The 143,183-nt window shown below is 42.3% G+C and overlaps 8 protein-coding genes and 2 non-coding genes across 11 annotated transcripts; 3 read left to right on the forward strand and 7 right to left on the reverse strand.

Moving 5' to 3' along the window:
* Positions 1–17,790: 17,790 nt before the first annotated feature.
* Positions 17,791–34,000, reverse strand: SOD2 (superoxide dismutase 2). Its single transcript, XM_033144102.1, has 5 exons — positions 33,880–34,000; positions 31,772–31,974; positions 20,819–20,935; positions 19,103–19,282; positions 17,791–18,883 (listed from the first exon to the last, which is right to left on the reverse strand). Exons 1-5 carry the CDS (start codon positions 33,918–33,920, stop codon positions 18,738–18,740), a joined length of 687 nt encoding a protein of 228 aa, XP_032999993.1. The 5' UTR covers positions 33,921–34,000; the 3' UTR covers positions 17,791–18,737.
* Positions 34,001–38,115: 4,115 nt separating this feature from the next.
* Positions 38,116–56,863, reverse strand: WTAP (WT1 associated protein). 2 transcript variants are annotated; one of them, XM_033144104.1, is made up of 8 exons: positions 56,604–56,863; positions 52,233–52,270; positions 52,093–52,148; positions 51,082–51,140; positions 48,287–48,414; positions 46,423–46,601; positions 41,059–41,213; positions 38,116–39,308 (listed from the first exon to the last, which is right to left on the reverse strand). In XM_033144104.1, the coding sequence occupies exons 2-8, from the start codon at positions 52,260–52,262 to the stop codon at positions 38,719–38,721; spliced, it is 1,197 nt and encodes a 398-aa protein (XP_032999995.1). In that variant the 5' UTR covers positions 52,263–52,270; positions 56,604–56,863; the 3' UTR covers positions 38,116–38,718. The 2 variants fall into 2 exon arrangements, with proteins under 2 accessions (XP_032999995.1, XP_032999994.1); XM_033144103.1 differs by lacking the exon at positions 56,604–56,863 and adding an exon at positions 56,224–56,525.
* Positions 56,864–64,975: 8,112 nt separating this feature from the next.
* Positions 64,976–75,705, forward strand: ACAT2 (acetyl-CoA acetyltransferase 2). The gene is made up of 9 exons (XM_033144105.1): positions 64,976–65,077; positions 67,833–67,967; positions 69,790–69,971; positions 70,669–70,786; positions 71,143–71,286; positions 72,153–72,275; positions 73,677–73,831; positions 74,591–74,701; positions 75,476–75,705. The coding sequence occupies exons 1-9, from the start codon at positions 65,023–65,025 to the stop codon at positions 75,641–75,643; spliced, it is 1,191 nt and encodes a 396-aa protein (XP_032999996.1). The 5' UTR covers positions 64,976–65,022; the 3' UTR covers positions 75,644–75,705.
* Positions 75,706–76,226: 521 nt separating this feature from the next.
* TCP1 (t-complex 1) lies at positions 76,227–89,044 on the reverse strand. The gene is made up of 12 exons (XM_033144106.1): positions 88,898–89,044; positions 87,071–87,156; positions 84,590–84,718; positions 81,177–81,274; positions 80,226–80,336; positions 79,754–79,935; positions 78,838–78,964; positions 78,197–78,372; positions 77,867–77,990; positions 77,409–77,601; positions 76,833–76,996; positions 76,227–76,464 (listed from the first exon to the last, which is right to left on the reverse strand). The coding sequence occupies exons 1-12, from the start codon at positions 88,965–88,967 to the stop codon at positions 76,248–76,250; spliced, it is 1,677 nt and encodes a 558-aa protein (XP_032999997.1). The 5' UTR covers positions 88,968–89,044; the 3' UTR covers positions 76,227–76,247.
* Positions 82,979–83,114, reverse strand: LOC117044845. Its single transcript, XR_004426371.1, has one exon. It is a non-coding gene; the product is annotated as a small nucleolar RNA SNORA29 (small nucleolar RNA).
* LOC117044846 lies at positions 87,597–87,737 on the reverse strand. Its single transcript, XR_004426372.1, has one exon. It is a non-coding gene; the product is annotated as a small nucleolar RNA SNORA29 (small nucleolar RNA).
* Positions 89,045–90,485: 1,441 nt separating the features above from the next.
* On the forward strand, positions 90,486–93,425 carry MRPL18 (mitochondrial ribosomal protein L18). Its single transcript, XM_033144107.1, has 4 exons — positions 90,486–90,640; positions 91,154–91,340; positions 91,770–92,004; positions 93,207–93,425. The coding sequence occupies exons 1-4, from the start codon at positions 90,571–90,573 to the stop codon at positions 93,276–93,278; spliced, it is 564 nt and encodes a 187-aa protein (XP_032999998.1). The 5' UTR covers positions 90,486–90,570; the 3' UTR covers positions 93,279–93,425.
* A 3,570-nt stretch (positions 93,426–96,995) lies between these two features.
* PNLDC1 (PARN like, ribonuclease domain containing 1) lies at positions 96,996–114,736 on the forward strand. Its single transcript, XM_033144110.1, has 19 exons — positions 96,996–97,106; positions 99,277–99,334; positions 99,445–99,518; positions 100,297–100,330; positions 100,449–100,572; positions 100,961–101,049; positions 101,152–101,252; positions 102,278–102,357; positions 103,471–103,608; positions 103,990–104,059; positions 104,242–104,327; positions 105,886–105,941; positions 106,860–106,927; positions 107,466–107,519; positions 108,864–108,906; positions 110,083–110,182; positions 111,812–111,987; positions 113,945–114,043; positions 114,564–114,736. The coding sequence occupies exons 1-19, from the start codon at positions 97,031–97,033 to the stop codon at positions 114,634–114,636; spliced, it is 1,599 nt and encodes a 532-aa protein (XP_033000001.1). The 5' UTR covers positions 96,996–97,030; the 3' UTR covers positions 114,637–114,736.
* Positions 114,737–127,067: 12,331 nt separating this feature from the next.
* Positions 127,068–128,030, reverse strand: LOC117044619 (proto-oncogene Mas-like). Its single transcript, XM_033145426.1, has one exon. The coding sequence runs from the start codon at positions 128,028–128,030 to the stop codon at positions 127,068–127,070; it is 963 nt and encodes a 320-aa protein (XP_033001317.1).
* A 4,666-nt stretch (positions 128,031–132,696) lies between these two features.
* On the reverse strand, positions 132,697–133,648 carry LOC117044620 (proto-oncogene Mas-like). Its single transcript, XM_033145427.1, has one exon. It carries the CDS (start codon positions 133,646–133,648, stop codon positions 132,713–132,715), a length of 936 nt encoding a protein of 311 aa, XP_033001318.1. The 3' UTR covers positions 132,697–132,712.
* Between the last annotated feature and the right edge of the window lie 9,535 nt (positions 133,649–143,183).

Raw genomic sequence — 143,183 nt, forward strand, 5'->3', positions numbered from 1 at the left:
TTCTGTTTTCCACATTTCCACAACAGTTTGTGATTTGTTTATTTTTAATGCCTTATGAAAATACATCAGCAAATTCCTCCTAATATGCACATGTTTGTATGCAATTTCTCCTAATAGACACATTTTCACAAAGCAATTTTCCTGAATGCAATGCATTTTTAATACATGCATTTTCATGGATGTATTACTGCAGTATATGCAGTTTTGTATGCATTCATTGGCTGGAGGATTTCATTGCAAAATCTGGAAAACTGCAAATTTTGAAGGCTAGCTATGTGTTGTTTTGGAAAGTAAAAATTAGCCAGGTTCATTTTTAAATGCAAACTGATTCAGATTCCCCATACCCTCTCTGTAATAATGGAGCAGAGAGGTTATTCATTTGATAGACTGTCAAAGGCGAATCCCATCTTTGAAGGGCTTTCTAATCCAACTCTGGTTTCAAGATAAAGAACCATAAATAGCCCGAGCCTGTTCTAAAATCCAAGGCATTGTCATGATCTTAGAGTAGTACTCAATGAATATATATATTGTGCTATTTTTCAGGCATGACCTGGAAGTTGGTGGAGTCAGCAGAAGGTTTCCCAATACTGTTTCTGCCTAGAATATATGGCTGCAGTGACACTTTCAAATCATCTTCCAGATTAGTGTTTTAAGGCCGTGATTTTGGATATTTAATCACCATCATTTCATAGTACACAGAGGACATGAACAAACATGTTTGGTAGGGTTGCCATATTTGGAATACTGCAGTTGGCAGCAGTGTCTGGGCAGAAATTTGTGAAATGTCCGGGGGAAACTGGACCTATGGCAGCCCATGTTGGCAGTGCTGCTTTGGCAGATTTTCCATAAAAAATAACAAAAACAGCATTTTATTTTATTTTATTGCAATTTTGGCCAAAAAAAAAAAAAAAAACTCATAGAGAGAAAAGAGAAGTGCTAGGCAAATCAAACATTTCATGAGACATTCGCTTTTACAGTGGGGAGTCATTTTATTGACTCCGGCTTTCAGAAACCCCCTCCAATTACCTGCGGTGGAACCTGGAGGACTTAATAGCAGACCAGCTCTACGTCCCTTTCACAAGCTGTAAACACCACAGGCTTAAAATGTGAGGGAGAAGCTCAGAGCAACACACCCTAAGGGCAATTGGAGTTAGGCAGGGCTGGAAAGAACCAGGCTGCTGCCAAATAAATATACTTCATATGCCCAGAAGGCTTGTTTGTGGTATGGGAGAGCAGAGTTTGCATTAAAAGGAAAATGCTGGATTAACATAGGGAAGTGGTTTTGTACATGGCTCAGTTCGTGAGTTTGCATGTACTTTTTTAAAAAAGAGAGGCATAAGTGATATTTAAAATAAAACATGAATCCCAGCACTGTCTTTAATATAGAAATTACAACAGGCTGGGGACAGATACAAGAGTATATGTGAGATAGGTGAGATTGTAAAGAGGTGTTGACTGACAGGTACTTTTGTAATGTATATAGAGCTTGTGTTACATAGTCACTCAGTGTGTAAGCTGGAGAGTCCCTGGTTTGAATTTCACTTCAGCCCCAAACCCAATAGGTGGTCTTAGGCAAACGACTATCAACTCACCCATCCAATCTGCACTATGAGGTTAGTAATAGCGAGACCTAGCCACACTTACCTATGCGCTGGCCATGTCTAGATTTTGCTGTAATGTGCTCTACATGGGGCTCTTTTGAAAGATACCTCAGCTGTTTTAAAATCTTACCACCAGGGTGACCGCGTAACACCTTCATTATACCAGTTGCACTGTTTACTTACACATTTCTGAGCAAAATTTAAAGTGCTGGTTTCAGCCTTTCCACCTAACCTTAAACCTTTAACCTAAAGGGCTTGGGCCCAAGTATTTTTGCACCCAGATCAACCTGCCCACACATAAGATCTTTAAGGGAGACTATGCTCATTTTGCCTGTAGGCTAGTGAACTTGTTAGGCACAAAGAAGAAGACCTTTTTTTAGCGACTCTGGAGTTTGTTGTCTGTCAGCCTCAAGAAGGTTGCCACACTCCAGTCCTTTGGAAAGGCTTTGAAGACTTGTTTCAGGCAAATTATGTATGGTGTGTGTGTGTACTGCACTATGAAATAGATGAATCAGGAAACTAAGTTTTATATTCTACGCTTGGAGGTTGTTATTATCACTGGCTTTTAGTTCTGGAGTAATTATAGAAATGACTTTGAATTTATATTTTGCATCGCTGATGTTTTCTGGAAACGCAGTACTCAAAAAGTTTGCCTAGGAATATTTTAATCAACCAAATAAGAGACATCATATTTTAAGCAATAGCCACACCTTTGCTACCCACTCCCCTTTGATGCATGAGCAACACATGTCGGGTGCCTTCACATCTGAAGTTTAAATTTCCGAGCTTCTCTCACGCTATTTATATTAACCATGTGGCAGAGAACACAGAGGAGATGTATTTGCAATGCAGAAAGGGCATTATATTTGCATTATTGAACTGATTGAAGCAAGAGCCGCTCTTAAGCTTCACACGTGAAAACACTCTTTCTGAGCTCCTACTTCTCCAAAGCTGGCAGGGCATCAAGTCAGATTTAGTTACCACTGGAAGATCCAACCTAGCGGCTTTCAAACACAAAGATCAAAGTGACAATGCATACTGTTTCAAGATACGGCATGTCTAGTTCTTTTCTTATGAACAGATAGAGATGATTTAAAGGCACTTATTTAAAGATAGTGCCCCCCGCGCTCACTTAATGTGAGACAATTTGGAACAGACTTAGTCTGGATGAGGAAGCTTACTGAAATGTAACTGCATTGGGAAGAACTGTGAGCAGACAAAATGGAAACAATGGAATTTAGGGCTAGAAAGTTGTCGTCCTAAGGATTAAGCAAGATGTGATATATTCCATGCCATTAACAATTGTGTGGATATTTAAAAATAAATAAATAGCAGGAGGGCTCCAGCCCACTGCAGATCTGGGTAAGGCTCATGAGGGTGGGAAATTGAATTTAATCTTTTGCTCCTGCCATGGTCCCAATCTAGACTGACACAACACACACTTTACCTGTTTACTAAACCATTCCATAACATTGCTAGCTGCATGAATTATGTCATGTCCAGTTTGGCCTTTAATCAACTGCATTACTCTGTGAAAAAAGTAAAGTTATTATGCAGTTTTTAAGTTAGAGGCTGTTAAAGAATACTTCAAAGGTGCATCAGTAAGGATGGATGAATGGATCGCTCTCTTGCCAGACCACATCAGTTTCAAATGTGCTCAGTCATAAGTCTATTCTGTTCCATTTCTGCCTCAGTCTGGATTTTTTAAAGTAAAAAAAACTCCAGGACATTATATATTTTTTTTCAAAAAATGCAATTTTTGTACATATTTTACCCTAGAACATAGAATCATAGAATTGTAAAGTTGGGAGGGAACCTGAGGGTCATCTAGTCCAACCCTCTACAATGCAGGAATCCTGCACATAGCCATCCCTAGTGGGCTCAAACCACTAACCTTCTGGTTAACAGCTAGACACATTGACCCATTGCACCACAGGTCTGGGGGATGAAAATTGTTTATATGCATTTTATCCTGAAATATGCATTTCTGCATGTACAATATTTTAATCTAATATGTGCATTTGTTAGTGTATTTTTGTGTCTTTGGGAGCCAAGAGCTGAATTTGAAAGTTCAGAGAAATATAAAAAGTGAACACTGAGCTCCAACCCACATGGTAGGACACCGGCTTCCTTTAAAGAGTGGAACAAATTGAATCCTTGGATCAATGTGCTTTTTTTTTTCTTGCCTGAGGCTGCAACTCTAAAGAAATCCACAAGGGATTAAGTACTGCTACACTCAGACATACTTTTGAATAAACATACGTTGGATTATGCTGCATAGCACAGTGCAACTTATATGGCATACTCTCAGTTATTTCGTTATATCATCAAACTCCCAGGCAAAGCCCACAAAATTCACTAAGAATATTTTATTAGAATGAAGACAGATTTCCTCGTGAGAATGAACGGAAAGTGACACACACTGTGTTCACTGTCTGGATGGTGTGTTCAGTTTATTTCCACAGCTTGAAATCTTTCCTCTTGGCTAAAGCTGGAGACCATGTAAAAAGTTTATCACCAGCCATAACTACAGAAAAGTGCTGGAATTAAAATTTCAGGGAAAAGAGAGAAAGTTACGCACAGGGTGACAAGCTGAAACCCAGCTCAGCACACTGAACACTGTTATAGATTTGGATACCAGCAATTGCAAACAACAACAACAACTCAAAAGATTTGTGTGATATGAGGTAAAGAATCTCTGGAACACTTTTATGTAATATGATGGGACTTTATATCTTATGTCTCAATTACTAATAGTCAAGGCTCCTTACCTGCACCTAAGAAAGAAATTTGAACTTCACAATTCAAGTATGATTACAAAAAGGTTATATAAGATTAATACTTATCCATTTTATGTGTTGTATCCCTTTTGCAGCTTCCTGTTTGTCAGGTTGGTGCTGGTCGATCTATGTAGTTACCTGAAAAAGAAACAGAAAGAAATGTTATTGTGGAGAGAGAGAGAGAGAGAGAGAGAGAGAGAGAGAGAGAGAGTATGGACTACTGTTATAGAAATAGGACTTGGATATAGAATGAGTTCAGATATTTTTTATTGAATATTTCCAATATTTATTGAATATTTCCAACAAGACATTTCAATACTTAATGCAGAGCTTTCCAAACTGTGTGTCACGACACATTAGTGTGTTGACTGCAGTGTGTAGGTGTGTCGCACGAACACTCCCCGTGCGCCTCCTGGGGCTGAAAAGGGGTTAGTTTAATCTCTGGTGACTGTGATACATGTCTAAAAAGACTGTGATACATGTCTAAAAAGTGTGTCACCAACAAGAAAGGTTTGGAAAGCTCAGACTTAGTGAATGGGATGATATTGCAGTGGAATCATAGAATTGTAGAGTTGGAAGGGACCCTGAGGATCATCTAGTCCGACTCCCTGCAATGCAGGAATATGCAGCTGTACCATGTAGGACTTGAACCTGCAACCTTGGCATTATCAGCACCATGCTCTAGCCAACTGAGCAATCCCGGCACTAAGCTTTTGTTCTTGATCTTGCCTCCTCCCTCTCCTTAGTGCTACATCAATAATGTCTTTAGGGGTGTTCAATCAAGTCTCTACATAGGTATGTACACATCATGGCTTCAGCCCTGTATACCTGAAGGAGCGTCTCCACCCCCCATCGTTCAGCCCGGACGCTGAGGTCCAGCACCCAAGGCCTTCTGGCAGTTCCCACACTGCGAGAAGTGAAGCTACAGGCAACCAGGCAGAGGGCCTTCTCGGTAATGGCACCCACCCTGTGGAATGCCCTCCCATCAGATGTCAAGGAGATGAGTAATTATACATCTTTTAAGAGACATCTGAAGGCAGCCCTGTATAGGGAAGCTACTATATGCCCATCTGACTGGGTACAAATATTATTATTATTATTATTATTATTATTATTATTATTATTACCAGCTTAAAACTCAGCTAGGTCATTCTTTTTCTCAATTTGGACCAAAGTTTGTTGGGGGGGAAACACATCAAAACACAGTTTTTCATTGGAAACGATGGAGTAGATATGAACTGAACTGTGGCTAACATCATGTGCCATGCAGGAAGTGTGTGGAGTGCCATTTGCTCAGCAAGCCCTGGAAAGGGTTGAAAGAACGTATTTGCTGCCAGCACCCCTCCCTTGCCATTTAGCCTTCTGGCCATGCGCATGGTGGCCACAAAGTCAATACACAAGTGACATGACCAGCAGGCATGTGCCCACAACCCCATGACATGCTCACTGAAAGCATGAGGGGGCTCACTGGAACACCACAGCAATGTCAGAGATCACTGACACTTCCAAGTGGCTGTGAGGGTGGATGAGAGTACTCCGTGCACTGAAAGTATGGCATCAGTTAGGGGTAGGGAACCTGTGACCCTCCTGATGTTGGAGGACTGCCGGCAGCGATGGCTGGTGCCCGTTAGGACTGGTTCTACAAGGGCAACACTGAGACTAAGCTGACAGCTAGTGCCACTTCCTGGACCTTCATTGGAGGTTTTTAAGCAGAGGTTGGATGGCCATCTGTCTTGGATGCATTAGCTGGACTAGATGATCCTTGCAGTTCCTTCAAACTCTAATGTTCTGTGATTGTGTAAGTAAGAAGGCAGGCAGGCAGGTGGGAGCTGACTGAGGTTGGTGGGCGTTCACCCTCATGGTCCAGTCTCCCCTGACTACAGTTCCCATCTTCCCTGAACACTGGCCATGCTGGATGGGCCTGATGGGAGCTAGAGTCCAACAACACAGGACAGCCACCCTCAGCGTAAAGGAATATGAAAACAGCTTTTGTCTTGCATTTCCTCTGGAAAGTTTGAGAAGAGAGAGAAACGGAATACCCTTCAGACTGGAGAATGAGTCAAGTATTTTGCTGCTCCAGGCAAGACATTCGGAGATGCTAAGGGGAAAGTGACAAGGATATTTCAAAATACCTTCCATTGTTTCATGATGCCATTAAGTGGCAGCCTGAGACTAAACAATGTGGGAAAGAGGTTTAACCTTCAATGTCAAATAAACAAAGAGATTTAGCCTTCGGTGGATGTTTCCATGTCCTCATTGGCCAGTGGATCACTCTCTTTTTTTGAACAGAGGGGCTGATGTGAGGCCAAAAAAAGAAAGAAAAAAAAGCTACTGGACAAGTGGATGTAGACAAAGAAAATGAAAAAGAATGTTCTGAAGGGCTTCTCCCAATATCTTTTTTTTTTAATGACTCTGACCGTTCCACAACACAAAGCATCTGTTTCCAGCTATATATCTACTTGTGGAAAATGTTCTGAAAACTTCTAACTCGCCCCCACCCCACCCCGCTCCAATGTACAAGTGTTGATCACAAGGCACTGTGGCGGGGCAGCTGCTTTTATCTGTACTCATTGGCACTTGATTTAGAAGCAGAGGCCAGGCACAGTTTCAGGCTGTATTTTATTTCAAATTTATGGTTACAGCAATGTGGTTTATACAGCAGAAGAGCTGACCCCACTTGGTCTGTTGGACAGGGACACTTCGCCTTCCTCTATGTTCTCAGCTTATTTCCTTTCCTGAATTCCTTTGTAGATGTAGGGCTTTTGTTCCTCATGGGCAGGTGGTGCCACCTGTGGCCAGAACCACTGAGTCTGGTTCTACGGCCCCTTTCTCCCCTCAGTATGCACCTCCTGACTGCAGACTTTTCTCTGGCTACACAACACCACAAGAGTAACCAATGTAATGCTATCCAGATGTTGTTGAGCTGCTGTTCCCATCAGCCTCAGCCAGTGTAGTTCCGCTGGCAGGGGCTGATGGGAGTTGCAGTGTAGATGATAGCAAATTTGTTTATTTGTTGTTTGGTTGGTTTATCGCATTTCTAGCCCACCTTGTTCTCTAAGGAGCTTGAGCATACATGGTTTCCCACCTGCTCCTCATTTAATCCCCACAACAACCCTGGGAGAATAGGGTTCAAATCCCCACTCAGACATGAAACTCACCTTGAGCTGGTCAGCACCTTGCAGGCTCCTTCCACTCTGGCTTCTTCTCAGTGTTTAGGGTTTAGTACAGCGGGTGGCGCTGTGGGTTAAACCACAGAGCCTAGGGCTTGCTGATCAGAAGGTCAGCGATTCGATTCCCTGCAACGGGGTGAGCTCCTGTTGTCCCAGCTCCTGCCAACCTAGCAGTTCGAAAGCACGAACTGCAAGTAGATAAACAGGTACCGCTCTGGCAGGAAGGTAAATGGCATTTCCGTGTGCTGCTCTAGTTCTCCAGAAGCGGCTTAGTCATGCTGGCCACATGACCTGGAAGCTGGCTCCCTCAGCCAGTAAAGCGAGATGAGCACCGCAACCCCAGAGTCGTCCGCGACTGGGCCTAATGGTCAGGGGTCCCTTTACCTTTACCTTTACTCTAATTAAACAGGCGGATATGTAGCATATTTCCATGTGTGGCTTGTGGTGAGGGCAGTGGGATATTCTCAACACACAGTACTAGCTGTACCTTTCTTGGCAGGATATATAGCTTGTTGTTGGCTTGTGTTTGGGCTGAAGTGAGAGAGGGGGGAAAGGGAACAAGCAGAACAAAGGGAAATGTCAAAGAAGATGGATGTGAGCTCAACTGAAAAGGCACTCTGCACATGGCCACATGTTTAATTAGGATACTAAACCCTAAACACTGTGGAAGCCCCCTGAATCAGTTCAGGGCCCAGATTCAGGTTGAATCAGTTCTTCTTCAAATCCTTGGTTCAGGCCCCAAATAGATATGTATATTTACCTCCATGGTGCTGACAGGGTGAGGGGAAACTGAGAGATAGTGTTTTGCTAAAGGTACCTTAATTTCTGCAGAGGCAAAATCTGAACCAGGGGCTTACACATTGCCTTACGCTAGGTCTTGACAAAGTAAGGGCTCTGTTGTGCCACAAATTCTGACTGTAAAAGACTTGAGCTTCTCTTTAATGCCTTAGGGATTGTTTTTTTCATAAAGCATAAACAAAACTTGCAAAGCACATGGATATGCACCTAGACCAGCAGTGACAAAATGTGTTTTCAGTTGTTTCCATCGGTCCGTCTTGTTTTCCATGATTACAATTCAGCCTCTCACACAATTCAAGGGCTGCATTGTTTTTTGTTTGACCTCGCATGACAGTTTTTAAAAACATACATAAACACACATATGAGAAAGTCTTTTGGCCACGAGGCTCCCATTCTCTGTGTTTAAATCAAAATCGTATGGAAAGCATATTTATTACAGAGAACTAGAACCTCTCAAGGAAAAAGAAATACTTATAGCAGATGTTTCCCCTTAAAAGAGAATGGATTAGAAAAGCCAGGAAGAGCTCATCTTGGCCCACATTAATCTCCGAATGGAGGACAATCCCTGTAGTGTTCACTGCATGAATCTAGATGTCCTCCCCATGCTTTGTACCACACCTTCTAGAGTTAATAAAAAAGTCTGCTAATGTTCCTAGCCCTCTTGACTCACATTAAAGAGTAAGCTTAAATACTTACTCATTAAACAGAAGATTGGGAAGGTTAAAGGTCTTGAGAGATAATTTTCAAAAGCAAAATTATGCCAAGTCACAGTGTTAGAATCAAAAGAGGTAGCCGCTAAAAAATTAACATGGACTAAGATGCACAGAATTTAGCCACTATGCCAAACAGATAGAATAGCAGAATTCTGTGGTGACTGAGTGAAAAGGATGAACTGTAATTCTTTTTAATACTGAACTCAAGTTGTGAGTTTAGAAACTAAATAGGGTCACCAGCAAACTGGAGTCAGGCATCAGTATGTTTACAGAAGAAAAATCTAAAGAGGCAAAAAAAAAACAGGCCAAGGAGAACATAAGAAGAGCCTGCCAATGATCTATCTAGCCCAGCATCCTGATCTCACAGTGGCCAACCAGATGCCTGCGGGAAGCTGGGAAGCAGCGCCTGAGTTCAATAGTTCTCCCCAGCGAGTGGCATTCAGATGCACAGTGCCTCTGGCAGTGGAGGTAGGACATAGTCATCATGGTCAGCAGTTATCAATAACTTCTCCACCATGGATTTTTGCCTAATCCTCTTTGAAAGCCATCCAAGCTGGTGGCCATCCTTACATCTTGTGGGAGCTAATTCTATCATTTAACTTTGTGCTATGTGAAGAAGCACTTCATTTTGTCTGTCCCAAATCTTCCGACATTCAGCATCATTGGGTGTCTCAAAGTTCCAGTATTATGAGAGAGGGGAAATTATTCCTATCCACTTTCTATACACCATACACAATCTTATTCTCCTCCATCAGGTCCCCGCTTATTTATTCCTTCTCTCTGCTTCCTGTTCGTTAACCATGTGCTGATTCATAAAAAGGACCTCTCCTCTCATTCCTTGACGACTCAGCTTAGTCAAGGCTCTTGGATGCGGTACTTTGTCAGAGGTTTATTGAAAGTCTAAGTACATAAAGTCAATGGGATCAGCTCTATCTGTTTGTTGACACTCTTAAAGAAAGTGAGACAGGACTTGCAGAAGCCATGCTGGTTCTGTATCAGCAGGACTTCATCTTCGATATGATAATTTTATTGTTAATGTTTTCCATCAGTTTTCCCAGAACAGATGTGAAGCAAAGTGGCCTTTGATTCTCCAAATACCCCCTGGATCCCATTTTTGAAATGGTTATTATGGGCCACTTCCCAGCCATTGGGTAGGTACACTGATCTTATGGTCAAGTTACATACTCTTGTTAGAAGATAAGCAATCACATATATATGTTATTTTAAAATGCTCAGGTGGATGGCCACCCAGACCCAGTCAACAAGGCCTAGAACTTCATTTATTCTCACCACTATTTGCCTCACTTCCTCAGACCGCCTTCTCAAGAGAAGCTGGTTCAGGCACAGGGGTCCCACCTACATCTTTCACAGTGAAGCCAGATGCACTTCCCTTGAAACGTACCAAGCTGGAGAAGGGCACCCTAGAATGTTCCTAAAGGCACCAGCGGTTCAAAATTGAGACATAACCATTTATATGCTGCTTTGTCTTTTTATAAGGCTAGCTTCTCTGGGTTTAACAAGCAAAGAATAACTTGCATTTATTGCATTGCCTACTTTGTCAAGGATGTGATCAGTTGCCTGGTCCAAAATGACACATTCTGGCCAACTCCATGAATTAAAACAGGCTTGAGCGTTTATAGGTAGACTGAGGCTAGAGGTGGGGTGTGTGTGTGTGTTGAATGTATTTGGCATTACTTGCTGCCTTTCCAGTCTGCCACGCTAGTAAGAGCTCCACTCCAAGTTGGCTCGTGGAGGTTGCTAGAAAGTTGGAGTGTTTTCAGACTGTTACTATGCCTTACTTTACAAAGACAAAATAAGCCACTGGTTGGGGACAAGAGGCAGGGGTGAGGGATAGCCCTGTGTAGTAAACACATTTTCTCTCTCTCTCTAGAGACCCCAAGTTTTTTTTTAAGTGCCCATGTCCATAAATTCCTAAAATGTTGCCCAGTCAACCTAATCTAGGCCAGAACTAATTTGCAGAAACTTCCATATATATCCCTAAATCCCTCAGATTTGCACTGAAACTCCAAAACAGTAACATATGCTTTGGTCTTGAATAAATATTTCAAATACACCATGATATTGTTGTTGGAAAGCCACCTCAATCTATAAATGGAGGGCCCTCCTTAGAGATGTGGAACTCACAGCAGTGTCCCACTGGGGGGTAGGCAGAAGTTTGAAATATTTACAAGAAATATATGGGGGGAAATGTACATTTTGTATCAAATACTGCTTAGCAGGCCCTTATTTACATTATTTCTCTTCTAAAAATAATAACAATAAACTGTTGGTCCATCCTAGAAGACTTCTGTGTTCAGTGTCACCTTTCCTTAATTTGTCTTACCTTAATGGCTTTAATAGATTTACTGTATAACCTAAACCTGATCACCACTGCATTTTATCCTTTTGTGTTTGTGTGTGTGTGTGTGTGTGTATGCACTTATCCCAGAGAAAGAAGAAATGAAGTTAGTTTGACACAAGTTGCTTTGTGGATTACACAAATTGCCTGGGGTCATTGCCGTTCCTGGAAGTGAGATTATCTCTGGTTTCTCACAATGTCATCTCTCCAAACATACTGCATGAGATAAAGCTGAACACAGCCAGGGATTTTTTTTTTTTAACCTTCCATTTGCAGACCAAAATTAAGCAGCTCCGTTCAGCTAATCCTCATAAAAGCTTAGGAGAACATAGGAAAAAATAAAACCCTTTAAACTCTGATAGTCCAAAGTAAATGTATATTTTCTGACTGATGGTCGAATAAAGAATGATGATGATGGTGATGATGATGATAGTCCAAAGAAGAAGAAGAAGGAAGTAACAACTTTGCCTCTTCTGGTCCACTGGCACCAACTCCAGGGGGCCCTGGAGGGTCCAAGCACCTACAAGAAATTTGTTGTGGGTGCTTAGCACCCACTCTGCGGGGCCTTGTACATGACTTGCGGGTCCCATCTGAGGCCTTGGGAACCCTTGGAAGTGGTGTCCTAGGCCTCGCAGAGCCTCCAACGCCACTTCCAGTTCCTTCCGGAGGCCATGATGTCGTGACATCACATTACATCGGTGCCACTGGGCACCCATGCTCTAGGGTCCAAGTAGTCTCCCCTGATCTGGTCTAATGGTAAGAGGTACAACTGCTCTAAAGCATTGCTGATGCTAAGGAGGATGTGAGAAGTTCCCTGCTTGATCAGGCCAATGACCAATCCTGTTTTCACAGTGGCCAACCCAAATCTTTGGTTGGGAAGCCTGAAAGTAGGACATAACAAGTTGGTGTGGGCAACTCCACCTCTTCCTTGAGTTAGGAACAGGAAATAAGGGTGAATTTTGAGCAGGCCTCCTAGACAGGCTAAAGAGGTCCAGTTGCTTGAAAATGGGCAACATGACAGCTCCAGGTGAAGAGTGCAGCACTCATTAAAGTTATTTTGCCAGATGTAAAGTTGGACTGTGCAGAGCAGATGTGTTTTGTTTTGCAAGAAATGAAGGGCTTTTCTCCTTCCAAGATACACACTCCATTCTGTTCTGTATAACACAAGTCTTTCTACCCTGTATGTATCTACAAACATAACCTCTCGCTATGTAAGGCAGCTGAAGAGGATGCAATTAAATCCTCAGTGAGTTTAGAGGCAGATGGTCACTTGCACCTTGCTGCGGCTTCATTGCACTTTTGTTGAAGTTAAACCGTAGCCCGAAGCAACCCCAATTCCTATTTCATTCATTCATTAAGGACGTAAGCTATTCTCAGCAAGACAGACACTGTAGCCTCATATCATTGGTCGTTCCCCCCCCCCCCCCGGTTCCCAGTCGTCAATTAGTCATTTAAAAATCTGTATTTATACATTTTCTTGATAGTTTGGATATTTTAAAAAAAAATCAAAGAAATAAAATCTATTAGTGAATCATAGAATAGTTGGGACCATGTGGGGCTTGAACTCAAGACCCTGAGATTGAGAGTTGCATGCTTTGCCAACTGAGCTGTGGTTTTTGTTATGTCTCCCCCCCCACACACACACACACAATAATTCTCACCAGAAATGTTTTGAGATGTTCTCACCTGCCGTTGTGATTACAGGATGCTAGACTAGATGGACCTTTGGCCTGATCCAGTGGGGCTCTTACTAGGTTCTTACATTTTATCGTTTCACCGGTCCTGCCCTTTGCAGCCTCTTCTTTGCTACTTTTCTCTGTGTGTACCCTAATGTTTAAGCAGAGACCAAATGTATAGTTCAATAGTCACTGAAACAAACGATTTTGCACTAAGCCCCATTAATCCTACCATGTCGTGCTTCTTTCTTTCACTACTTTTAATATTTAATATTTAAGCACAGGCTGCAGCTCAGTGGTAGAGCACATAAAGATACAGGAAGCCCCCAGGTTCAGCCCCCTGGTATCTCTGGTTCAAATGATTTGGTAGCAGATATGAAAGGTCTCTACTGCAGACCCCCGAGTGCCACTGTCATTCAGAGAAATAGACAGTGCTGAGCTCAGTGAACAAATAGTCTAGCCCGCTAAAATAGTTATCTTTGTGCCCATTTAAAAAACAACAACTGATTGCTGCTTGTGCAGATGTGCACAATATCTGTTTTCTTTGGGATTTGCATGTGCCTGTCCATTTTTCAAACTCTTTAACCCAGAGATACTTTTGCAGTTCCTTGTTTCCCCTTTTTTGTTCAGATTTTGTGTAACTTTGCAAATTTGGCAGGGTATAGAAGAAGCGCACAACAATGTGGGCATTTAGCATCGATTAAAATAAACAAGTAAGACAGAAGCACCAGTGGAAGGAAGTTAGTATATATTCTGAATCTAAGTACATGTTCAAAAATATTTGAATCCATTTACATGTTCATTACAAAACAACATGTGGACCATATAGCTCTCTCACAATTGTGTGTGAAGGGAATGGTGTGTTTTCTGATGCACACAGAAAACTAGCAGATCAGGGAAAAGGCTACACTAGAGCCCTTCTGTCTAACATGATAATTTGTGCTGGATGTTTTGCTTTTATTCTTATAGAATTTTAAAGGTCGTGCATACTGTTCTCACAAGGAGGAATGCACTCGAATTTGATCTATTTTAAAAGTGACAATGAACACTGTGGTATGGAAGTTTCCCTGGAAAAAAGGTGTCTTGATTGTTTTCCTTGTTTAGTCGGCAGAGCATGAGACTCTTAATCTCAGGGTTGCTGGTTTGAGCTCCATGTTGGGCAAAAGATTCCTGCATGGAAGAGGGTTTGGACTAGATTATCCTTGTGGTCCTTTCCAACTCTACAATTCTATGATTCTATCTGCACAATCTGATAAATTGCTTCCAGCATCACACTTTGCCTGCATCTCTGTCTGGACCTGGCCTACGCCAGAGGAACAATTCAGAAAGCTAACAGGTGAAGTTAAGCCATTGCTTCACCTTGCTCAGTACAGTATTGTTGATAATGACTGACAGCAGAGCTCCGTTGTTTAACACAGGAGTCCTTTTCAAGTCCTACCTGGAGATGTTAGGGTTTGGGACTTTTTGGATACAAAATATATGCTCTGCCCCTTCCCAATACTCACTGCACCATTATAAAGTTGTTTTTTTTAATCTTCTCTCCATTTCCCCTATCTACCCACCACAGATTGTAAAAGCATTTGGAGAAAGTCTACCATGATGTTCTTCTTTACAGAATTCCACAAAGTGTGAGCATGAAGCAAAATGGTCTTATTTATTCAGTGAGTTACATGGGCTTCGTAGCGCAGCAAACTTCCTAATAATTTAAACTTCACTAGAAGACGAAGTGGATAACGATCTCCCTCTACTGGCAAGAGTCCATGCATTTGGTCATGTCATCTGCGCACACAAATTTTGCTAGGCACATTATTCCCTGAGGCAAAGCAGTTTTCAAATCAGCATCTGTGACCGCCAAGATAATAAAAAACACATTGTCTCAAGCGCGGGGTGGGGAGGAGATTAAAAAAGAAAAACTTGGTTCAAAGATTATGTATTTGTCGGCTTCCTTTTACATACTGGAGCCCCTCAAAATAATTTGTTTACAATCTGGACGAATCAGAAATACCTTTCGCTGTTTCACTGAATAAAACCTTATTGGTAAAAGGGGTGGCCATAATAAACCCCCATTTCAAACAATAATTTTATTCGGAGAAAAGAAACAATTAAATTGGTCGCAAGAGGTAAGGATAGGGGATTCTGTTGTTGGCTCAAACAAAAGGAATGAGCAGACACAGGGGATGTGGATTTCTGCTTCATGCCTCTTTTCTTCCGCAGCCCTTTGCTCTGCTGCACTGAGTCCATATCACAACAGTGCAAGCATAATGGTTCCAGTTTCCAGTATCGCCTCCAATGCCAGCAGGAGCCATCAGCACTATGTGCTCTGCAAAGGTTTTCTTGGAGCAGGGGTAGCCAACTTGGGACTTTTGAGAGCCCACCTCATGGAACTGGAGCATGGAGCTGCCCCTCCAGCACATCAGTATTGCATGAAAGGAGCATCTCTTTCAAATAGCGCTGCCCAGTTGCCAAGCACAGCATACTGCATCACACACAGCACACACTTCTTGTAGCAGCAGCAGCTGAGTGGTAGTTTCAAATTGCCCAATTCCCCCTACGTCTTGCTCTATGCGATTTCATATTGTGTGAAAAGGTTCCTTACCCTGAGCCAAGGTATCAACCAAAACAAACTCAAGATAGTAGTCCTTTGAAATTAAGTAAGAAATATTTCTCAAAATGAACTGAGAATGAACTAATGTAAATACCGCCTATTTGAAATCTGAATAAAGGCCATATAACATCTCTCTCTCCATATAACTTCAGAATATTCAGAAAGATGCAAGTTTCCACTGTTCCTTGTTATATTGTCAAGTTCCTTTATTCCGTGCATTTATTCCACACCTTTCTTCCACGGTGGAACTCAAGGCATGGGCTTCGCAAGACAGTCTCCCATCCAGGCAATGACCAAACCCAAACTTCCTTGGCATCAGCAAGGCAGCTGCATCTTATGTCCTCATGTATACGACAAACAGCTTGCAGAACCTATTTACTAAACTTCCCCTAATAAAGGGGGTGATGGTGTGTCAAACGGTCCAAAAAGAAAGCTAGAAGAAAACAGTGTTGGGCTACAATCTTCCCGGTAGTCTTATTAAAGAGATTCTGTAAGCCAAACCCATTTTCTAAGTATGGTACTGCAGCAGCACCTGCTGGTAAAGTTAGAGACTTACAGTTTGACATTTAATAACAGAAAGCTATGTTCTGGAGGTGGGGACTCTCTTCCAGGGAATATTCAGCATAGGGTGGGATATTCCATTTGCCACCTCTGCCTCCTAGCGGATGGTGGCAGCAGACACAGCACCGGCCTTCCCATGTGCAAAGGCCCTTTGTTCTCACCGTTTTGCAGGATAATAGACAACCAGATTGCCACTCAGTTACATGAACACCTTGATTAACTACTTGGGTAAAGGGCTACTTTTATGTATTCACCCAGAATTGCAGCTTTATAGGCATAACTGCACAACATGGAAACCCCACATTTGATCTCCCGCCGACAGAACCCCCCTCCCTATTAAGGCCGTACTTCTCTTGTGATCCCCTGCAATGACATAAAATGAGGCCTTAGTTTATGTGTAGAGTATAATCACGGCACCCGTCAACTCCCTCCACTGGAAAGCCCTCGTAAAGCTGCAATCCAATGTACACTTGTTACCTGTGAGTAAACATGCATAGGACCAGACTGCACAATAACATTAGAAATAAGGTGATTTCCCCCCCCCCACTCAAGTTTTTGCAAGACAAATGGTTTTATGGAGAATCCATTGGGATTCAAAAATTCAGTCAATCTGAGTTGAGATGTTGCAAATGAAGTTCTTCCAATTATATCACATTAATTATGTGGAAAGAAAAGGCAGAGCCTAGTATGAAGATGCACACAGAGGGGAACCAGTGGCTGTGGCTTTCAGGGATGATTGCAGGAACAGCATAGTCTGCAGGTGTACTAAAGAATTGGCTTCCTTGCTACTGATGGGGAGGTAAGGAAAGGTCCGAGTCCACAGAAGTGGGAATTGTTAGTGTTCTTGTGGCCCAATATGACTTTGTAGGTGCAGCTCCCAAAGCTAGACTGTCTTTAGTTGCAATAAGATGCAAGAGGCACAAGGGTCTCACATGTTTTCATTTGAAGATTTGTTCATCTGTATCACTTCCATTGTAAGATGAATAATTAGCCATTGGCTCAAATTCTGTTTGACAGCTCAAATGTGCACTTGCCATAATTTGCTAAAATTAAACTCTAGTGTTTTCTTTAAGTGACGGTAGAATAATGCAGCTTCTAGGTAACCCGTTCATAGAGCTCAATGTGTGTGGAAGACTATAAGAATGCATAAAAGCCCATGCAGCAGTCTCCTTTACTGGAATGAGTGAGGGGAAAATTGAGGATGTAGAAGCTTAGATTAATAGGCGTGCTATTTTACAAGATCAACACTGAAGAGTAGAACTGGTGGAAACAAAGAAATCTGGTAAAGTTTTAATACTGCTAATTCCATTAAATTATAAACATTTAGCTTCTGATTTATTTTCACCATCTAATTCGTCCTTCTCTAACCCCACATATTATCAGGGACATAAAGCAGGGGTGTAGTGGGGGGGCCTGCTGGGAAGGAATAAAGATGTTTCTGTGGATATTGTGGTATAATGAACACCTCAGACACATATTTAAGGCCTTGTGGGGCCTTTAAACATATTATTAAATCATGTAACAGAGTAACTTCATAGATTTTATTTCGAAAGCAAAGTTCAGATTCCCAATTAAATACTGCAGTACAAAAAAGGAAAGCCAGTTACACCAATATTAGAAAACAATTTCATTATCCGTTATTAATACATCCTAAAGAAGTAGCAAACAATTGGATACTTCCCATTTGAAGACAAACACACATATATTAAACCCACTTAACCACAAACCTGATATCCTATACATTTCCAGGGTATTTTGTTTTCCCTTTTTCCACTTTCAGCAGGACAAAAATCATGAAAGCTAACCCACTGTTCTTAGCAGCTGACATGCATTAGGAATCCTCACGTTGTAACGAACAAACATTTGCAAAATCGGCTGTTAGGAAGACTAAAACGAATTGCCTTTTACTCAAAGTTCTGGTAGGCTACAATATACGCAACAGCATTTAATCAAACATAGGGCAAATATGGTGCCCATCCTCAAGACGGACAGATTTGCACTGCACAACAGGACTCCCCCTTTTGCACACCAACCTGATATTCTGTAGAGTGGCAACACCCCAGATGAGACTTGCAAGCGTTGCAAGTGGGAGAAGAGGAAGAGGAATCCTGCTCATAGTCTATAAAATGCTCTGAGAATGCTGTTATTTTGGACTTTCCCTCTGAATTACATACGCCTTGAAACTCACTCAAAAGAGTAAGCAGCAATTGACATGTTATCAAAAGGAACCAGTTGTAATCCCTTTTATAAAGGGATTGTATTCTTTCAGAACACTGGATAAAGGATTCCTGTTTTGGAAGAACAAGTGAGCAGTTTCACCAAATTAAGCAAACATTGAGCTAAGAACTTTCTTTTGATGAGCTTGAATATTTTAAGTGGTGGAGCAATTAGCAAACAAACTGCTAGAAGTTACTACAAAAATGATCAAGGAATAACAGTGGTCTTTCTTTAATGATCCTGTACAAGATTTTGCTCTACTTTTTGCAAGCTGCATATCTCGAAGATACGTTTTCCCAGTTTATCACGTTCCAAATAGCTTTAAGATAGTCAGGTCTAACATTTTTGTACTGGAGATAATATGCATGCTCCCATACATCAATTCCTAGAAGGGGAACAAGACCTAGAAAAGAAGAGAAATGTTTGTTTTTATTTCCTGCTCACAAGTAGGTTTTGATAAGAGGAAACAAGTAGGTTTCTTATCCAATCTGCTATGCAAGTGAAAGCAGGGAGTCCTTCTTGCTTTGCCCTGGTGAGCAGAACTGCTGATGTCTGCTTTCATCTACTGCATAGCCAAAATTGTACCTTCAATTGTAGGCAAGTTCCAGCTAGAGAAACTCACCTGTAGTCCCTTGAAGAGGATCCTGATTGGAACAAGCAGTCACCTGCAGTCGACCCTGTTCTTTATTAAAACCGAGCCATCCCCATCCTGAGCCTTGGACTCCAACTGAAAGAGTTGTCAACTTCTCCTTGAAGTTCGCAAAGGAGCCAAAATCACGCTTAATAGCTTCCATTAGCTCCCCTTAACAAATGAAAAGAATAATAACAATTCACACACAGACCACACTCCATTAGCTTTCCATCTGATGTTCCAAAAAATCATTCATATTACAGTAATTCAGAAGTAAGGAGGATAGGTACAGATGTAAATCTTACAATCATCAATAGAATGCAAATTGGTTGCAGGATAACTAGTCCTTCATTTGCCAGTCTCAACCATAGGTAGTGGTACCTCAGCACCAGCATTAACAGTTAACCCTAACTTGCTTCCTTCTTAACCAATCTCTGATAACAGTCTGAAGCTGTTTAACAGGGAACGCCACTTAATGATAACCAGTTAACATGGATGATGCTAGAATACTTCCTGTGGCTACAGGAAGGGTGGGAGGAAAGCAGGGGCTGACTGGTGGGAGTGTGTGATCCTACAGCCTGCTGATAACCGCGTAACTGTGGTTAAGCACCAGCCCTGGATGTAGATCTTTGACTCGTCTCCCAATTCTACAGCATTTGGTACATTCCAGTTGTTACACTAACTGCTGCAATGACGAATCTTCTGTGCCCCATAATGTATTCTGATTTTCCCTTTGAAAAAATCTTATCATCCATAATGATCACAACCACCACCTAACATCACGACCCAGTATTACATCTAGATAGTTGACCAGAGAACCACGAGAACAGCAGATAACAGTGTGAAGCTCATGTGGGCAACAGCCTGTCCACAAGCTACAGTGCAAACACACATGCCATTTGGAAGAGGCTTAAGAGAGGGCATGCCTACCATTACACTTTTTGAAGTGTTCTGCTTCCGAATGTCACATTTAGTGCCATAAGTAACACACAGCCATTCATGCATTACATTCATTGTTTTACAGATTGTGGTTCATCTGGAGGAGACAAACTGCAAGCCTAGTTTGGATGACACACTAAAACAAACCATAATGTAGCTCACAGCAGCGGCCACAAACTGTTCTCTGGGAAGCTACATGTTCTCACTAAGCCACGATTTGCCACGGTTTGCCTTAACATTACATGAAAACTGAGCACTGTGTATATGTCAAACTTTTTAAAAAGCTTTTGATAAAGTGTCTCACTGGCATTATCAAATGCTTGGAGGCTTCCCATAGTTATTAGGCTAGCCACTGCTACGACAGAATGCTGGACAATAAATGTTTTTCTTGTGTGGGGGGGGGGGCCTTTTCTGTGGTGACTCCCAATTTCTGAAATACCCTTTCATCTGAGGTGTGCCTGGCCCCATCTCTGTATCCTTTTTCAAAGGAGGGGGGAGGGGTGGCAAGATGCAAGCTTTCTGCCCAGGTCTTTAGTGGAAGAGAATGCGATCTGATGTTCCCTACTGTGGTTGTTGACCTTGAATGCTATTTAAGATGTTTTCATTCATGATAAGCATTACACATTTTATTTGCAGTCTTGCGCTGTCTATCACCTACACTGGAACACAGACTAAAGATGCTGTAATAAATGATATATTAGCATTTGGTCTGATCCAGTGGGGCTTTTCAAATGTCCTGTGTAACATTAAAATGCTTTAAATACAAACCTTTTGGTTCTCCTCCACCATTAGGAGAAAGGTTTGTCCAGAAGATAGTGTGATTAATGTGACCTCCACCATTGAACTTCAGAGCTGGCTGAAGAGACACCTGAGCAGTCACATCACCTGCAAAGAACAGAGAATTAAGTGCAACATCTCCAGTAAACCTTAGCAGAGAACATACAGTATTATTCCTTACCCCAGGAGGAGTCCACTCAGTTAAGAGTGTTAATTTGAATAAATGAATTGCAGTTTAGAAAAGAAAGTAAAAATATAAATAATGGATTAGATCAAGACTGGCTGTTCTAGCAAAAGCTCCCAGATGGAGAAAAGAAGTGTATGAAATAAATTTTCACTGATTCTTCTATTGTCTCCCCCCTCCCAATTATCTTTCATGCTGTTCCAGAAAATTTCCACTTCTCCTGAGCAGTTGTTCAGGGGGTCACAGGGAGAAAGAGGAATTGACCAAACTTCCTCCTCTACTTCCTCTGACATGAACAGAATTCTGCCTGCCATAACTCTGGATATTGTAACAGTTGTGACTTAACATATGGCACACACACACACACCTACCTTTAAGCAAGGGTCCCAAAATTTTGGCTTGGCTGCATAGTCTGCGACTATTCAGTTGCCACCAACTATTCTTCAAAGTCTCTTGGAACACATAGAAAAATCAAGAGAATAGGTCCATCTCCAGTCATTTGCCTGAGGACTGTCAGGCAAGAAACTACCAGTTTCTCCGTTTTTAAAGGAGGATATTGAAATACTAAAATGCTTCTTCCTCCAGCCCAATTTATTTCCTTCTTTAGCATGTTCCCTTAAATGAAATCGAAAATTCTTTCTAGTAGCACCTTAGAGACCAACTGAGTTTGTTCCTGGTATGAGCTTTCGTGTGCATGCACACTTCTTCAGATACTTAAATGAGTTCATATTACAATGAAGATGTGAGGAATGGCAGCACTGACCTTTGAATTCCTTACATAAAACTGCTGAGCCCAAATTTCTACGCCTACTCCCATAGGCTGGGGAAGAACACTTCAGAAATACTTCATTCAGGCAAACTGTGGCATGTGCTTCCCAACAGAATGAATATGCTGTAGGTGATTCTCAAGTCCAACTATGCTGCATCATTATACTCCCTTCCAAACGAGTTGAGAAATTTGTACTTTCTGTGCTCTGGAGCTTCTGCAAAAGCTACAACTCCTGTTCCCAAGTCTTGCTTGGATCCCTCCAGTGCTGCTGAGCCCAGGACATCAAACTAGCTCCAAGGGGTTACAGCTACCGCTTCCCTGTCCCAGCTGTCAGAAAGGGGCAGAAGAGTTTAAAACAGGGGTCAGCAACCTTTTTTAGCCGTGGGCCGGTCCACCATCCCTCAGACCATGTGGGGGGCTGGGCTATATTTTGAAGGGGGGGGGGGAGGAGAATGAATTCCTATGCCCCACAAATAACCCAGAGATGCATTTTAAATAAAAGCACACATTCTACTCATGTAAAAACACCAGGCAGGTCCCACAAATAACCCAGAGATGCATTTTAAATAAAAGGACACATTCTACTCATGTAAAAACATGCTGATTCCAGGACCATCCACGGGCCGGATTTAGAAGGCGATTGGGCCGGATTTGGCCCACGGACCTTAGGTTGCCTACCCCTGGTTTAAAATGAGAATGTGAGTACTCCTAGGCAGTATGAAAGCAGCCACAAGGGACACCCTCTTTCATCTGCCTACCCCTCAAGCACAGTCCTAACAAAGAACTCTGCAATTCCATAATTCCTGGGAACTGCTGCTGGTAGAGTCCCTTCTGTGCCAAGCAGCCAGGATAGGGGAGAAGTCAGCAGCAGCATGCAGGACTGTTGAACAAGGGGGGGGGGGGATAAGCCTCAGAAATTTCCCAAGCCAGGGAAACAAGCAAGGATGCAGCTAAACTAGTGCTCGACATGCCCAGTCCTTTTCTTGAATGCTAGATTAAGTAAAGTGTGCATGCAGAGAATAATGACGGAGGGCAAAAAGCGCTCACTGAAGAAGACTGGATCTTCAGGAGCATCAGTTGTGTTGGCTTTACTGCAATGAGAAGCATAGATTAAAAAGCCTACAGACAGGCTCACTACAATTAGCCAGGCCACAATTAGGTTCACTAGAACTAGGGCAGCTAACATACAGGCATGTGTCTGATTAATATATAATCCATAACACAAGTAAATCTGAACTGCTAAAGTTACAAATACTTATTTAAAATGCTTATATTCCATCCTAGCAGCTACCGGTAATTTAAAATCTAAAGTAATAAACTTTAAAACAATTTGAAATTAGCAAGAAATCTCAATCAAATCATGTTAACAGCAGCCAGAAAAAAAGGAAGTTTTCAGCTTCTTTAAAAAATACACACCCCAAAGGCAAGGCGTTTTCCTTGTTGCCACCTGTCTTACATGGGAAGATGGGGGCATTTCAGAGATGGTTTTAATACTGCTTTTTGCACTGAAGTATATTGGACATATTTTTGAACTAATATTTACACAACAAAAATGTGTTTGTACTTTATGAAGTTTAGGTTTCCTCTTTTTTAAAATTCAGAGCTAAGATTCTGGAAACTGACAACTGTTTCATTTGATTTTCAAAAGAGCCTTCCTGCATTAGATTGCAACAGTATGCTCCTCTGATGGGAGAGCTGTTATGCAACACAACACAAACTGGGATTCAGCGCCTCTTTCTACAACAAATCTGCTTTGCACCCACTGACTGTAGATTTTCTGCTTCATGTAGTTTGAGTAGAAGAATACTCTTGTAGTTGGACTAGGTATCTATTGACAGCACTAAGAAAGTGCTCTTGGATACAGCCTAAAAAGAAAGGGAGTAAACAGCCCATTTGCTTATCTTGAAGCCACCAGCCAAAAGGCATTCCTGTCTCTGCTCAATCATTAACTCTCATAGCAACAGTTATTTTCCTCCTTTCTTTCTCTGTAAAGCTTGTGAGGAAAATTACAGAGAAAAACTGTTAAAGCCCTTAAGTTGTGGCCCATACACTGTGGAAAAAAAATAAAAACTTGAATTGAATACTCCAAAATGTTGTTTTGAAAATGTACTAAACAGTGCAATCCGATATATAATTCCTCATAAGTAAATCCCAATGATTTCAATCAGCTTTACTCCCAAGTAAATAGGTACAGGATTGCAACCAATGTAACTTGACATCCAATCAGTTTACAGCTCTATTGAAACCACATGGGCACTGCAGAGGGACAGTAAGATACAGTGGTACCTCTGGATATGTACACCTCTGGTTGCGTATCCTCCGGGTTACGCATGCGGCAAACCCGGAAGTATTTTCCCAGGTTTTGCTGCACGCGCATGCACAGAAGCGCTCTACCACGCCGCGCGCATGCACAGAACAGGCACCTCCAGTTGCAAATTCCTCAGAATCCAACCGGACCTCCGGAACGGATCCTGTGCGCAACTGGAGGTACCATTGTACTCAAATCTGAACACAACAAATAATCCCAGATGCCCAGCCCAAGATGGGCAATCCTACAGCTCCATTCTACTACCTTTCAAAGCAACCTATTATATTGCTGAACTCATTCAGACAAGCCACACATACAGAAAGTCCACATGTGTTGCAATTCTTCAGCGTTTGCCTCTCAGCAGCTTCCCCTTGTATCATAGATGTTTTAGTATGAGAATGTGACACTACAGCAGTTTGGAAGAAAAACCAAGATTTCTAACCTTCTATATTTCTGTATCATTTCCCAGCCTTATGCCTCCTTATAAGGCTCTGAAATACTAACTGGACTCAGCAGAAATGCACCACATTTTAAAACAGCCTATAGCTCTTGAGTTTAAAATTAGTATCACAAAGTTCCATGGACTTGCCATTTAATCACATTAGTATTAATGCAAAACTCTGGAGATTTCATTAAAATCTCAACGTATGATAAGAAATTACATTTTAAATGTAACTACAAGGTATAAGCATTGCTTTAGATACACCATAGTTTCAGCCACAAAGAACAATGCAATTCAGCCTTAACTCTAAAATTCAACAGAAAACAGATGGGAGGTACAAATTCTGAGCCTCATCTGCCTTTCTTGTGGCAACTACTAGTTGGACAAGGTGACAGCTGTGATATAATGGTACTCCTAATGTACCAATAAAGATGACTAGTAAGTTTTAGTACAGACATCTTTCTAGTTAAAGGTAAAGGGACCCCTGACCATTAGGTCCAGTCATGTCCGACTCTGGGGTTGCGGCGCTCATCTCGCATTACTGGCCAAGGGAGCCGGTGTACAGCTTCCGGGTCTACTTACACTCTGACGTGCTTTCGAACTGCTAGGTGGGCAGGAGATGGGACCGAGCGACAGGAGCTCACCCTGTTACGGGCCTTCTGATCGGCAAGCCCTAGGCTCTGTGGTTTAACCCACAGCGCCACCCGCTGTTACAAGGCTTCAAATCTCATTACTATTAATTCTGAGATCTGATAAGGAAAATTCCAGCCGCCACCTTCCCCACCGCGCAGCCTCCTCGCGGGACTCCCGCGCTGCCAAATGCGGGACCTGGAAGCCTCTTTCTTCTCTTTGCCCCCCCCGACGATGAGCGGGTACCCCACACACACATATAAGTCACACAAGCACCACATAAAACCCTCGAGATAAAGGGTTCCCCAAAAATCCCATTCTGCGTTCCGAAAAGCCCCTGGAAAAGCGCTTCTGTCAAACAGCGCTCCGCTCACCCTCCATTTTCTCAATGAACGGGAAACCCACCAATCAGGAGCATGCATTCAGCTCAGCCTGCAAAATGGAACGTCCAGCTCAGCTACTATGATTCAATCATCACCTTCACGCTTCAGTGCACGCTAAGTGGGTTTTGACAGGCTCCCTGCTGGGAGAACAATGGAATCGAAACCAAAATGTAACCAGTTGGGGAAACTATTAATTATAACTTGCAACAATGTATCAAATGGACAATTTAGACGCTGGGTGGCCCGTTTTTGACAGCTCGAAATGTTTATTATTGTAAAAATCCACAACTCCTGAACGCAGTGTCCGATTTGCCTGGTTCAAGTGTCTATCTGCTCCTTATAAAATAACCTTTCTAACCCCTCGGTTCCCGACATCCTCCGATCATCGGAAGTATATTATTTCGATATTGCACTATTTTTGGACTCTCAACTCAGCAGCTTTCATAATCCCTTAGGCGGCGAGTCACGTCCTCATCCAGCTGCAGGAGGAAATGCACCCCTCCCGATAATCCAGTCAAGCACCCGTCCATCAGTTACCATGGCAGCAGACATCCTCCTAGGAGCGTTCTATTGTCCTGACGCAGAGGAAACCTTCAATGTGTATTACACCCACCCTAGATCCATTCACCGGTTCCTGCCATCCTTCCTGATATGCAAAACTTGTTTTTCCCCTATGTAAATTTTACTGTAACCTCCTCTCTCCCCTCCCCATCTCTGACGTTTCTGTGATGTATTTCGCTGTGTATTCTGGGCAATGGCGGGAAGTTTTAAAAGTCCGGGACACCCTTTGTTCGGGGTTCGGATCCTCCTGAACCTTGTTGCGCAATAAACTCCTTTGCTTTTGCTCCAATCTCCGGCTGGTCTCCATTGCCTCCGCAGCGAACCACGGGCTTCCTCCGTAGGACCGGGAGCTGAGCCTCCTCGACCCGGTAATTTCCGTAACAGTCTTGGTGCCGAAAGCCGGGACCTGCGTTCTCCCGTGGTGGCCGGGGACCCCATCGAGTCTTCAGCCGGCATCGGGACCCTCTTCTCCCGTGGAGACCCATCGGATCCCTGGCCATCCTCCGGGCGGTAATTGCAGGTCTCAAGGGGAGCCAACCGGGGAGCAAAGGCAAAGTTCAGCCGGCTTCGTCTCCAACGATCCAGCGGATCGCGGTGGAAGACGCGTAAGTATAAATCCAGTGCACTGGTGATTGGGGGGAGGGGGGAGGTAAGCCTGGCAACCGCAATCTACTGCTCTCTTGCCTATCATTTCTTGCCTGTCTCTCAGTCTGTCCCGTGGACTGCTGCTCAACTCGAAAGGGGAGTCCTGAGCTCTATCTCTTTTTCTCCAATACCCAGTCAGCCGCCCCGTTAGCTGGTCTAACGAACGCAAGGGACTGGGCTCTTTTTCTACTTTGCCAGCTGCCAAGGGGCAAAGGACTTCTCTGCACTATCCTAAACCTCAGCCGCCCCGGTCGGGCCATGTAAAACACGCTGGTCGTGCGTGAGCCCGCTTCCGAACGCAAGGGAGGTTTTTCCGGACCGTTTAACTCTATTTAAAGGGCTGCCCGATCTGGCACTGCAGTGGCAGGCGTCCAGTAGGGTTCCCTTCCTTAGCTGTTAACGATAGGCAGGAGGTTGCCAGGTGGGGGTACCCTGTAATGGGTGGAAATGGGGGTTGAGAAATAGGAATAGATGAGAAGAAATGGAAGAGAAAGGAAGAGGAAAAGGGAGCTCCAGGAAAAAGGAAAGGAAGAGGTAGTTTAGAGTAGATCCCCCTGGTCAGCCGCCCCGCTAGCCGAACTAGTGAACGCAAGGGACCAGGCTAGATTATTGGAACGTTGTGTACTGTACTTTGCTTATGTTAAGAAACCCCCCTGTCCCACTCCCTTAGTGAGAAACCCCGACTTACAAAGATACCTTTCCCGTCCCTCCTTTCCCAAAAACCCCAGGTTCCTCTTAAACCCCAAGGAACGATGGGTGCCAAGGCTTCGAAGCATGGTCGTACTTCCACTGGGAAGAAGGCTTCTCGAAAGCCTTCTTTTACCCAGCCGGAACCCGACTCTCCCCTCGCGATTGTCATGAAGCATTGGAAGATAATTCCGGACCATGAGATTTTGTCTAGACAGAAGCTGCAAGATCTTTGTAGGAATTCCTGGCCGTCTTTTACTGAAAGAGTGCCATCAGAACTCCGCTGGCCACCGGAGGGATCCTTCCATCAGGATCAACTAAAAACCTTAAAGAAGCTCTTATTGGAGGAAAAGCCTCGTCAGCTTGATTATCTGGAGACTTTCGAGGCTGTATCCCAAGTCCTTATGACTCTAAACCCGTCCCCAACGCTCCAGATGCCCGTGATTAAACCTCCTAGAAAGGATCCTAAGAGACCAAAGGAAGGTCCTGCGCCACCCCCCTATGAGGATCGGGCCATGACACAGGGACCTGAACATGATGCTAGTCCCAATAGCCAAGTAGTGGCTCAGGGTGGCCAATTACTGATTCATCCCACCGGCCAGGGAGGGATTTTAGTGGTGCCCGACGTGCTTGTGGGTCCTGACTCTACTCCAACTCCTGTCAGCGACCATGGCACCTTTCCCCCATCCGCTCTCCGGCAGTCTGTCAAGGAAAGTACCAAAGGAAAAAAGGGAAATAATCACCAAGCAGCCTCCTTCCAGATGCCACTGAGGGCTTTCCCCATACCACCGACAGACCCGGATGGGGCCCCACGTATGATCTATGCCCATCAACCCTTCCGTACGGCCGATCTGATTAACTGGGCTAACACGATGCCCTCTCTAAGAGACGATCCTGACAAATGCCATAGGCAAATATCTACTATCTTCTCCTCACATCATCCCTCTTGGACTGATGTCCACGTACTCTTAAATGCCCTATTCAATGAGGCTGAAAAGGCTGACATCCTCAGTAAGGCGGAAGAAGCCCTAAATCAGGAAAACTACCAGGAAGGAAGACCTCAAGGGGTGGGGGCCCTGACACCTAGAGATCTCCGTATTGAACCCAACCCTGCCTGGGACTACAATACCCCTAATGGCATCTGGTGCCTGAACTTGTTTAAAAGGGCCATCCTAGATGGCATCAAGGCTTCAGGGAAGCGCTCAATAAACTGGACTAAGGTTCAGACTGTAATACAGGGACCAAATGAACACCCTTCGGACTATTATTCTCGGTTGGTGGCGGCCATAAAAACGTGGGGTGGAATAGACCCTGAAAATCCTCACCACGAGATAATAGTAAAGGGTTTCTTTAAGGACCAAGCAACGCCAGACATAAGGAAAACTTTGAATCTCCTAGTGGGTTACGACGGGAAAACCTTTAGTGAGATATTATCAATTGCAAAATCCGTCTTTAACAATCGAGACGAAAAGAAAAGGACGGACACCAGGGCAGAGGAAGAGGCAGTGCTTGCCCTCAGTATGGAAACCCCTTGCTTCCCAGCTCCAGGGTTCCCGGCCAGGGGAGGAGGCAGGGGGCGAGGAAAAGGGGGAGAAGTGAATGCAAGCCCATCCATGCCACGACCCTGGGGCCCATCCACTGGCCTTTGTCACCTGTGTTTTCAACCAGGGCACCTAAGACGAAACTGCCCATATTTATACCCGGGGAGCCCATGGGTTGAAGCCAACTCTTACCCATTCCCCGGAGGAAACTCACCATACTCCACCTTTCCTTCGCACCCTCCTTGGGCCCAGGGTTATGAGAACCAGCAAATGGTGCCACCTTACCCCCAAGGGAATTGGCCACCCCAAGGCACCCAGGTCTCGGTGGCCCAACCAACCGCAGAGTCACACCCTCCAAATCCTTTCCGTGCCCCTCTGCCAGCTCAAACTGACCCGCAATTCGTTCAAGCCCCTCCTTCCGACTTGAGAACATAAGGAGAGCCCCAACAGGACCTTGAAGCCCTTCCCCTTTGGACTGCGCTCAATTCCCTCCCCTCGTATACCCGGGGGTACAGCCCACCGTACCCCAGCATCGCACCCCAGTTCCTGTTCCTCGTACCCCAGCACCGCACCCCAGCATCGCACCCCAGTTCCTGTTCCTCGTACCCCAGCACCGCACCCCAGCATCACACCCCAGTTCCTGTTCCTCGTACCCCAGCACCGCACCCCAGCATCGCACCCCAGTTCCTGTTCCTCGTACCCCAGCATCGCACCCCAGCATCGTACCCCAGTTCCTGATCACCGCACCCCAGCATCGCACCCCAGTTCCTGTCCATCGCACCCCAGTTCCTGCTTCACCATTCCCGAGTCCCCGTACATCGTTCCCACCGACCATTTTCGGACTTGCCGCTATTGACAGCTTTTGACAGCTGTTTGACAGTTCTCCACATTTTCGGACTTACCGCTTTGACAGCTTGCCCTATTCTGACTGCTTGCCGTTTGACAGCTTTTTGACAGTTCTCCACATTTTCGGACTCACCGCTTTGACAGTTTGCCTTATTCTGACTGCTTGCCGTTTGACAGCTGTTTGACAGTTCTCCACATTTTCGGACTTACCACTTTGACAGCTTGCCTTGGTCTACCTGCTTGCCGTTTGACAGCTGTTTGACAGCTATTTGACAGCACACCCTGTCTCCTCGTTGGCCACCTTTGACAGCTCGCCAGTGTGACTACCTGCCACTTTGACAGCCGTGTGACAGCTCATCATACTCTCCGATCAGCTGGCTTTTGACAGCCCACCGTGCCTGCACCCGATGTTGGCATCCAACCATGACCGGCCCGCTCTCCCTGAGTACGACCAGCTGAGGCGCGTGGGGAAGGTGAGTACCAAGTCTCGAAGGTGTAGGTGTGGAGAAAAGGATTTGTGGTTCTGCGAACCAGATACAAATCTTATCTCCAAATGCGGGACTGATAAGGAAAATTCCAGCCGCCACCTTCCCCACCGCGCAGCCTCCTCGCGGGACTCCCGCGCTGCCAAATGCGGGACCTGGAAGCCTCTTTCTTCTCTTTGCCCCCCCCGACGATGAGCGGGTACCCCACACACACATATAAGTCACACAAGCACCACATAAAACCCTCGAGATAAAGGGTTCCCCAAAAATCCCATTCTGCGTTCCGAAAAGCCCCTGGAAAAGCGCTTCTGTCAAACAGCGCTCCGCTCACCCTCCATTTTCTCAATGAACGGGAAACCCACCAATCAGGAGCATGCATTCAGCTCAGCCTGCAAAATGGAACGTCCAGCTCAGCTACTATGATTCAATCATCACCTTCACGCTTCAGTGCACGCTAAGTGGGTTTTGACAGGCTCCCTGCTGGGAGAACAATGGAATCGAAACCAAAATGTAACCAGTTGGGGAAACTATTAATTATAACTTGCAACAATGTATCAAATGGACAATTTAGACGCTGGGTGGCCCGTTTTTGACAGCTCGAAATGTTTATTATTGTAAAAATCCACAACTCCTGAACGCAGTGTCCGATTTGCCTGGTTCAAGTGTCTATCTGCTCCTTATAAAATAACCTTTCTAACCCCTCGGTTCCCGACATCCTCCGATCATCGGAAGTATATTATTTCGATATTGCACTATTTTTGGACTCTCAACTCAGCAGCTTTCATAATCCCTTAGGCGGCGAGTCACGTCCTCATCCAGCTGCAGGAGGAAATGCACCCCTCCCGATAATCCAGTCAAGCACCCGTCCATCAGTTACCATGGCAGCAGACATCCTCCTAGGAGCGTTCTATTGTCCTGACGCAGAGGAAACCTTCAATGTGTATTACACCCACCCTAGATCCATTCACCGGTTCCTGCCATCCTTCCTGATATGCAAAACTTGTTTTTCCCCTATGTAAATTTTACTGTAACCTCCTCTCTCCCCTCCCCATCTCTGACGTTTCTGTGATGTATTTCGCTGTGTATTCTGGGCAATGGCGGGAAGTTTTAAAAGTCCGGGACACCCTTTGTTCGGGGTTCGGATCCTCCTGAACCTTGTTGCGCAATAAACTCCTTTGCTTTTGCTCCAATCTCCGGCTGGTCTCCATTGCCTCCGCAGCGAACCACGGGCTTCCTCCGTAGGACCGGGAGCTGAGCCTCCTCGACCCGGTAATTTCCGTAACAGATCCTACACCAGGCATCTGAAATGCTTTCTGGAGCTTAAGGTGTAAACTATAGCCCCACTGCACTGCAGCAGGCCACTTTATGAAAACATGCCTCAAATAAGTACTAACTTTAGCACAAGAGACAACAGGTGGGCACACACTGACAGACATGTAACACAGATAAACAGTTACCCATACCTTTTGCCAAGGCCTCTTTGTATTTTTCTTCAGCAACATTCAGATTATTTACATATGCGGCATGATGTTTACTGTGGTGAAGTTGCATAATTTCTGCACTTATGTGGGGTTGCAAGGCCCCATAATCATAAGGCAGGTCAGGAAGCGTATGCTTTTGTCTAGATGCCAGACACCCAAGAGGTGCAATCAGTTTACTGCTATTTCTGGAAGAGAAGGAAACAAACAAAAAAATTTGGTAGGATTCTTATCTCGCTATATTATTTGACCAGCCAAATTATTTATAATTTCTTCTTTTAGAATGTTAACTTATCCTCACAGCTATCTTCATCACCACTAGCCCCACTTAACTGTGAACCGAGGCTGAAAGGGCCCTGAACTTGAAGTATCCCACAGGCAGACATCACAATCACAATATCCTTGAACGCACTGGCTCTCAGTTACAACTTCTGTTATTCTAACATTGAGGAACACCAAATAGAAGCATCAATGGCAAATTGCTGAAATACATTTGGCAGGGTGGAGATTGAAAAAGAGAGGAAAGGAGCAAGCAATGGTGCAATGGATTGCCAACCCCGCACCCACCCACCCCCATTTTATTTTTACTGTTTTTACCAAGTGCATAAACGCTGAATATGCACAAGTTAAACGCATGTAAATTCACGCTTACTGTACATGCCTGAACTCAAATCTTTAAAAAGGGCAGGGGGGTGACCTTACACACACACACACACACAACTTTCAAAAACATTTCATCAGTAACACCCCTGTGTTGACAGGGAATCTGGCTAACTAGGTCATGTAGTTCTTCTAGAGAGAACACAAGAATTTCTACTTACCAGCTTACCCCTTCAACATAAAGTATCACTGGGATTATATTTAAAACTCACTTCACTTGTTTGCCTTGTGGAGCAACTCTTTTTAACCCTTTTCAGTACAGTATCTCTAACTGGAGATAACTGCATTGCCCTTTCACCAGATAAGGCCACATAAATTAATTACAGAAGGACAAGAGTATGTAAACTCCCCACAAAAAAAGATTGGCAAATTAAGTTAATGGAATATGCAGAGATGGCCAAATTAACAGGCAGACTCAGAAATCAGGACAGTAACAAATTTAAAAATGAATGGGAACTTTTTTATTGCATATATGTCAAAGCACTGTATACAAGTTGATGCATCAGCAGGATTCTAAAAAACATTTGCAATATTATAATAATAGATAAAAAAGATACGAATGGAGGGAAATATGACTAGGGCATGCATGAATTAACAATTAAATAAGGGAACCACGGAGAGGGGAGACGGAAGTCAAGGGATTGTAGAAATCCCACATTTCACTATTGTATTGATTCTATAAACATTATGTAAAATGATAGTTTATTTTAATTATTGTTTTTTCTTAATGTTTACTGTTGTAATAGGTTTGATATAATAAAAACTAATAAAACATATATTTTAAGAGTATGTAAACTCACCCTGCAAGTTGTAAAAAACCCTGAATAACAGGGAATCAATCAGCTTCTTGGTCACACAGTCACTCCTAGAGCAGCTATGGGCTCTCATTTCACATCCCCAACAGATGGGGGAAACGTTTTAATATTCTTTAACAAATCTAAATTACAAGCTGCAGTTGACAAACAGAACGGGCTTACACGCTTAGCCCTTAATGCAAAAGGTTCAAACTTACCGGAAAACTCTTTTTCCTAATCCCAGCTATAAATAATGACTTCATTTCCCCAAGAGGTTTGTGAGCATTCTACAGTTCTCCACTCAATGTTAGCTTCACAACAACCCCGTGAGGTAGGCCGAGAGTGTGCAACTTGCCCAAAGCAAGCAGCCCAGTGAGCTCCACGGCTGTAAAGGGAGTTTTGCCCGAGTCCTCGTGCAATAATAGGCCAACCAAGCACCATATTAAGCGCATATTGTGGGGCTCCCACTTTTATTTATCTGACTCCACGGCGCCAAGTCTCGCCCTTCACTTTTTCACCTCCCCCTTCTGTCCCGCCCGCTGCTCCGCCTCTCCTTTGCCCGGAGAGGGCCCACCACGCCGTGCCCTTGGCCAGAGGCAGCTCAAGGGCTTCCGAGCGACCCCGCCGCCGGACTCTCACCTGCAGCCGCCCAGGGAAACTAGCCGGCAGAGCAGCATCATGGAGACGTCGCTTGGTGCAGGGGCAGGAGCAGTAGGAGCAGCGCCAAAGGACACGGCCGCGCTCTGCGCCACAGCAACCCCGCTCGCCTTGCCTGGCCGTCTGGCGGCCTCGTTTCACGAAACGCCTGCGCGGCCCCTCCTCTCCCGGCTGCCATTGACTGGGGCGGGGAGATGCTTCTCGGTCTCTCCGCCCGCCAATAACGAAGAAGCGGCGGGCCGGGGTGTTGACGCGGGAGAGGCAAGGGCAACTTGGCCTCGGCGCGCTTTGAAAGAAAGCGGCCTTCGCGACAAGGCTGCTGCGTCTGCTGCGAAGCTCTGGCCTTGGCTCCTAAGGTGGCCGCCGGGAGAGCCTGCCAGCGACCTGCCTTCTTTCCAACAGGCTTGCAAGCGACGGGGCTGTGACGAGCCTCTTCCATTAGGAGCAGCGCGGGAGTTTCCATAAAAGCGCCCTTGGAGGTTGCGAAACCAAAGCAGAATGCATCTCCATGCAAAATTTGAATTCTCTTACTGCACATTTAAAAACAGTACTTGGGCCGCAGAGAGGTGGTCTGCTCACGATTGACATGTCTCCACAGTCTTTTGTCAAATAGCTGACAAGAGCTGATTCGGTTAATGTCAGAAACCAAGGAGGTGGTATTTCTATCCCCAATTCGCCTCTGTACTGGTGCTCCTGCCTGCCCCATGGTGGCCTCCAGGGCTGCTTCTCACTAAGGACCCCTCCCCCTCTTTTAGGGGCTCCTACTCCATGCACAGCACCCAGCTGCTAATAATACAGGTATCGCTTGTAAGAATACAAACTGCAAAAGTACATGCCATGAATTACACCTCTAATACTTGTTGCAGTCAATTCTTCATCGCTGGCTGACGGAAAATGCAATTGTGAACCTTTTGTAGCTTATTAATGGGTTTTTTAATCTAGAATTTGAACTAAATGTACTAATGCAGAATGACAAACAGGATTACTGATCTCTTTTAAATAGTAGGCAGGTGTCTGACGAATTGTTATCGACGAAGGCCTATGGAAAACAACCGCAAGATACAGTCTGAGAGAGGGTCTCTTATCCTCCAGTAAAAGGACTGGTGAGAACATCCATACATGGGCGTAGCCAAGGGGCAACAAAGAGGGGCAACTGCCCCCCATCAATAAAATATATAGCTAACTGAGGCTCTGCCCCCCTAACAAAAGGCCTGTCCCCACTAAAAAAAATCCTGGCTACGCCCATGTATCCATATAGAACTTACAACCTCAAGATTTGGGGGGGGGGAATCCTAGTGAGTCATTCTAGAGTTCTTTGGAAAATAACATCCAAGGAAAAGAGAATAACCTCAAGAAAAATAATTTGGAGGAACCCAATTTCACCCTGATATTGTAGAGCTTTTACACTGACCTCCGGGGAGAAAGACAGCAAGAGACCATCCACTTTGGAATTAATGAGTTTTAAAATGTACTTGATAGCCCATGCAATGACAGGGCAAAACAAGGCAGGTTGTAGAACATAACAGGTGAAGAGCCATAGGGGAAAATGCATGTGCCAGACAGATGCGAATATGAGAAGCCAAGATGGCGGAGTTGGGAGTACAGAATGGTAAATTAGAACATGGTGTGCAATGTGCATAACAGAAACAGGAAGGATAGGAGACGAATCAGTGGGATAGTTATCTGAATACAAATTTAGCAAGAACTGGGAAGGGCTTACTGAATGGTGTCACTCTGTATGTCAAGATCATAGGGTCACAATGAATTATAAATCTCAAAAAAGGCAGACTCCCCTCACAATCACTGTAGGTGAGAATATCAAGTATTATTGCCATCCTGATCAAATTGTCTTGGGTGATTATGATGGAGAGTAAAATCAAGCAGGCACCCAACATTGGCAGTGTGCTAATGGGCATTCTAGTATGTGATTCTGGTCACAACAACGAGGTAGTTTCTAGATACCCTAAGGACTGTGACCTAGAACAGTTGGTCATGGAACCAAAAGTGACTGTAGACTTAAGTGGCACCCAAGCCCTGGTGCAAGGTATGTTGTTAAATCATTTGGAAACCAGTGCTCTCAATTTCTACAAATGGAAATGGACAACTGCCAAGAAAGTCCAATGCAATCCCATTTAATTTCAAGAGGAAACTTTCCACAAAGATTGGTAAAAAGGAAGTTGAAAGTCACAAGAAAGTCAAATCTCTCCAGGCAGCTTGGGAGCTGTTCAAAATCACACTAAGCCTAGTTGGTATAGCACAGATCAGGAAATGCACCACCAAGGCCAAGAGGATGCCAGCATGGTTAACAAAGTCAAGAAGCTTTTAGAAGGCTTCCTTCGGAAAATGAAAGTGTTGCCCAATTGAGAACACAGAGCTTTGATAAAGAAATGGAAGCAGACAATGGGGGGGGGGGTGCAGAAGAGAGAGGTGAGCAGCACCTCCCGTTAAAGACTCAAGTCCAATAATAAACACATTTTAAAATATACCAGAAGCTAGGGAGGCAATGGGACTATGACTTATCAGGACTGGGGGAGTTTTTCCCTAGTGGCAGACCCCCTTTAGTAGTGTTTCTCAGAAAAGAATCTGGATAGGCCGACAGGCCAATCCTACCTTGGGGGGAAAGAAACTAGGCTGTCTAGATACCTTTTTATACTAATGAAGTTTTTGATGTATTTAGAACAGGGTGGGGTAAGAAAAAGATTGGGCAACAAATCACACTTCAAAATTATTTCAAACAGTCAAAACTACATTAGCTAGTTAGGTTGTACTTGCTTGAGGTGGCTTTGATTTCAAGAGCACATGCAGAGTGCCTTGCAGGGAAGAGACTCTGAGAAAGGGCAAATCTGGTTGGATGGCTCCACGGAGACAAATGAACTGAGGGGATTCTTCACACATTTATAGCCAGGAAAAGCCAACCCCCTTCCTTAGAATATATGGTGAGCAACTGGAGAAAGAATATCAATTTCTGATCACACAAGTGATCCTAAGTAGTCAGTCAGATTCATACTTAAGAGGCTGGTTCCACCTTAATGATTCTGGACTTCTATTACAAAAGAACTACGGTAGCTAGTTTAGCGGAGTTAGCCTACTACAAAAATAATACAAAAGATTAAAACTTGAGACAAAATCCAAGATACTGCTTCCTCAAAGGTTCCGAATCCCAGGCACTCTAGGGGTTACTGTTGGTAGTTACTAAACTGACCGAAATAACCATTGCCAGGTATCAGTGACTGTATGCAAACCTATTGTGCAACCACACTTTGAATACTGTGTACTTCTCATTACTCCATTTCAAAAAGCTTACTGTAGGGTTGTAAAATATGCATTAATTGGCAGATGAAATAAGAGGATTGAATCAACATAGGAAGGAAAGGTTCATTTGGAGCTTTTTAGCTTAGCAAAAAGGCCATGGGGGTGGGTGGAATTAACATGTATAAAGATAATTAACAGTGTGCACTAAGTGGGTAGGGTGTTTTCGTTTTCATAATATCAGAATCCAGTGTCATCCACTGAAGGTGGAATTTGAAGGGTTTAAGTTAAATGCTTCTGCAACACACAAATCGTGAACAAGGTCTGGAAAAGCCATATGTAATTGCATGCCAATGTATGGAAGATTGCACTAGTTTCAGAGTTTTTGCTTTGGTACTGTGTCACACTGAAGCATAAAGGAGTTTGACATGTAGATGTGTGGCACCTTGGAAACAAAATCCTACCTCTCCCAATCATTTTCACAAAGCATAGCAAAAATTGTACTATGACAGCTTTTGACATATCCATTCTAGTTAACTGCACTTAAAGAGGATGTTTAAACCAGCAATTCAGAAATCCAACTCTCCCACAGAAAATGTGTGCTTAGATGTCCTCCTTATCCCATGATAAGCACATCTATGGATTTTCACTATGGAAAATTTTCAGTCATTTCATTTAAGCATATTTCTGAGGCAACTACGTGTATGTGTTTTGTCAATACTTCATGACCACAGCAAAATGTACCACTTGCATTTTTTAAAAAAGTTTTAGTGGCAAGAGTTGTATATCCACTATGAGAAATGGACCACATATACTGATAAGAGCACCATAAAGCTTAAATGACTTACAAGTACATGCTTTTCCCTATTACAATGAAGACTGCATATTACAATGAAGAGTTCTATATAAATTGAAGTAAAGAAAAGCCCAACAAGTCTGCACAAGACAAACACAGAAGGACTAAATAAATTACATTATTAAAAATCTTTATTTAGGTTTGGTCAGTACAGTTAAGATAATATTGGAGTCACAGAGCAATATGCATTAACAGGATACAACAGTTCTTAAACCGAGTAACTATGCACACAAAATTCTTAACATTCGGTCACCTAAAGAGAACGCACATATGCATGGTGGCAAAACTGGAACACAGACTACTACAGGACTCCTTCACCAAGTTCATTTTAGTTATAAAACTACTGTACTGGGCAAACTTGGCAGTCATTACCTCACAACTATTATGACAATTTGAGTGTTATAACAGTATGAGTAAAGAATGCCCTTACGCAGCACAAGTTCTAGATATACACAGATTTGTACAGACATCATTGTGTTATACCTGGAAATAAAATTCGTTTCAACTTCACATTAACTCAAAAATATCTTGAGCCTACACAAACATCCTTTTAGCAACATTCAATGTAATTGTTAAAATTTCAGAAGTGGCAGAGGTATCGAAGCAAAAAACCCACAAAGGCAGAATTGTGACATATATGCACTAATCTGAACAGTTCTGGACAGTTTCTTCTCCCAATTTAAACGACACTATATAAAAATGTTGCAGAAAAAAGGTTACAAAACTGAACCCTGTACATTAACATTTGAGTCCAAACCATTCTGAACATGACGAGACCCCGCAGTTCTGTTACCTTTCACACTGACTGTTTTCTCCTCTTGAGAATCGTGATTGGAGTCTGTGTCATTTGAATGGTGAGTTAGAGAATTCTCACTACCAGTGGGAGAGTCTACACTTTCGTACCCAGTACTGAGTTGATTTATATAGCTACCAGATCCTCTGCCAGTTCTATCTTCAGAGTGGTTGGAAAGCTTATTACCATTGCTTGGTGAGGGTGGAAAGTCATCCTCTGTTCCACTGCCCTCTCTATAAAAACCAGGCCCAGCTGTCCTCTGATGAGACGAGCTGCCATTGCTTGGTCCATTTGCCATACGACTGCAGTCTTTGCTCATGGCTTCTCCCTGGTCTGCAGTTTCTGAAGTTGGAGTCCGGCTGCTACCTGGGGCTGAGGTTTGTGACTGCTGCTGCTGCTGCTGATACTGAACCAACTGCTGGCGAGTCTCCTTCAGTTGTTGCTGTAGGACTAGAATGGTACTCTGCATACCTTCTACTTCCTCATCAAGCTGGATGATGAAATCATTCAGTTCTACATGAAGAAAAACACATTTGGAGCATACACTTAAACTAGCTCATTTATGTATCCTAAAACGGTCTCAAGTCACCTCAACTTAGTTAATAACATATTCATGTTGATGCCTTTGTGTATATATTTTTCCTAATCTACACAGCCAATACAGAGCTCCAAAAAAAATAACTTCCACATCCCATGCTAAGACAGCACAACCCAATGGGTAGCACACACTCATGGGCATATACAAAGAAAAAGAACTAGAGAAAACTACAGAGCAGAAGACATTTCATAGAATGTTTGTTTTAATCTCAATATGCCTAGCAAAATGATTATAAACGAAACAGCAAGTTCCTGCAAATCCACATGCATAGAATTTTGCACTGGAGCCCAAATGCATCATCTGGCAAAGATTTTCAAAGGAAAAAAAACTGTTACAGCTATTGATTTGTTACGATATCTGCAAAAGCTCCAAGGTTAAGGGATGGCAGTCCCAACCTGCATGGTTACATGCCTCTTCCTTATCACTTCTGGGCATTTTGCCTTAAAACATTTACTCTTAGCATACATCACCACATTTATACATATTAATTTGCATGATCTTTTATGCCATCTTTGGAAGTAGGGAAAACTGGGCAAAGAATGTTCTGTTTTTGCACTAGTAATATATTTCTGTACCATGATCCCTCATATAAAAACCTATGCAGTGTATAATCACTAACTACATTTAAAAAACTTCACTCACAGTGTTCACACATATTTGGCAATATGAATAAATGAAATATCAATGTTCTCTTTGGAAGTTTGCAGTTTATCACCAACCTTAATTATAATGAATGATACTAACATGTAGTACCAAGTATGCCAACACAGGCAAACATTAGCAATAACAACTTCATTCCACATACATATAATAGTGCCCCCCCCCCCAGTAATTTCTATTATTAGAAAATTTCAATACCCAGTCAAGTGCAATTTAACTTCTCTAGTGCCTACCATCCTACAATGTTTAGGTCACAAATAATGATAACTTGCCCCCAAAACCATTTCCAATGAAGGGTTAAATTCTGCTAGCTGTGATACGAAGTGCTAGTATTATACCAAACATCCCCATGTCTCTAACTCAAGACATCTATCTACAACTGAAGGTAAAATTATATCAATAAATGAGATACTAATTTTAACTTTTTATGAACTTCCTCTGGAAGTGTGTTGTCAAATGCACTAAAAAGTCAGAACTGGGCCAAAGCAAAATTTACAAAGCAAACTCTTTGATCCTGATGACTGCTTTAGGTACCCATGTGCCTGTCTGCCACCCAAAGCGGCTTGGGTTTCTTTACTATGAAAAGCAGACCACCGTGTTTTATCACGCAATGCTGTTGTACTTTCCTCAATTTAAAATTAGTTTTCTGCTATGTAGCAAAGAAGGCTTCCGTTAAAGTCCACAGCACCCTTGGAGGGCAAAGTATCAAACACACACATATGCAATTAGCCAGACATGACTATTTCCTAGTGGAATTCCTTCATATTCTAGTCAGTTTGTTATTTCACATGTCAGACTACATTTACCTTCATGAAAAACTAGCTTTATGTTTAATTTTTTGTACTTCCATGGAATTTGATTAAATGAGCTTGAAATTATCCCTTTATTCATAATGTTTAAACATGCTCCACAGTGGAAACATAATACTCACATCACAACATTAATTGGTGAAGCCTACAGATAAAAGGCATTTGTTCTATTTTCTTTATTAAAAAAAACCCTTACCATCCTGACTGCTTTTAAGCTCCTCACTATATTTCTTCTGTAAAGCCAACTCTGCCTCAAGTTGTGCAATACGTCCTTGGGACAGCTGCCTTCCAAGCTCTTGATTCTCCTGGATAAGCATTCGACACTTCGCCATTAACTTTTTGCCTGTTTGGCTGTAAAGGAAAGAGCCATCTATCACAAAATGAAGACAATATTCTCTCATCTCCCTTTTTAAAAGTAGTTACTGCAGTGGTATTCCTGTATGTGTCACGCTACAGTATCTTACTGCCAGTTGTCATTGTACAAAGTCTCCCTACAGATACCAGAGGCTGATCCATCGTCTGCTGATCTTCTGGCCCTGTTCCGAGAAACTGAAAGGCAAGTTCTACAGATGAACATTTTAAATGATCAAATGACTTTTGTTGTTCTTATACTACAACTACAGCATGAAGCAATTTTCAAAAGAAAATGAACTTAGTTGTGCCTCTAAGGAAGGGGAGGTGGGAGAAGGAAAGTAGTGTTGGACATAATGGGTTGCATCCAACTAAGTCCTAATCAGAGTAGACCCACTGAAATTAATGAGTTTAAGTTAATCATGGCCATTATTTTCAATGGGTCTACTTTGAGCAGGACTAGCATAGGCTAGAACCCAGTATAGTCAATGATCTGGCTTGCAAGCAATGAAAAATCTCTTTTTACCAATATACTGGAGGCTCTAGTCTTGACTATATGCAAAATTGGATGACTCTAACATTATGTTGCATTATACTTTACAAAAGGTGAACTTGCCATACCAAGAATGCAAATGAGCAGAAAATAATCCAAAACCTTAGGGAAAAAACGACACAACTGCAGAGTACCAACAAAGGGGGGGGGGTAATCCAGAATTAGTCATGCTTAGAGATCCAGTAAAATCAACGGGACTTAATAATACCCAACCTGTCCCATTTAAATGGGCTTGGATCCAATACAAAGGACTGATATGATTCAGAAGGGGCTCATCAAGGAATTTATTTTAATCCTCTATCAGTGTTGTGCTAGGTATGCTGCTCCTGTGCTGAGCAATGCAGCACACTGCAATGCAGTCTGACCATTTCTGGTAAGTCATCAGTGTGTAGGCTACTCTGCCAGAGCAGCACCATAGCCACGAGTCCACAGAGCTGTGGCCACTATGTGTAAGTGATCTGCAGGAGATTCTTGGCTTACTAATAAGAAGCACACTGCAGGATATTTAGCAAAATAAGTTACAATATACTTTCCACAAACAGAAGCAGCTAGACCATGCCACTGTCTTACATATTTTAGCATATAACTGATTTTTTATGAACTAATTTATACAACTGTGATAGCTAGTTGCTTACTTTCTGTGTGACTTCACACAAAAATGCACAGGTAATATGCTATATATACACTTTTGTTTACAAGTCCAGGATTTATGCAATCTTGTTTCAGTTCAGGAAAATCACTCAACATATACTGAAAGGCATTTCCATGTTTTGTCTAACTAAAACATGCAGCTCTATTTTACACGAAACACTGCAGTTTCAGACGTCATGTGATAGCATATAGCATAAGGATACATTGCTCAGTGATATAAAGATGTTTTGCATGCAGAAGAGCCCCTTCTGACAGAAGGGCTGGGGGAAAACTTCTACCTGAGATATTAGAGGCCTTAGTAATGCAAGGAAGATTCCAACACTAAAGGAAACAAATTCAGCTTCAAAATTTGTATGAAACAAAATCATGGGGGAAGAGCTTAAAAACTGCAGTTAATAGTTTCATGAGCAAGGTAAGCTATGAAAATGTGACATATGATGCAAGAACAATATTAGAACAAAATTTAGAACTTGACTGTGTCTGCACAATTTATCCTTTTAAAATGTTGTTCTCTATAAAGGTTCCTGTCACTTACATTACCTATTTTTTTCTGGCTGGGACACACATTCTTGAAGCTTACCTATATAGATCTACTATAATCCCAGCAAGTTAACATTAACATTTCATTTTCCTTAATATGTATTCCTTGCAAATCCTGTATGCACCTACCCAAAAACTTTAAGCAGATATTTAACTGTTTCACCACCCAATTCTCAGCTTTTCTGCTCGTTCATACTGCAATTGTGGATAAATAAATGTTCAACGTTTGCAAGTGTTCTCTGCTATCATTCAAAAGACATAGAAGGGTACTTCACACAAGGCATTTTCCTACGTATACCTGTTCCACATAGGAAAACTAACCTACACCATAATGTGATATGTGCATGTGTTCTGAATACATGGAACCCACTGCTAATCATGCACACTAAGTGTGCATATGCTAAAGTACATATCTGTATGCATCACATGTTATGGCATATACCTATTTTTTCTACATGGAAACAATGATCAATACAGAAAACAATTTGCATGAAGTGACCCTTGGTTATCACACAATGCTGATGGCCAGGATCCAAAGAGCTGGTTTAAGTATACAAGAGGGGATTGAACACGTCCTGGTTTTTTTTTCCCCTTTTCTTTTTTCTCTCTTTAAAATAAAAGCCCTCATTAATTTCTGAAACTCTTCTCAGTTTCAAAATCACCCCTTGTGGCATATGAGGCTTTGGAAAGTCAAAACCCTCAGACTCTTTGAGGGATGGTTCTTTGGATCTTGGCCTGTGCCTTCAAGAATTTCAGCCATTTCAGATTATCCATGATGCATTCTTCATGTCCACCTCCAGCACAACATAATCTCTTTAAGAACCTACATAGGAATTTAAGTTGTTGTTTATGTTTTCATGTTTACCAAACTACTGTCACATAAAAATCAAGAAACTATTTCTGTGAAGGAGATTATAAATGGGTGAGAATGGCAACAATAGTAACAAGCTAACAGAACTGCAGGATGCTGCTGCAATGAAAACTACTACCTATTTAACAAATTCAAATATTCTGGTAAAGTTATAATTTTTAAGCATTTTCCTGTTAACTAGCAAGCCTCAATGATGCCACCCCCATAATTAGCATCACTACTGGATACTATGTGTGGTATCAGTGACAGTTAAAATATAGCATTCGGTGATTTCCCCTCCTGTATCTAGAATCCTATGAACAAGGACAATGCAATAAATACTTAAAACACTGTTGAAACAGTCAGCTCTTGAGCACAGATTTGCAAAGACAATGATCCACAAAAAGTGATGTGCAGATACAAGAACTGTTCCTTTGACCCTTCATAACCACATTTATACGTAGAAGAGTGAACTAGTACTTTAAAGTATCAAGTCAAAAGGAAATTTTGGCAAAACATATGGAAGACAAATGATGAAAATATTTCTTGAAAGGGATAAATTAATATCCCACCCCTTAGACCTTTAAAAGGTGTAGCAAAGTCAATTGTAAGGCATATCAAATAAAACTTAAAATATTTAAAGGGATGTGATTTCACATTAAGTGGAAATATGTATATATCAAAGACCTGTTCAAGACTAAGATACTCATTTTTCTAAAAATCCAAGCAAAAATTAGTTTTTCCAGATGTCTAAGTGAAAACGAAGTAAGTTCATACTTGTGTTTATGTCACCTTGAGAAACCAAAAACATTTGAAGTCACCATCCTCTTATCCAAACATGAATTGATTAAGCTGAAGTTCACAAATAATCTGTATGACATCCCACAATTAAAACATACCTATGAGAAATGATTTTTGATTATACATTTAACAAGTTTTACAAAGTCAGTTGCAACATTAAGACAGTTTTTGCTGTTTTCTCTGTTGGTCTTACCTCTGTTTTGATGCTAGACCTTTAAAAGATTTTCCATAGCATCATCCCAAGATGTTTGAAAGATGCAATTTGTTTTTGCTTCAAGGTTTTCTTTCAATGTAGACTCAATAATAGACAAAGGTTCATATACTACAATAAGGTAGTTCATATACTGCAATAATTATCTAAAGCAGAGCTAAAAAGTACTTCATAGAAGTATCTTTTATTTAACTCAACCAATACTGAATTGGGAATGCTGGAAGTGGAACATTAAAGTATTTGTTCTTATATTTTACCTACTATGAAACAGTCCTTAATTTTCTTTCCGTTATTATATATTGACTATTATGGTTCAATTATATTCAGCAGTCTTTCCACTGTGACCTGAAGAACGCACACTAAACTCTACCAGACTACCATTCCTGGAAATCACTTTGGACATGACGAGGCATCGGAAAGTATCGACTCTTCTCAACTGATGCCAGCCAGTGGGATGCATGCAATTTGCTTCAACATCATCTCTCTTCCAGAGAACAGGACAAAATCAAGTAGCAGCCTGTTCTACATTTTTATATTCATACTACATGAAAGCTTCCCATACAGTAGTACGAACAGCAGTGTACCCTGAACTATGCAGTACAACTATTTCAAGGCACATTTTACAGAAGGCTGCAGTACAAAAACTAGGTATACAGTGGAATGCAAAATGCCCCAAACTCAAAGTAACTACTACTGCAGCACCTTGTATAGCCTGCACATAGTGTCTCAGGATAAAAATTAGGAATGGCACTTCTGCATGGATAAGGGCAGTAAAAGAATCACAACTAGTTTTGGGTTAGATATACTAGTTGAGATCCAGGGTGTACACAACTGCTTCAACAAGGTTAGGAAGATGTAATTAAATTGCAACTATACGTACAGTACTAGATTTAGGAGTTCACATATTGCCAGCCATCCACAGAACAATTTGTTATTCAAAGCCACGAAAAGGTTCACTGAAGTCCTATGGAACCCAAATGCTAGGAAAAAATCAACACTGACTGTGTGCGTGTTCTCACAGCTATTCAAAGCCGATTACCAAATGTGATTTAAACAAAATTCACCTTATTGAGTTTTGACCCAGCAGTTCAGTGAACAAGGAGGAAGTCCACAGTCTTATTGGCAAAACTGACTTAATCAGTCTCTAAGTCACTAGGTTTAGGGTTAAGAGCGAAGCATATTCCATTTTTAAGTTTTACTCGAATTTGACATGATCAATTCATGATTTAAAATCTCTAGGTTCTCCTCCAAACTGTCTGTAGACATAGTGTGCCACAGACTTTAGACTTCTGCTTCTCCCTCTATTTTCTTCAAACAGAACCACTTCGCAAATGTCTACATGTTCTAGAAAGGGCACTTTTTCTGAGGTGGCCACTTCTTCAGAATAGTCCGACGCTGTCAGGCCTCTGAAGCAAAGGGGGGGGAAAGCTGAAACACAAGGTTCATCTGATAAGTTTTACATTAAGCATTACAAGCTGGACAGTATAAGAATGTGGCTTTTGGCTCAAAACGTCTGAGTCTTGGTGTGGAAACGAGTACGTGGTTGTCCCACCAAAGCATTCTCTGTCAGGGAAGTCTTGACTGGGGAGTATGTTTTGTTTACCTATCAGGTGTAAATTTCCAGGCACTCAGTTCATTTTGGGCTTGTTCCAGTTTGTCTTTAGTCTGTTCCAGTTCAGCTTTCATTTTTAGGAAAAACAAGTTGATGGCTGGGTCCACCATTGTTGATCTCAGTTGAGCAACACTTGGCTGCTGGACTTGCTTGAGGTACTGGATCTGATTCTGCATAAAAGGGAAAAAAATGATTACATTGGCATTTATAAGCTTTCATGAGCCAACTTAACCCATTTCAGTTTGATACCCCCATACAATAAGGATTTCATAATTTAACATTTTCTTGAATACAATTGAAAACCAAAATTGAAAGGAATGCACAGAATTTGGATGCTTAGAATGGGTCCAAAGAACAGGGCAATTTTGTGTTTGTTCCACCAGCATACTGGGTACCTATGATTTTTTTTATCATCACTGTATCAACCTCTAGGAACTACTCCCAAAATTTAACCCATAGCACCTTCAGATCACCCACCGCAATCAAGCGGTGTACAAATTTTATAAAATAAATGAATCTACATGTGCCTTTTATTTGTAATTTTACACTTAAAGCTCCTCAAAAGACAGAGCTATAAGTTGCTCTCAACTCAATTTTATGTTGTACTAGTAGTAACTAGCAGGCTTACATCAAGTTCTCTTTTTAATGTTGGCAGTAGTTTTCATCTTTGCATGCACTTCAGTAAAAAGGCAGGTGACACCCAAGAGACATTTGTTGTTGTTGTTTTGTTTTGTTTTTTACCTATCTTAAGAGGAAATATGAACTTGCAGGACAGATCCCTTCAAAATTCATTGTTATTTGAATGAATACTAGAGAGAATTCCACTTAACACATTTTCTTCTGCCAATATTTATTACTCAATGAACGCTGGTAATGCGGTATCAGCTGGGAAGTTCTAAATCAGAATAACTTTTGTCTTCTTCTAGAATCCCCACCCCAAAGTGCTTAGAAGGAGCTACATCAGTGCTAAGAACCACATAGCTTGGCAAAAAGTATGAAATACAGCTTGCAGAAAAGGTGGCCAAAGCAACTGCTAGCCAATCTCTGATCTGAAAATATTTCTGCAGTAAACTGCACAAAAAGTAATAAACATAAATGTATCAACTCCTAAGCTATGGACTGATTAGTTTGAATTTCTGCAGCATAAATAGGCATATAGCTAGAAATATCTCCCTAACCACAGTGATACTTCCCTAAGCTGACCAATATCCCAGTCTTGTCTGCTAGTACCATTCACAAAAGTCAAGCTCTGCTTCTACATTTATAGTATACAGAAACACCTAAATGATCAATTAAGTGAATTAAATAAAACTACAAATGACTTGAAGGAAGTCATTCACAAGGACAAGTGCTGATGTTCCTCTTATTGTAAGTACAGAAGACAATAGTGAATACTGGGCCTGCTTCCTGAAATATCTTTGGGACTCCATTCACTCCTTTTGAAAGTAGCGAGGACATATACAGATCAGCACAGCTGGGTCATCTTCTCCATACACCACCACAATTTGGCTACACAGAAGTTGTTTCAGCTAACTATGCATCACAGTAGAATTAAATGTGCACAGCATTTTATTGTTATTTTAAAAGTAGCTATGCTTTGCTTAGGTCTGCTACTGATTTAGGGTAGTTCTCGGTCACTTAAAAAGATGAAGGCATCATGATTCATTAAAGTTTTCATTCTGCAAGGAATGTGGCCTTTTGACCAAAAAGACTCTGAAAAAACACTCATGCAACAGGATAGTTGAAGCAAACACCACAGGATGTTAATAGTATTCCAAATACAGGATGTTAAGCTAAAAATAAATATATCAACACAGACACCTTCATCTGCAACAAGTTGAAAAGCTTCACTTACAGTACACTCTTGCATCTCTTGTTCCTTAGTTGCCAGGCGCATCACTAGAATATTTTCTCTTCGAGCAGATTCTTGCTGTTGCTGCTTCAGCTTTTCTTCCGACTCTCTCAATCCAGTTACATCATTAGCTATTGTTAAATGGCAAAGCAAACAGCAAAGTTTTAGTGGGAGCCTATAAAGAAATTTTTGTCTAAGCAAAACAACTTGACCATCAAATTTGTTTGCTCCTGCTCCCCTACTGAATCAACTAAACCCACATAGAAGAATTTAATGGGAAAAGGAATAGCTCCTCTACAGCAAGCAAAGCTGCGCAAACACAGCAAATATCAATTAGGAGATTCCTACCCTTTTTCTACCTTCCTTTTTACTGTCAACTGTCAACAACAGGTAGGACCAGTAATCTATAATAAGGGAACTCCCCCTCCCTCTCCTCTTCCCCCCACTTCCTCCTCATATTTGCTTCAGAGGGTTGCTGGAACCCCCAGAACAGATTTAGGGGGTGTATGAGGAGAGAAAAGGGAGGGTAAGTTCCAAAGCACAGTGAGAAGTCCCTTCACTAATGGAACTACTTCACGGGATGCCACCCCTCATTTCTATTTCTAGAAACTACTTGTGAGAAGCAAGGTGCCCAAGTTAGCCTACTCCTGCAACTAAATATTGTGCCATCTTAAAAAATAACATATATATATATGTATTGTGGCAAAAGTTTTTGTAGAGTTAAATTCATGAGACACCAACATAGCATGTTTTAACTATTAACCAAGGATATTAAGTTCACAGAAGATTACATAACCTCCATAACAACTAGAAAGCTGAAAAGCAGTTGCCATGTTTAAAGGACTTAGAGGCACTTAAAGGGGATTAGACCATTACTGTGATTGCAGTGTCCCACAAACAAAAATCATGCTGTGGATCTATTAACATCTACAGATGACAGAGACAGCACATTGAGGGTAGCAGAAGTATAGTCTGATATTTAGCTTTGTCCTAAAACTAATAAAAACTTTCGGCTGCCAGTACAAGCACACCAATAACAATGGCTTGTACAGTTTCCCAAGACCCCAATTGGGAGAAAGGAACTGAACTTTTCTACAAACTGCATTTTGTTTGAGTTCAATCAACAGGTTCATGTTAATTAAGCTCATACTTGAGATAGTGCTCTCTTGGGTGTGTTTATAAAAAAGCTTGCTTGTCACTCTAGAGGTATCACATGGTTGGTTACCTGTACAACTATCCTTTGGTGCCTAATTGTTGTTCCCAGTATTAATCCCAAGGTGGACATGTAAAGGCAAGCTTCTCTTTCCAGAGGGACAATATTGAGATTCAAATAGCTTAAAATAACCTGAACTCAAATCCCAAGGATACAGAGGAGTTCAACAACACTTACTTTAATACCACTTTACACTGATGTTTACTGACTGAATGGGTTTATGTTAACAAATCAAACAAATCTGATTGCAACGTAAAGATTAAAAAAACATTCTTAAGTAATTTTATCTGTATCTGTATAATGGGCTTAAGCAGGTACTGACAGAGAAACTGTGGCTCTCCAAAATTTTGTTGGACCCCCATTCTCCTCAGCCTCAGGCAGTAGGACCAACAACGCTATGAAGGGAAACATACGACCATATCTGGGGTGCCACAGGTTCCCCATACCTGACTTTACAGCAAGAACCCATTGTATTGGCTTAAAGAATCCCACAAATGATCAGAAAGTGCATATACACAGGATAATGATACACTTTATCAAAATAATATTCATTCTATATTAATGTTTTTCAAGAACAGCATACCCCAACCAGGTGCCCTCCCTGTGTTTTAAACTACTCCACTGCAACCAGCAGTCAATAACCAGGAATGGTAGCAGTTGTAGCCAAAAATATATGGACGGCACCAGCTGGGGAAGGCTGGTCTAAAACCATAGTTCTCAAACTGGTCTTTAGCTGTGGCTGCAGAGGAGACCACAAAACATACATGATGGCTACAGGCAAGGTCACAGCACTGTGATTTTATGATAGCATTTCAGAAATCCTGCTTAAGCATCCTGAAACAAAAGTAAGTATTTAATTATCAGATGCACCCACAGCACTTACAACAGTATCAGTTTGAGCAAGGGTTTCCATTTACTGCAGTTAACCAAACTACTGCAGACAGTAAGTGCTGCCTTAACAAAGATACCCAATGGGAAACCCAACACCAGTCCAACTCATAGATCTGTTGAATTCATTTAGCTTTAGTAGAGGCACTTCTAACACACCAACAACTTCTGAAGAGACCACCAAAAACCTTTTAACATTAATTTGAGCCAGCCACTTTCTCACCTCCTCCTATGGGTTACCTGGAATACTTTTGTACAAAAGGGATGGCAGGATAGAAGGATAGATTAGGAAGCTTACGCCAGCTGCTGCTAGTTATGTGTATGTCTGAGTTTTGTTTCTTTGTTGGGTTTTTTTTAAAACAAACCACCTTTAAGCTTAGTAAATGCTGTATACGAATGACTTAAAATGTGGCTTATGACACACCAATTTGAACAATGTACATCAGAGATAGGTTACTTAAACCTGAGTGACTGAATTGGTAATGCAATTAATATGTCTGAACTCCAAGTAGATAGATAAAAGTGAACCTTTGACGGGAACTACAGTTCTAAATGGTTTGTGGATCAGCCTGACCAAGCTTACTTAAAGGGCTGTTCAGATACTTTTTCTGAGCTGTACAGAAAACCCAACTGCTGCCTCTTAAGACAACTCTTTTCTTTATTATCACTTCTATTTTGCAATTGAGTTTCCACTTACAGTTAAGGTCTGTATATTTGCCCTCCAGAGCTTGCACATATGCTTCATACTGCTTCCACCTAATGAGGAAGGAAAAATATTTTTGAATCTTAAATGATTAAATTATGGCATGCTTGGTGCAAAGTAGGAGTACAGACAAGATCACACTTAAAACACACAATAGGGTATTCATTAAATATCTTAAGCTCTTTCCAACTAAACACAATGAGCTATAGACAATCTCACATCTATCACCACCCTAAGCACCTTTCCATCCTTCATGGCCTCATATATGAAAGACATGGAGAGTTTATTTCTGTTACAAACCCAAGAATGCCAAGGTGCAGACTCTGGTCATACTCTTACATTATTTCCTCTGGAATTCTCTATACAGTCTGAAAGTGTAACAAATGACTTTTTTCCTTTTTGCATTCTAAGTGCAGAATTTCCAACTACTTGCCTTTGGATAAACAATGTACTTTTTCTCCACAGCCAGTAGGAAAAGGTTTAGTGTTAATCTTTCTACCTCATTTAACTTAAAATTGCTTTTTAGTTCCCGGTTACCATGAAGATGGAAGTTATTCAAAAGGAAACAGTTAAGAGATGCATGATTTTTAAGTACAGTCATACCTCTAGATAGGAACGCTGCGTGTTGCGTTTGTCACGGGTTACGAACGCACCGAACCCGGAAGTACTGGAACAGGTTACTTCTGGGTTCAGCAGTTTGCACATGTGCAGAAGTGCCAAATCGCGCTTTGCATATGCGCAGAAACGTTGAATTGTGTCGTGCACATGTGCAGCACTTCAGGTTGCGTGCTGCTCATGTTGCAAACGGGGCTCCGGAATGGATCCCGTTCGCAACCAGAGGTATGACTGTAGAAGGTAAAAATAAATAATAAATAAACCTTTATTGTCACTACAATACTGCATGCAGTGAAATTAAACAAGCCCCCCCACACACACACACATACACTCAGTGTTGTTCATACTCTGTGTGCTTGTCGGAAGTTAACTGCACCACTATCACTTTACCTTAAGATCAACTCCTCTCTAGGTAGAACCTTGAAGTCTGTATCACTGAGGCGAACCTACAGAACAAAAATAACCAAGTTCAACTATTTCCTCATGTGATATTGAAAAATAAATACAAATATGACAGCCTTCAAGCTTACCTTCTTCGGAAGTGGTTCTTCATTAGTCATTGTGAATTCTGCAGAAAAGAAACAAACACTATCATTATTTGGTACTCTTACTACCATAGCCAGCATTTTTATGCCACCTGAAAATAATGATGCACTCCAACTGAAGTGAGTCCACTGAACATAGCATTATGTACCTTCCAGAATTATGAAGAATTGGGCTCTGAGTAGTAGATCCAGACTACCCCTGGGCAGACCACTACCCAATATATTTTCCCATTGGAGGCGGTGGGGAGCCAACTTCTCCAATCCCTCCTGAAAAACTGGGTCAGAGGGTTCTCCAGAACACCTTGGGAGATGGCGATGGCAGCTACAGGAATTCCTCTGCCGAAACTGTTGTCTCCTGCTTTTTCCAGCAAGAGCCTCTGCTAGATCTTATGTTCTTTCTGTCCATGAAAGCAAAAATATTGATCCAACCTACTGTATGTTCGAGTGCAACTGTAACTACAGCTAGCAGAAAGCTCATTTCACAGCACAGAAAGGATTTACATGTAAGTTACTAGTTTAAACATTTTTACAGCAGCACTAGGTATCTGCTCATACCTGCTGCAAAGTCTGAGAAACTGATCTGAATTAAATCCTACCGAAATCCATGACTTTTTAATGTTTTAAAATGTGTACTCTACCTTATGACCCTGATGGGTTTCTGAGTTTTGTCCAATTTACACAACTATTATTTTGTATTCAAATACTTTTTCTGACATTTATAAGCTTTCCATATCTAATGCATGTTATTATGTCTCTTTCGCCCAAAATCTTTGCAAATAATATTGATACCAATTATCTAGTCATTAGTTATTGTCTCATATCTTCACTGACACCCTGTTTCCAGCTATACCGTGTCCTTGTTCCAAAGTTTTTCTGGCAAGACCTTTCCAGGAAAAGGCATGCAAAGGTATGGGAATTCAGATATATGTAGGTACAAAAACATTTATCTAAATATTGATTCATCACTTTTGAATTTATTCCTGCAATTAACTGGCACTACCCCTACCTCAGAGACAAGTCAGGGAACCACTATGTTGTGCTGAATTTAAAGTCTGAACTTATCTTAATTGATGTTCAGCTTATTTTTTTAGTTGTTTTGTTAATAGTGTTTCATAGATGGTAATTGTTTTATTGATGATTTGTAACTGTTTTAATGATTTGTTAAGTATTCTATAAGATTTATTCTGTATTTGTAATGTTCTATTACGTTATTTTTATGTATTGTTTGTATGCTGTTTTGGGATTCATTTGAATGAAAAGCAGCATAGAAATATAATCAATCAATTAATATTTCACAACTTTATTTGGAAATTATTCAATCGTGAATGAGTCTTGCAACACCCAGATTAAAATGCTGATAATCCATATAAGATAAAATCTTTTCCTTAAATTATTAGCAAAGAGCAGGTAATTCTAAAAGCAATCAATGTGTTTTAAAATCCCCAAGTCTCTCCCAACTAGACTCATCACAGTATTTCTTTTAAAGTCTTAAGGGGCCACATCTCTAGGCAACCTTCTGAGGGTTACATGCCAGTGATGGCCTGGGCCTGAAGCATAAGTGAGAGGAGGAATAAATGTACATTTTGCTTTGTACAGTGGGCTAGCATCTGCACACACCCACATACCTCCTCTGTTCTTTATTCAGGTAAGCAACAGGCATTATCAGACTTCAAAAATACATTCATGACAGGCAAAAACACTTGAGGAGAGTGCAAAGCAGGATGTGGCCTAGGGAGAGCTCTGATGGCCAAATAGACGCCTAGAGAGCCACATTCATCTCTACACACACACCAAGTTCTCTATCCCTTCTATATAGGTAACTCACAAAACCAGTCTTTATTCACGGCTTCAAATTATTGTGTAAAACTGAACAATTTAATAACAAATTGTTATTTCAGGGTTTGTGAACTCAGACTTTGTATTATCACATCTGTGTTCAAGATGGCTATAGAAAGCATACCTATAACTTATATTAGCCAATGGCTTTAGTGAAGTTGTATAGCACCCTGTGATCCTCGATAAGTTCCATTTTTTTTCTATTGCAAGTAAGCATCAATCACTCTTAAGTCATTGTAGCTGCAGTGTTCAGTGCACATACTCCACCTTCGGAACATTATCAGATACGTACTAGATATCCTTCCAAAGTAACAAACCCTATATTCATACCCAAACAACCTCATGAATGCAAGGAATGCATACATTTTATTAACTGTATTTGGTTAAATAACCAAATTAAACTGTTTCAACATCAAAATGTAAGTTAAATATAAAGGTATTTAATTGAAACACTTAAATATTTCATCTTAACTTTTATGATTCTGTCAAGTCACACATGTAAAATCTTTTGTCAGTTTTCATAGTATTTAAGAAAATAGACAACTGTGCTGTCATGTAACTAGATTTTATTTTCAGTGTATTATGAAGAAACTTTCTCATCCCTGACCCACTTCTGATCTAAGCTAAGCATCCATCTCCAAGCAACAGAGTAATCCAGGCTGAAACAAATATGGTGGCAGTTATGAGGAAAGTGCTTGTCTGTGTAAGTGTTCCATGCACATCCTATTATGTATAAATGAATGCATTTACTTCCAGAGTCAACTCATTCACATTTTAACTTAGTATACCAGTGAACTGTAGCCTGAGCAACTATAGCCTGGCATTAGTATGGTGCCTCTAAATGTGAATAGATCACTTTGCATGGTGGTTTTTACATGAGTGAACATCAAAGAATACTTGCATAAGGAAACTGTTTTACCTATGGGCAACACATATTTATTGGCCCTCAGATGAAAACCTCACTCTTGGTGAGTTGTGACAGATATCAAATTTTTGGTTATGACAATCAATCCAGACATTCCTTCCAATAGCACCTTAAGAGAAATGAAAAGCTCATAGCAAGAACAAACTTAGTTGGTCTCTAAGGTGCTACTGGAAGGAATTTTTTATTTTGTTTTGACTATGGCAGACCAACACGGCTACCTACCTGTAACTGAATCCAGACATTGTAAGCTGCACCTGAAAATTACAATTTGGCAAAGTATATTGCCAAACCCTTATTTTCAAACAGACTTTTGAATAGAAAGCAAGTATAACCTACATTTGCTTGGAAAAGTTAACAAACTTTTTTTAAAAAAAAGTCTTATTGACTTTAAATTATTTATAAAATCGCTGTTTTAAGCAGCGGCAGTTCAAACCTGCTTTCTCTCTTGTACCAAGTAGAAATACAGTAGTGATGCCTGCAATCTGAGGAACCCATTAATTTCTAGCGAGCCAAATCGAGCCTAAATAACCCATCCATGTGACGTGCAGTCCAATCCCATCCTTATTTACTTCGAAGCCCCATTTATTACAGTGGCGCGGACTCCAATGCAGAGGAGTGCAGTCTAAAGCTTTATAACCTTTCATATTCTGCGTGGGGAATGTCTCTCTGTCTATCTACATCTACTGCTGGCTTCCGATTCCCCCTCTATCCAAATGGCGTAGAAATAAAACGTGTCGCCAAGTCCTTTCAGGTCTTACGGATAAAAGGCCTACTCGTAATTAAGAAATCATCTAACGAGTATTTTAGAATCCCAGAGTATCCACGCTCCTGTCTACGAAGGACGATGCCTTTAGGATGGCCAGTCCATAGTAAACAAGACAGGCGAGCAGAGGATGCCCGTCGCAAACAAGCTATCTGAAAACCGCTTGAGTGAGGAGGGGAAGTGTGTGGAGGGTTTTTTTTGAGGGGGGTGACGACAGCCATGAGGAAATGCCTGTAACGGGTGCCCGTAACGCAGGAAAAGGCGCCGAGTCTGCCCCCCCCCCTTTGAGTTACGTTAGTCCGGAAAGGCGCTCCCCGCCCCGCACGTAGGATGGAGGCCCCTTCCCGCTCAGGGCCGGCGAGCCTCGGGTCTCTCCAGGAGCCGTAGTAGCGGGGACTGCGGCGGGCGAATGCGGCCCGCGCGCGAGGAAGCGGAGAGAGGCCGCCACTCACCTCCCGCCCGTGGCGGCCCCGAGGCGTCGTCGTCGTCTCCCGGTTGCAACAGATGCCTCCACGCCGAGGCTCGTGTCGCATCAACCAAGCGGGCCCAGCAGCACCTCTGCTTGGAGAAGGCCGCCGCCAACACCGCCGCCGCGCCAGCACCACCACGCTCGCTTCCCGCCCCGCTCTTTATTTGCTGCTTCGCTGCGCTACAAAATGGCGCCGGACAGGGAAATGAGAGGAGCCGCCGCCTCGCCCCTTCCTTGCCTCCCGCCTCGTCCTAGCGAGAAGGCAGAGCCACCCGCAGCGCGGAGCCAACCGCTGCCACTCACGCACGGCTCCTCCCCCTCCCTCGGCCGCGCGCTCCCTCGCGCCGCCTTATTCACACTTACCGGCCCACCGAGAGAGCGAGCAAGCAAGCAACTGCCCCTGCAGCAGCAGCGCTTTGCCTGGTGCCGGGACTACTTCCCTCGCACGGCGCTACTGCCTACCCCCCTCCGCCTCCTTCCTTGGTTCGGTCTGCTTTTCTGTTCTCTCTGCGGAAAGAAGCCGCTGTTTGTGCGGAGAAGGGGGGGTGGGGTGAGACGTAAGTATTCGGCCAAAGTTAGCGGGGGACGACGACTGAATGCCCCTCTCCAAGTCCAGCGTCTCTACGCAGTTGCAAAGCATGATGGGAAGAAGCAAGGTGGTAGTAGCGTCGGCGGAAGGATTCGGAATCGCACTGTCTAACCACCTGCAGGAGTGAGGCCGAGCGAGGCGGAAGGAGACGATGTTGCTGGAGAAAGATAGTTGCGGCGAAGGAAGTGAAATTCCTACGCAGGAATTTGTTTTGAGTCCACAGGCTTATTTTCCGAAGGAGTGAAATGGAGCAGTCGAGTCCGTTCCTATGCAGAATTTGGAAATCGGTGGCGTTGAAGGGTCGCCTAACCGTGTACGCGATCGGGCTGTAATATTGGGTTAGAGTTAGAAAGTGCACCTTAGCTCCCACTGAAATAAATGGAATTATAGAATTATGTTTGCATCCAGGATCTTGACAAGGTGTATCTTTTTAGCTGTTGAGCACAGCACTCGCAACTGTGAAACATTCTGTACCCATGAGGTTAACTGGAAGGGAACCAGTAAAGTTGATTGGCATTAACTTTAGAACTGACAAATTTATTCAGAAGATTTGCGATTAATTTATGGAATTCACGGGCACAGGATGTGGAATACAGTATCTTTTAAAGGGATTCCTCTCAGGTTAGCCACCATAAGTAAACAGTCTTTGTGGTCAGAGGCAAAACTGAGTGTTGGAACAAAAACAACAGGTGAAAGTGATCACTTTTTCTAAAAAAAAAAAAAAAAAAAAAAAAACATTTTAAACAAAGATAAACCAACTACATACAGAGAATCATCTATGAATACCCAACAGCACTTTGTCAAAGTGTGTAACAAACATAAAGTAATAAATATTAACCACCATCACTTGAATGGTTGTCCACAGCCAAAAAGGTTATTGTATCAGCATCAGTGGTCTGCAGGGTTTATACAAAAGCAGGAGGGGAGGAGAAAAAATAATAATTAAAATATGTGCTTCATGCTAGCCAAACTGTGCTGTAGGCCATAGGCACCGTTCTGCTATATGCCTCATTCTTTGTATAATCTATAAAGTTACCCTAGACTGCATAAAAATTATTATATTTCCCCTGGCCTCTTGCTATCTTTGATTTTCATGTCAATTTCCCCAATAATGCTACCTGCCAGATCACCTTATACCACCGGTCCTGGCAATGGTTGTCCTTGCCGCTTTTAACAAATTGGTTATAAGTTCTTTGTTTCTAATTTGTGGTGTGTCTTGTACAGGTTAAGCAGAGCCAGCCCAGTCCTGGGGTCATGGGTATTGTCTGCATTGTGATCAAAGATATCTCTTTAAAAACATTTGGTGGGAATCAAATTGGGATTTAGAAATTGAAGAAGAGGCATAATGCGAAGATTGCAGGTGTGATTCCCGTAAGGGACAGCTGCATATTCTTATGTTGCAGGGGGTTAGACTAGATAATCCTCAGGGTCCTTTATAATCTATGATTATAGCAGCTGCTGTAAGGGATGTCATTGTGTACTTTTGTTTCAGGTAGCAAAATGTCTTGGTCTAGCCCTGCATTAGGGTTGGAAGGAAAAGTAAGTATTGCATATAATTCAGTTCCCTCCCAACCTTTCAGTTCTCTCTTGTCTATCTCTCTTTTTAAGAACCTTAGCCTCAAAATTTTGAGAAATACTATTTTGAGAAATAATATTCTGGTGACATTTAAAGTGGGGCAAATGTAACTTGTGAACAATGGCAATTGGCATTGTGCAAAGAAATGTGAGAAGGAATTTATTAAAGTGTTTTATTGTAGTTTCAACCTTTGTAAAGCAACAACAACCCATTCTGTGTTTTCTTAGCAGTGTTGCCTCCAGCATATTGGCAGGAGTAAAATACCGGTAAATAAAGTACACTCATCACTAGAGGGCAGATCTGCTATGAACAGAAAAAGAACTCTGGAATTAACTAACTCCACAAACACATTTTTTTAAGGGGAAAAGTGTGACTGTTCCCTATAGGGCTGGTAGAATTACCAGGGTTTACTTAACAGTAGAAATCCATGTTGTAATTCTGTGGAAATGTCTTGTTTTCCATGTGTAAATACATTGACATGGAAGCCCCCATCTAACACTAATAGCATTTCAAAGTATCTGGAATACACCTATGCATCATTCCTACAGTTTTTTAAAAATTGATCATGGGGTTTCCGTACTTGTCTCTGCTAAGGATGGTGATGCAACAGGAAAAGCATTTCCACATGTATCTGTGGTGCTATTATTTAGTTAAACGATAAAGCATAAACATACCCTTATTTACTCAGAAGTGACCCTAAATCAATATGTTCAATGAGATTTACTCCCAGGTAAGGTACCTAGCATTCCCACCTTAAACTGTTATGGATGATGCTAAGGTCCTCTGGAGATTCTAGCTCTACAGAAATATGAGGGAATTTTGTCTCAGAGGTCCTGGAACTACTCTGGCATTAAAACTCCCAGGTTTTATTACAGGGATGAAGAAGGAGAGAAGAGTTAAATTTACACTTTAAGCTGTAGTTAAATTTACACTTTAAGCTGTAGGCATACTCACAAAAACTATTACTTCGCTATTCTCTAAAAAATAAAAATAAAAGGAAGTCTATATGTGGCAGTTGAAGAAAAGTGAAGACTGAAAACAGTATCAAGGTGGGTCATGGTATGAACAACCCTTAACAGAAGTAGGGCCAATAAGATGAGCTTGTTCATAATTTTACTGACAAGCAGAATTGCCTAAAGAGGTCAAAAGTGGTCCACATTTGCCAAGGGAGAGGCTCATAGGAGGTCCAGGGTCCAGGCATGAAGGCAGCCTCAAAACAAGGAATATTAATCCTGGATGATATGTATCAAATGATATTAGATAACAGGTGGTCATAACTCATAAGATCAGGACATAGGAAAGGTGAAGCAGATGCCACAGCTGGAATTCATAGCTGTTAAAGCATTGGAGACTGGAGTAGTCTTGACATAGTGGCTGGGAACTCGCAAGAAACAATGCCCAGGAGTAACTACAGTGGTACCTCGGGTTAAGAACTTAATTCGTTCTGGAGGTCCGTTCTTAACCTGAAACTGTTCTTAACCTGAGGTACCACTTTAGCTAATGGGGCCTCCCGCTGCTGCCATGCAATTTTTGTTCTCATCCTGAAGTAAAGATCTTAACCCGAGGTACTATTTCTGGGTTAGTGGAGTCTGTAACCTGAAGCATCTGTAACCTGAAGCGTCCGTAACCCGAGGTACCACTGTACTGTGAAGGGGATTATAATTCAATCTAATCATCTTGGAGAATGTTTGTGTCAGAGGTTCTCGGATGGTGAGCCACTAGTAGTCTATGAGCTCCATTCAGATGGAATGTCAAATTCAGCTTTATCATTGGTGGTGGGACCACAACGTAAAGGTAAAGGGATCCCTGACAATTAAGTCCAGTCGCGGATGACTCTGGGGTTGCGGTGCTCATCTCACTTTACTGGCCAAGGGAGCCGGCGTCCAGTTTCTGGGTCATGTGGCCAGCATGACTAAGCCGCTTCTGGCAAACTAGAGCAGTGCACGGAAGCGCCATTTACCTTGCTGCCAGAGCAGTACCTATTTATCTACTTGCACTTTGACGTCCTTTTGAACTGCTAGGTTGGCAGGAGCAGGGACCAAACAACGGGAGCTCACCCCGTTGTGGGGATTCGAACTGCCGACCTTCTGATCAGCAAGTCCTAGGACTGTGGTTTAGACCAGTGTTTTTCAACCACTGTTCCGCGGCACACTAGTGTGCCGCGAGATGTTGCCTGGTGTGCCGTGGGAAAAATTGAAAAATTACTTTATATATAGTCAATATAGGCACAGACTTAAATTTTTTAACATTTTCTAATGGTGGTGTGCCTCGTGATTTTTTTCATGAAACAAGTGTGCCTTTGCCCAAAAAAGGTTGAAAAACACTGGTTTAGACCACAGCACCACCCACTTCCTGGGACCACAACTACTACAGTGGGAAGCTGCAGTAGTAGTAGTCCCACCAAATATAAGTACACACTGTTTAATAGTGAAATCAAATGGGGAAATACCCCAAACTAGAACCATATTTTATTCACTAATTGTTTTAAGTTGATGCAGAATTTGTTGTCAGAATTGTTCTAATAAGTTGATGTATTTCAGTTTTATAAACTGTTGCAGAATTGTTTGTGATACATAAGAACCATTAACACTTCTGACTTCTTAATAGATCTTCAAGTTCTTAAAATGGCATGTGCTGTGGAAAATGCAACCACACATTATGTCACTCTATATTGTTTGTTTGTTCTGCATTTGGATACCTCTTAAAATATTGTAACCAAATTTTGCATGATGGTTCTGCATGCCGTTTTGAATCAATATGATGGACTGAACCTTCCAAAACTGCACTGATTTTTAGTGCATTAGAATTTCCAAGCAACACTGGGTTCAAGGTGCTAGTGATGGATATATTGGTGGTAGTGGGGTGTTTTTAAAAAGTAGGAGAAAAATAAAATCTCATCATGACTACTATTCTGAATACACTTTTGCGTATCCCCTCAGACATCAGCAGTTTTTACTGAAATAACACAGGATCATTTTGACAAGAAGGCATTACGAAATGAACTAATATCCACACACACACCCCTGCAACTATTTGTTAATGTTTATTTAGTGTGCCAGGAATGGTAGATTCTTGGCTTCAATTTTTTGCTGGCATTCACCTTCAGAAGGACCTCTTAACTTTCATAGTTGATGATTTACCAACTTTTCTAAACTCTCTATTATTTGATTACACTAGCAGTTCACCTTAATGTGACATTTGACCATCATTTGCAGTGATGACATAGGATGGTATCCAGTGAACTTCCATTCATGTAATGACTTCCACTTGTACCTCCTTCTCCTCCTACCCGCCAGCCCCCAATCTGTTTTAGGGGTTCCCCTAACCCTGCAGAGCAGATTTGAGGGAGTGCACAAGGAGGTTAGAGGGAGGGGAAGAGAACAACTTCATTGCAAACAACTCCTATTATATATTTTTGTTTTATACAGTACTTTAGAATATTCAAAGTACTGCACATAGAATATCAGTAATTTTACACTATTGCTGTAGGATCAATTATTGTTATTCCCATATTGCACATAGGGGACAGGTGGAGAAACAGAAGTTTGCCTTTCGTCTACTTACTCAACAAACCGAATTTCACAAAGGAAAGGGAAGGTGGTATGGCCACTATAAGCCTGCACTGCTTTACTGCTATTTATCAGCATCTGCAACATGTGAATACTCAATAATAAGAAGTCTCCTTTGAAAAACAGAAGAGAAAGTGACAGAGCACCATTTGTCACCTAGCTAGAACATATAATCAATGAACTATAGCCCATTTAGGACAAGGGCACTCTCATGTCAGAGGCTTGGGTAGCAGGCCTTTCCTTGCTTATAGATCCCCCATCTACTTACAGCAACAGGCCAAATGATAGTATCACCAGATCTGCTAGTGCATTAGCACACACATTTACACAAACATCTCTTGCACACATGTTCACTGAAGGGCTAATTTAGCAGAATAAAAAAATAGCATTCATGGATTATTTACTGGAGATTATTATGTGCACATATGCACTGTGTTTTCCCAAAAATAAGACATACCCATAAAATAAGTCGTAGCAGGATTTCTAAGCATTTGTGCGATATAAGCCATACCCTGAAAATAAGATATAGTGATAGGCGTGGCTATGCAGCGCACCAACGCGGAGCGGTTAAGAAGACTGGCAGCAACTGACGTAATAAAAATAAGACATCCCCTGAAAATAAGCCATAGTGTGTCTTCTTGAGGAAAAATAAATATAAGACAGTGTCTTATTTTCGGGGAAACACGGCACTTGTATTGGCTTTGATAACCTTACGTCATTTGGGAATTTAACATAGACCAATATTAGTATGCTTGCTGCTTGTTATAATTGTAATATTTATTTTAAAATGACTAAAAGTTTAGAGCTGGCTTCATGTCAATATAAAATGATTCACAAGTAATAATAGCCTACAATTTTGGAGCTTGAAACACCACTATAGAATAATGCTGTACACAAGCAAGGCCTGGACAATATACTTAATTACCATTGCAGAGATTGGGGTGAATAAGCGGAGAGTTATCAAATAGGAATTATGAGGCAGAGTCTTAAAGGCCCAGCTTTGCAGAAATGGAAAAACCAGAAAAGGTTCCATGTCATGAAATGGAAAATTCTGGGAGATGAGGAAAGTTGAGATGCAGTATTTACCCATCTGGTAACAGAAGAAAAAGGGAGAAGGAAGGGTTCTTCACTGTAACTTAGAGGTTTACTACCACAAATGGACTAGCAGTTCACAATGGAGCTCAATGCGATTGGTCATGCATGTGATTGATCAGATCTTTTATAAGACAGAATTTAATATAGTTTTATTACATACTATGTAGTAATTCATGATATTTATCTGGCTGGATACTCTTTAGTATTGCATCATATGTTCCAGGGTTGAATCCTGGCACTGAAAACAGGTTCCAGAGCCAAGTTCTGTTTATGTGCTGAGTTTAAGGCACACTAGTTTGCATGCTCATATGGGAACTTCTATTCAGATCAACAAGGAAGAAATTAATGGGAAGATCATTATTTTGCACAATGACTTTCAGCAAAGCGGAAAAACAAATCTTCAATGACCAATGTTTTTGGTGAATCCTGAAGATGCACATCTTTACCCTGGTCTAGGACCCCTGAAATATATACCGGTATTTTCAGGACCAACACTATTTTTTTACTATTGCGTTTTTTAATTGTAAGCTTTTTAAGTGTTGTAAACTGTATTTTTAATTGTTGTAACCTGTCATAGGACCTTAGGGTGAAGGCTGGGTAATAAATTTAATAGTAATAATAATAATGTTAAGAATGAGTCTGCATTTTAAAGCAAATTGACTTTTTAAATTCATATTAACAAGCAATATGAAAGGAAAAGTTAAGAGTGGGCATGGCACTTCTAGGTCTTGGTTGAGACTTTACTTTCTAGAGTTCATGTCTGATTTAATGTTAAGGTGTCTAGATCTTAAGGATGCTCCCTGGAAAAAGAAGCACCTGGCTGTTTGATTTGTGCTGATAACATTGTTATAGTTATGTTGTAAACAAGTAACAATAAATAATTACAACAAATATTCTTCAGATTAACAGCTTCCTTTTTATCCATGTAAGGGCACCTGAACCTTAGTTGCCGCAAATCTTCTCTTTTGCCCAATCTGAAATTACCATGCCTGTTGGGTTAGGGTTGCCAGCTGAGGAACAATTAATGACCCATAGTGACAACTTGTTTACAACTCTTAAAACTTGGGTCCTATGCATTATTTTTGGTTAGCACTGGGGGAGAGCAGTGCTCTTGTCCCCTTACAGAGGCAGAAATCCATCCGGTTGTGCCTTTTCCAGTACAGAAATAAAATTACAGGAAAGCTTCGCCTGTTGACACCCTGCCAGGCTCCTAACCACTTGCTTGTGGCCTGTTCTGTTTTAGCCCCTCCACCCCATCTGCAAAAGAAAAAACAAATGTGCACATTACACAAATCATATAGTTTTTCACGTGAATGTGTGAAGCTGTGCTTTTCTGGGGAAGCGCTCCGAAAGCAAGCACGCACAAGCTGGGGACCCTATTGTGAGGTCATAATGTTGTTCGTCGAATCTCTGATCTCCTTATTGAGGGGGGTTAGGGAATAGAAACGATGATAAATCGATCATTTCGAATCTCTTCAGCGGGGAAACCCCGTGTCAACCTCCCCTGGGCTCCTGGGAGGAAGGCTGAGGGAGTGATAACTGCAAGTCCTCAGATTTAGGTATGTAGCCGTGTTGGCGTCTGACGCAGTCGAAATATATATAAAAATAAATTGTCCAGTAGCACCTTAGAGACCAACTAAGTTTGTTCTGGGTATAAGCTTTCGAGTGCATCTGAAGCTTCCCGCACACTTGCATCCTCCATCTTTTTGGCACGGAGACGGCGTCACCTTCGAAGCCTCTCTGGGAGCGAAAACGCAACCTCCCGTCTTCTCAGACCCCTCCCGCCTCCCGCCTGTCAGCCAAGCCCTCCATGACGAAGGCGTTTGAGGGGGTGGGAGTAGCCCCGCGCAGCCAATGAGAACGCGCGTGGGACTTTCGGGCGGCGCGAGGCGGCTTAAGAGCCAGGCGTAAGATGCAGCAGGACCAGTGGCCGAAGCGGGACCTGGAGGCGGCATGGATGCAAGCGGGGAAAGTGTTGTGCTCGTGGCTGCTGTCAGGACCCCGATCGGTGAGTGGGAGAGCGCGCAAGGCCGGCTGCGGCGGCTTTGGAGTGGGGGTGGGGGAAATCTTTCACCCATTGGAGGCGCTCCGCTTCCTTTCTGACCTTGATCGTTGATGTAAACCTCCACATTGTATTTTGCATAGTTAAGTTTTTACCTCTATCTTCAGTCCACTTTATTTTATTTTATTGTTATGGCTAGTGGCTGATGCAATTAAAGATTCTTCTGATCTGATCTTTCCGATCGCGGCTGGAAAGCGAAGCAATCGCTCGGGCGTCGCTACTTCGCCTATTGCAGTGCCTGTCCAGTATCATTTTAGTGCCCCTCCAGTTGAGCTGTAGCCCATTTCTCATGGAAGGGGAACTGCAGAATTGAAGGAAGGATGGGGGCAATTTAGATTGGCCAGCCCTACGTGGCTTTAAGAGAGGACGAAGCGTGCGAGAATCTGAAGATGAGCTCTCGTTTTGATCCATTAGACGTCATCCCAAATCAACGTGCTGGTTGGCCCTAATCAAACGTTAAATAATATTTTTGTGATTTCAACCGTATTGAAGGTGGGCGCCTTGTAAATTTTGACTAAACTCTTCTCTGTTTTCATGAGGACTGCAAGCTTTCAGAGCAATTTTCCCGAGATCGCCCAAACCTAACCGTGCAAACATGTCAACTCGGAAGCCAGCCAGCCGCGTTGAGTTCAATAGAACTGGCAACCTAATCTTCATTTCGGAGTTTCTAATTTTCGTGGAATACTTGTGTTGTAGAGCCAGTGGTAAATATTAACGTGGTCAATTCAGGCTCCGCCTCGCCCAGTGATTGGGTAGGAGCTGTAGAGCCACCGAGTGGAGCAGCCCTGTGATTGCTTCGTGAGAGGCGCTGACGAATCGCGCTTCCTCCGATTGGCTTGCGGCGGGTAGAACCATGAAAGCTCGGCCCGCTTCTGTTCTCGCATTAGATTAACAGAACCTAACGCTGCTCTTTAGCCAGTCCTCTGCAAAGAGATGGCAGCAAGGTAGAAGCAGTGCCGGATTTACGTATAAGCTAAACAAGCTATATCTTAGGGCCCCACTCTCTTGGGGGCCCCTAAAAAATTTAAAGGGAAAAAAACGCCTGGATGTACATTTCCAAAATATAAGATAAAAAACAAATAAAATAAAACCTACATACAGCAACAGTGTATGTAGTAGTGTTTTGTGTTGCGTAGGTTCCTATGAAGTAAGTAATGGCCCCTGCCTGCTAGCCTGCTCCCTAAAATATCAGTGGTTTGCTCATTTCTATATGAAGGGTGCCTACATTCTGCATGTGTAAATGGCTTTAATAATAATAATAATAATAATAATAATAATAATAATAATAATTTATTATTTATACCCCGCCCATCTGGCCGGGTCTCCCCAGCCACTCTGGGCGGCCTCCAACAAATACCAAAATACAATACAGAGTCACAAATTAAAAACTTCCCTAAACAGATACCTTTAGATACCTATTAGGTCCATAAATTACAATATAGCATATATTCAACACAAAAAACCACAACAATTTGTTGTTGACAAAGGACAGGTGGACATATAAAGGGCCCCATTACCTTCAGTAGCTTAGGGCCTCATCAAACCTAAATCTGGCCCTGGGTAGAAGGATGTGGCTCTTGGGTCATGTCCTTGGAGAGGGGGATCCAGGGTCAGCAACTCGCTTTGGGAGAAAGCTGCAATGCCAACACCTGAACTAAAAAATGCAGCTCGGGTACCTCTGAACATGTGCAGAGTTGTTTTCAACATTGATCACATGTGGCATGTCTTTATGAGGGGCGTGTTTCCTCTTTGTGTAACCGCAGGACGAAATAGATTATTGCCTCTACTTTAATGCAGCCTCTAATCTTCTTTGACAAGTTTACTCTTTTGTCTTCTATTTAAAGATCATCTTTCCCCACTCATGATGGTCTATTTTTTATTCTCCATACTAACTCTTAATATTTACACTGGTTATTGCACAACTTAGCTTTAATACACCTGCCTCTCTCTTTTTATTTGGCTTCACGCCAGAGTTTCCTGTTTGACAATGAATACTACGTTTTTAAAACCCATTTTGCACAAAGCAAGTGTGAAGAGCGGCACAGGCAGTGTGTGTGATATGGGGTATGTTGCATTGAGGAGAGAGTGCTTTCCCACCCCAAATTTAGATGATTTTGAGCATGAATGACTGAAACTGAAAGACAGCAAAATATAAACCAAACCAAAGGAAGCCTTTAGTTGCATAATGCTCAGTCATGGGCATAACCAAGGGGTGGGTGGGAGGTCAGCTGCTCCCCCCCCCCCGATCAACTAAAACAATAATAATAAGAAGAAGAAGAAGAGTTTGGATTTGATATCCCGCTTTATCACTTCCCAAAGGAGTCTCAAAGCGGCTAACATTCTCCTTTCCCTTCCTCCCCCACAACAAAATACTTAATTAACTGAAGTTCTGCCCCCAAAGAATATGTCTGCTCCCACCAACCTAAATCCTTCCTTATTGGGAGTAAGTCTCATTTGAATTAGTGAGACCAATTTTAAAGTCAGCATGGACAAGATAATGTTTCACTTATGCACAAAGATTTACTAGGAAACATAATTTGAGTCATATGTACCATTCCAGTTATGCAACACCCCACCCCATATTACTTCATTTACATATGCCTTACTGGACCTGGCTTCACAAACCTTTTCCTAAAGTACTTATTTTGTGGTTGAAAAAGGCCTGTCTGTAGTATAACAACTTAACTTGCATTTTATCTAGGCTCCTTCAATGGTTCCTTGTCTACTTTGCACGCCCATGAGCTGGCTTCCGTGGCCATTAAGGAAACCTTGAAGAGGGCAAAAATTGAACCTAAAGAAGTATCTGAGGTTATATTTGGACATGTCTTGACTGCAGGTATGTCTTAAGTGAACCAGTTTTCTCAGGTGCTGGTCTGGAATCTGTTTTGCCCTCTTTGCTAGGGCTTTTGTAATACTTAGACAAGATATGCATTCATACTATGAGTCATATTTTTTAATCTTCCTCTACTGTACAGCTCACCTTCTCTTCCCCTGTGTAAGTAGGGTTCCCAGCTTACAGAACGTTGTCTTGTAACCTTTCATTGCCCCTGGCAGCCAGAGATGAAGCAACTGTGACTGCTCCTTCTCTGGTCCTGTCACCTGCCCTCTCTGCCACAACATATAGTGCCACATCAGTCGAAACATGTGGTGGGCCACACTGCCAGAGAAGAAGCTTCATAGATAAGCCACAGCTCTCTCACCTCCAGCAGCACCAGGGATATTCAAGCTACAATAATTTGCTGGATTGCAACCCTATTTAACAGTTTTATTCATCCCGGTGCTGGTATATCAAATTTCCCGAGAGCAAATACTTGGATTTTATTTGTGAGCAAATGGTAGCAAACATTAATTAATTCAATTAATTCGATTAAATCTCAGAAGGGATTTCCAAAATAACCTTACCGCAGGTTGCATCATAACTCATGGGAAGTTGGTTTATAAGGGAGCAGTTGTCTTCTAAGGAATAATTGCTTAGTAGGAAGAGATTCCCTTACCTTGAAAGGTCAACATAGAGTTTAAAATCCTGTCACAGCACATCCCTACATGCTAACCAAGGGGTGGGGAGCCTTCTTCCATCTGAGGGCAGCAGTCCATTTCTGGGCAACCTTCCAGGGGCCGAAGGCCAGTAGAGAGGGAAAGGGCAGAGGGAAAAGTCAATGGAGTGGTTGAGGTGAATTTGCACAGTAGGCTACTTTCTCCACACTCACACATCCCTCCACCCCAAGAGCTCTGAAAGGTTGTATTTTGCCCTTTTGTCAGAAGTTCCCAACCCTCCCTCATTCTGCGAATGAATCTTATAAAAATGTTCCTTGCCCGCTCCTGAATTTCCAGTCCACAATAATCCCATTCACTACCTATGCTCCCCCTGATACCTTGTCACTCCCTAACCCTGGTTCATACTTTCTTCCTAATCCCTCGCTTGCTGAGCCCCTCACAGTCTTGCCCCATCCAAGCTAACCTGAGATGGTCTTCCATGGTTAAGCATCCTCTAGTAGACAGTTGCCTACAGAGAAATTCCTTCGGGGGAGGGCTGAGGTGACATAGGGTGTCCTCATAACAAAAATTACCTAGGGTTTGAAGTTGCAGAATTCGGGTTGCAGCACTTCACTGACTAGAACTTATTGCGGGAAACCAGGCACCTTCTTTCTAACTGGCAGAACTGTTGTGCAGGTTTGAAAAGTGGTCAGGAAGCAAGGAGGTTTTAGTTTGACTCCTGGAAGGTGCCCAGAAAAGGAACATGAAGACAGAGGGAAGGTGCAGAAGTTGTGTCAGTGGAACGTGGGAGTTCAAAACTAAATGAAGCTCAGCTCATAGGAATGTTGTAATTTATCTTGAAGGCACAGAAGCCCCAAATCAGGTGTCAGGGACTAGCTGAAAACACCAGGAAATCCAGAGCAGAGGTGACTTGAGCAACCCAAAGGCAGGTGTTGAAATGCAGAGTTAAGTGTAGGTTTTGGAAAGCAGTGTCTGCTTCTGCAAGCAAGAACCAGCTATCTACTTAAAAACAAAACAGGATGCTTGAGAGTATTGTAGCCAAATAGTGTTTCTGTGTCTTTTTTGCCTTTTCATATGGAAAGGAATGTTGGGCAGGGGGAAGGAATGAGAGCAATTGATTCTGGTTGTCTCTGCATGCTTATGAATTCTTTCTATTTCTGCAGGTGCTGGTCAGAATCCTGCCCGACAAGCCAGTGTCGCCGCTGGGATTCCATATGAGATACCTGCTTGGAGCTGCCAGATGATATGCGGTTCAGGCCTGAAAGCCGTGTGCTTAGGCGCTCAGTCCATCATGGTAGGAGATTCCAGTATTGTAGTGGCTGGAGGCATGGAAAACATGAGCAAGGTGAGCCTTTTGCTGTTCATAAAAGGGCCCTCAGGCCCTCAGACTTGGTTGGTTTTTTCAGGTTAGTGGTTTGGAACAATTCTCAGGGCGGAAAGATTTGGACTAGTTCAGAATAGCCATTAGTTGCATGGTGGAATCATTATGACGGAAACAAAGCTGGGTCTAACAACATCCCCAAACTGTAGACATGGGGTGGCAGAGTGTGTGTGTAATTCAATGGCTCAGTTAAGTAAAGTTAGACTCTGGACTTAATTGACTAATGGGGGCTCCCCTCTTTAGATGGCAATCGTTTCACTTCAAATCACAGTCCTGCTGTGTTAGGAGCCTTCCTGCTCATTCCTCTCTTTTTGCCCTAAAGTCCTGACATCACCAGTGGTGCAACCCCATACAGAACAACTTTGCCAACTGAGCATACCTTGAATGTCTCTGGATTCACCATTTCCCCATGTATGGCCTACTCAGATCATCACCAGCTCTCAACGGGCTCCTGTCACCTCCTACGTGATTCTTTCAACTGGGGTTGCATCTTCCATAAGCAAACCATGTTCTGTGGCCCTTTCCGTAGGCCCCATTTGTTTACAGAAGGCAGAAGAGCTGTGACATGACGAGGGACTGGCCAGAAGAGACTTTATTTCCACCCACCTCCAAACAACATCATTCTTAGAATTCTAAATGTGTCAAAATGATGTGCTTGCAGGCGCCGCATGTCATTCATATGCGCAATGGGATGAAGATGGGGGAAGCCTCCTTGCAGGACACTCTGATCTTGGATGGTTTGACAGATGCCTTCTACCACTACCACATGGGTATAACTGGTAAGCCACATGATTCTTCCAAATGGCATTGTCAAGTGGGTGGGGGAAGAGTATAGTTCAATATTGGGTATTATTTTTATTTCTTAAATATTTTTATTTATTAAATATTAGATGGACAGTTTCAGCTTTCACATTTCTTTCATCAATAGCTTTAAACATTTATTTAAGCAACAGGCATACCTTTCCAACAAAATAGATTTGATCGTGTCAGGAGTAAGCACTGAACGTTGGAGGCAGCATGTTCCCATAATTCATTACTGAACTTCTGATGCAATTAAAGCTGTGCTGTGCGTATGGCAATGGGACTCTTGCTGCATCTTGATAATGACTATATACTCCCCAACTCCTGGTTTCAGCTGAAAATGTTGCCAAGCAATGGCAGGTTAGTCGAGAGGAGCAAGATCAACTGGCTGTACAGTCACAGAACAAGGCTGAAAATGCCCAAAAGGCTGGATATTTTGATAAAGAGATTGTTCCTGTTCCTGTGCCTTCTAGGAAAGGTGAGTATGCATTCATAGCAACAACTGTTCTGGGTACAGGGCGTATGACTAGTTATCATGGTCTGTATCTGTTTCTGTGCTTCAGTTCTTCCTCTGTTATCACGGATAATGATCTAACTCAGAGGAGTCTGGCCCACAAGCTTAGTAATTTACACTGTCACTGTGATAAGTAAAGTTGAAATGATGAACGGTAACCATTTCACTGCTGCCTGGCTGCAAAGCAATTTTTCAGAGGTGTCCTGTTTGAAACGGTTCTGAGCCAATGTTTCCTGACCTTCTGAAACTTTGTCTTAAAGTCTAATTCATTTAACATTAAGTAAAAAGAAAGGTGGAACCTCAGAAGCCGAAGGTTTCATGGGTTAACTCCAAGCAGTACTGTTGTTGTGTACCTTTGTACGTATTGGAAGTAGACCGGAGCCCTAGGCATTCTTCAGTGGGAACACAGAATTGCTACGAGTTGTTGTGTGAGGAGTTGTGTGTCCTCTCCTACTGTGCAGGGCTGGCTCTGCAAGCACAGAGCGACTGCTTCCATAGAAGTGAATGGGAGAGGACAGGGTGGGGTATGGTTTGGGGGCAGGGAGATGAATTTCCATTTGGATAGGGTGGCGCTGTGGTCTAAGCCACTGAGCCTAGGGCTTGCCGACCCAAAGGTTGGTGGTTTGAAGCGGCTTAGTCATACTGGCCACATGACCCGGAAGCTGTCTACGGACAAACGCTGGCTCCCTTGGCCTATAGAGCGGGATGAGCGCCGCAACCCCCGAGTCGTCTGCGGTCAGGGGTACCTTTACCTTTACTTTACCGAGATCTTAGGTTCCATTTTGACTTCTACATAGACAGTTCTTTCTGAAATACTTGCTGTCTTGCAGGTCCAGTCGAAGTGAAAGAAGATGAGCATCCTCGCCCTGGTAGCAAGTTGGAAACGCTGGCAAAGCTCAGGCCTTTTTTTATAACTGATGGAACAGGAACCGTGACCGCCGCAAATGCCTCAGGTTTGTTTAAGATGTTATAAACCATTTTTAATATGTGTTTTAATTTTGTAACCCATCCCAGGACCTGAAGGTGAAGGGTGGGTAATAAAGGATCATAATGGATACCACTTAAATATAATGCTTAAAATGCATCTGCTTCAAGCAAGTTTTATTTAACTTCAGATAGATACAATCAGGAATACCTGGGGCAGGGGAAAGGCTTGTATTTTCTCCAACCACAACTTGGGGCATTGCAGTGTGGTGGGGGTGTGGGAGGTGGTTGTTAGGCCTTTCCACAGTAGAGTCTTACGACTCAGCTAGACTGCTATGCATTGGTATGTGCGATATAACATTGTGCCACCAGATGGTGACGTGGAGTCTCGTTTTTCTCTACCTGTTTTCCCTGTTTAAATTTACAACGCTCTAAAGTGAAACGCTTCTTTGATATGCCTAGATCCAGCCTTAAAGACCAGTACAAAGTACTGTTTGTAAAATACAGTTTGCCATGTGGAATCCCAAAGCCTCTTTTAAAATGTTGTGTTGTCCTCGCAAAATTGAAAGGTGTGTTTCTGTCCCTCATGAACAACCCTCAAAGGGGGGAACTCGGTATGGACTGAACACGCTCAGTGGGCATGGAATGCTGATGACGGAGGGCGGGAAAATATGTAGCCAAGACAGCACCAAGCTGGGAATCCCCACCTTTGCGGAAGTACAAAGAAATGTATAAATCTTTAGGAGAAATCTGCAAGGGGGAAACCCTCAAAACTTCCCAGTGAGGAATAAGTGTGCTCAGTCACCGCAGGATGCTGATGGGCTAGGGCTGGGGTGGGTGGTGGGGAGGTGAGAATGGAAAACTGGGATGGAGGGATAAGCTGGAATGTTTTGAATCCTGAACAGGAGAACTGAGCCATACTGCAACATTTTGTGGCAGGTTACACTATTCAATATACCATCCTTAAACAATTTGGTTAAGTGCAGTACTGATAACTTACTGATGACTACAATTTTGAAGAGGATAGTGTTCCTATCAACCACTTTGAAGTTGTTGTTTTTTACAGTCAAGTGGTGTATAAATTTTATAAAATACATGACTAAAATACGATCGTTATATTTGTATACAAGCCTCATTTGCCATCACTTTCCAGTTGTGACATGGGGGGGGGGTAGCTCTAGTATTGTTTGTGGGGAATATCTGCCTGTTAAATTTGGCCCACTAGGGTCGTGGGGATAAGGATGTGGCCCACTGGCCAGAAAAAAGTGTTCACTCTTGTGCTAATAGGTAGCTGAAGGGCAGAGGGCAAAAGATTTCTACTGTGGTAGTTCTCTCTACTTTCAGGATTTTCTCTACCTGGAGAACACTTTCAATGGCACGTTTTGGGTCTCAAGCCGTGTCCTCTCTCCCCCCCCCCCACTCCACCCCAGGTCTAAATGATGGTGCTGCAGCTGTAATTCTCATGAAGAAAGCTGAAGCCCTTAAACGAGGTCTTGCCCCTTTGGCACGGATTGTATCCTGGGCCCAAGCTGGTGTAGATCCTTCTGTCATGGGGATTGCGCCTGTCTCAGCCATAAAGAAAGCTGTAAGTAATATATTGGGAACAGGGTGAACCTTTTCAGGATAGCTGGTTAATCCTGAGTAACAAATCTTGTATTAAACATAGATTCCTCCCGAACGATATACTGCAATTTTTCGCCAAAAGACGCCCCTATGTATAAGATGCCTGCTGTTTTGGGGGACTCATTAAGAAAATGGGGGGCAGGGAGATGTATCTGTATAAGACGCCCGCTAATTTTTGACATTATTTTTTAGGGGGGGAACCTAGTCCTATATACGGAAAATTACAGTAATTTTTTTAATGTTTTGGTCAGTGCCATTTTTCTAGAAAAAAGGTGCTGGAACTCACCATGAACACCTCCCTTGTTCTCCTATAATGGCAATAGCGCCCACCTGAGAGGTGCTGGAACTGATTTCTGGCGAGTTCCGGCTGGAAAGCAAGCCCTGATTTTGGGCAATCTTCAGCTGATGCTAAATTACTGTTTTCCAAGCACTGCACTCCCTTTAGTTTCTATGAATAAATCTGAGACATTGGCACACATATTTTCTGTGACTCACACTATTTAATCAGCCTATGTGTAAAATTTTGCATCTTCCACGTTAACGGGAAGGCTTCGAACAGTATTTTTAGTCAATAACCAACTGCCCATAGCATTACCCTCTTTTCCTAATGTCTGGAATCTAGTTGGCTATATTTCGCTTCTAAAACCTGAAGGCACACAGACCAACTTTGCTGCTAATGGCTTGAAGCCTTGATGTTAATTACTTGTTTGCCCTTCTGCAGCTGGAAAAAGCAGGTTGGACAGTGGATCAAGTGGACTTGTATGAAATCAATGAAGCGTATGCTGCTCTAGGTTGTGCGGTAACAAGAGAGCTAAAACTGAACCCAGAAAAGGTATGTCCTGAAAGCTCAATACACTAATCATCTAACCTTATCTGACAAAGGGAGAGATAATTAGGTGCAGCCTCTCAAATAAGCTGGAAGGCATTCAGAATAAATTTGCATATATTGGGGGGTTGGTAAATAAAGGCTCATTTCATTTAAGGAAGGGGATGATTTGGGGGCGGGGGAGCCTCCTAGTGGAAAAAGTGTCAGGCCCAGGTACCAGATGCACCTCTCTAGGCCTTTATCTGGTCCTTGATACATTTTGAGGCCTGCCAGGAATGCATCCTTGAACTACAATGACACACCTCAATTGCATCAGAACTTGGTCACACCTCCATGCCCCTCCTATTAGCTCCACCAAGTCTACTGGCTACTAGCCATTGCTGGAATGAAGGTGCCTGTGTTGCTTTGAAGAATTTGGGGGGTCACTCCCCTTCCAAATAGACTCACTTTACCTCCCTCAACTCCCAGGTTTGCAGCCAGTTTTTTCTGGAATGCTGCTCATCAACATGGCTTTTAAAGAGAATTCAGAGAGTATTGCTGCAACTATCACATTAGTAACGTTCCTCACCCTAACTGGTCCTTTTCCTGACTATCTGTAATGTTTTTTTTAAAAAAATAAAATAAAATAAAAAATAGGTAATCTCTCCAGTGAAGGCTGGTTAGAATGTCAATGAGGCATCTCCAGTCTCTGATGCTGCTGTCATTTCCCTTCTTTCCCCTTTGTCTGCCTTGTTCGATGGTATACTTTATATTTAACAGGGACACTTATTTTTGTGGCAGGTGAACATTGAAGGTGGAGCTGTTGCCCTTGGCCATCCTCTTGGAGCATCTGGTTGTCGGATCCTTGTTACGCTTGTGCATGCGCTGGAACGAACAGGTGGAAAACGGGGGGTTGTTGCTTTGTGTATTGGAGGAGGGATGGGCATAGCCATGTGTGTAGAAAGATAATGGAAGTGTTTCAGTAATTCTGTATTTTGTTGCATGGCTTCTAATTAAACAAACTGTCTTAACTGCCGCCTCTTCCTTCAATTACTGTGACCATGTCACTATCTCAGTTCCATCACTGCAGATGCTGTACCAACTTTAAATTACTAGTACTGTGTTGTATATAAACAAGTCATACATACTGAGATCCATATGGCCACGGGATAAATATGGCTTAAAATAGCCAATGTTCTCTGTCACATCAATCCCACTGCAGAGAGCACGCTAGTGGGCAGAATCAGTCTCTTACTTGACTTCAGGAAAAGTTAAGCTGTTGCTTGCCCCACCCGTCACAGACTTTGGGTACTGCAACTTTAGCACTAGGCATGACTGCACAGCATTCCTTGGTGTAGAGAACCAAAAGCATTGTATAGCGACTTCAGTTTAAGCCCTCAAAAGCTCTTAGCCACATTGCATTTTATTGCGTGCTTAAATATTAGAACAAATATGAGGACACAGCCATTTTTAAATTTTAAGTAATTAAGAAGTGCAACAGCTTCATTAATTAACACATGTGTACATACAAGACTAGAAAGACTTTTATAGGAACAGTTGAATAAAAATCCATTTAGTCTTCAATTGCTCCAGAATGAACTGCATCTTCATAGCATCCGCCTTTATCACCTTTACTTTCAGGGTGCAGCTTAATAACATCATCGATTCGAAGAATAGTAATTGCAGCTTCTGTTGCAAACTTCAGACTCTTTGTTTTAACCACAGTAGGCTCGAATACACCAGCCTGCTTGTTGTCACGTGGCTTTCCATTGATTAAATCAAGACCAATCCTTTAAAAACAAAGTTAATTGTTTTAGATAGGTACATAAACTTTAGACTATTGGTTTAATATTCCCAAACGAAGGGCTAACTTTTAATCCCAATTTTGTAACATTTTTGATACAGCGAGAGCAATTCAACTTTTAGCTACTGTGCTCTTCCTCAAGCTTTTATCCATTTTTATCAACCTTGTACCTGAACGAAGTACACCACCAGAAAAACCTACCTGGCAAAGCTGCCGTTAACAGACACATGGCTTAAGTCATTTTTTAAAGATGATTTGTATTGAGGGCTAGCATATTAAAGACTGAACGTTCGATAGCTATATGTCATTGGGTTTGTCACAAACAATTCCACTTCTTTCCACACTGACACCTACCATTTCAAGTTTTTGCGTTCTGGATTCACTTGAGCTTCATTGTGAAATGCCCTGAGTTTTGCAACAAGATCTATAGCATCTTGAGCAGCATTGACTGCTAAAGTGTTTGGAATAACCAGAAGCGATCTTGCAAATTCTGCAATAGCAAGCTGTTCACGTGATCCCTAATTAAAAAAGAATTATATATTAGCATTTCAGAACTGTAATGCAAAAGACCAATGCATTATTAGCAAGTCTATTGTGCTGAAAGTTTAAGTAAGGCTTCCTCAACCTCAGCCCTCCAGATGTTTTTGGCCTACAACTCCCATGATCCCTAGCTAGCAGGACACGTGGTCAGGGATGATGGGAATTGTAGTCTCAAAACATCTGGAGGGCCGAGGTTGAGGAAGCCTGGTTTAAGTGACCCCATACAAGTATTTTTAAAATCAATCTTATGTTTAAAAATTCCCAATGCATCTTTCAACAATTATTAAGTGAATTATGGCTGCTCTCAACTAAAAAAAAAACTCCAAAGCTACAATAAAACGAAGTTCACAGGCAGAAGTGTTTCCAAACATTTATTAACTAGAAACTTACCATGCTGGTTGCATAATTTTCTAGGTAAATAGAAAGCGCTGCTTCAACTGCGCCACCTCCTGGAACCACAGACTTTGACTCCAATACTCTTTTGACAACACAAAGAGCATCGTGCAAGGATCGCTCCATTTCATCACACATGAAGTCATTTGCCCCTCGTAATATAATGGCGGCTGTAGTCCGTGCCTTAGTACTGTTTCAGAAAGACAAAGTGAAAGGTCCAACCCTATTTAGCTATATTTTTGAGTTACTCATTTTTCATTATGTAGTTAGCAACAACTGAATTGTGTCCAGGTTTATCAAGAAAATTCATGGTCTCAAACTAATTACAAAGAATTGAAGATAATCTATCCCACACATGTAACTGCTCACACAATTTAAAAGGTATCATGGCAACTATCAAACAGGAAATTTCAAAAGATGTGGCAAAGTACTTTATACAAGAGATTAATTCTTACTTCTTGATTAAGATTAATTCATCATCACAAATTCTTTCTTGAACCACTTCCTCTGCTTGTCCCAGCATTGATGCCTCAAAAGTTTCTTCACCTTCCAGATTTGCCAGGGTTGAACACAGAGTGGCTTATAAAAAACAACATACAAACAGGCCTTTAGTATGTTTCACAAAAGCCACTTTCATTGTGCCAAACAACCTCACTCATAAATATTTGAGTTTTCAATGTCCAACAGGTGGCAGTAAGCAACATGTTTCTATATATTTAACTTCACTACTAACAAGACAAGCAAGCTGTGGTGTTAAGATTTAACGTTGAGATGTCTGTAGTTACCTCCAGAAGCCTTAGCAATGCGTTTAAGATCTCTTTTTAGAACTCTGCGTACTCCCATGGCACCAGCATCCGCAAAGTATTTCAGACACATATCATCAATTCCACCAGTAGTCAAAATAACATTTGCACCTGTGGCCAAGATCTTATGAATTTTCTCTTTAGTGATGTCAGCCTCTCTGCATGAGAGAGAGTAGGCATGCATTAGTTAAACAGAAACAAACTCAAATATGAAATTAGTGGTCAAAAAGATAAAATACTCCATAAAACTAGCTGTGATTTAATGTGTGATCTATCTTCCCAATTTTATTAATATCCATTTCATATAAAATGCTTTCCAGACATGCATATAGGGCCTCTGCTAAAGATCTTTAAAGATAAAAAGTAGCATTTTGAAATGAGTTGGATGCCTGTGCAATTGACATGTGATCATAATGCCCATATAAAAGCTTTGAAGATTAACTCAAATTAACTGAAGTTTCCAAACCATCTTCAAAGACAGATCTACATACTAGACAATTGTCTCATTTGAAGGTTACCAGAACATGCATCACCACTATCACAGACAGGTTAATTAAGAAAGTATACAACTTTTCCATCCAAACCCAAATTCTTAGGATTCCATATTTGGCCCTGGTTCTTACCTCTGCCTAATCTGGTCCAGTTTTTCAGGATCTGTGACTATGACCTGAACACCAAGCTTCATTTTAGTCTTCTGTAAGCTGAAGTCAAGACATGCAATCTTTGCATTTACTATTCTCTTGGGCATACCTTTAAAAAGGAGGGGAAAAACCCACACATCCTAGGTTGTTTATTAAAATACAGTATTTCAAAATTATTATTTAAAAATCAAGTTAGGAATGTTCTTTAAAATGTGCTATTCGTAATTCTTGTAGCAAAGTTATTCACCAAAGACTCATTTTCTTGAAACCCACTCTGTTCATAAACTCTCTAGGCTAAATCAGTGTCCATCCATTCAAATCATGCATTATTGGTTGACACACTTTTACACAAATCTTTAGACATCTACTAAAAAGTGAGTCCCACTAAATTCAGAGGGCTTACTACCAGGTATGAGGGTGCAGAATTGCAGCCTGAGACAGAAGAGGTCCAAGTGTCTCATACAGTTTAACTTATTACTAGTAATTTGAGGCACCCCCCCCCAATATTTAGTATCATACTTTCATGTTAAATGGAAGTGTTAACTATATTTTATGCCATCTACTAATACAGTGGTACCTCTGGATGCGAACGGGATCCGTTCCAGAGCCCCGTTCGCATCACAAGCAGTCCGAAACCTGCAGCGCTGCTTCTGCCCACATCGCAATTCGGCACATGCTCGTGATGTCATTTGACGCATTTGTGCATGCGCGAACCGCTGAACCCGGAAGTAGCCCGTTCCGGGTTCGGTGCATTCTTAACCCACACCGTTCGTAACCTGCAGCGAACGTAACACGAGGTACGACTGTACTTTAGGATTCATCAGAAAAAGAAACTGCATGTGTGTCTTTGCTGCTAACACAAAACTCTATTGCTTTGTTGATAAGAACGTGACCTTACCTTGGGAGCCCACAACACAGTTCAATGCATAGCCATTTACAAGAATGCTCTCTTTCTGACTGCGACCATGTGCCTTCAAAACGTTAATGGAGTTGATGGGATAGTGTGCTTGCCCTTTTGAATCTGTGTATTTTACTGCAAGTGCAGCATCCACTACCATGTTGGCAAAGAAGTCACTGTCACTATGAGAGCACTGTTAAGGAGAATAGGAGCAGTTGAGAGTCTATATTAAATTTACTGCACATTTCACATTAAAACGACACTATAAATATCCAACAGGATTTCATAGTAGCTAAGACTAATGTCATTATACAGATGTGAGTTCTCTGGAGAGACATTCTTAAAGGAATGCCAATGATATCAGAATTAGGCCATGCCTTTATGCCTCCCCCACTACATATCTAAGAAAAATTTCTATTTTTCTCTTAAAGGTAGCACTCAATACTTTTGTTTCCACGAACTGAAAGGATACATTCCAATGATTTTGGAGGACATTGATGTTTTAGCTGCATTAATAAGGCAGTCCCTGCCCAGCTCATCTGAGTTAATAACAAGGTTCTCATTGATGTATCGAACTGCCTCCCTGTTGAATAAAAACACAATTTTTACAAGGTAGTTATGATTTAATTTTAATACTCTCAATGCTTTGACTTATAAAAATTACAACATTAACAGTAATTTCATCTCTTTGAAAATGGAATAAATGCTGAAAATGAGTTATTTCCTTCAATGGCCAGCCATCATTCCAAGGGTAGCTTATGAAACAGTTTTGAAATACTATGCAACATATAAACCAAGCTGAACCCAGCAAAGAATAAAATGCAACCTGGATCAATGAGCTTAATCACAGCAACCTAAGACGGTCTCAAATCTCCTTCTGCAGGTGAAACAACCTCTACCATATTTGCTGCTCTGACAGTGGTTAAAGACAAAAATGTGGTCCTGCAGGCTTGTGAAATGTAGAGGACATTTGAATCAGTCTTGGGTACACCCAGACAGCAAACACACACTGATGAGACTTAGTCCAACACACCTGGAAAGCATCAGGTTAGCAAATGCTGACACATAAAGCCTATGGCAGCTGTTCTGCCAATGTATCTCTCCTTACCTTCAGCATAAATTGCATGACTGGCCTGCCAATATGTTAAAAACCCTGGGTAAAATAAGTCTTTGCCTGGTGTCAAAAGGATAGCAAAGTGAGAGCCAGCTGAGCCTCCCTACGGAGGGCATTCCATACAGCATAACACCAATGCTTTCCCTACTTGCCACCCAACTTTCTTGTGATGGCTGGGGCCGTTAAATGTGATGTCACTGAGGCAAAATAACACACTGCCCTAAACTTCAAATCTAAAGATTCAACAAAACTTTAACACGGAAGGTTGAGATTGCTCAGCAGTAAATTTCACCACTGAAGTTTTCTTACTTGCAAGCGAGACGATATCCGCTAATGACAGAAGTGGGATGAATTTTCTGTTTAACCAACTCATCTGCATTTTTCAAAAGTTCTGCAGCAATGATCACCTGTTAGAAATAATAGACACGATTTAACAATATGCAAGCTATTCTGTGAAAAAATTACAGTACTGTATTTTTCATTCCACAAGACACACTTTTTTCCTACTAAAAAGTAAGGGGAAATGTCTGTGTGTCTTATGGAGTGAATGCGTGGTCCCTGGAGCCGAATTGCCCATGGGCCAAAAGCAGATCGTGCTTTATATATAGAGAGAGAGAAGGGAGTGTTGAAAGGAAGCCGCTGATCAGCAAGCGATCGGGAGAGAGAGAGATAAAGGTCGGTAGATTATCTGTCTGGAAACTGTAGAAACTGCAGAACTGTGAGTTGAACCCCATAAAAACAGGGCTTTTCCTCTTTGCAAAAGAAGCTGCACAACTTTGAGCTGATCCCCCCCAAAAACGGGGCTTTCCCCCTTTCCTCCTCTAAAAACTAGGTGCATCTTATGGTCGGGTGCGTCTTATGGAGGGAAAAATATGGTATATTCAAGGCATAAACTTAATGAAAAAAGAATGATGGTCTTAATGTGTTAAGTTCATTCTCTTTAGCAAATAGAAGGTATCATTTGCAAGTCACACTTCTTGCTGGCTCTGCTAGGAGGGACCATTAAATTTCACATCCTTTCTACTCTTTCCAAGATTCCATGGCCTAAGAGGATTTGGCGCTGGCCTGGCATGGTTGCCCTAGCTTATCCTTTCCACCACTGCAAACAGCAGCAGCTTTTGCTGTATGTGGCCCACTTCCTCTCATAGCCTGGGAGCGGACTTCTCACCCCAAGTCCATGGCTGCAATGTCTTCCTCCTCCTCTTCAAAAGATAAGCACTTGAGAATACCTAGTGTCTGTGTGAGGGAGACATATCCTTTCAGATGTCTGCTCCTTAAGAACCACATGTATGTGTACAAAAACCTGACCCCCAACCAGCCCTGGCTAGGTGGAAAAGACAAGGTAGAGAAGTTAAAAAAAGGCCTGTAGATTATGATGCAAGGATAAACATAGCTCAGTATATGCCCTTGCCTTGTGGCAAGCAGGACCAGAAACTGGGTGAAGAAACAGAAGGTTCTTAATGCATGACAGCATCACTATTCATTTGCTTCCCATCCAATTCTGACACAGTTCTAATACCCTATCAGTAATAACCAATGAAGTCAGAAGTGGAACATGGGTTGTCCCAAAGGGATATAAAGAGATTGGTGTATGTCATGAGATGGGCCTGGCTACAGAAATAGAATCCAAATATGGTCTAAGAATTGTATTTGTTGGTTCTGTTGCTGGGGCAGACTAACAACTGCAGTGCTTTCGCAGACAAATCTTTCAAAAAGGAAGTTGCTACATTTTGTTTCCTTTGTAGGTGGTTACTTCTGGCTACTGCCAAAGCAGGCAGGTAAAAACTAAGGCTTGTTCTCATGTCAATGTGAGAAGTTACTGAGTTCTTTGTGTAAAGCACTGTGCACGAAGATGAAGAAAAACGAATATGCATCTTTCAGAGTACAGAAGAGAGTATAATCATTCCTATGCTATACTGATACCAGTTTGTCATTCAGAATAGCCAATGCAGTCCCAAAAACTTTATTCTTCTGCCTCAAGCTACTCCATCTTTTAATTGCACCACCCCCTTACATGAACTTGTAAGAAAGAACAATACTTCTGACAGTAAAGTGTAACAGGTGTGTTTTCTCTGAATCCAAACTATAAGCATGCCCAAAATAATTAATTAAAGAGTATGTACTGCCATTTCATATAGGATGAATACATTGTCAATATTCTCCTTCAGACCTTTGGCAGTCATTTATTTATCCCATAAGCATAGCCACTTATTTTGCAATGCAAATAAGTGGTAGTCAAATGGGAAGACTTTCCCTCCAGTTATAACAGTAAATACAAGTAGCCTTGTAAATGGATTCAGGAGCAGAACCTGTTTAAAGATAATTCATGGGAGAAAGGGACATATCCAATGCTGCAGCTCCTCTGGCACTAGGGATGTCTGTGTGCCCAATTGGTCTTCCTCTTCCTCTCATATCCCTCTAGCCCAGTGTTTTTCAACCTTTTTTGGGCAAAGGCACACTTGTTTCATGAAAAAAACCACGAGGCACACCACCATTAGAAAATGTTAAAAAATTTAACTCTGTGCCTATATTGACTATATATAAAGTAATTCTCTTGAATTTTTCAATTTTTCCCACGGCACACCAGGCAACATCTCGCGGCACACTAGTGTGCCGCGGAACAGTGGTTGAAAAACACTGCTCTAGCCTGCCATGTGCCCTCAAAACCAACTCTAGAGGATTGGAGGACCTTCCAGAGTAGATTCTAGAGGCACAAGAGGGGAGGAAGAAAGGAAACCTACCGTAAGTGCTACTGCACCAGTGGAACCTTTGCTAGTGCAACATTAGATACAGCCAAAGATCTTTTATAGGAGCGTCTCCACCCCCATTGTTCAGCCCAGACACTGACGTCCAGCTCCAAAGGCCTTCTGGCGGTTCCCTCCCTGTGAAAAGTGAGGTTATAGGGAACCAGGCAGAGGGCCTTCTAAGTAGTGGCGCCCGCCCTGTGGAACACCCTCCCAACAAATGTCAAGGAAATAAACAACTATCTGACTTTTAGAAGACATCTGAAGGCAACCCTGTTTAGGGAAGTTTTTAATGTTTGATGTTTTATCATGTTTATAATTTTCTGTTGGGAGCCGCCCAGAGTGGCTGGGGAAACCCAGCCAGATGGGCAGGGTATAAATAATAAATTATTATAGTCCTAATTCAAACACATTAAGCTTGAGTATGTAATTTTTTAACTGTGTATCAAGTCTGTGTTAATTCTGGTATTTCGGCTTGATAGAGCATACTTTGTTTCAACAACAACAAATGAACTAATAATCCTTTATGTGAAACAGGCTTTTATAAAATAGGCTAAGGAATAAATAGACATAGCAACCCTAACATTAAATGATTGCAGTATTTTTTAAAAATAAATACAGCAAGTTAATTTATTATGTATCTAAAATAAATCATACATATAATGTTTAGATTTCAAAGAAGACGTGAGTGGGACAGCACAAAACAGTACAGTGGTACATTGGGTTAAGAACTTAATTTGTTCTGGAGGTCAGTTCTTAACCTGAAACTGTTCTTAACCTGAGACACCACCTTAGCTAATGGGACATCCTGCTGCCGCCGTATGATTTCTGTTCTCATCCTGAAGCAAAGTTCTTAACCCGAGGTACTATTTCTGGGTTAGCGGAGTCTGTAACCTGAAGCATTTGTAACCTGAGGTACCACTGTATTGTGCTCCCAGCCTTTTTTCAGTGCACATGAATCTACAAACATACACATACCACAGAGGTGGTTCCATCTCCAACTTCTTTGTCTTGTAGTTCTGCCAGTTCACACAGAACTTTTGCCGCAGGATGCTCTACCTCCAGCAATTTCAGAATAGTTGCACCATCATTAGTAATGGTCACATCCTAATATTCCAGACACACACACACACACACAGAGAGAGAGAGAGAGATAGAGAGAAACAATGATTGTTACTTAACATTAATCATAATTATGAAATATAATAGGAAACATTATGCAAATAATCACAAATAACTGCTTAAGGGTCGCTAGGGACTTGCTCAGGGGTCCCTAGTTTTGGACTAACATTTCTAGCTGTCAGAAAATTTCCTGTTTCTCTCTTTCTTTCTACCTTGACAGAGCAAAGTGCCTCTGTCCAACATCAGCCAAGGAAGCCCCCCCCCCATTTTCCTGAGGGAAGGACAGGCTGGGAGCACGTCACCTTTGGCTGACCCTCAATACACAGTATCAGCACTAAGCAGTCAAGAAGCCTACCCTGTTTTTTGCTGCAGGTTTTACCAAGCAGCAACCAAGCAAGACCCCACCTCATTTTTCTGCTTCAGAGCAGGAACAGTTGGTGAGATTACTGGTTTGGTCCTGCACACTCTGGTCATACAGCTACCAAATAACCTCCAGCTTTCCTTTCCGTGTTGGAGCTGAGAACAGGGATAGCTGTGCAGCTGTTGGGAAAATCATCACCCACTCCTTTCAGCTTCAAAGTGAGGATGGAGACTGGTTGCTTTTTACTCTCACTATGATGAGCCAAAGTGTTGAAGCCTAGACTTGCTCCCACCAGTCTTAATTAAGTGCCCATTAAAGGGACATTTTGCCCATATTTTGCAAGGCTGATGAGAATGGGTAACTGAATTAGCATGTATATTTACCCAATTCTGTTTTAAGCCAAACCCTTGTGACCAATAAGTTATGGAAATTATCCCAGTGCAGTAAATATAATTATTTCATATATTACAATATCAATTATAAGATAAGCAAGACAAATAAAAGTGACTAAAAATATTTGCCATAAGAAAACGAAGGCTGCAATCCTATCCACATTTACAAGTAAATCCCTAATGCGATGGCACTTGCTTCTGAATACATATGCAGGGAATGGGCTGTAAAATGTTAAATCTTCACTTATGTTTATGTATCTTTACACACATCAGTGTTAAAAACTCAGCTATATAAGCTAGTGGCCAAATGGCTCCTTAAACCAAAGTTAGTTGCCAAAACAAAATGTCTAGTTGCCATTTTTGGGCAAGATGGCTCAAGTCTTATTTTTCAAATGATGGACTGACTGTGATTGATTCTCTGTTAAACATCTTGCTAGTTCATGTGACCACCTTGAGCTAGGTTAAGAACTTTGAGAACTTAAAGAAGAAAGGTCACTTTATCCTGGGACAGTCCACATATATATCGACCTATTCCTACCTCGTTTTCTTAATGACAATGACCATTCATAACATACACTTCACAACTGACAGCAGAGCAGTGGGGTGGGGTAAGTGAAGACAAGCTACAACAATTAACCCTAACTTTGTTCACTGCTCCTGCTTAAGCTGCACAGAAAAAGCACTTTGGCTCCTGAAATTAATTCTGATTGTGCAGATAAAATATACCCGATAGAATTCTACAGGATGGGGTATTAAGAGTGTGAAAACAGTCCAGATGCAATGATCCCCAGGCACGCACCTCCAGGTGATGGAGATGTCAGGCGGCATCCTGGTGCCCAGCAGGGTGGATAAAAAAATCAAATGATTTAAAAAATAGTAATAATAATAAATCAATCAATTTTTAAAATAAAATGCTTTTGGAGGAAAAATATTCCTAAAGATAGTTTTCTATTTAAGTTACATTACAGTCCAAAGGCTATCAGGAAGTAAGGATTTGTTTTAAGTTTTTCATGTGTGCTAAAACTCAGTCTAAGTTTTTTTTTTATCGTTTAACCACATCAGTTAACAAACATGGATACATATGCTATAATGTTATTGTTTTAGTTAAATAAATTGTTTAAATTGCTATTAAGGAAATGATTATTTTTCTCCTTCCAATAAAGTACAGCAGAAAAGTTGTGCAAATAAACAATAATTTCATAATTAGCTCTCTTTGTATTTCTAACAGTATAACTAAATCAGTAGTTTTTGATATAAGTATAAAAACTACTCTGAAAATTTATTATTCCAAAAATGAAACCTTCATCTGATTGTAAATATTAAGAACATACCAGCAAGAATGAGTCTTTCAGTTAAAAAATGATTTAAATCAAGTCCACCCTGGTGCACAACCATTTTTACTTGGTCTTAAGTGGCCAATAGCCAGGTACAAAATGTGCCTGGCAAATTTCAAACACTGACATACATTTTTTTTTTGGGGGGGGGGGTTAATTCAGAATAATTCATAGACAGTGAAAGACATATCTTGGTTGCACAGTGCACTTTTCTCTTAAAATTTACTCATAGAAAATAGTGTCTACTTACACCAATGTCATCCACCAACATTTTATCCAAACCAACTGGGCCAAGAGAACTCTTCACAATATTGGCAATGGAAGCAGCAGCCATAACTGTTTAAAAAAAGATACTTTCCTCTCAAATGGTGCCAAGAACTTTTCTTAAAACAATAGGTTATATGATACAGATGTTGCGATATATATACTTGTTTAAATCAAATCCTTTTAGAAAAGTAGTTAATTCTGATTAAGAAAACCAAACTTATCACTTTGTTCAGTGTTTAACTATGGTAATGCTGTACCTTAATATTATTTGTACATGGTTTGAATGTGCAAAAAAGTGTTTTGCAGAGAGCCACAACTAGGCTCTGTTCACACAATCCATCTAGTTTTTCACAAGGAATGGACCACACAAGCAGTTTGTAATGGGTATTTTCTAGTGCAAGCACAGATCCATTATAACAGTTTCGTGCACAGTGTGTCTAAATATTCTCAGGCTCATGTGCACAGCTGAACCAGTCCTGCAAGCAATGAAGTACATTTGGTGTCTTTGTAATACTATGTTCTGCCATTTAATACTGTATAGGAGGAAGACAGTGTTCATTCTTCTCCTTCAGACAACGGCAGGCTTTTCTTTATCCCATAAGCATAACCTCTTATTTGGTAATGCAAATAAGTGGCAGTAGAATGGGAAAGGTCCAAGTCCTATCCGAGCACAGATTCTAAATAAACTTGTACCTGAGTTTGGAGGAATAGCTATATATTTTAATTCAACAGATTAAATGCAGTTTATGTTATAAATATGCACAATAAGGCTCAAACATGTTTTTAAAACTAATAGAACTTGCTATATCAAAGATTATGCTACCTCTCACCACAGATAAACCAAATGCCTGCATAAACATATCTACGCAAGATCTCAATGGGAAAGGGGAAATACAATTTTAAGTTCCTCTCTCTACTTGATAAATCATCTACCACTACTTGGGATTTCATGTAAAATAAGAAAAACACAGGTAACTTTTAGCTTAAAACAAATCTATATTCACTAGCCTAATTCTATAGCCACCAGTGATTTTTTTAAAGTAATAATCTATTCAGCAGTTTATTATAGGACTTCTTAAAAGAAAATGTGGTTTCAATGTTATCGTGCAAGATAACACTAGTACAGAATTTTGAAATAATGGAATTAGGTCAACTGATCACAAGATTCTCTTGTGAGCATTACACTCAAACAGAACTCTTAAACCATGGAGCCATGTGAAATTGAAAATTACATCCCAATTTAATGTTTTAATTGCAAATTAGTATCAATAATTATTTTTGTGGTACTGCTTTGAAATTCCTGAAACATTTTTTCAATCGGTTACATTTCCTACTGGAATAGAAATGGACTGAGAATGCCAATATCATGGCATGGTTTCTCATAAATCCTCAATACAATGTGGCTAACCAAAGAGCCAAGCTTCGAAAAGCGAGCCCGGCCATATAAGGAAGCGAACCGCCCCGCCCCACCTCAATTCTCGTGGGGGCTGACGGAGAAGGAGCGACTCCATCGCACATGGAAAAAACGAATTATTTCACGAACGCGTGGCGAGAGCAGAGGACTTGATAAAGTGGCTCTCAGTTTGATCCTCCCGATAGATCTCTCCCCCTCTCTAGAGGCTCAGGAAAGGCATGCCTGTGGGGCATCTCAACGTTCGCTGCCTTGCCCAAAGGCCGCCCGTTCTCTGCACGCCCGTTAAGCGCAGGAAGCCGGCTCCGCCTCACGCGCATCAGCCACCGTAAGTCTCCTGAAAGGGTTTCGGAATGCCCCGAGGAAATTATTGATCATTCCTTCTTTCGTTTTCTTTACCGTTCTGCGTGCGGACATGCTCGCCGGTGCCCCGCTCTCCGAAAACCGCCAAAGGCCCGTCGAACGCCATCTTGACGAACAAAGAGAGCGAGACGACAACGCGCGTGCAGCACTGCAGACCTCGCGGCGCAAGGCTTCCTGGGTAACCCCGCCCCTCAAGGCGGCGGTCGTTGGGAGGCTCCTAGCGTCATCTTCAACGAAAGGGCGTAAGAGATGAACCAATCAAAACGCGGGGCACAAGTTTACTAAGGTCCTGTCTTTTGAGCTTTGGGTGGTGATTGGACCTTGAGCCGCAAACGAGCGTTTCCTTCCTGTTGCATAGCAACAAGTGAGGCGGTTAAATGTGTTCTAGAAGATTCTAGAAAGTGGCCGGGATCCGGGCAGGCTTGCTTTAGGAGAATTCCCCAGGCTGAATAAGCACCTTTGGAAAAGTCTCGTCAGCTCCTTTCCCAACCATTTTGAAGCCACTTTTGCTTGAGACTCCCCGCAGCTTGTCATCTTGTGGGAAGCTAGTGATATTCCGATGAATTGTGATTTATATTTATTATTCTACAGTCCAGAAATTAATCTGATGAATTCATTCGGGCAAGTGCCCCTGCATCTTTTCACAAACGACAGAAAAGTGAGAGCCGTAGTGCGCAAGCGCACTTTGGATTGACAAAAATCAAGCTACAGGGGGTAGGGGTTGGTGTCGAAATCGAAGACGTAAGAAAAAGCGCCGGACTGCTACTGCTGCGTAATAAAGGGCTGCGCCGGATATGAGCGCACTGTTCTCTCTAAGCCTCGACCGAATCTACGGAAAAGATAAAAGAAAATCTAGAGAGATATCACAATGTAGAGGCGAATTCTGGTTTCCGGTGGAAAAGCCGGTTTTAGCTGTGAAAGGGAGGAGGGGAGGTTTTCTGTGGTTCCTATTCTGTAAGTCCCAAAAAGACGTTCCCACTCTTTTAAACTCAGATCTTATTTCGTGAATTCCCCGCTTCGTTTCTAAGCATTTAAGGCATGCAAAGTCCAATGCCAAATAGTCCATTCTTGTAGGCTGAGGGAACTAAGATTGAAATATCACAGGTTAGAGATGAGTTTATAAGACTGATTTAGATTCCCTTCCAAATCCTCCGTGCAAAACGCCGCTGGGTGTGTAGCAGTGTGGTAAAATGCATAAATTGCCCTCCTCCAAACTCCTATTCCAACCCAAATTCTGCGTCAGTTGATTGCAGATGCCTTGCATTCCTTTTACATGCTGAAAGCGCTGCTCAGTTGCATGTCCAACAATAGATATAGGGAATATTTTATTTTTGCTGGCGGATCTCAGTTACAATCCGAGAGGGAAGTCTCTGAATATATCAGTCTCTCATTTCGAAATCTACGGTCCCATCTACAATCTCGGAAAGCTATGAGTCTGTGGACCCAACATCTAACCATACAACTCAAAGCACTGTTCGTTTATAGGGCCTTTCTGTGGAGGAAACCGGGTGGATTTCCTGGAATTGACCAATCAGAAGTAGGGTTACAAACTTGTGGCAGTGCATTTCCCCCGCCCCCGGGGCGGAAACGGAATTTCTCTCCTATGGTTTGCATATAGATAGAGACAAGGGGTAGAGCCGAAGCTCCGAGTTTCCCTTTGTAAAAATGGTGCTACCCTGTGCCCTGTAGCGTGTGCTTTTCCCGGCGTGATGGCACTGAGGAGGTGGCGGCCTTTGCAGCTGAGGATCGTGGCTAGGGCATTCCCGGAAGCTGCTCAAGGTGCTGAGATTTGGATTTGAGTGTTAATATAGAATTCAGATGGAACCTGGGGAAGGAGCCCATTTATGTGAACGGGAGCCTTTTCTAGTCTGGTCATACATATATTTTCTGGGAAGCTAACTACTGACTTCCGTTGAAATTTCTTTGAATCGTATACTTACTAGGTTTGTGTTCGAGGATCCGATCTGATTTTTAGAACACCTGGGGTATTCCGGGGAAAACTCAAGTACGTCTTACTCTGTGGATCGATGCCCAACTTCCCGTTCCTATAAACTTAATATATACTTGTGGTACTTGTTCTTTAACAAAGCTGCATGGGTTTCACTCTCCCCCTTTTCTTTCAAAGGAGGAGCTACTGTGCAGTAAGCTTCTGCCTGGTTTTACAAATACCTTTGCTGAGGTCACATAATGGAAAGGTTGACCTTGTACCTGTACATTGGAAATATTTCTATGCACTGGGTTGTGTTTAACTTAAAATGTGCATTTCAATAGTTTTTCTTTATTCATCTGCAGGTATCAGATGTAGTTCTTCTATTCCCAGTTCCAGACCTTCTGCCAAAGATGAAGTGGATACAAGAGAAAATGAGATTGTTGCCCCTGACTTCGTTAACCGTAATCCACGTAACTTGGAACAGTTATCTCTAGCACGGAAAGAGCGAGGCTGGGGAACCACATGGCCAAAACAAGAGTATTGGAATAGGTAGGTTATAAAAATGTAAAGCATAGGAGAATTCTACAAACATCTGAAGAATATTTTGCTAAGAAACAATATTTTCTTGTTCAAGGCTTGTCTTTTGTCTCCTGATACGTTTCTTCTAATCTGCAGAGAGCAATTGTGTTACCATGTTTTCAGGCTCATGCTCAATGTTCTGAATCTCAGCCCTCTTCACAGTCATCCCTGTGAGCAGAGGATCCAAGCCTTGCTTCATGTATATGTGCTTTGTTGCAGTGTCTGAGTTTTGATTTGAAACTTGAAGTGAGAGAGGAAGGGATGGTATTGTGCTGAAGTTGGGGGGGGGGGGAGTTCCAGGTATAAAGCATAAGATGCTCTACTGTAACATTGATACTATATCAGAATAATTGGTGAAGTAAAATCATGAAATGCTGTTTTTTGTGTCTTGCAATTCAGGTTACGACTTGAGCGAACACAGCATCATGTGGAGGCCTGTGTTGTGCACTGCAGTGGTCGCATTGTGGTCTCTGCCTCCACTAGAGAGTGGGGCATAAAGAAGCACCTTTATAGTACTTCAGATATCACAGCCTGTGAAAATGTGGGGCGTGTGCTAGCACAACGCTGTCTTGAAGCAGGAATCAACTTTGTGGACATTGGAGCTACAATTCCATGGGAAAAACGTGGTGAGGCGGTAAGTAGATTACTTTGAAATTTTAGGCTTCTGTTAACCTAGAAACTCCTCTTATGTTTTAAGCTCTTATAACAGCCTTGTACACAGAGCAATTAATTTCTAGCAATGGAGTGCTAAGCTGTTTAACTGATGACAAGCAATCTCCCTTAGTGTACTGTTTCACAATGTGAAACATGTCTGCATGGTGTTGCTAAATGTCACTAACACTAAAATGAGAAATTAGCATTGTTCATAAGAGAAGGGAAAGTTCTCTTGAAGGACTGGGATAATCAATGAGAAGGAAGAATATGTTTCAGAAAGATCTTAATTTCACATACTGTATATGCTAATGGGATCTAAACTGGGGTGGTTGACAATGAAGCAGATCATGGCGTCATAGGAAATAGCTCAATGAAAATGTCAACTCAGTATGTGGCAGGTGTGAAAAAGGCAAATTTCATGCCAGTGACCCTTAGGAAAGAAAACAAAACAGCAAAATCATAATGCTGTTCTTCAAATCTATGGTGCAACTGCAGTTACAATACTTTGTAAGGTTCTTGTTGCTCCACCTCAAAAAGGATATTATAGAGCTGCCAAAGGATAGGAAAAGGACAGCTCCCCTATGATGAAAGGTTACAGCTTGGGGGGGGGGGTTGTGCGGAGGGGGGAGGATAAAGAAAAGTAAAGGGATGCATGGTTATGCATGGGGTGGAGAAAGCAGTTAGAGAGGGTCTTTTCCATTTCTCATTGTATTAGAACTTGGGGCCATTCAATAAATGTTGGAAGATTCAGGACAGTAATAATAATAATAATAATTAATAATAATAATTTATTTGTACCCCGCCCATCTGTCTGGGTCTCCCCAGCCACTCTGGGCGGCTTCCACCAAACATTAAAATACATTTAAAATATCACAGTTTAAAAACTTCCCTAAACAGTGAAGAGGAAGTACTGGTACTTCACACAGTGAATACTGAAACTATGGCATTTGTCACCACAGGATGTAGTAATAGCCACCGGCTTGGATGGCTTTCAGAGCAGAATGGGGAGTTAGATATATTCATAGAAGACAATTCTTTCAACAGGTATTAGCCATGATGCTCTCAGGGGCATCTGGTTGGTGACTTTGATCTATCTAGCAGGATCTGTATGTTGAATATAACAACACAAGTGATATACTAAAGGTTGTGACTTAATTCTTTTCTCTCTTTTTTTTAAAAAAGGTCCAGAGATTCCAAAATGCTATGACAGAGGGTGGTGTTGTACTGGAAGAACTGAGAAGAATTTATGAATAAGTTGAAAATTCATAAGATGCTGAGAAATAATTTAGAAAAATCTGCAATTCTGTATTTTTTTGGGAAACAAACACATTTTCTTCCAGTGTTAGAATGTTATTGAAACATATGTTAAATAAAAATCTAATGAAATGATGTTGGTGGCAATTGTTGGTGGTTTTTTAAAAATACATATTTTTATTCAAACTGGGCTGCAGCTGAAACCTCTTAGAAATAATTTCAGAGCAATATATTCCTGCTGTCTTTTACAGCTTCTTGATCATTGGTCCTGATCTTTGAAACTGAAGCATGATTAGGGCACTCTTGCTGCTTTTCTACCAAAACTACCCCCCCATATACAAAGGATCAGAGAGAGATTAAACAAAACAGAAATTAATTAGCCTGTGGTAACAGTGAAAAAAGTTATTGTTTGCTACTACTGCATGTACAATTTCGTATTCTGCAGCTATTCTTGCCACAAAACTATTCAGCAAAATGAACAACCTGGCCAATCTGGACTGTTTCAGCACAGGAATAATAGTTCATTTCAAGTAGTGCAAGTAGATAAATAGGTACCGCTGCAGTGGGAAGGTAAATGGTGTTTCCGTGCGCTCTGGCACTCGTCACGGTGTCCCATTGTGCCAGAAGTGGTTAATCATGCCACATGACGCAAAAAGTTGTGTGCGGACAAACGCTGGCTTCCTCGGCCTGAAGCGAGATGAGCACTGTACCTTATAGTCTAGTTTGACTAGACTTAACTACTAAATGTAAAGGACCCCTGGACGGTTACGTTGTGAAAATCTCACAGGTGCAACTTGTCTCTACAAGTTGGGACTACAATTGGGACTACAATTTAAATATAGAATGAGGCCCTGTGACAGCAGCGGTTCAGATTTGCCCTATTCATTTGCACTGGTTTTAGTCACCCTACTGTGACAATAGCTCCTATACCACAATCAAGTAGGCCCCATGGTCACCCTTACAGCTGAAAGTCAATTGGGAGAAGTTAGGCTAGCAATAGGTTTATAGCTCTGAGTGCTCACTGGAAGGACAGATCCTGAAGTTGAGGCTCCAGTACTTTGGCCACCTCATGAGAAGAGAAGACTCCCTGGAAAAGACCCTGATGTTGGGAAAGATGGAGGGCACAAGGAGAAGAGGACAACAGAGGATGAGATGGTTGGACAGTGTTCTCGAAGTGACTGGCATGAGTTTGGCCAAACTGCGGGAGGCAGTGGAGGATAGGGGTGCCTGGCATGCTCTGGTCCATGGGGTCACGAAGAGTCGGACACAAATGAACGACTGAACAACAACAACAACAACAAGGTTTATAGTCAACCTCATTTGCATTTAAACATGCCATTTGCACTAATGATAAATCAGTATACAATCAGCAGCACGAATTAATGCTTAAGCCAAGAAAGAACTTAGCATTTGAAGTTGAGAGTGTGCAAATATATCAAATCTCTGTGAAAAGAACATTGTGAAGAAGAAGACTAGATGTTCTAGTTTAGAGATGTAACATGTAAATTTGTATGTATCAATATACAGTAAATCCAAAATTTACTGAAGAAGCCCAAAATTGTCCGTGGGCGAAACAGGGGACAAACGCCGGCACCCTGTCTATTGTGCGTCACATCGTCAATATTCCCTCTGATTGGACTTACTTTCATCTATTAACATCTGTACATATCATCTGACTGGATCTATTTTCGTCAATATCTACAGGAGCCTGGCTAAAAACATTTAAAGACTGAAATTGTCCTGTTGTACCAACTTGAATGAGTTTTCTGTTTGTGGCTTCTTTATTTGACTTTTTGACTTTTTGCATTGCTTTCCTGTTGATTGGAATACCAATATAGAATTCTATACGTGGAATGGTTTAGTAGATTTATTTGCACTAATGAGACTTGATTTTTGAATTACCTATTAGCCTAATTTATTCTGCTCCTCAGTTTGTTAAGGTCAGAAAAATCAAACTAGAAAGGTTGATTTAACATCTAACTCTGTCATCAGGCCCATAGTCAGAATTGTTGTATTTAATTAAAGTTCACTGTTTATCTGTTATCCCAGATTCTGAACAATTGAGTCAGTTAACCAATACACCAGGCAGCCTTTCTCACGGTAAATTGGTGAGGCGTATTACCCAAACCAAAGTGTTTTGAGTCTGGAGATTAATGGTTACCGGTATTGCAATTTAATCTTTCAAAGTGAGTATTTGAAAGTTTACATGTGGTATGGTTTATTTCTGAGTACCACATACACAGGAGTTTCCTGTTTTATTGGCAATTCTGTTTACATAGGGGTAAGTCCCAATTTTTAAACAGTCCTGATTACGTTTAGGATCAGGGCTTTAATACTTTCACATTTTATTTATCAACGTTTTATATGTGACCTTTTGCACTTTAAAAGGGCCCCCCAAACCCTTCACTTTTTAATATAGTATCACTGCTGTCCATTTCCGCCAAGGATAACTCTTGTACATTTAGCCACCGTGTGACACAAATAAGTCAGATACCATTTCCAATATCAAGAGGTATGAGGGAAAGCTCCGGTTGCTTGTTTTTCCAGATGACTACGCCGGTGTTAAAAGTCATTGCAGCCCTCTTTGGGAAGAAAGTGGGTGCTCAAGCAGAAAGGGGTTTCGTGGGAAATGATGGGTGAGGTGACCCATGGATTTTTGTTGGGAGGGGCAGCTTTTTTAAGGAGATCCGTTATTAACTCTGAAGAAACGTCTCCACCCCATTGTTCAGTCTGGACACTGAGGCCAAGCTCCAAGGGCTTTCTGGCAGTTTCCTCACTGCAAGAAGTGAAGTTACAGGGGACTAGGCAGAGGGCCTTCTTGGTAGTGGCACCCGCCCTGTAAAACGCCCTCCTATCAAATGTCAAGGAAATAAACAACTATCTGACTTTTAGAAGACATCTGAAGGCAGCCCTGTTTAGGGAAGTTTTAAATGTCTGATGCTTTATTGTATTTTTAATATTTTTTGGAAGCCGCCCAGAGTGGCTGGGGAAACCCAGCCAGATGGGCAGGGTATGAATAAATTATTAATAATAATATTCATTATTCTTATCATAAAAAATAGCAGGCGGGCATCAGGCTGAGGAAAGCTTATTATTTCCTGTGGGTGCCCGTTTAAAATATAGCATAGCTAATTTTCTCACTGCAGATGGCGTCTGCTAATGTGAAGTAAATTGTTGCATGGACAACTATAAAAAACAAAATAGTCACAACACCAGCGCATTTTGCCTATATAGCCCTACTGCATGGAAATATTTGATACCAAATGTTGGAAAACAATGAAATAAGACACAATTATCTTAGCCTAAGATTATCAGGTGTTGAGGAGATAAAGAACTATCTGAAGGCAGCCGTTTAGGGAAGTTTTTAATGTTTGACGCTTTACTATGCTTTTATATGTGCTGTAAGCCGCCCAGGGATGATGATGATGATGATGATGATGATGATTGATAAATAAATAAATAAATAAATAAATAAGTTGTTGAGCCCTTTGGAGTAAATAACGGGTAAAAACACTCTCAATGCAAGGAGCAAGCCTTTGTGGGGGGGGGGAGGGGGAGGCATCTCCTAGGGGCATAGTTTCTGTGGATGTGGGGAGGGGGCAGCCCATGAGTCGACCGCCTTTAAAAGCAGAAGCAAAGGCTCGCATCCGCTTAGCCTCGGCAATTCGCCTCAAGGAGGTGGGCGTGGCTTCCTCCCCGCTCTTCTTGTGGGGCGGGAACAGTCGCGATCCGCACGTGTGCCTGGAAGCGGGATGGATGTGGGAGTCGGGGAGTTTGAGGAGAAGTTGCCGAAGCTGCAGGAACTTATCCTCGGCTGCGACTTTGTCGGTGAGGGAGATGCTTGGGGGGGGGCGGTTTGTTATCCCTGCGAATGTGGGGTGGGCATCTTCCGGTGGCCCTCGGCTGGCCTTGGGCTTAGTTGATCGAGCTGCGGTAACGGGGAGGAGGAGAAGGGAAGGGTCCCCTGGGGCAGATCTGCCCCAGTCCAAGCCTCGACGTACTTGCACGGAAGCAAACCCCACTGAACTCAATGGAAACCCGCCCACCCTCTCCAGGATTAGTGTCTTTAAACTAATATAACGGCATTCGTTGCAAGCATAGTGGGAATTTTAGTTCTGAGGGAGAGCCAGTGGATCCCTCAGCAGAATGCTCACGACTTGTCCCATGTTAAGTCGTCCCCAGAATTGATTGGGGAAGGGGAAACCAAGGTCAGTGTTTGCAGATCTCTTCAACGCTGCCGGCTGCTTCAGAGTAGCAGGAGTGGCTGGGGTGAGCTCTCAACTGTTACTGAAGGAGAGTTGAGAGGATATGTGGCTTTAAAAACCAAATAGGGTAAAGTAAAGGCACCCCTGACCATTAGGTCCAGTTGTGTCCGACTCTGGGGTTGCGGCACTCATCTTGTGTTACTGGCCGAGGGAGCCGGCGTACAGCTTCCGGGTCATGTGGCCAGCATGACAAAGCCGCTTCTGGCGAACCAGAGCAGCACACGAAAACGGCGTTTACCTTCCTGACCGGAGCGGTACCTATTTATCTACTTGCACTTTGACGTGCTTTCGAACTGCTAGGTGGGCAGGAGCTGGGACCGAGCAACAGGAGTTCACCCTGTTGCAGGGATTCGAACCACCGACCTTCTGATCAGCAAGCCCTAGGCTCAGTGGTTTAACCCACAGCGCCACAGTACAGTATTTGTAAACAGTACAAATACTGTACTGTAAACAAGCAAGCCTGTTCCCAGATCCCAAGGGAGGTGGATTGCTCTGATCATTACGAACCTGGCAACTTTGGAGGCACCTGGCACCTCATCAGTTACTTCTCTTTCAGCTGCATGGGGTCGTCTTGTTTGGAGTGTAAAATCTTTTTATTTTTCTTAGTATTGAGGAGAAATTGAGTATTGAGTATAGTATTGAGTATTTAGTATTCCTCCCTGCTCTGGTCTAAATAACAGAACAAATACGCACCAATATTTATGTACGGCTTAATCAAAAAGGTCTCAAAGCAGTTTACATGAAGCAAAACAGAGTACCTAATAAAATCAAACTTTTAAAAAAACAATAAGTAGATGTACTGAAATTTATCAAAATATGATTAAATCAACAGTTAAAAAACAAATATACATAATAAAACCACACAAATGCACATAATTAAATTGCATGTCTGGATAGGATTTCCTAAACAAAACGTTTTTAGTAGGCATCACAAACAGAACAAAAATGGCACCTACATAAATTAAAGGGCAGGGAATGCAGAGTAGGTTTGGCTACTTTAAAAGAGCAACCCTTATTTTAAAGAGGTCTTATGTGGTGTTTGTTAAAAGTCCCAGTTCCACATGTTGAAGAGGTTGGAGTAAGGTGATCCTCCAAGTAAACAGTTCTCAAGCTGCTGAGGGCATTATATGTTAATAGTAACACCTTGAATTGGACCATGTAACAAATCAGCCAGTGTAGAGCTTTGAGGAGAGCTATAATATACTGACAAAATCACTCTTGTTGGCAATCACAATGTGGAATTTTGCTTTGACTGCAGTTTCTGAAGCAAGCACAAGGGAAGCCCCACATAAAGTGCATTGCAGTAATCCAGTCTTGAAAGGACCAGTAGCTTCTCCACAATAGTTCAGGTATCTGATTCCAGGATTGGCAGGAGATTTTGTACCAGCCAAAGCTGATAAAAGGTGCTCCTGGCTACCTGGACCTCCAGTGACAAAACTGGGTCGGGAAAAGTGAGTATTTGCAGCTGTTCATTAGTGTTGTGCCATGACTAACAATCAAGGTAAAGCTAAATTCCAAAAGTTTTATTATAATAGTTACAGTTCTGATGAAACTTCTGAAAATCTACCGAACATAGTGGACTGGTGTCTTGTGCAAAGGACTTGAGAGCATTGATGAAACCGGCAGAATATAAAGTTACAAAAAATGTTCAGTCTATTTAGTAATAGCGGGGAAGGCAAATGGTTTAGTTTGGTGCCCTTTGCTGTGTTCAATTTGTTCTTTGTATTTTGCAGGCCTTGACATGGAGTTCACAGGTTTGCATTCTACCTTTCCACCCAGTAATCAGCACAGGTAAGTTTGTCTAACCATACATATTTTCAGATGATGTGTACAGGAGTAATATAAAGGTAATATAAACACAACATGGAAGTATTTTATGATTTTCTCCCCTCCCCTCCCAGCCTCTTTGATTCACCCGCTGAGCGCTATCAAAAAGCCAGACAGAGCGTCCAACAATTTACAGTGAGTCAGCTTGGTGAGTTATTTTTGAGTTGCTAAAACTCAAATGTAAATCCTGTACATGTACCTGTAGCATGAGTGAGAGATTAAGGGACATTAAGGATCTGAGTGGGTATGCTTGTGGTTGCCTTGTTTTGGGTTATAGTGGGAGATTTTAAACAGACCAGCACTGCGCTTTGAAGTCATGATAATTGGGGCTGCAAAGCACAGCATCAATTGATGTTACCATGAAGTCATTCGACTGACAGGCAGACAGCTCTGCCAAGTTTGGCCCCCCCAGGGGTGAAGAGATAATGATGTGGCCTGTTGGCCAGAAAAGTTTCCCCATCTGTTTTAGAGGAATACTCAGTTTCCTGCATTGTTTGTCCAGTGTTACCAATGCAGAGATGTCTCTTTCTCTAGGTTTTTTTGGGGGGGTTGTGGCTCTTCTAGGAAGTAGTCAAGATGGAATTATTGGTTATCTGCTGTGCAAACATGATTCCTGGGGTAGTATGGGGGAGTGTAATATATCTATGAACAATATAGCTGTAAATCAGTCCCTCATAAATAGCCTCTCCACAAACACCTAAGGTTTCTTGCAATGTCTACCAGTATTTGGTGATAAAATTAATGCGAATTTAGCTTTCCACCTGAAAGGTTGCTATTGTGTCATTTTCAGTAATTTGTATTCTTACTAATAGGCAAATGGTTCTATCATAGTTTTAGCCAAGGAGAAGAACACACATTTGTGATCGATGTGTCACTATGTGCAGGTGCCTGTTTGTGTGTGATAACATTTTACATTTTTCTTTCAGGTTTGTCAATATTTTCCAATGAAAAATCCAACAAGTACGTATAGTGTTTTCTTGTCCATGGTTATATTTACCTGGTGATCACAGGATAAAAATGCTGCCTTTCAGCCCTTCCCTGGCAGAAATTTTGTTAAGTCATTCTGCTTTCTTTGCAGGTACGTGGCTCATTCCTATAACTTTTTTCTCCTTCCAATGACATTTGGCCAAATGGATTCTGAGGTCTGTTTCCAAACATCTAGCATTCAGTTCTTGTCTCACTATGGTTTTGACTACAACAAGGTATGTTTTCTGTTACAAATAGACTATGCAAACAAAATGTGGATTTTTTTGACTGGTTTTGCCATTTAAATACTGTTACGTCTTCTACTTGCACAACAGGGTTTCAGGGTTGCCTCCTGAAATTGGGTCAGGGTTCGGTGGGTTGGAAGACCCCCCCCCAGAACAGCATGTATGGGAGGAGGGAGGGGATCATTCCATCTGGCAACTGGAGCTTTGTTGCGCTCGAGAATTTTAAAGCACTTGAATTTTAAAATTAATACTGGAGTACAGCCACTTACAGGATTGGTGTGGTCAAATGAACAGAAGGTATAGTTCTGGCATCCATATTCCTTAACACAGAAACTTTCTGAGGTGTAACTTTTATCCTCCCTCCTCTCCCACCCCCAAGTTTCTTAAAGATGGAATCCCATACATGAATGAAGCACAAGAGAAGAAACTTAAGCAACAACTTTTGCCCGGGAGCTGTATGGTCCACAGGTAAAACTGATCTTTCTGTGAGAGTCTGCAGAGCGTTCTGGTAAGTCCAGGTTGAAACTGACTCACAAGTTTCAAACTGCTGCCTTGCTCTTCTATCTCCAGTGGCTTTGAAAAGGACAAGCTGAAAAAAGTGATTGATGAAGTAACTTGCTGGGTGTCATCAGCAGAAGCAAAAGATTCTATGGTTCTGCGCGATATATATGGTAGGGGGCCTAAGCTTAGGCACTTTTGATTTTGTGTCTCACAGCTCTTGACTAAATTTGTTCCTTGCTCCTTGCCCCACACCTTGAATTTTTGTATCTTTCCCTCTCACCCATTGGAGAAATAGAACCTTTGTTTTGTTATCACTGTACCTGTTATTTGTGAGTCTGGACATAAGGCTATGTACCATTTTTTTACTATTCTGGGTTGGTGGGGAAGCACTACTGCAAAACCTGGCACCTTCACTGATTAGAAATTTTTGGGGATGCAGCTTAAATAAATAAATAAATAAATAAAGTATACTACACTTAAGAGAAAATGGATATGAAAATAAATTGGACTTGATAGTATCCCTTGCAGGGGTGGTATTCCTTTCCTCTATGCTCCTAACTCTCCTGAAAATGATATCTAGTATACAGTATACTACTCTCAACATGTTCCAGAAAAACATGGGATTCTAGGAGAACCATTGCAGGATGCAGGTGATGTGACTGCATACATTAGAGAACACCCAAAACCTTCCTTGCATACCATAGAAAACTAGCCTTGAGATGGAAGTTTAAGCAGGATTAGAACGCTGCTCTCTGGAATGCTATTTTTCAACGGGTAGGGAGGGTTTAAAACATATGTGTTGAGACTGGAATCTCACAATTCATCCTCTCCCTGCAAACTGCATTTTGAAATAGTACAGTGGTGAATTGAGAGATAAAAGCAGTCCAAATGCCTGATCCTGTGTGTGAGTGTGTCTTGCTGCTTGTAACAACTTAATTGGATATAGACTTGGACAGTAGTGGAATCAGTGCTGGGAACTGCTTCTTAAATGCAATTAAAATGCTGTACCATTTTTCTAATTCAGTCATCTGAGTGTTAGTGAAGTACAATAAAGCTATATCATGCTCAAAACAAAATAAAAAATTCCTTGCAGTAAGTAGCACCTTAGAGACCAACTAAGTTTGTTCTTGGTATGAGCTTTCGTGTGCATGCACACTTCTTCAGATACTGTTCATGTTTTTGCTTCTTCTCATAGGCTTCCAGGTGTTTGAAATACAGCTGATTCTAAGACGAGCTATTCAAGATATTTGGACGATTCCTTTAGGAGGTCAAGAAGTGAGTTTCATATTGTCGTGTTTAAAATGCATCTGATGCATTCATGGCATCCAAGTCCTAGGAATACTGACAATTTGTCTCTACCATTGTGCAGGTTCCCATATATAGATCTTTGAGAATTCTTCTAAACTTTTGGCAGGAGTGTGTAAAAACAATTTGGCTAGTATTTTTCCTGAAGTTATATCTTCCTAAATAAAGGCCTTTAGGTCACTGGAGGCAGAACACAAAATTGGCTCTGTTATACTTTGCTAGGCTGCCTCCCTGTTAGCCATTTATGGTACATCTGTTCATTATTTGGACTCATTCAATCTGGGTTCAGCCCTAGCGACAGAACTGAGTTGGCCTTGGTCGCCCTAATGGATTACCTTTGCAGAGAGCGGGACAAGGGGAGTGATACCTTTATTCTATAGCTTGATCTGCTCCGGGGAATGAGAATTGGGGACAATGTATTTCTGTGGTTCCAATCCTACCTTCAGGACCGAGTCCAGAGGGTAGCCTTGAGAAGAGTGCCTGTCACCCCCTTTGACGACTACACTATGGGGTGCCATAGGGAGTATTTTATATCCAATGCTATTTAATAATTATATGAAGGCATTGGGAGCGGACAAGAGGAGGTTCCCAACAAGGTACTATCAGTCTACTGATGACACTCAGTTCAATTGCTCCATAACATCTGAATCAAGAGGGTCCGTGTGATCCCTGGGCCATTGCCTGGATGCAGTGGTGAAATAGATCAGGAATAACAAGCTGAGCTTGAATCCTGGCAAGACAGAGGCACTCTGAGTGAGTCGTACCTGTGTCTGAGAAATTGGTTAGTTGCCTGCTGTGAGTGGGTTTGCTCTTCGTCTGAAGCAGCAAGTTTGTGGTTTAGGGGTGCTTTTGGATCCAGCTTTGTCACCGGAGGCACAGGAAGCCTCAGTGGACCACCAGTGGCTGGTTTGACTGCTATGGCCATTCGTAGACCAAAATACATTTATACAGCAGTTATAATTGGCAGTCAGAGGCCAGGGTGGTGTGATGAAATCTCAGCAGTTTATACATGTGGGCTGATGCATAGGTGGTGCACAAAGCGCACACATGCCAACGTACGGTTTCTGTCCTCTCTTGCTTCAGGTGATGGTGAAGAAGATGAGTCCGCAGCATCGCTGGCAGCTGGAAAATACTTCTTATGATTCTTGTCGGAAAGAGCAAATTCTGTTCTCTGCAAGGGGTTTCACCAACCTTTTCCAGACACTAGTTAAAGCAAAGAAGGTAGATCCCACTTTCTTTAGGTTTTTTTTAATTTAAAATAAAATATTAACAATTCAGATGTAAAGTCACAGTAGTAGAAAATTCAAAATAACTTTTGAAACGCTTAACAGAATATGTATATTTATATAAAGTTATACTTATACAGGTGATATCAATTAAAATTGTACTGGCCTAGTGATAGTTGAATTTTTATATATGAAATGACCAGAACCATTGAAATTCAGCTGGTGATCTGTGATAAGCTCAATAAACTGATCATCACCACGCCTTTATTTTGTAAATTGCATTTGCTTTCTTAAAGGGCCTAGTATAAAACATACTGCCATTAACCACTGTTCAGCAGTGCTGTGTTTTTGACAATCTTACCTTTTCTCTCTGCAGCCACTGGTGGGACACAATATGCTGATGGATCTTCTGCACCTGCATGAGAATTTTTACAAGCCCCTCCCTGGTAATGCCACTTCCAGCTTCAATCACAGACTTTTGTATCCTTCCCCCAGTAGGATCCTTGTTCCTGATCCTTACCTCTGCTTTAGGAACTGATCTATTTCTGGTTATTGGTCAAGCTATTGTCAGCAGCTTAGTTGTTCATTAACAAGCAAACATCTTCTCTCCTATTATTATTTTTTTAAGAAAACTACGATGAATTTAAAAAGAACATACATGCCCTGTTTCCTGTTGTCATGGACACAAAGAACATAGCAAAGGCCACCTGGAAGGTAACTCTCATTGGCTGCTGATGCTCAAGATTGCCTCTCCTCTTTCTTGCCCCTCTCTCACTGTGTCATTGTGAGAGGACATGGCTCAGCAAATAAGCACATAGTTTGTATGCAGAATGTCCCAGGTTCAGTCCTCAGCAAAGGATCTTGGCTACAGCTAAGAAACACCTTTTGCTTAAAACAGTGGTGGGCCACTGCCGGTCAGAGTAGACAAGACTGGCCTAGAATAATTTAAAGCCTGGCAGTTCCATATGTTCAGAAAATGAGCAAGGAAAACTCCAATTTTGTCTCCTTCACAAAGAGCAGTGACAACTTTTGTCTGTCGTCCACTATTTCTTCCCAGAAGTGGAGCAGCGATCCGTATTAGTGGTACCTGAGGGGTCTTAGTGCCATCCCGTTGTTGGGATTGTGACTCTTGCCTCTTGTAGCGCCAGTGTTTTCCCCACATGATGGCAAAATGTACGCTGCAGACAGGACAGTTCAAAGTGTTGGTGCTGACCTTTAAAGCGCTAAACGGCCTTGCTCCTTTATGCGTGAAGGAGCGTCTCCACCCCCATCGTTCAACCCAGACACTGAGGTCCAGCTCCGAGGATCTTCTGGCGGTTCCCTCACTGTGAGAAGTGAGGTTACAGGGAACCAGGCAGAGGGCCTTTTTGGTGGCGGCGCCTGCCCTTTGTAACGCCCTCCCATCAGATGTTAAAGAAATAAACAACTATTTGACTTTTAGAAGACATCTGCACTCAGCCCTGTTTAGGGAAGTTTTTAATGTTTGATGTTTTATTGTGTTTTTAATATTGTGTTGGGAGTCGCCCAGAGTGGCTGGGGAAACCCAGCCAGGTAGGCAGGATATAATTTATTATTATTATTATTATTATTATTATTATTATTAGAGTTAAATTCCTGACTGTGGTTGTAATTGTCACATTCAGCAGGGCTTTAGGGGAAGGGTGCATTATGGGACTTGGCAGGTTTTCTTTGATGTGGTTGGCATTCCCAAGCTTGTATACTTGGATGCCTTGGGAACAACATGATAGGCTTAATGATTGGGGGCGGGAGGAGGTGCTGAAACTGTATGGCTAAACAAGTGGAAACCTTGCCTTTTGAGTCAGTGTATGAATGAGAAGCTGATAGCACAACAGTTTCTAGTCACAGGTTACGGCTTTGATGTTCTCTTCCTAAGGGCATGTTGTTACAATCCTGGTATGGCTGCTGCTAAGATTTCTACCTGTGCACATCCCAGTTGCATGAAATGGCATGCAGAACATTTCAAAGTAGCTGATTAATGATGAGACGCAAGTAGCTCCAATTGACTGACCCACAGTGAACTTCTAGTTCCAGTTGTTCAGTAAATGTGCAGTAATCCTGTATCTTCATGAGGATAATGATGTTGGAGGGGTCAGGGCCTTAGAAGACAAACAATGGTATAGGAAGCTTCAAGAACAGACACGTTGCACAAGAATGGTTGATGTCCTATGCACTGTAATCCATTGTTACTTTGTGAACCTCCAGCTCTTTCCATGTCACCAGAAAGCTTTTTAAAATGCTTCCTTTTAAACAGGAGTTCCAGTTTCCTCGAGCTGATAATCTTTTGGAGGTTTATAAAGTTCTGAACGGGTGAGCCATTTTATGTGTGTGTGTGTGTGTGTGTGTCACACCATTGGTTTGATCATTAAGTTAGCCTGTCTGAAAAAGAAATAAAACAAGTTGTTCCAAAATTCAATCAGGATTTTTTTTGGGGGGGGGGAGGTCATGCATAGCTGTCAACTTTCCCTTTTTTGTGGGAAATTCCCTTATTCCAGCGCCGTTTCCCACTGCAAAAAAGGGAAGGTTGACAGTTATTGCTGTTTCCCAATGCAAGAAAAATGAAGGTTGACAGCTATGGTCATGTCCTGCAGATGTTGACCCCATGATCAGCTTAGATTAGGGTAGATGGTACTCTGTTCATCTGTCAAATGTCTCTGAAGAAATTATACATTGTTTGCCCAGTAGACCTGTATCTTCTGAGTGAAGTGGCCCTCTTAGGCTGAAGATCTCAGGGTAACATTAAGAGGCAGCAAATGGACAACTGCTCTGTAGAATTTAAGACCATGGGGAGCATAATTACAGATTGGGGAAGGGGCTTAACAACTGATAGGAGAAAAATAAAATTGTTGCCTTCTTCCAGTTTTGAATATGTTTTGCATTGTACAGTGATTAATACCTATCTGACCACAGTTGGTTATTTTTAAATAATTCAAACATCCCTTGCCTTTTCTAAGAAAAAAAGAAAGCCCAGTCTTTCTATTTCACTGGAAAGGCAAGACAAGGGGGGCATATGGTAACTTTCATATAAATAGCTACAATGGCTATATTCTACTTCCACTGTTGGAAGTAATATACCTTTGAATACCAGTTGCTATTCCATTCAGGTTGTATTTGCAGGCTTCCCATGGGCATCTGGTTGGCCACTGATAGAACAGGATGCTGGACTTGGGTCTGATCCAGCAGGGCTCTTCTTAAAGAACTGAAAGCTTGACAATTGATACCTTTCAGCAGTGACATGAATCCCACAAACCAGCCTTGTCCGGAGATCTTTCATGCAAGCGACTGCCTCAGATACGGTATGTCTGGCTATGGAAACAAATTCTTGGCATGTAGTCATTAACCTGAATAAGTACTACGATTGATGTTTTCAATTGCTTTCATCACAGCAAAGTCATGAGGTGCTTTGAACAGGATTGTGATGCACATAGCTTTGCATTTCTACCCCTTGCAGCACACATGCACCAAACTGTTCATTCTGCTCTTGTTCCCTACCTACTACTGCAGTCCACAATACTGGGAAAATAGATGCTTAAGGCATTCTGCAAGGCCCAAATCAGCAGTGAACCTCTGACAGGCTTTGCATGATACTACTTCTACTGCCAGATCAAACTCAAGTGGGATGTGATCGCAACTTAATGACGGGATCTGATGATATTGCTTCAGAATCCTTGTAGAGACTGCCATGCTCTAGATTCTTAGAGGTGGGAGGAAAACGGCAACATAAAATGAAGAGAAACAAGAAAGGTTGTCTGTGGGTCAGGCATGTTTTGGGTCAAATCATTATAGACTGTCTGGGGAGATGTTACCTTTTCTGTTTTTTTGGAAACCTTTCAGCTACAAAAGAGTCTCCTCACGAGGCAGCCTATGATGCATTTCTCTGCGGATCAGGTATGGGTGTAATTTTTAGTGTCTAAAATACCCCCCTTCCATCGGCATTGTGCAACATATGGGGCAGTCTGTCTACTTTGTTAATAAAGAAACTGTACAGCCAGATGGGCGGGGTAGAAATAATAATAATAATTGTTGTTGTTGTTATTATTATTATTATTACAAACCTCTTTTTGGATGTGAACATTTGTGACAGAGAGTTTCAGTGCAAAACTTCATGTTCTTCCTGAATGACATATTTATTCTTATTTTAAAGTTTCTAACAGTTTAGGCACTGTGCAGAGTTACAGGCTTACAATCAAATGGATATGACACAAAAAAATGGAGAAGGAAGAGAAAAGCAAGACAAAAAACTACCACATATATGTACATAGCTAATATTGACCAGCTAGAATGGCCACTGGGGAGAAGTGGTCATTTCACTGGGAGAGGTGGTTTACCTCTCCAGTGGAATAGTAGTTTGTCCCAGCTGACCCCGTGGAGTGTGCTTTGCAGCCTGTCCTCTACCTCAGGTGTAGCCAAATATAATTGTGATCATATCTCCTATCCTGTTATTTCTCTTTTCATAGCAAAGGGTGGGGGGAATCAGCACGAGCAGAGCTGGAAGAGCTCTTTATGTGCAGTTTTTCCTTTTGGAAAGTTAGTAAAGGAAATTCTTATAGATCCTATACCTCACTCAGCACATGAATGTTATGAAATATTTGAAGGCTTCTATTTCCTTTTAGTTGTGAGAAGTACCTAGAGTATAAGATACAGTGATTTGGCCCCCCGGGTGAGGCCAAATCAAGCCAATGTGCTTTTCTCTTTGAAGCTCTACAAGGCAGTCTTCTTTGTTTCTGCTTTATTGGTTTTAAGCAGGCTTAGGTAGCTAGCAGTTCTTCTTCCAGGAGGTGGTCACCTCAGTCCTTTATAGAGGCAAGTAGAAGCTGAAGGGATGCTGTTTACATAACCAGCCAAGAGTTATTGCTGCTTTTACTTTCATGAAACAAAATAGGTACCTTGCAAGGATTTCTACTTGCACAATGGGACCTCTCCCCCCCCCCCGTGTGCCCCTGCATCCCTCAAAATTGGTTTGGGCGAACCCTCAGAACAGTGCAAGGAGGAGGCATTATGGAGTGCTTGTGCAAACAGGCCGACTGGAAGAGTGGGACTCTGAATCCCCTCCTAAGTCTTTTTTAGTAAAGTTTTGAAGGCCTGAAAGATTGATGTCATATTTAATCAACTCTCAGAACAATCTAATTCCTAGAAAGCTTTTCTAGGGAGTCTTCCCCTCTCCACCCCTGTTTTGCAGTCTTATCATTTATAAGTTGTTAGATGTAACAATGGAATTATTTCTTTTTCCAGTTCTTCTGAAAATAGCCCATTTGCTTCTTGACAGAAGTTCTTGGTAAGTAAATAGCTTGAATGTTTCCCACTTCTGAATAATCTTCCTCACTGTAGAATGATGGACTTAGAATTGGTTGGAGGTGGCCTAGAACCCTTCCCAGTTTCATGGGCAGCAGCACTTGCTTCCCTAAGAGCATTGTGTTGTCTTTCCTCCTTGGCATTGTGTTAAAACACACCTGAATGCTCCAGACCAGCAAACTGCTGAAACTTTGGCTTTTATAGAGCTGGGCACATTTGCTGATGATCAATTAAGCAAGGGCATTTGATTAGCAGCCCCTGTCCACTACTTAGCCTATTAATTTCTATGGAAGCAGTAAGGGTGTACTTAGTTTTTCTCCACTTTGGCTTTATTTTTGTTAAATAAATAATGACACAGTGTAATATGTCATGTTGTTCATCTGGGGTTGTATTTACCAAATTTGGGGTTGTATTTACCTAATAATGATTGCTGTTATGTCCTGATATGTAAAACCACAGAATTCAATGAGGGTGCCCTTTCTTTTTCTTATGACTGTATTTAGTAGTAGCTGCTTGGCGACAGGTTCTGAAAGGTGATTTTAATATTTATAGACAGGGCCTGTCAGCAACAGATCTTAGAAATTGTCATCAAGCACCCTTAAGACCCCCAAAGTAAATATCAGTATTATCTTAATGTATAAAATATCCCTTCAATTAAAAAAAATCCCAGTTATCATACCAAGCTCCTGGGGAGCTTTAAAGACCTAAGGCAGGCTTCCTCACTCTTGGCCCTCCAGATGTTTTTGGCCTACAACTCCCATGGTCCCTAGCTAGCAGGACCAGTGGTCAGGGATGCTGGGAATTGTAGCCTCAAAACATCTGGAGGGCCGAGGTTGAGGAAGCCTGTTAAGGGACCAGGTAGCAGTGGTCAAATTAGGAAACTGTTTTACTTTGGCATGGAGTTCCATGAAATATAAAAATTAAAGAATTTATTGTATTTTATAACATTGGAATGTGTTGTGTGACGGTACTCTAGTTTCAATTTGCATCATTGGGCGGAGGGAATTGCTCAGAGGCAGGTAGTAGAAGAGAACTTACCCTTTTCTAAGAAAAATAGTTAAATATATATATATATGCAATCTTGGCATTCCTAAGTTCGTCTAGTATATCATTCCCCACAGAACATTTTTTAAAGATCCGCTGCTTCTCCTTAATTTAGTGATCCACCAAGGACTACTCCCTCATTTTCTCAGTACCTTGATGTATTGGCTGCATATGTGAATCAAGTGAACATTATCCGAGCTGGTGTTCAGAAAATAGTGAGTATGAAATGTGAAAAGGTTCCAGTTAGCCAGTTGCCAAGGGAAACTACTTGTGTAACATCCCCACAAGCTCAGATGGAATAGGAGCAGAGAGCAGGGAGCAGGAGCTCTTGTAAGCTCTGTCATTTTGGAGATAGTTTTGTAGTTTGCATGGCTGATGCCTAGGATGTTAGAGAATGGAAGATGAGGCAAAGAGTGATGCTAAAAAGTGGACCCTCCAGATGTGTTGCCTCCAGATGTACCTGACCAGTGGTGAGGAATAATGGGAGTCATAGTCAACATCTGGAGCGTACCATGCTAGCCAACCCTGTTGTATTGAATTTGATTCACTGAGAAAAGCAATTAGGAAATAAAGGATTTTACATGTATGTTACATGTGGGCACAGGCAAGGACCCAAAGTAAGCTCATTTTATTAAAGTGCCCCAAACTTTCTAGAAGCTGGACAGAACAGTATTTCTTCATGATGAGGAAAGAAAACACACGTCCATGTCATCTGACAGACAATACAAATATTCATAATTTTCACAACAATACACTGTCTATCCTGTTCATAATTCTTGATCTTGGAGCTGGGGCGAAAATTGTGTGACTGCATTGTAGTACATGGTGATGCAGACTTTGGTTCAAAAATACCTGATGGATGCAATTTTAGCACACTGAATATGTTTGTATGCACATTTTTATATAGGATTATAACAGTATAGTTATTATTGCAGTTAATTTATTAATCACCTTCTAAACCAGTGTCTCAAGGCAACACACAAAAAGGAAGTTAAAGACTAAAAAACAACAACAGGAATGTTTTTGCCTGGTGCCTTCATTACATATTTTTAGGCGCCAGGGCAAAAACATTACTCCTCTCTCAGGCCTTTGGCTAATTAAGCAATCTGTGTCTTTTTAAACAGTGACGGGCAGTGTATAGTTTTTGGTTGTTGTTGTTAATAATGGGCAACCGTAGCAAACCCTGCAAGCAAGGCATTATTAAGTTGGCAGTAGTTTGCCCCCACAAGTTTGCCCTTAGCCGCTGTGTTCTGCCCCAGATGCAGCCACTGAAGGGTAGCCCCACATAGAACTAATTGCAATAATCCAACCATGAGGTTGTCAATGCATGGGCAACCATGGTCAAGCTATCCCAATCCAGCAACAGTAAAAGCTGTTGGTAAAAGGCACTCCTAGCCACTGAGGACACCAACAAACAATAAAAGGACTTGTATTCCAAAAAAAGTAAGTCTGCAACATACTTGGCTCTTCCCTTCCCCAACCTAGCTAATAGTTCTTCATAGTGTGATCCCTTGTGAGGTCCGGGGCCTGGCTGCAAAAACCAATGAGGGTGAGTGGACTTGCCCCTTCCACCCTCCCAGAGCCGTAACCCCAGGGTGCCCAAACCACAAACAAATAACAAGAACTATTTAGAGGGTGTTCAATGTGACTGATTTAAAAAAACAACCCCACAAAAACCTGATGTTAAGCATTAATGTTAAATCACCAATTCTTATCTACCACGGTGTTTGTGTGTGTTGTGTTTGGCATAGTTTATTGAAATGTTTCATAATACTTAGAACCTTTTCTGAATCTTCCTCTTGGTACCTTCAGTAGCTGAAGGGTTAACTTAATTCTTTCCTTAGAATTTTTCCGGTATGGATGACCCTATAAAGCTTCCACCACTCCTTATCATCAATGTGCGAGGATGGCCTGGGGTTGATGAAGAGCAGATCTATCGGGAGTTTAAAATCTTCTGCAGATTTGATGTGCGACGGCTAACGAGGAACCAATTTCTCTTACTCTCCAATAATTTTAAAAAGTATGTGATCAAAAACCACCTTCTCCCTACCTTAGCAGTTGTTATTCTGCCAGTTTTCTCTGATATATGTTAGACCAGATAGAGTCTCATTCCGAAACATCTGCATTCAGCTTTAGTGATCCTCATGCAGCAGGGGAAGTATATGCTTATACTCTGCTCAATAGCCACACCCATGTATGCTGCTGGGTTTTTGAAATGCTTGCAAATCCAAGGGTGCAAGAAACACAACGATACCCTTTGGAAGGGGGTGGGGTGGGAATCCAGTTGCACATATTTACAAATACAAATCTTACAATGTCATACTTCATACAAATACAAATCAATAATACAACAATACAAATCAAACTTCCCTCCCCCCTTTTGTGGTTTCTTCTCTTAATTAAATTTTTAGCACTGCATTTTCCACTTTACTCCATTTCTTAATTATTCTACAATTAATATTTTAACTGCTTGCTTTAAGCTAACCCTACCAATGCACTTAGTTGCATGCCATGATTTTTCAAATATTCCACAAGTATTCTGCACTCCTTAATAATTTCCCCCCTCTTGGTTTCTTAACACACCTGTTAAATTTGCCCTTTCGGCATAATCCATCAAATTAATTAGTCACTCTTACTTGGTTGGAACAATATCCTCTTTCCACCTCTGGGCAAATCCATTCTGGCTGTGGTTGTAGCATACATAAATAAGTTTCTACGGTCTTTTGGAATTTCTGTATTCACTATCCCTAAAAGAAAAGCTGCTGGTTTTGTTTTGTTTTACTAAAAGTTATTTTTGAACATTGTCTTCAATTCATTATATGTAGATCATTTCCCAGAAAGCTTTTGTTCCCTTACAGGACTACCACGTATGGTAAAAATTACCTTTCTTTTCTTTACATTTCCAACACAGATAAATACCAGGAGATAAATGCCATCTATACATGATTTTCATATAATTTTTTTTCAGTGTACATAACATGCTGTGAATTTTCAATCAACATTCCACAACTTATCCCACGCAGCCATTTCAGTATTGTGACCAATGTCTCTTGCCCAGTGAATCATCACAGATTTCACCTGCTCATCTTTTGTTTCTCATTCTAACAACATTTTATACATCATAGAAATTACTTTGTCAGTGTTCCCTAGTAGTTCTCTCTCAAATTGCTTAATGCAGTTTTTCAGACATCTTGGAGGGGTTGCCAGTAAAGCAGAGAAAACAAACTTTTCTGCAGATTCTCTCCCCCCCCCAAGATCAAAACATATATGTATTGGACTTTAAAAAGCATTTTTCTATTTGTACCCATGGGTTTCTGTAGGGCCATAGGTTCCCCAGCCTTGCTGTATTATTAAATGGCAGCAGACAGAGGAGTATATGGTTGCTTCAAATTCAAGCAGCGCTTGAAGGAGGATATTCTCAGGGCTTGCTTGCTCTCGGGGGGGGGGGGGGAGACGGCACGGCACAGGAAAGGCTGACATTGCAAATTGCCCTAACCTGGGTTTGTACATGGGTTGATCTTGGGAGTGGCCAGGAGGTACTCTCTTTATTTATTTATATTTCATTTCCCCCAAAAGTTGTAGAAGCATATAAACAAAACCATCACACACCACCTCTTTGGTTGTGGGCTTGAAAGTGGGAAGAGAAGGGCACTTTTTGTTTTTTCTTGCTGTAAATAGGGGGAGAAAGAGGGTGCTGTAAATAGATGGAGCCTGCCCTCCCTCATGACAGTCAACATGTGGGCATGAGAGTTGCAAGAACAGGGATGAGTGACTGTGCATTTAGGGTGTATTGTCCATAAATAAATGGCAGGTGGGTAGAGTCCCTTTTGGGAGGGAATTGTCCAGTGAAAACAGCAGTTGGGTTGACAGATTTCCAGCTTCAAACAGCACCAGTTTGGGTACAGAAGCTAATTTTTGGCTATCAGATCATTCTTCTTCTTTGTAAGTCAAAGTTGTACTTTTCTTAATTCTTACAGTGTCAGAATGGTTTTGAGAGAATATAAAGCTCACCCCAACGTGCAGATTTCCCCATACCACCACTGGAGACATTCTCCGCAAGTGAATTTCTTCCTCCAGTAAGTAAAGCTAACTTTATAGGGAATCTCATTTTTTATTATTATTAATAATAGAGGCCTTGATGAAACTTAGCTTTTTAAAGTTATATCTCCCCCCCACCCACCCACCCAAAAGTGAGGGAAGAGAGACTGAAATAAATCCCTTCCTATTCTTGACAGTTTGCTGCAAAGCATGGATCTGGGTATAGTATAATACATGTAGCAACTCTATTTCTGTACTCAGTTTTATTTTCAGTACTTTAGGAAGTGGGAGACAGAAACTGAGAAGGTGATGAGGGGTGTCTGGAAAAGGTACATTTTCTGGACTTTTTTATATAAAAAAACTTTTTATTGATGGTTTTGATATTTCTTATGAAGCACTTAAAGGTTTTACTACAATCAAACAGTGTATAAATTTTGGTATAAAAATAGACATTGGAAGTCATGCTTGTGAAAGTGAATATAAAAACAGAGTTGGGAAGGGCTCGAAATGTTGATTGCTGTGGCTGATGTTCTCCTGGATATTCTTCTCTCTCTTCAGAATTTGTGGCGTTGTGACCTCTTGGTCTCTGCTGGCATTCTTCCTTGGAAGATCTTCCAATCATGCTTCGTAAGCAATCGTCTACTGGAAGCACTTTTGTCTGCTGTGTGTCCTTTTCTTCCTCATCATCACTGTAAGCGATACGTACAATATATTAAAATACATTGCATTTCTCTAGTAGTCCCAAACCTATGTGTGGTTCCTAATGTGGGAAGTGAGATGGAAGAGCAGGCCATTGTCAAGTAGCGGATAGGGAGGGGTATAATTCTGTATTAAGATTTTGCTAGAAGACAGTCCATCGTTCTCTGTTCCCAGCTGCATCTCAATCTGAATAATTGTGGTCTTTCAGACAGTAGATACCTGCCCATAGATTTCTCTCCCCTCCAGGCGCCTTTGATTCCATTCTTTTCCTCCTTTCCTCCCCTCCACTATGATTCTCTCTGGTTTTTGTATATATTGGCTACCCTCTGATCCTCCTTTTCTAACTCTGGCTTTTGCTGAAGTTTACGTCGTGATTTGAGATTTCAGTCTCATTCTGTAATCGTCCAATCACTGCAACACACTGCAAAGTTTTTATTTTGTAAGGTTAACATTTTCTAACCTTCCACAGGTCTACCTCTCCTTCAGCGTCCTTGTTCTTGACCCCTGACATAGCAGAAATGCGTGAGCCTCTGACTCAAATAAAAGATGCAGTTGACTCTGCTGTAGGCCTTGGGTGGGTTAAATAGAAGTGATGAACAGCAAGATAAATGATCTGTAATTCATTTATTCTGGAGGTGGGAATACAAGTCAGCACTCCTCTTTATATAAGGAATGTTGTTTGGTTTCTGAGGCCAGGCTATTTTCAAGTCTCCTCTTGGTCTGCTTGTGTTGTTTGTTCTATGTTTGTTTCATAATTCAAAGCTCTCTCTAAAAAAATATCTAAGGTTTCCCAGCCGTTTTGCCTGCCCCACCATCCAATAGCAAAATATGAAAAAGGGTTGATGCTGCTGCTTATGGAATCAAATAACACAGAGAATGTAAACACTGGTAATTCTAGTATATCATGATACCAATAGTCTATATATTCCAAAAGTCTAGCTGACCCTTCTAAAATTAGAAACAGAATAACTGACACTGCAATCGTGTTGTCAAGCATTGTTTGTGTTTTCCACTGCTTTTTGATAAAAATGGCCACAGTGCAAAAGACCATGATGGGCACAAAAATCAGGAAGTCGGTGATAGCTTCAAATGCAGTTGCAATATCACAAGGGAAAGTGTCTTCATACATAAGTGCATAGAATCTTGGATAGCATGTAAATTCTTCTGCAAAAGATATTACGCATGAGAAGGCCCACAGAATGACAGACACAATAGCTGAGAAGTTCTCTGGTCTGTGACGTCGACACCAGACAGGGAAAAAAAGTGACAGATACCTTTCAGCACAGAGAGCTGTTAATATATAGAAACTAGAGTTGCGTCCAATAATATATGTTATCTCTAGAAAACGTGAAGTGTGTGTATTGATAGGAGCTGGTTCTATAAATAACGCAAAATAACTCAGTAGATAGAGAAGAACAACAAAATCAGCCATAGCCATATTCATGACATACACATTGAACTTATTCTTCTTGATCATATAGCGGAAAAAAAAAATGACCATTCCATTGCCAACTACTCCCAAAAAGCAGATTGGAATGCATATGATGATCATTGTTTCCTTCGTGTTGCCTTCATTGCTGATATTCTTGTTTTCTGCATCAGCAGCATGGGCAGATAGATTGTTTTTCTGTTCCAGCATGAGATGATCAGTATGTTCAGTAACTCTTCTCAACCTGCTAACATGAAACACATTTTGTGTGATTATTAGGTGCTGAAATATTGTAAAAGAGGAAGCAAAGTTTCAAGAGTATCTCCTGTCTGACAAAGACATTTGTGTTATAATGTTCACTAGTATTTGCAGGGAATGATCTCCCTTCTCTTCTTCACTGGCTGCTTAATACTTGATTGTTCAGGGGCCTATAAGTCTTCAATTTAGGGGACATGGGATATAGTTGAAGTCTGCAAAATGTGATGTAGCCTTTCTGTCATGGAACTGCACTCCACTGCCAGACAGAGTCTGGGTGGGTACAGGCAGCCCCAGCCACTCTTAGCCAGTGATACGTCTACCAGCGAGTCTTCCAGCACCTCCCCTGGGGAGGAGGAGTTATCCTTAGGCAGCCAGGTGGAGACCCAGCACCGTTCCGCAGACCCGTTCGGAGGGGGAGATGCCGCTTCCGTCGCCTGAACTGCGCAGGGGGGGTCAAAAGACCGGGAAGGTGGGCTTTTAGGATGCCGAAATTCCTATGCTGGGATCGCAGCCGGAGACAGGCACTTCCGGATTCGTCTAGCGACTAGGCAGTCATGTTTCTCAGTAGCTCTGCACTGTAAATAGCCTTGCACAATAAATTGGTTAAAAGACAAGACGGACTTTGTCTTTACTTGTGAGCAACCACTTGAAGATCCTGACACTTCCATCGCCTTCTATTGCTACAGTAAGCCTTGGCTCTTAAGACACATCTGATATCCCATAACTTTTGTTCCTGTCATCCAATGCAAGAGAGGCAGTGGATGTGGTGTACCAGTGTTTGGAGCCTGTTCAGGAACAAAACCAGGGACTCAGCTACATTAGTAGAGACACAACAATTTGAATGTGCTATAAACATGCAACACCAGATGGTGTGAGAGAGCAGGAAATTTTTATACAGTACATGTTTTTCCATAGGGGTTTTTTGTTATAAGGGTCTAATTTCTGACTTATTTATAGCATTTTTTCCTGTGTAGATCCACCCCAGGTTGACAAACTGAAACTTAACATTGTAACTAGCATTGTATTATTTCAGCAAGAGGGTTTTCAGATTCATGCAGCATTTAAAAATACCTCACAAATTATTTTATCTTCTCTGATGCATTTGTTAAGGAGGATGTAAGCTGAGTACAGGTGGGTAGCCGTGTTGGTCTGCCATAGTCAAAACAAAATCGAAAATTTTGTAAGCTGAGTAGTTAATGCACATAACTATCAGGCATCATGGAGAATGTACACATAATTCGCCCATGAAGAAGGAATTGTGCACATTTCCTAGTCGATATACATAATCTCCGATTGGCCTTGGAAAAATCTGCCTGTCACAATAGTTATATGCCTGACTTCCTTTGTCAAGCTCTGGATGTTATTCAAGGTCTTTCCACTAGACAACTGCAACCATATGCCTCATTATATCCTTAGAACTCAAACTTCCATTTGTGAATCTTAGCAACATATACTGGTGTAGCTAATTCATCAGGGCAAACAAAACAGTTTCTGAGTCAAACTCAGGCAAGAAAGCCAATTAAAATGGAACCATGCAATAGGTGTTTTCCTACAGAGGCTGGAACTGTGCAGTGACAAGGCATTGTGACTTGGTGGTGGTAGTTGCGGCCAGTCTCAAAGTCCGGGAAGAATTTCTTTAGTAGTGGTCTCAGAACCATTTATTTTAAGATTGTTGGAGCCACAGTCCCCTGCTACATGTAAGAAGCGAAGAGAGGCAGGAATTGAGGACTCCTGTGGTTGGCTGGATCCATTCAGACACCTTGTTCACAGCTCAGGCTGGAACAGCTGGAACTGTACAGTGGCACACAACAGGACTTGACTGCACGCTCGATACCTCTGTGAAGCGATCTGCGCAAGTTTTGTTATACAGACCAATGCTAAACATTTTGATAATGTACAGAGTACACTTGATGATAAGCTCTGCCTGTATTTTGTCAAATTCACATTGAAACTCCCCCCCCCCCTTGCAAGCCAACCATTTCATTGCCCTTGGCTCCCTAGCAAACTTGACGACAGATCGTGCCCTACCAAGAATGAAAAGACACTTGGAAGCGATCATGTGGACACCCTAAATCTCCCCTTTTAATAGAGAGACCCGGGCACCTTCCCAACCTGGTGCCTTCAAGATGTTTTGGACTACAACTGCCATCTCTGACTATTGCCCATGCTGGCTAGTGCTGATGGAAGTTGTAGTCCAAAATATTGGGAGGGCACCATGTTGTGGAAGGCTGAGTCATAGTATTTTAATGCATCTTTTTATATTATTTTAATACTATTGATAATTATAATTTCATTTTAATGATTGCCTTTTCTGTTTGTAGCTTATTCTGTTTTACCTTTGTATGCTGCCTTGAGTCCTGGACTGAGAAAAAAGTGGGACATAAATAAATATTATAATGGTGATAATGATGATGATGATAAGACAGGTGATTGAGGCATATTATTTGTGCTGGCTGCTTGTTCATAGGAAGAACAGATCAGTTCAGATATGGCTAGAATTATCAGACAGGCAAGTTCCCAGAATTCCTGCTAAATGAAGAGCTAATGAAAATCTAAAAAATCAAACTGAAGTGAATGACTGAAAGAAATAAAAATAAATACTAGCATGATTTCAAGGTTCTTTTCAACTTTCTTTGGTTACATTTCTGCTCACTGAAGGAGAAGTGTGACCCACCTCACTATGATGATGTGTGCTGTATGTAACAAAGAGAATATGAGAATCCCATGACCTCATAGCAACTGTTAGCCATAGTCTGGTGATGTGCACCGTGGCATCATTCTGGATCCATTTCAGCTTCGCATCTGTTTTGGGTTTGACACAGAACCTGACTTGATTGTCCAGGTGGATGACTGGTAGAAGACTAGTAGGCAGTAACAGCACAGATGTCTCAAAATAGATGTGACACAACATTCCATACTTATTAATAAATAAGTATCAGCATTCTGCAGCAGCTGAAGTTTTTGAACCATCTTTGGGGGCAGCCTCATGTAGAATGTGTTACATGCTTTACAATCTGAAAGTCACGAAGGCTGCAGCCCTAAACATATTTACTGGGGAGCAAACCCAGTTGAACAGAACAAGACTTGCTTCCATATAAACATGACCAGGATTATCTTGCAAATATGAATGGATAGGTTTCTTTATTCCACTAGTAGGTACAGTCAGTGTATCAGCCAAGGCTGATAGAGGTACCTCTGTTCCATAGCTATTACTTGGTGTTGCAGGACCCATGTTGTGATAGTGATCACTTCCCCCTATCTCCCATCCCAGACACCATGTGCAGGACTGAGGACTGCCTTAGTGTGCTGCTTATTACTTAAATAGTTCAAGGTCTAGGGCAGTGGCTCCCAACCTTTTTTTGGCCATGCCCCAACTAAGCACCTCTAATATCCTGATTCCCCGCCCAATGACATAATTCTTATTATTCAAAAAGTGAACTATTCACATGGAGGAAGCCTAAAAGGCCATTCACTGTTAATAACTCATTCTTGAATTGCCCCCCCTTAAAAACCAAATCCCCCCCCCCCGTGGGGCAGGCGTGTGCCCCACATTGAGAACCATGGGTCTAGGGATTTCACCTCAATGTGTCTGATCACCATTTTATAAAGAGGCACACCCACCAAACAGCATGAATTTCCATGGGAAAGTGGCCACATCTTTTCTCGGCTCACTCTGTAACACATTTCTTTCCATTTGCTGATTTCTCTGTGTCTGCATTCACTGCAAATCCTGCCTGTCTCTGTTTCTCAACTGTAATGTTTCTGCAAGCCTCTGCCACCTACCGTAAACCAGTCATGTTTAGCTTTAAAGCCATGGCATTCTTAAATTCTTTCTGCTCACTTGCATCCTTGCTGACTGACCCCACTGACAAGTGACTCAGCCTTTGATCTTCCACTTTGAAGCTTTGACTAGGGGTCATCTGTTTTTAATCCTCAAGAGATCAGCTTGCTCATTTCAAGACAATCTTTGCTATTTCTAGCAATGAACCAAGTTAATTTTGTTCCAAGTGTAATTACAGTACAGTCGTACCCCGGCTCCTGAACACCTTGGGAGTCAAAACGTTCAGGGACAAATAGAAGAAGACGCCTTCACCCCAGTATGGCTCCCCTTTATCACATACACAGCCCAACAAGACAATGACAAAAACCCACCAACAGCATACAAATCAATATGGCTAACCTGATCCAAAACACCTACCCACCCCACATGAAAACAAAGCTCACCACAGTCAATCACAAATGAACAACCACACCCTAGGCCAACCCCAACCTGTCTCACCACCAAAGGAACACACGTGAATAGCAGAGAACCTGCACAAGCGACGCCGACACAAAACCCCACACATATATTATGTGAAATAGAAACATCCCCACCCCACCCCACTCGCCTTTCCCCGCTCCGCCTCTTTCCCCCTTTTCTTCCTAATGTAACACTAATGTCTCAACAAATGAAACTGATCTGTAAAAATGTTACTCGGAAAAGAAAAAAAAGAGAGACTGCTCATACTTTTGTAAACCAAGAAATTTTAAAATTAAAAACAAAAACAAACAACGTTTTGGCTCTCGAACGATCGAAAACCGGAAGTGAGTGTTCCAGTTTTCGAACATTCTTTTGGAAGCCGAACATCCAGCAGGGTTTCTGCAGCTTCCGATTGGCTGCAGGAGTTTCCTGCAGCAACCAGAATCTGCACTTTGGAAGTAGAATGTTTTGGAAGTTGAACGAACTTCTGGAAAGATTCTGTTCGACTTCTGAGGTACGACTGTACAGTGTCCCTTCTCATCACATTTTACAAGTGTGTCTTGCAAGGGGGTTGCTTGGCAGGGGGTTGGACTGGATGGCCCTTGTGGTCTCTTCCAACTCTATGATTCTATAAAACTGCTGCAGTGTATCCTTACCTCTTAGCAAGACTACTCCTGATCAGACATAGGAGCCGATACCATTTAGTGTGCCAAAATAAATTAAAAATGGCCTTCACCAATCAGGTGCCCTCTATATGTTTTGGATTACAATTCCAATCAGCTCCAGCCAGTCTGCGAATGCTGGTGCAGGCAGGTGAGGTCTCTGCAGGTGGGCAAGTATCCCCATCTTCATCTTCAGTACAGAAAAAAAACCCACTGCTGTCAGTGAAGTCAACTCTTAATTCAAAGAAACCAAAACAGTGCAGCCTTTTCACATGGTGGAAAAGCTGAAACCCCTGGATCCACAAAATGGCTTCTGTATCCAATTACATGTGGTGCATGGGTGTGGCCTGAGGCATGTATGACACTCAAGTGAAAATTTAAAATGAGCTCTTTGACAGGTGCCCTGATTGAATTCCCAACAGACGTGCCTGAAAGAATCCCGGTTCTGTTGGAATATTGTGGGTTTTGTTCCCCCATGCTTCTTATCTATGTTTGGACCCGCAACTGGCAGCCACGTGTTTGAATTTATAACGCCCCATCTGGTATGAGAGTTGTTTGAAGCCGTATTAATGGAACTTCACATCTTATACCAAGGCAGCTGCCTCCTCAACCTTGGCCTGGCCTCTCAGAGTCACCCTTAAATAATTGGACAGGTGCCAACCACACATGGGGTAAGATGGGGTGATGACCCCTATCTAGGTATTGAAACACTCTATCCAATTAGAGAAGGTATGCTCAATTTGAGGGCCTTCAGCTTTTTAAAATTGCTGTTAGTTTTACATATCTCACCCTTATCCTGCTGGAAGGAGGTCAACGAAATCACTGTCAAGGATCTTCTCCCTCACTTTGCAGCTCAGGTGAATGCCGGGAGGATCCGAGTGTCAGTATAATTGGATGCTCTGGCCTCGTCATCTGTTGAGTCCCCCTGTCCCTCCGTAACTGCTCCAAACTGCTTCCTGTGTGACTTAGTTCACTTCCTCCAGCTCCAGTCTTGTAAACCTGGGGTGTCCTTCGCTTCTACACAGTAGTTCTCCAAGGAGGTTTCACTATCATATGAGGTGTAACTAGATACAGGTGAAACTTGAAAAATTAGAATATCGTGGAAAAGTTCATTTATGCAAGCAATTGTTTTCATTAGCTACTGGAGTTTAATACCGGTATATGAGATAGACTCATGACATGCAAAGTGAGATATGTCAAGCCTTTTGTTATAATTGTGATTATTATTTCGTACAGCTGATGAAAACCCCAAAGTTGAGATTGTTAATTTGGGGTTCTCATCAGCTGTGTGCCATAATAATCACAATTATAACAAATAAAGGCTTGACATATCTCGCTTTGCATGTCGTGAGTCTATCTATATACATAAAAATGGTGAAGCTGGGTGTTCACTTGCCTCCACCTTTCTCCGTAACCGCTTGACCAGTTCCGTTCAAATTTGGACACAACATTCTATATATATATATATATATATATATTAATGGTGAAGCTGGGTGTTCACTTGCCTCCACCTTTCTCCGTAACCACTTGACCAATTCCATTCAAATTTGGACACAACATTCCTTGGGCATATGGGAAGGATCTTATGTGCTTACATTGAAGAAAAGCCACACCTATCAAAGCTAAAAATGCAATTTTGTATTAAAAATAGTGCCCTCCAGTGGACGTAAATTTTGCAGTTGCGTGGGGTTCGTAGCAGAAAACCCCCGCATCCAGAAGGCATAAATCTTGGCTGGAATGGCGCCCAGCAGGCTTCTGTAATGCAACACAAAGTACTTTCGATTTCAGCAGAGTTGAAAAAACGCAGCTCTTCTTGGAAGCACAAACCTGCTGCAAAGCGCCTGGAATAAAGCAGTCTGTCACGAACTCAGCACGACTCTTGCATCTTTCAGCAAAGCAGTCTTTATTAAAGCAAATAATAAATCACGCAAACGCCGGGAGACAGAGCACACATCTCTGACCGGCCGTGAAGCAGCAACGAAAACAAAACCAGTAATCTCACATTACACAGAGCAGAACGCCACATCCCCTTTGTGGGCTGGACGCAACTTGGAGCTGTGTGTAACCCTTTCAGCTCACTCCTCACAGTAAATCGCAGCACACTATAGAACAACTGACAGGGAGGGAGGGGGAGCGGAACTTGAGGTCAGCTCAGCCAATAGGCTGCTGGCCAGGGAGTGGCCAGATTATGCTTCAACTGCCACCGCAAAGACAATTCCTTGCCTCAGGCTGTGCCATTTGCAATTATACAACAGTAAGCAACAGAGTTTTGGGGTGACCAGGGAGAGTGCGGGGGAGGGGAACAAATCACGCCGCGTGAGTGGGAGGAAGGCGAACATGGGGGGGGGAGACTGAGTCGGAGGTTCAATGGGGGAAGCTGTGGGGAGGCAGGCAGAAACGGGGGGGGGGGGGAGACAGAGAGGAGGCAGGCAGAAATTCAGTGGGAAGCCAAATGAAAATGTGAGGTGGAAGACTGAGAGGAGACAGGCAGAAGTTCATCAGCATAAGTTGTCTGAAGCCAGACAAAAATGGAGGGAGAAAGACTGAGAGGAGGTGGGTGGAAGTTCGTCGGGATAACGTGTGGGGGTGCATTTCCATTTCACAAAAAAGCCTTTAAAAAAATTCAAAGAAGCAAGAAATAAATAAGTAAATATCAAACGTCAACCTCATTCTAATAAATCTACACCAACAAAGAAGAAACACAACAACATAGAAACCATGTAACATGAACTTACTCCACCTGTGAGTATCCATGCACTTTCTCTAACTTACCATTTTTCACACAAAAAAGCCACTGCAACGCGTGGCCGGGCCAGCTAGTCTCATATATTAGTTTCACCTTTTAAGTTGAATTACTGGAAGAAATGAACCTTTCCACGATACTCTAATTTTTTGAGTTTCACCTGTATGCCTATCTCTTTGTCAGCATCTGCATCCTGATGTTTCTTGCAGCTTTTAGATGGTTTCCTCTTACGGAGCTTCTTGGCTGAGCGCTTCTGCTCTTTAGGTTGTGGTTTTCTCTCATCAGAACTACTTGAATTGGGCAAGTGTTCTTTGAAGTGCTTCCCTAAACCAGACCTAGCCGCCTGGCTGGGTTGAGGTGTGGAGCTGGAATTTGGTTTTGAAGTTGCTGCATGATTTGTTCGAAAGCTTGGACCAACCTAGCAGCCAAGTTTCGGTTATTGCCAGCAGCCGATGCAGAGCTGACACTCTTGTTTTTGGCTGCACCCTGCATGTTGCATTATGTGACATGGGAGCAGTTAGCTAAAACTCACTAAATCACTTTATGTACACTATGAGTTGACTAGAATATAGTTAGCTGTTAAGTCCCCCTTGGACATTAATTCCGCTCTAAGTTAATGAAATAATCAGTCCGAAACTCAAGCTCACTTGCAATCAATTTTAATTAAGGAGTATGAGATAAACTAGTTGTGAGTTAATTAAATTTAAAATTTAAAAATTTAAAAAAATAATTTTAGGATGAATGAGGGAAGTGATAGATCTAGCAGCACAAAGGATTGACTGTTGAATTAATTTTGAACACAAACAACTGAGAAAGCGGGGGAGGGGGGAAACAACTAGCAATCAAATTTCCAATTCATTCAAGGGAGAGAACCAAGTACTGCAGCCAAACAATTCATTGGGGTAAACTGGATGACCACAAAAATCCTTTGCATCAAGCACCAATCAACAGCCGCAATTATTGTACTCCATCCAATCCCAATCCCTGCTCAAACTAGAGGAAATTACAGTAGCCAGATGAATCTTCAGAACTTTTTGTCATTGCAAACATGTTGCTAAAACACAGCGCTGCTCAAAATTCGATGGCAACAAACTAAATTTGCTTAGAATGATTAAACACCCCCACAGCAACTGAGCAAGAATCCAATAAGCACCATAAATTCCCTAGATCTGTATTCACCAATGCAAACTCATATCCTGATATCAGAACAGCCATGGCAAGCCTATGGGGTGAAAATCCTTTGATTGCCCCCCATATTTTTTTTCTTCTTACTTATGCTTCAGGGCAGCCAGTGATGGTAGTCCGTGTTATGCTGCGAACAAACCAATCACCCTGCTATTCAGTCTCTGCTGAAACAGAAAAGGTGGTGGTAGGGTTATAAACCAAGGCTGCCAGGTGGCTACTTGCTCAACACAGACAAAATAATAAGCTCAGGAAAAAAGGGGGAGCTGTAAACCCAGGCTCCTAGATGGCTACTTGAGCAACGCTGAAAAACACTAACCAAGCTTGTTCCAGGAAAATGCATCACATGACCGCTCAGTTCATCTGAAGCACAATAGTTCTTACATTAGAGCTCCTCACCAAACCACATGGTGATGGACGACACACGTGGACCAACACAAAATGGTGCCCACTGGGATTCCCTCACGAGCCAACGCAAATCCACATGCAAACCTCAACTGGCAACTGGGAGGCACTCTGAAATCTGGGTGTGAATTTGACTTTGTGGCAAGCTAACTTGGAGCTGCTGGCTGCTGCCGCTTGCTTGCCCCACTTCTCAGATGTTTCTCGCCGATCTTCAGCCTCTTCTGGCACTCTGTTGTCTTTGGCCTCTTACACTGGCCCACACAGCTCCATTTGCAGCAAGATCTGACAAGGAACTATGTGCAAAGGAAGAGGCGGGCCTCATGTGAGGAGCAGACCCAAGTGAAGCTTTCTGTTCAGTTGGGTCCCATCCCCCACTGCATGAGCTCCTGTCCCACTTCTTGCTGGTGAGTAGGCCCTTTTGGCCTCCCGCCTGCCAGGAGCCCTCCACTACATAAAGTCTGAATCAAGCCCTTGTCAGATCTAAAGGAGGCAGATCGCCCACAACACTGCTGCACCTATTATGAGGTAAGTGAGCTTACTGAATGACCACATTGAGAAAGGTCACGCTCAGTTTTTGGTGGCTCAGCCACTTCTGCCTCCACAAATCCGTTGGACAGGCTTGATGCAGAGGAACGGTAGGAGGCACCAACTGGGGAACCCAAAGGGAAGAAGACTCTGATCCAGAGGATTCGTTGTGGGACAAGGAAGAGTGGTCAGAGGGAGAAGACTGAGAGGAGGAGGTGTCAGAAACTGAAGAGATAACATGGTTTAGTGAGCAGGAAGGGTCTTATTATGTCAGAGAGCAATCCAGAATTAGAGGCGGAAGTGAAGGCTGGAGAGGAAGGGAGGGCAAGAGGCAGAGAGGAGGAAGATTGCTGAAGAAGCCAGGGGGTCTCCCCCTCCTGTGACCAGCTTGCCTCCCCCTGGGTTACCAAGAACCAGAAGATGTATGAAGAGGGTGGAACAAAGACACAAGGCATTGGAGCCTCAGATTGCTTGGGAAAGACCTGGGGAAGGTGGAGATTTTTAGTACATGCAACTGCCTCATTGGGGCAGACTTCCTGGGAAGAGTTGCTATGGTCACTAGGCTTGGCCTCCTGAGCTGTTTTGTTTCTTGGAAGAGAGTTAACCATGTGAGTTATTGCTGTCCTGCTCCTCGCAGCTGCCCTGACACCTGTCACCTCTGCTGTCTAGTTTTGTCTATGGTCCTCTACTTTCAGCCCACCTACTGTTTCTGCCTAGGTAGCCACCCAAAGGAGAAAGTGGCCCTAGTGCCACCCCTAGGTGGGTGTGTTAGAATCAATGTAAAGAACAACCTTAAAGTATTTGAAATAAATTTATTCTGAAACTTGGAAGGAACGTCGTTTTCTCTCCATAAAACATATACATTTAATTTATTTTTATTTTTTAAAAAAAGAAATTACTTCTGAGGCCAAGGATATTGTCATGCCTGCTCCTGGTCCGCTGCTGTTGGCTCTGATGTGTCTTCAGTATCCTTTAAAGCCCTCTCAAGAAACATACAGAAGGGTTCAAAGGCTTTCTGCCTGTTCCAGCTTCCAACAATGAGGAATACAAAAGGAATGCTGCTGCTGGCGCAACAATCCAGTAACAGACTAATGCTAGTGAACATATAATAATTTATTGAGCTTACCCAAAATGAAATAATATTAACAAATCTAACTGGGACAGTAAGCAAAAGAATAAGAATTGCTATGGCCACAATGGTGATGTCAAGTCTTGCTCGATAATTTTGCTGTGATCTTTGCATTCTGATCCAAATGGCAAAAGTGAAACAGAAAATGCAGGAGGAAAAAATGATGATCTCAATGATGAGTGCCAGCAAGCTTGCAGTTCTACAGGTGTTATAAGCCCAAGTACTGACCGTTGCATAGCAGGAAAAAAATTCCACCATTGACTCTAGGCCAGAAATGATCCACAAAACCATACACATCATTACCGTGAAATGCTTGGTCCGGTGAAGTTGCCACCAGACTGGGAAATAGACAATGAGGAATCTGTCAGCAGTGAGAAATGTTGTGACGTATAAATTTGTGTCATATGCAAATATATGAAGTATCTCCATTAGATGTTTAACCATAGAAGATGTTTCCACTCCTGCAAGAATAAAAGCAGCCACTTCAAGATTGCACAAGATTATAATAAGGTTTGTAAAGGTCATACTCAAAAAATATGGGCCTAACTTTGGCTTGTTGATCTTGCAGCAGTAAAGGCACAAGACAATTGCATTAGCTATTAATCCAACGATGCAGATGGGAACAGATACAGCCAGAATGTTTAATAAATAGACGTATGAAGCTTGCATGTATTTGACCGTTTTCTTGGATGCACCAGTAGTGTGGGAAGACAAAGTGCTTGCCTTTGCCATCATGACATTGATGTTTTCCATTTTCCTTCTCAACCTGTGGAAATCAAATACAACTTGTAATTATTAAGGCGCTGATATTTATGTAACAGAGGTAGGAAATGTTGAAAAGGATCACCTGTCTCACAATATTCTAGTTGCCTGTGTTTCAGCTGAGAACAGCCCAGTTTGAATTTGTGATCCTGCTTGTCTGGCTGCTTTGTACTGGATTGTAAAAGAGGGATATAAGCCTCCATTTGGAGGTAGGCCTACAGTGGTACCTCGGTTTAAGAACAGCCCTGTTTACAAACTATTCAGTTTATGAACTCCGCAAAACCGGAAGTAGTGTCCTGGTTTGCTAACTTTAGCTCAGTTTACGAACGGAAGCTGAACAGTGGAAGGGCACCAGTGGCGGGGGGCCTCATTAGGGAAAGCGTGCCTCAGTTTAAGAACAGTTTCAATTTAAGAACGGACTTCCGGAACTGATTAAGTTCATAAACCGAGGTACCACTGTAATGAGAATGTCTGGCCATGACAAAATCTGGTGTGGACTTCCACCCACTCTTTCTACAGAAAGGTCTAGCACATATCACCCACATGGATATTCCCTAGAACAGGGAGGGAGAGCATGTCACCTTCCAGATCTTGCTGAATTTCAACTCAAATCACCCCTAATCATTGGCCATGCTTGCTGGGGCTGATGGAAGCTGTGGTCAAACAAAATGTGAAGGCTTCAACATTCCCCATCCCTGTCTGGGAAGATCATGCCCTTGGTTTGTCTGTTAAAAGCACTGGTAGGCAGCTAACAGGTGCTGATAGTGAGCCACTCCTTGCCAAAGAATTATTGAGAGCACATTAAAAGCTCATTTCCACTTGCCCACACTTGATGTCACATATGACTTCAGGCATGGAGCTGGTGGGCATGGTCAGGGGAAATGACCTTGTGGGCCAAATTGGGAACTGTGACAGGCATAATAAGGCCCATGCATCAGAGACCCCCTGCTGCCTGGTTTAAAGAATGCCCTCTCATGGCACATAGTAATTGCTGTTGTGTACTGTCCCCCCAACCCCAAAGGTAATGAAAAAAGATTAACACAAAGTACTCAGAACCTCAGCTCATTTATGCAGTGCAGCCCTGTTTCATGAGTGTTTCAAATTGTGTTTGTGTATCGAATGATATATGCTGGATAGAGTACCATGGATGTTTTTTTTTTTTTACTCTGGATATTCTATTTGGGGGGGAATGATGTGTGCAATCATAGGTAGCAATGGATAGAGATATGGATTCTGCACTATTGTAATGAAAATGAGAAAGAATACCATGATTTTATTATTCTCATAATGGTTCAAGAAACATTGGACTTACTGTCTCAGTTCTCTGTTTGGATGGTAATCCGTCCGCAGATTCCAGCAGCTTCTGACATTCTGCACACACATTGGATAGCAGATATTTTTTCAAGAATCTAGTTACAAATTTGGCCTCTGCTGGTCAATTGATCCCATATCCCAAGGTAATCAGAAAATATTGCTCAGACAAATCTTGTTCAGGAACAAGGTGGCACAATTGGATGGAATCTCAAACTGAGGACACCACTTGTAGAATCCATCAGAGATGGTACTAAGGTCTAGTAACCCCATTGAACCAGGACATTTTCCAATTTCAGGACTAGCTGCCTTCACGTAGCAGTTGGATGCATAGTCATTATTGCTGCTGCAGTACAGGCCTGTTATGTGTCCATGTGACTACTATTCCTTTTTTGTTAAGCTGTTGGGATCGGCAGGAACAACTGGCATTGAGGCCACGGAAGATGTGGCCACATGGGATGATGCCTAGGACATATACTTTTTACCTGAAACTTCCTCAACCTGGTGTCCCCAGATGTTGGTCTCCAACTTCAGATTGTCCCAGGAAACATGGCCAAAGGTCAGTGAAGGTGGGAGTTACGGTGAAACAACATTGGGAGGTCACCGAGGAAGGCTTCTGTAAAGGACATCTGAGTGATCCTGGCTTTACCTTCTCTCAGAACTGACTCACATCATGGATTGGAATCAAAAGTGGACTGAAGGAACTCCACCTCACTTAACAATCTTAGCAAAGCACATAATGCATTTTTGCTTCAACAGACTTATGACTTTCCCTTTGTAGTTTTTGAGAGAAGTGTTGATTGGCAAATGACTAACAGATATCAGTTTTTCTGCCTTTTAAAATCTTCCTCTTTGCCCCTCTGCCACTTCCACCAACAAAAAAGGCAAAGTTGGAGGCATATTATTTGTGCAGTGATCTGCTTAACCAGGCATAGGCAAACTCGGCCCTCCAGATGTTTTGGGACTACAACTCCCACCATCCCTAGCTAACAGGACCAGTGGTCAGGGATGATGGGAATTGTAGTCTTAAAACATCTGGAGGGCCAAGTTTGCCTATGCCTGTGCTTAACTATCTAGTCACTGACAGGATACTCCGGATAAATAGGCCAAATAGAATCAGAATTAAGTGTGGCAAGTTAATTAGTTAGGTAACGATGGCAGTAACAAAAATGTAATGGTTAAGAATCAAACTCACAAAAGCAGCTGCAAGGCAGAAAAGACAATACCAATAGTTGCACTCCAATGTTCATTTCAACCTTCTTTGATCATACTTCTGCTCTGCACAGAAAATACATTCCTACAAAGATGTGACTTGCTTCACTATTGTGAAGTGTAACAAACTGAATGTTGGAATGGATACAGAATGATATCACAGATGAGCTAATGGCTCACCTTGGCTAACAATTGCTGTGAGGTCATGAGATTCCATCATTCAGTTTGTTACACAAGTGGCAATTCAAGCCAAAGAGCTGCTTGTGTTGCATCTAAGTCAATTTATATCAGCATGATACTACTTTAAAAAATTACCGGTAATTCGTTTTTTTATTTATTATTTTAAAAATTAAAATGTAAAATAAATAAATAAATGGATGAATGAATGAATGAATTTGAAATGCAAAATCAAACATTTTCCAGAGCAATGACCTATATTTCCAGTGAATCTTAGTTTGTGAAGCTCTGCCTTTAATATCTATAAATATAATTGTAGCTGTTGTGTGCTTAATGCAAACTCTCGGAAGAAAGTACAGTAATATTAATCCACAAGATATTCATCAAACTAAGCAGATTTACTAAAGCCAGTGCAATTATTTCTTTGTATCGGCAAAGCTGTGCTGCTGTTGTGAAAAAAACGAATTCCAGACTAGGGAAAGGAATGGAAAGGAATTATGCTGATACCATAATGCAGTTATACAAATCTATAGCAGGGTTGCCATATGTCCAGAATCTCCCAGACATAGCCATGCCGGTAGTGTAGATTTTGTTAAATTCCATAAAAATAAGCTCAACAACTTTTGTGTCTGTATTTTCACTTTTTGAAACATGGCAACCCTAATCTATAGTGTGACTGCATTTGCAATACTGTGTACAATTCCAGTCACTTTACCTCAAAAAGGATATTGTGGAGTTGGACACAGTTCAGGAACAGTTCAGAAAAGGGCAATGGAAATGATCAAGGGGGTGGTGTGACGCATCTGTGAGTTAAAGTTGCAGCTGGATAAGGCTATTCATGGAGAATAAGGCTATCCATGGCTACTAGCTACACTGTCTGTGTTCTACCTTCACTGTCAGAGGCATTATGGCTCTGGCTACTAGTTGGAAACTAGTAGGGGAAAATGCTGTTGTGTTCATGCCTTAACTTGAAGGTTTCCCTCAGGCACCTGGCTGGCTTCTATGAGAAGGGGACGAGGTGGGGCGTGGGCCTGATTCATCAGGCTCAATTTATGTCCTTACGTTTTTAACAGTCTCTGTTAAATATCTGTAGTAGTATTGCTAATCCACCAAAATGAGCCTTTTAGTGAATACCCATGGACAACACACATGTACAGTGGAACTTCAGTTTTCGAACATCTCCATTGACAAACATTTCGGATTTCGAATGCCGAAAACCCGGAAGTAACTGCTTCGGTTTTTGAAGGATTTTCAGAAGCTGAACATGCCACATGGCTTCTGTTTGGAGTTTCCCTGTTGTACTGAGGATTCCGTATTCCGTTTTCGGTTATTGAATGTTTCGGAAGTCGAATGGTCTTCCAGAATGGATTACTTTCGAAAACCAAGGTTCCTTTGTACATGCAAATGTGTATATAGATACAGGAGCAGAACTGATCATAGCATGGCAATGGAAGCGTTACGGTGAGTTCTTGCACTTCAGATCTTATCCCTGCAGCACTGCAGCAGTGATAACACCAAGAGGTCTCCTTCTTGCTTTCTTTCCTCTGGGCTTCCAGACTCCTCACTTTCATCCTCTTTTGCCACTCCTAACCTCTTTTTTGTATTGATCGCTTGCCCTTCTCAACTGTCTGATCGTCTTGTCCACACTTTTGCTCTCCCTTGAGGACCTTTACTGAATGACCATATTGAGAAATGGTGATCACTCTCAGTCACCTCTGCCCTCTAGTTTTGACTATAGTCCTCTACTTTCAGCCCACCTGCTGCCCTCTGCCTAGTTGGCCATCCAAAGGAGAAAGTGGCCCTAGTGCCACCCCTAGGTGGGTGTGTTAGAATCAATGTAAAGAACAACCTTAAAGTATTTGAAATAAATTTATTCTGAAACTTGGAAGGAATGTCGTTTTTTTTCTTCATAAAATGTATACATTTTATTTATTTATTTTAAAAAGAAATTACTTCTGAGGCCAAGGATATTGTCATGCCTGCTCCTGGTCCGCTGCTGTTGGCTCTGATGTGTCTTCATTATCCTTTAAAGCCCTCTCAAGAAACATATAGAAGGGTTCAAAGGCTTTCTGCCTCTTCCAGCTTCCAACAATGAAGAATACAAAAGGAATGCTGCTGCAGGTACAAGAATCCAGTAACAGAGCAGTGGTCGTAATCAGAAACCAGTCCATTGATTCCACCCAAAATGAAGTAGTATGAAGTAATCGACCTGGGACACTGAGAACCAGAATCAGAATAGCTATGACTACAATGGTGATGTCAAGTCTTGCTAGACGTCTTCGCTTTTTGATCCAAATGGCCAAAGTGAAGAAGAGCAAGCTGGGGGAAAAAATTATTATTTCCATGGTGCCTTCCACTATATTTGCAATTGTACAGGTGGCATTGTCATCATTAATGGTTTCGTATCTTGGATAGCAGGAAAAATATGCCACAATTGACTCCAGGCCAGAAATGACCCACAAAATCGCACACATTGAGACAGAGAAATTATTGAACCGGTGATGTTGCCACCAGACTGGGAAATAGACAGTGACAAACCTTTCAGCGGTGAGAGCTGTGAAGATATATAAGGTGGTGTCATATGCAAAAATATGAAGCATCTCTGTTAGACGTTGGAGTGTTGCAGGGGTTTTGATGTCTCCGATAAAATAAGCAGCCACTTCAAGGTTGCACACAATTATAATAAGGTTTGCAAAGGTCACATTTAAAAAATATGGGCCTAACTTTGGCTTTTTGATCTTGCAGCAGTAAAGGCACAAGACAATTGCATTAGCTATAAATCCAACAATGCAGATGGGAACAGATGCAAACAACATGTTGAATCTGAAATAGTATGAAGCCTGCATGTATTTGACTGTTTTCTTGGTTGCACCAGCAGTGTGGGAAGACAAGGTGCTTGCTTTTGTCATTATGACATTATCAATATATTCCATTTTTCTTCTCAACCTATAGAAATCACATATAATTTGTAATTATTAAGGTATTGAGTTTTTCATTATTCCACTTCCCAAATTCTGGCAGAGAATTGCCAATTTTGAATTTATGCTCTCCCTTGTTTGGCTGCTTGTAATAGGCGGATATCAGAATTCATGCCCCACCCCCCCATGATGAATGGTTGCAGCATTCAGGACTTTTTAGTTTAGCAAAAATATGAGTAAGGGGTGACTTAAGTGACTCAGTTAATATAGTTATTGGGGGGAACCATTTTTGCAAGCAAAATCTTAGAAAATTCAGAGATGAATTAATACAAATGCTTAGTTTAAGTAGGACAAAGCACTATCCTATGGTAGAATACTCAAAGTAAGAATTTGAAAATAGCTAATGCTGTTGCTGGTACTGATTCTGCCTTCCCTTGCCAGAGACATGGTTCCTTCTCGCCTCCCCCCATCCCCAGTAGCCACCCCCTTCCCCGATCGGGGAAAGCCATGCTAAGCCCAACTCCTCTCTTCCATTAGCATCGTGCAGACCTCTCCCCAGCTCCCTCACTCCACCTGCTTCTCATTGCTTCCTCCACCATTTCCTGCGCTTCAGCCTCATGCATATCCCAGTTGCCCCATTCAAGACCAGGGAGTCCCCCACACCCGCCCATCTCCTGTCCCCCCCAAAACAGTGCTTCTGTCTTGTCAGGATTCAACCTCAATCTGTTAGCCACCATCCATCCTCCAACTGCCTCCAGACACTCACACAGGACTTTCACCGTCTTCACTGGTTCTGATTTAAAGGAGAGGTAGAGCTGATGAATACCCAGCCCAAATCCCCTGAAGATCTCTCCCAGCGGCTTCATGTAGATGTTAAAAAGCATGGGGGAGAGGATGGAACTTTGAGGCATCCCACAAGTGAGAGCCCTGTTGTCTTTTGGGGGGGCAAATAATGCTCCAACTACCACATAATTGTGCTCATTTCACACACTAGCAAGGTTATGCTTAAAATTCTACAAGGCAGGCTTAAGCAGTATGTGGACCGAGAACTCCCAGAAGTGCAAGCTGGATTTTGAAGGGGCAGAGGAACCAGAGACCAAATTGCGAACATGCGCTGGATTATGGAGAAAGCTAGAGAGTTCCAGAAAAAACATCTACTTCTGCTTCATTGACTACGCAAAAGCATTTGACTCTGTCGACCACAGCAAACTATGGCAAGTTCTTAAAAGAAATGGGAGTGCCGGATCACTTCATTTGTCTCCTGAGAAATCTATGTGGGACAAGAAGCTACAGTTAGAACTGGATATGGAACAACTGATTGGTTCAAAATTGGGAAAGGAGTATGACAAGGCTGTATATTGTCTTCCTGCTTATTTAACTTATATGCAGAATTCATCATGCGAAAGGCTGGACTGGATGAATCCCAAACCAGAATTAAGATTGCCGGAAGAAATATCAACAACCTCAGATATGCTGATGACACAACCTTGATGGCAGAAAGTGAGGAGGAATTAAAGAACCTTTTAATGAGGGTGAAAGAGGAGAATGCAAAATATGGTCTGAAGCTCAACATCAAAAAAACTAAGATCATGGCCACTGGTCCCATCACCTCCTGGCAAATAGAAGGGGAAGAAATGGAGGCAGTGAGAGATTTTACTTTCTTGGGCTCCATGATCAGTGCAAATGGTGACAGCAGTCACGAAATTAAAAGACGCCTGCTTCTTGGGAGGAAAGCAATGACAAACCTGGACAGCATCTTAAAAAGCAAAGACATCACCTTGCCGACAAAGGTCCGTATAGTTAAAGCTATGGTTTTCCCAGTAGTAATGTATGGAAGTGAGAGCTGGACCATAAAGAAGACTGATCGCCAAAGAATTGATGCTTTTGAATTATGGTGATGGAGGAGACTCTGGAGAGTACCATGGACTGCCAAAAGATCAAACTTATCCATCCTTAAAGAAATCAGCCCTGAGTTGCTCACTGGAAGGACAGATCCTGAAGTTGAAGCTCCAGTACTTTGGCCACCTCATGAGAAGAGAAGACTCCCTGAAAAAGACCCTGATGTGGGAAAGATGGAGGGCACAAGGAGGAGGGGACGACAGAGGATGAGATGGTTGGGCAGTGTTCTCGAAGCGACTAGCATGAGTTTGGCCAAACTGCGGGAGGCAGTGGAGGATAGTGGTGCCTGGCGTGCTCTGGACCATGGGGTCACACAGAGTCGGACACGACTGAATGACTGAACAACAGCAAGTGAGAGCCCAGGGGTCTGAATATTCATCCCCCATCACCACTTTCTGGACACGGCCCAGAAGGAAAGAGCAGTACCACTGTATAACAGTGCTCCCAGAAGGATGTTATGGTTGATGGTATCAAAGGCCGCTGAGAGATCCAGCAGAACTAGGAAACAGCTTTCACCTTTGTCCCTAGCCCGCCGGAGATCATCGGCCAGCGCAACCAAGGCAGTTTCAGTCCCATGATGAGGCCTGAATCCCTATTGGAAGGGATCCAGATGGTCCACATCCTCTAGGCATGCTGGAGTTGTTCAGCAACCACCCGCTCAATCACCTTGCCCAAGAATGGAAGATTTGAGACTGGGTAATAGTTGGCCATATTAGGTTTAATAACCGCCTCTTTCAGTGTGTCTGGGAAGGCTCCCTCACAGAGGGAAGCATTCACCACCCCACAGAGCCCATTGCCCAGCCCTTCCCAGCTTGCTTTTATTAGCCAGGATGGGAAGGATCAAGGAGACAGGTGGTTGGTTTCACTCATCTATGCAGGCTGTCCACATCCTCGGAGGTAACAGATTGAAAATGATTCCATGCAACTTGACTAGACAGAACTCTAGCACTTTCCCACTCCGGCCCTGCTCCCACGGTGGAGTCTACCTCTTTCCGAATCTGAGTGACTTTATCTGCAAAAAAAACTTTGCATAATCATTGCAGGAGATGTTGGGGTCTTTTCCAGGCCCTGATGGCAAAGGTGGTTCTGTTAAATTGTGAAGCACCTGAAAGAGTCTCCTGCTGCTATTTTCTGCAGATGCAATAGAGGCGGTGAAGAAAGTCCTCTTCACCGTCGTTATCGCCACTTGGTAGGCTCAGTGTTGAGCTCTAACCCATGTCCGGTCCAATTCAGAATGAGTTTTCCGCCACTGGCGCTCTAGCCATCTCAGTGATTGTTTCATTGCCCTCAGCTCCGGGGAAAACCACGGGGCTGTCCGGGCTCCTTGCAATTGGAGAGGGTGCTTCAGAGCCAGACAGTCAATAGCCCTGGTTAACTCCGCATTCCAGTGGGCCACCAGGGAATCAGCTGAAAGGCCATCAACATGGGATAAAGCATCCCCTACCACTCTCTGGAAACCATTTGGATCCATTAAGTGGTGGGGGCGGACCATCCGAATCTGTCACACCTCCCTGCAGAGGGGAAGGGTCGCAGAAAAGTCCAGTTGCACCAGGAAGTGACCTGGTGCAACTTTTGTTTCACCTTTACTTAGTGTCAAAAGTGGCACTTCTTTTGTTTCACTTTTACTTAGTGTCAAATCACCCACATCAATAGAGGTGAACACCAGGTCTAAGGCATGCCCACAGCTATGAGTTGGGCCAAACGTATTCAGGGACAGCCCCATGGAGACCATGCTTTCCGTGAAGTCCCTTGTAAGGTTGTGTTGGCATGGATGTTAAAATCCCCTAGGACAACCAAACTACGTGTCTCCAGTAGAACGTCCGCCACAACCTGAAGCAGCTTGAGCAGGGAATCCTTGGTGCAGCGGGGAGGTCGGTACACCAACTTCCAGAACATGCACTCAGAAAACTGGGTCTTCACAACAGGACATCTGGTGTAAAGTGGTGACTTCCTAAAAAATCACTGCAACCGCCCTCCCCCGCCCACATGACCTGGGTTGCTGTGCGCACCCTGGTGGACAAGCAGCAGCAAGAACAGGCCCATCTGCTTCATCCAACCAAGTCTCTGTCACACATGACAGGCCAAGTCCTCCATCCACAATCAAGTCGTGGATGGCAGTCGTCTTATGAATCATTGGCCTGGCATCGCACAGCAGCACCTTCGGGTCATGTGGGGTCTCCCTTGTTGATTCTAGTATCCTTCCGATCAAGACCAGACCCGAAGGCTTCAAACAATGACTAAACCTGCCTCCTCGATAATGACATGGTCTGGTCTTAGCGTAACTCCTCCTCCTCCTGCCCAAGATCACTGAGATCGGGTGTCCCAGTGAGTCCCCCCCATGGAACCTGCCACAGCTATTCTGTCAGCTGGGGCCCACTCCAAGGCAGCCCTGACCCTCTCCCCTTAAGAACAAACTATACAATAACCAATAAAACAACAGAAACTTAAAAACCAAACAAACAATTGTACTAAAATTAAACTAACCCCCGGCTCCAACTAAAAGTTTAGCCCACCCCCAACAAAGCAAAAACAAAACAAAACAAAACAAAAAAACCCAACACTTAAAATACCAGGGATTAAAAACAATTTAAAAGCATTTAAAAACATTTTCGGTTGCTGCTGCCTCTCAAGAGAAGGGCCTTTCAGCAGGGAGCGGTCTTCCTCCACACTCACAGCAGCTGCAGTAAGGCATTTTAAAGTACCGGTATATGTATTTTAAGATTAGCAACCGCTGTCTTCAACTAAATGCTGAGCAGTTGCAAAAACAAGCTAACTCCACTTGGAGGCTTTTCATATGTTGCCTGAGCAAAATGGATTCCAACAAAAATGCAGTTTAATAGGTCAATAATAAAAGTTTCGCCTTCACCCCTTCTCCCTCGTTAGCAGCAACTAGAATTTTAATATTTTTTGTTACGGGGAAAATAAAGTTTCAGTAGCATAATAGAACATAAACTCGTAATAAGACATGTTTAAAGGGCTGCTAGCTAAGCCTCAGACTGAAATTGTGTTCAACTTTGAATACAGGGGATCCTAGTGAAGTTGAGTAGTATATCCTTTGTAGGCAATTTTTAAGGCATATCCGGGAAATGTTAGATTGTGTGCTGTGAACAGCTTGGATACATTGGGCTGTTGTGTTGCCTCGATAATGAACTGGATGAGAGCCAACAAACTGAAGCTCAATCCAGATAAGACTGAGGCACTGTTAAGTGGGTGGTTCCCCAGACCAGGTGGCTGGGAGGTTGCCTGCTCTTGATGGGGTTACACTCCCTTTAAAGGAACAGGTATGTAGCTTGCTGGTGCTTCTGGATCCTTTTCTGTCGCTTGAGGCTCAAGTGGCCTCGGTGACACGGAGTGCCTTCTATCAGCTTCAGCTGGTGCACAGCTGCTCTCCTCTTTAACCAAGCCTTTCGCTGATTGACATCTGATGCCCCTTTAAATGCTTGGACTCTTGGAACCAAAAGTAGGAGACTGACGGAACGCCATCCCATTGTATCATCTTGGCAAAGTCCATAGCTACTCTGTATACTTTCTGCAAGATATCTAAAGTAACTTCTCCTTCAAGGTTTTTTTTTTTTTTTGGCAAGAACAGGTATCAGATTTTCTGCCTTTCCTCATTTCTCCTCATTTCTCCACTGCCATTCCTACCCATCACAAAAGTACAAAGGCTAGGTATATATTATTTATGCAGTAAACTGCTTAAAGATCTGATCACTGATTGGATTCTCTTTGGAGAAATAGACCACATACAGTCAGAATTAATTCTGTAGGTTCCTACAAGGCCTGCTAAACAGATAGATGATGAGGGAACTAGCAGAAATGTGGGTGTTTAAAAATCAAACTCACGTAAGCAGTAGCAAGACAGAAGAGTCAATACTAACATGATTGTACTCCAATTTTCATTTCAAACTTCTTTGACCATGCTTCTGCATAATATGACCAGGTCCACTCCTATGAAGTGTGAATTATGTAACAAACTGAATACTAGAATCTCATGACCTCATAACTACTGTCAGGTGTGATATGGTTATGCTCACAGTGATATCACCTTGTAAAGGTAGAGGTAAAGGGACCCCTGACTGTAATGTCTAGTCCATAGCTGTCAACTTTTGGATCTGAAAATAAGGGATCAGCAGCCTCACCTGACAGTCACATGGTAGTGGTGGGCGGAGCCAGAAGCAAAAGTGGGCGGAGCAGCTAGAACGCGCCTTGGCCGTCGCTTTTGTGTGGCGGGCTGGCGCTCCAGCATCGGCGCTGCGCCCGTCCTGTGTGCTCGCGGCTCCCTCGCCCGGCTGGCTCAGCGGAATGCTCCAATGCTGCCCGCCCGCCCTGTTGCGCCCTGCACTGGGCTGGGCTTGTGGCGGCTGCCGCGGGCAGGCAGGCAAGCAGTCCCTTCGGCGAGCAGAGGAGGGCGAAGCAGGCCAGCCCGCCCGCCAGGCGAGAGGCGTGCCCAGCCCCTGGAAGCGCCGGTTCCGGTGCAGCAGCCAGCCAGGGAGGAGAGAGAGAGCGCGCGCTTGGCCGGGCTGCCGATGGAGCGCTCCCCCTAGCGGCTTCTTGCTCGCTCTCCTGGCTCTCCTGCTCCGCTTGCAGCCGAGGGAAGCGCCAACGGCTTGTCTCTCCTCCCCCCGGGCATTCCCGGCCCTCCTCCACCCCCACACAACCCGGGAATATACGGGTTTTTGAGGCATCCGGGAGAGGAGCGGGAAACACGTGTAAAAACGGGGAATCCCGGCCAGTACGGGATACTTGACAGCTATGGTCTAGTTGCAGACGACTCTGGGGTTGCAGCGCTCATCTCGCTTTACTGGCCGAGGGAGCCGGCGTACAGCTTCCGGGTCATGTGGCTAGCATGACAAAGCCGCTTCTGGTGAACCAGAGCAGTGCACGGAAACGCCATTTACCTTCCCGCCGGAGCGGTACCTATTTATCTACTTGCATTTTGTGCTTTCGAACTGCTAGGTTGGCAGGAGCAGGGACTGAGCAACGGGAGTTCATCCCGTCGTGGGGATTCGAACCGCCAACCTTCTGATAGGCAAGTCCTAGGCTCTGTGGTTTAACCCACAGCACCACGCACATCCCTTGATATCACCTTGTACCTATATAAATATAGCTTCAAATGAAGGGAAGGAGACTGCTTTGATTTCCCTGGTAGATGTGGTGTACCTGGAGATAGAGTATTTATTTATTTATTTATTTATTTAATCAATCAAATTTCTATACCGGGAGGTCTCAGGGCGGTTCACAGAACAGAGTGACCTCATTTCATAGGTGCCGACTCCTAGGGGCAAGGCAGTTTCAGCCCCCCAAATGTATATTTTGAGGAGTCTGGGGTGTTTGGCCCCACCCCTGGCTCCTTGCAACACTACATGATGTCACACCAGGCCCCCAATCCACTGGAGATGCCAGTGCCTGTGCCTCATTTATTATCTCAGTCCTCTGGAGACCTTTTCATATCATCAGTCATCGTAACCTCTTCCAACAGTCTCGGCTGGTTCCATTCCTGAATGGTGGAGAGATACCAGAAAGTGGTACTGAGGCCACTTCTTGCATGGTTTCTAAAATTTTTGAAAGCTTCCATTTCCACCAAGGGAAAGGAAAGGACTTTCTTACAGTCCATATATTGCACACGGAAATTCTCTAACCACTCAGCCACAGCAGAAGGCAGGAGAATGATGCAGCGTGGAGCATTTGCCCGTACCCCTAGCTCAGAGACCAAGTCAGGGTTACAAGCCCTGCCTGACTAAAAAGGCTACAATATTCTTTAAATTAAGGCCCAAAAGCCTGGGAGTGGGGGAGAAAAGTCTTTGCCCGGCACCTAGAACTAGATAAGAATGGTTTCAGGTGTGCTTCCCCAGGCAGAGCATTTCCCATGCAGGAACCATCACTGGGAAAGGCCTGCTATCTTATTGCCACACTCCAAACCTCCCATGGAAGGGGCATATGAGGAAAGGCTGCAGATAATGAGCTCTGGGAGCCTCTGGCAATATCTCGGACAGCTTTGTGAAATCTTGTGAGAACTTCCAGAGCCTGCAAGAGAGTTTCCCAGAGCCTGGTAAGCAAGGTGGAGAGCGTTTAAGTTATCCACCTTGCTAACCAGACTCTGGGAAGCTTTCCTACAGGCTCTGGGGAGAACACACTCTCTCTCTCTCTCTCTCTCTCTCTCTCTGTGTGTGTGTGTGTGTGTGTGTAAATTTTTATTACTTTTCAATTACAATTCAATAATAATCTCATTATAAGAATATCAATTTATAATACAATTATTAATACCAATCATTCAAATACCTATAATTTAGATAAAGTGGTCCCCTGCATGCTAAAATTGATGGCTTGATAATTTGCTTTAATTCTGCATTCCAAAATCTTTTTAATTCCATTACATTCCAATCATAATAATACTCCCTTATACAAAAACTGCAATATTAATAACTTCTATTCGTGTTGACACATTTAATGATTTATGAAACTACAAGTAAGGAACTCAAACTATATCCTTGTTCTTCCTGTGTGTGGCAATTATTCTGTCCATGGTGTTTCTACCTGTCCTTGTAAGATGTTATGTCTCTTTTCTCCCTCCCCACCCCGGTTGTTGCTGTTATCTGTCATGCCTTGGGCAGAGCTGATATCCCATTGTTGTTCCAGAAATTTCTCCATCGCTCCGTCCCGTGCTTCATTGTTTTGCAACTTTAACAACAGCTGCAGAAGTCACTCTGTCTCAATAAATAACCTGTTTTCACCATTTTTCCTCTTAGTCTGGGAAGAAGAGTGGTCTGTCGAACTGCAGATGACTCAGTAATGAACCTTATCAGTTCCTTGGCAGTTTGCAGACTCCTTTCATCCTTCCACCCAACTGAGGATATATGAGCAATTATACTTCCAATTAAATTAAATTAAATTCCATGTCCTCTTATAAATAAATTCCAAGTCACTCCATAAATAATAAAGGATGGGGAAGAGTCAGCTCTAAGTTTCCATTGTAAACCTTTTGCAAAATAGAACTTCCCTCCCTTATTCCTTTTTTAAAACACACACAGTTCCGTTTAATGTTATACTGTATTCCATATGTATAATCCAATTTCTCCCATCCTCACTTGTACAAATATAATTTGAACTAACATTCAGAGGAGGCTGCCGAATCATAAATGTAGAGAACTTTAAATAAAGAAACCATAGGCTCCCCCCCCATCTTTTACACCTAATGAAGTCTTATCTCGAGTTCAAACCTTAAAGTCCTTGCACTTGGTTTTGTTCCACAGTTGTGATCTCATCTCTTCTAGCACGTGCCTGTACTTTAGTCCAATTAAGTTCTAATGAACAGGAGAACCTCTGCTTCTTAATGGCAGCATTGGAGGGTTTTCGCCAGGCAAAGTTATTTTGCACTCAGTGCCTCCCTGCCCCCCACATTTCATGCCAGAGCGAGAGCCAGGTACCAAGACGAACTGTGAGTGAAGCCCATTCCCCCCTGTCCCTGGGGGGAATTTGCAAGGAGAATTACCCTCAATCATCCTTGTTTTTCCTTCGCCAATGATCTCCCACTGTTGTGGGGTCTGGTTCCATTAAGGCAGAGTGGAACCGGAAGCTGGCTCTGGGGAGATCTTGTGAGATCTCACAAGATCTTGAACAGCTCCATGAG

The sequence above is a fragment of the Lacerta agilis genome, chromosome 3, assembly GCF_009819535.1.
Source record: "Lacerta agilis isolate rLacAgi1 chromosome 3, rLacAgi1.pri, whole genome shotgun sequence".
NCBI lineage: Eukaryota > Metazoa > Chordata > Lepidosauria > Squamata > Lacertidae > Lacerta > Lacerta agilis.

Excerpts from the sequence above, each read along its gene's own strand:
- SOD2 (XM_033144102.1), bottom strand. The coding sequence starts at position 33,920 with ATGATGCTGCTCTGCCGGCTAGTTTCCCTGGGCGGCTGCAG. Across the intron at positions 20,936-31,771 it reads CAAAGAGGCCTTGGCAAAAG|GTGATGTGACTGCTCAGGTG; the intron begins GTATGGGTAACT and ends TGTTCTTTGCAG. Across the intron at positions 18,884-19,102 it reads TCCTCTTCAAGGGACTACAG|GTCTTGTTCCCCTTCTAGGA; the intron begins GTGAGTTTCTCT and ends CTTCTTTTCTAG.
- WTAP (XM_033144104.1), bottom strand. The coding sequence starts at position 52,262 with ATGACTAATGAAGAACCACTTCCGAAGAAG. Across the intron at positions 51,141-52,092 it reads AGAGAGGAGTTGATCTTAAG|GTGGAAGCAGTATGAAGCAT; the intron begins GTAAAGTGATAG and ends CTTCCTCATTAG. Across the intron at positions 48,415-51,081 it reads CAAATATACAGACCTTAACT|CTAATGATGTAACTGGATTG; the intron begins GTAAGTGGAAAC and ends ATTTAACAATAG.
- ACAT2 (XM_033144105.1), top strand. The coding sequence starts at position 65,023 with ATGGATGCAAGCGGGGAAAGTGTTGTGCTCGTGGCTGCTGTCAGGACC. Across the intron at positions 67,968-69,789 it reads TGGACATGTCTTGACTGCAG|GTGCTGGTCAGAATCCTGCC; the intron begins GTATGTCTTAAG and ends CTATTTCTGCAG. Across the intron at positions 74,702-75,475 it reads TAAAACTGAACCCAGAAAAG|GTGAACATTGAAGGTGGAGC; the intron begins GTATGTCCTGAA and ends TTTTTGTGGCAG.
- TCP1 (XM_033144106.1), bottom strand. The coding sequence starts at position 88,967 with ATGGCGTTCGACGGGCCTTTGGCGGTTTTCGGAGAGCGGGGCACCGGC. Across the intron at positions 79,936-80,225 it reads TCCTCCAAAATCATTGGAAT|TGACAGTGACTTCTTTGCCA; the intron begins GTATCCTTTCAG and ends GTGCTCTCATAG. Across the intron at positions 77,602-77,866 it reads GAATTAATCTTAATCAAGAA|TACTAAGGCACGGACTACAG; the intron begins GTAAGAATTAAT and ends TTTCTGAAACAG.
- MRPL18 (XM_033144107.1), top strand. The coding sequence starts at position 90,571 with ATGGCACTGAGGAGGTGGCGGCCTTTGCAGCTGAGGATCGTGGCTAGG. Across the intron at positions 90,641-91,153 it reads ATTCCCGGAAGCTGCTCAAG|GTATCAGATGTAGTTCTTCT; the intron begins GTGCTGAGATTT and ends ATTCATCTGCAG. Across the intron at positions 91,341-91,769 it reads AAACAAGAGTATTGGAATAG|GTTACGACTTGAGCGAACAC; the intron begins GTAGGTTATAAA and ends CTTGCAATTCAG.
- PNLDC1 (XM_033144110.1), top strand. The coding sequence starts at position 97,031 with ATGGATGTGGGAGTCGGGGAGTTTGAGGAGAAGTTGCCGAAGCTGCAG. Across the intron at positions 99,519-100,296 it reads ATTTACAGTGAGTCAGCTTG|GTTTGTCAATATTTTCCAAT; the intron begins GTGAGTTATTTT and ends TTTTTCTTTCAG. Across the intron at positions 100,573-100,960 it reads ATGGTTTTGACTACAACAAG|TTTCTTAAAGATGGAATCCC; the intron begins GTATGTTTTCTG and ends CCCACCCCCAAG.
- LOC117044619 (XM_033145426.1), bottom strand. The coding sequence starts at position 128,030 with ATGGAAAACATCAATGTCATGATGGCAAAGGCAAGCACTTTGTCTTCC.
- LOC117044620 (XM_033145427.1), bottom strand. The coding sequence starts at position 133,648 with ATGACAAAAGCAAGCACCTTGTCTTCCCACACTGCTGGTGCAACCAAG.